Source organism: Peromyscus eremicus, chromosome 12 (genome assembly GCF_949786415.1).
Source record: "Peromyscus eremicus chromosome 12, PerEre_H2_v1, whole genome shotgun sequence".
Classification (NCBI taxonomy): Eukaryota; Metazoa; Chordata; class Mammalia; order Rodentia; family Cricetidae; genus Peromyscus; species Peromyscus eremicus.
Window position 1 is genome coordinate 21,041,042 of NC_081428.1, and position 144,179 is coordinate 21,185,220.

General features: G+C 41.2%; 1 protein-coding gene across 2 annotated transcripts; it reads left to right on the forward strand.

Annotated features, from left to right (window-relative positions):
- The first annotated feature begins 22,289 nt into the window (after positions 1–22,289).
- Nrip1 (nuclear receptor interacting protein 1) lies at positions 22,290–89,398 on the forward strand. 2 transcript variants are annotated; one of them, XM_059277149.1, is made up of 3 exons: positions 22,290–22,375; positions 45,666–45,785; positions 82,150–89,398. In XM_059277149.1, exon 3 carries the CDS (start codon positions 82,526–82,528, stop codon positions 86,015–86,017), a length of 3,492 nt encoding a protein of 1,163 aa, XP_059133132.1. In that variant the 5' UTR covers positions 22,290–22,375; positions 45,666–45,785; positions 82,150–82,525; the 3' UTR covers positions 86,018–89,398. The 2 variants fall into 2 exon arrangements, with proteins under 2 accessions (XP_059133132.1, XP_059133133.1); XM_059277150.1 differs by lacking the exons at positions 22,290–22,375; positions 45,666–45,785 and adding an exon at positions 77,160–77,273.
- Positions 89,399–144,179: the final 54,781 nt, after the last annotated feature.

Here is a 144,179-nt window from a genome sequence, read left to right on the forward strand (position 1 = left end):
TGTCAATCCAGGATGAATGATGCCCCAAAGATCTGCTGCTTTACTAATTTGCTTTAAGCACATTTTGAACTGTGGCATACGCAAATGCTGTTCTCTTACATGAGATTTACACTACAGTAGACGACAACAGATCACATAGGTGAATCACTGGGAGAGATAATGAGTACCTTAAAATGCACCATCACCACTAAGCAAAATATTCCTAACGTGTGCTCAAGACTGTGCTGGGATATTGCTTTATTAAGAATTAATCTGAAAAACCGCTTTCGCTTTCAAGGTTGGGAAGATACTCCAGACTTTGCTCATTTGAAAAATCTGAAACATAGCTGTACAACTATTACATAACAGTAAAGAATACAGTTTGATCACTTGGGTAGTTTTTGGTTTCTATGTGCATCAATAACTGTTTCCAAATGCTACTGAAAATGCATGAGAGTGGATAGCTTCATGCACAAAACTGTCTTATTCAGTGAGTGTTTTAACGCAGGATACCACTTCAGAGTGCTGGGTGAACTGATGATGTACTTCAGTGTTGATTTTTTTTTTTACGTCAAACAAAACCAACTTCTGCAATGACTCCCCCCCCCCCCCCCGGTAATTCTTTTCATGGCGAGATACTAAAGTGAAAAAGAAACGTGACATCTGGGGTAGGGGGAGCGTCAGAAGGAGTCTTCACAAGTAAGATGCGCGAGGAGAGAAGAGGATTTTTAAAGCGGAAAACACGAGAGGGCGAGATCATGGTTTCGTATTATTCTCTCCTCCCTCCACTTTCTCGCTTCACCAATCTGTAGCCCCCCTCAAATTTAGAGGCGGGCTCAGCAAGACGAGGCTGCAGGAAACCCAGGTTTCACTGCACTGCCACCCTGGCTTCGTGATGTAATTGTTATTTATTGAGACTCTGAACCGAGCAGAGCCGCTTAAAGAAGTGACAGCCCATCTCCTAGCCCTGTTGGGTCAGATCCTTCTTGGGGGTGGTGCAGATTGGCCGGCAGACCCTGCTGGAGACTTCGCAGTGACAAAGCAACTGAAGATAAACCCCGGTTCCTGGGTCCTGCGTCCGTCTAGGGAGCTGAGCTGGGCACTCCTCAGGTCTCCTTCCCAGTTTTCCGCTTGGAATCACGCCACATTAATGACCGGGTCCTACTAGGTGCTGGGCATGGGGTCAAAATGACCTAGAGTTATAGCGCCGTAGCTTCCGGAATTTAAGCGGGACACAGATTCCAAGGAGGTGGAAATATGAGGGTGGGTAAAAGGGAGCCAAGAGAACGCGTGCTGTGGGGTGAAATGGGAGGAAGGGAGACGCTTAATGTGCCAGCCCCTAGGTGGGGACCCTGGGGAAGGGTTAGGGCGCCCTCATTCCCCTACGGTGCCCTCAACGCCTGCCCAAGCCTGGGTGACATGGACGATCGCCTGGTCCTTAGGCACAATCTGTCCAGGCGGCTGGACGGGGCCGGAAAGCCAGGGATCCAGCTCGGGGCGCAAGGCACCCCCCTCCTCTCCCGGTCGAACTGCGTCCTCCCTCTGCCTTTAAGGCCGCGCAGCCCCGGGGACCCCACCCGGAGCACCGTAGAGAAGGCCTGCAGGAGCCGGGTAGGCTCCCCAGCTCCAGCGAGCCACCGGGTACGCGATCAGCCGGGGTGACAATGGGAGGGAGGGGCAGAAAAGGGTTAAGAAACTTGGCTGAAGAGCTGAATGGCGTGGAGCAGCGAGGGGAGGGACCCGGCCGCCGCGAACTCGGCGGCGGAGGGAGGAGCGCGGCTGCGGCGGGCGGGCGGCGAGCGAGGCGCTCAAAGTCAGCCTCGCAGACATTGCAGCAGAGCCCCGAACTCGGGAGGCGACGGCGATCGCGGCGCAGGCGGAGGACGAGCCGGCCCCAGCCCACCCGTGCGCACCGCCCGTGGCCTCGCGCGGCCGCAGGGCACGGCTCACCCGGGAAGGAGGGAGCGACGCGGATCGGCGGCCCCCCCCCCCCCCCCGGGGAGCCGCGGCGGCCTCGGTGAGTGGCGATCGCGGCCCCGGAGCTCCGTGCGGAGCTCGCGGAGCGGACGCCTCGTCGCCCGGGCACGGCCTGGGTGCGCGGCCCGTGGAGGCGGCGGAGGCCGGGGAGGCCCACGGGGGGCGCCGGCGACACGGATCCCGGGGACAGCCTGCCGCCGTGCCTGGCTCCGGCTCTCCCCGGGAACTCGCGGGCCCCGGCCGGCGCGGCCGCCAAGTTGTAGAGTTCCCAGCCGTGGGCTCGTCCGTGCCAGCCCCGGCGCGAGGGGCGCAGCCGCTCTGGAGGGGTTCTGCGCCGGGACCCACGCGGGTGGCCGGGTCGCGGGGCCCGGGTCGAGCCCGCTCGGGCTGCCCCTGTTGGCCCCGAGCCCCGGCTGCTGGCTGCCGCGCCGCTCGGTCCTGCCGCCCAGCGGTGCCCGCGGTGGCGCCCGCGCTGCTTCCCCGCCTCTCGCCGGTGCCTCCCCGCGCGGTGTCGCCGATTCCAGGCAGGGAAAAGTGACTGGGAACCGGGCACAGCGCTGAGCCCCAGGCCCGGCCTGCTGGCCACCAGCTCCCCGCCTGCCGAGGGAGGGCGAGGTCCCCTGCACCCGAGGCCTCAGCCTAGGGTCCCCCAGCATCCGAGAGCGGGGCGAGCCTTTTAGCGTGAGGCTGGTGAAGTCCTGGGAGACGCTCTTCTCTCTGGTGCCACTCTCTCTCTCCTTACTACTATTGTTGTTTGAGGGCACCCTCTTCCGTGGAAACGCTCCCCAGACCCTCCCATTCTTCCCAAAGTAGTTTCCAAATTTTAATCAGGAGTTGATGTTCAGACTGGAGGAACAAAGGAATCCACTGTGTTTAAAAGGCGGACAGGCAGCGAGTCTGACACATGTTGATCTCTGAGGCATTCCAGGAGTTTCTACCTTCCATCATGTCGGTAATTTAGTTGGGTTCTGGCGGTCGTAAACGAGGAACAGAATGTTAGGTAATTTTATGTTAAGATACTCTTTTTTTTTTTTTTTTTAATTAATGGGTCATTTTAGTTGTGGGAAAGTCCCGACGTTCTTAGGTGCAAGAACTTTTAACTCTTTTTTTTTTTTTTTTTTTTTTTTGGTGGCACTAGGCTGGAGTTTGTCTGGTAGTGTAAATGATTGTGACACTGAGGGGGGAAGACCGTGTGTTTAGAGGAAGAGAGACATTGTCTAAAAGTAAAACAAGATTGCTATGTCTGTCTGTCTGTGTCTGTGTCCACATATATCTGCATAAGTGATGTGTAGTCTTTGTATTTCTTGAGTTTTGTAAAGCAAGGGGCTTCAGTAATTCATTCTTTAAAGTTATGAATTACATTGAACCTGCTTATTAGTGAATCATAGGTTTTAGCAAGTGGGCGGCGTCTTCCCGATGCTATTATTCAGTGTTTAATCATCCGTTTGCCACCTTTGTCTAAGAGACAGTGAAGTAAGTCGACTTTTTAAACAAACGGTGCTTCATGTGCATGGCCCCCAAATGTGGCGGCTGCCTGGAGGATGTTGAAATGTTCTTCCACTTCCAAGTGAGTTGCCCTGGTTTTGCCCAGCGGTTTGCTAATGTCCATAGGGTTTAATTGAATCGGAGAGCCTGGCTTCAACAGCAGTAGGAACTTTTTCTGCTTGTACTTAGTTCCTGTAGACAAAGAAGAATCAGTAAAGCAGCAGGCATTACCTGCATACTCTAGGACTGCATACTTACTTACGCCAGCCTGTTTCATACTCCGGTGGGGAGATTTGTTTCCGAATTTAGCCTTTAAAATACAGGAGGAAAATAGATTTAACAAGTCAATAAGGAGGGCAGTCCGGTTGCTGATTTTATACACATGAGTTGTGTGTAGTGCTTTTGAAATGGGCTGAAAATCAGGTTTAAAGCCTATGAGAAGAAGGCTTAGAACCACGTATCTGTGTTTCCAAACTTTGTGGAACTTGAATTTTTCGAATTGAGGTATCTGGAAATATTGTGAGTTAGCAATGGAGAAGTGTTTGTGGAAGAGGCTAGGACTCCTCTGAGTCCTCCAGTTTTTAGAGCAAAACATTGTGATAAAAAATAACCTATACCACCACCTAGAGTCTGTTTGTTAGTTTATGGCTCTTGGAGTTTGCTTCCATCGACATGGCCCTTATGGTTGTTGTATAGTCAAAACACGATTGAGAAGTTCAGGCTTTCCAAAGGCCGTGCAGGAGAACAATTATTTAAGTAATAAACAGCAAGTGCCAATTTAAATTACCCATGCACCTTCCGAATAGAAAATTATGACATATCAACTCCAGTGGGCTAGTCTCCAAAAGATATTAATTCAAAAATTTAAGACAGAGCCTTTTAAGCTTGTGCCCTAAGGTGGCTCTGACTGCTTAAAGATTTTCTGGGTTTTCAGAGATTCAGGAAATAGTATGAAATAAGTGGTCTCAGTGCCTTTTGAGGTTCAGAGGAAACAATAGCAATGATAAAAAATATAGAGGGAGTAGCATTGCCACTACAAAAATTCTAGACATCGAAACGGCTAGAGGGAATGCAGGCAGAAGTTGAATTTGGGCTCAGATATGGCAGAATACAGTCAATGTGAAACAAAGTGATAATGTGTCCTGCTGGTGGTGCTGAAGCCTGAAGAGGGGACCTGAGGGAGGCAGTCTCTGCCATGTGGCTTAGCGCACTGGCCAAGGAGGAAGTAATGTTCCTCCTTGAAGCATGTAGCCTGAAAGATGGCCTCCAAGATCTTTAATTAAATATCAGTTGAACAGCGAGAACTAGAGCACTGTATTAATTCTGTCAAACATCACTATTTTAGAACATTGAGGACAACTAAAAATGAATTAACTCATATCTGAAAGCAGAGTTTTATAGAAGGTGACAGATGAGGCAAAAATATGTCAATCTAATGGAACACATAGGGAGATCAGGATAGACATGCCATCCTCGGCTCTCTAGACGGTTGACAGAAAAGGAGGTTATTATTAATGTGCACAGATTTCATCGCACACCAGTGTTAGGAGAGCATGGATGGCCTGGAGATCGTGTGAAATCAGAGTGGCTTAGGACCTCTGAGGTTAAAGGTGTTAGATTTTTTTTTTTTTTTTTTTTTTTTTGTAATTTGTAAGCCTAAAGATTGTAAGCAACTTTAGCAAAAGAACTTTGATGTATGAAGTTAAAGGATCACTCAGCTAAAAATATGTTTAAGAGATTTAAATTTTAATCAGTAAAAGTTATTCATTTTAAACTGTGATGAGTCCCTCTTATGTTTTAAAATTTAGGTTTCCTGGCAGTTTTTAAAGCATAGGTTTGTCATTCAGTTTCTTTCTACCCCCACCCACTCCCCTCCCCTCCCCACTCACCCCTACTCTTTAAAATAAACAAATTGCATATCTTTAGCCATTTTTCTCTCTTCCCTGAAAATTGCTTTAATGCATGAACTTTCCTCTGTGTCTGTGGCAGGGTGGAGTTTATTCGGTAGTGTTTCTGTTTCAGGTGACTGCTACACAGCCACGAGTGGGTTCTGTACTTCCAAATAATGATTTACTCTTACAGGGATGGCGGCTGAGGAAAAGGCATTTGCTGTTCTTCACAAAACCCTGTGTGCCCATGTCTTCCAACTGGAGACATACTTTCAATTTCAAATATCCTGACTTCTGTTGAAGGGTTGAAATATTTTCAACAGAATGTGGTAGGGGGCACCTCCTAGATGTACAAAGTTGGGTCTGTGAATTGAACAGTTTGGGACTCCTCTCCTTACATTGTAGTTTTTCAGGAACCAGGGGATGAGCATGTCCATTCAGTAGTATTTAGATGACGACAGTCAGAAACCCAACACCAGGATGGACCTGAGGAAGGTAAAACCCAGGCATGTCAGAGGAGGAAGCAGGCCAAGGGAAAGGAGCTGGGATCCCTGCAAAAGTTGGAATGACCGAAAAGTAAATGGAGGAGGCTGATCTTGTTTCCCATTCCTGTTTGCCTCTGATGCTGAGGCGGGGACATGAATTGCTGATGGTAATGGATTCCCTTTTATGAGGCCAGCAATATTATATAAATAGTGATTGTTCGAGGGAACGAAATGACAAGTTCACCATTTGTGCAGATTCACAGTGAGAGCAAGCTTTGAAATGGTCCTTAAGTGTGTCCGAAATGGAAGGTCAAAATTGGGTACCAGAATAGAACCAGGAGGCACAGATTGCTTGGAAGGAGAAGAATATTATCTCCCTTTTTCTTTCATTTCTTTTTCTCTTTCTTTCTTTCTTTCTTTCTTTCTTTCTTTCTTTTTTTTTTTAAATTTGGAGTTTTAATAAGTACTGTTGTGGACTTGGAAAATGGAGTGATGAGGTTTGGGTGGTGACATGGACCTCTTTTAACAGAATCTGTGATGGAGATGGCTTGGTGTAACTGGCTGAAGAAAGAACGCTATGTTTAAGTACATTGTCTTATCATTCAAAGGGGAATGGACAGCAAAGAGATCAGAAGTCTCATCAGGATTTCTATACAAACAACTTACGTAGTTGCCCATTATTTTTCTTTTTCTTCTTCATCATTGGCATTTAATATTCAATTTCTATATATACTGGATGTGTAGAAATTCTAATAATTGGATTGGAGTTTATTTTGAACAAAATCTTTGTGTTGCTATGGGTATGGAAGGTATGTTTTTCATCATGAAACCTGGTATGTAAATTACTAGGAAGTCATGTCATTTTTTTTTTTTGTAGCTGTTAATATATATTCTGTGTCATGGACCTTGACATTCTAATTAGTCCTCACACTTTCTTACAGTCACATCAGATAAAACATTATAAAGATTGTGGTATTATTGATCATCAATATGCCTTAAACAAGACAATTGGAGAACAGAATTGGGTTTTCAAAACTGTGATCCATTTTACAGTCATATCAGGGTTTTGAATCATGCTAGGGATATTAGCCTAGGACTCTAGGGGTACTATAGAGAGAAGCACATCTGAAGACTTTAGAAGGTTGACAACCCAAAGAGCAAGAAAGAAAGCCTCTTGGGTTCTGAAGGAAAGCATATTATCTGCATTAGTAGGCGAAACAATATTTTTAGTATTATGTCGCTTTTTAAGATAGATTATTCTTGAAGAAAATCAGCTGGATAATTAGAATGTATGGTTCATCCGGTTTGTTTCTTGCTTGAGATAATGCCAAGCAGGGAGGCAGCATGGATTGAACCAAAGGCTGGGAAGGTGCTTGTGACATCCCCACACCGATCTCCTCCTCTTCCTCTCTTCCTTTCCTCTTCCTTTAACCTTCAGCGAATGGCACTGGGGCAAAGCAAGGAGTCCGTCTAGAAATTTGCAGACTGAATTAGCATTAGTAGAGCAAATAGTTGTATTTGAAATTTCAGCCTATCACGGTTCACTCTCCCCTCAAATCTTCTGCTGCCCGCACTTAGGAATGAAAAACTCTAAGCTAAAACCTACCTTTTGTTGTGGTAGTTTATTTTTTTTTTCATTTTGTGGGCTTTTTTCTCCCTCGCAAAAAAAAAAAAAAATACCTTTAAGGATGAAAGGAAACTATCCTTTATTTGCTTTAAGTTTTGTGTGACTAGAGTTTCAAGAAACATTAGATTAGAAGTCTGCTAGGTACTTAAGTCCTCACTCAGCCTGAGTTTCCCACCCAGACTCGGAGCCTCACGCGGGTATGAACTGAGAGCTTTGGTGGAAGGGAACCTCTCACTTTCGGACTTCTAATTAAGAAACCCGCTTAATGATAGGCAGGGTTACTCCTTTTGAAGCCTGCAATATCCATCTGCCGCAAAGGATTGTGGGCAACTCGGGAGCTAAGGCGTCTGGAGCTTGTATTGTTAGTAGTTTGCTTTGAATAGTTTACTTCATGTTCTCGGCCAGCTCTGTGAAGGTACAAGGTAACACTGTGGTGATTATCTTTAGAGTAAAGTTAGGAGGAAAGCTTATGGTTGTGAATAGCGGTTAAGCCGGATGCTTATGGTTATGGACGTTTAACGGTTGAGTTTGTCTAGACATAACATGTGAACAGATTAAATATCATTGCATTAAAAATGTCAGATGCTAATTTAGCATTACAATAGTGAGGTGGAGGATTATACTTCGATACAAGCTTAAATGGAGAATAATATTGTAATACAGTTTTTAATGTGGGCTGAGGTGGGTAAGAGCCTAGCATGTACTGTTAGGATCAAAATTTGAGATTGGGAAGTTCTGCAAAATGGGACTTCTTGAGGAATTTCTCTAGAAATTGAGATCTCCCTCTCTCTCTCTCTCTCTCTCTCTCTCTCTCTCTCTCTCTCTCTCTCTCTGTGTGTGTGTGTGTGTGTGTGTGTGCGCGTGTTGGTGAGGATTGAATCCAGAGCCTTGTGCATACTAGGCATGTGTGCTCTACCACCGAAGTACACCTGCAACCTTGGAGATGATACATTTAAGGAGTGCATGATAACTGGAAGGGGGAAAGCAAAGTTTAAGTTTTTGATTCCTGAATTTTGAGTTTTTAGTAATCTAGTAACAGACAGGTTGATTTATGCACTGGAAAAGAAGCAAATTAAGGAAGGAGAGACAGACAGAAGGAAAAGTATTGGGAAACATGAGGAAACTCCAAATTAATTAATTACCCTTGCAGTATTTCACCAAAAGGGTCATGCAGGATTGGGTTTGATTTTTGCCAAAAAAAAAAAAAAAAAAAAAAAAAAAATGCATTAAAAATAGTACTTCTGTTTTTTCACTCTACATTTCATTTTCTAGTGCAGAGTCTTCTGCTAAATCAGTGTTTGATTCTGCTAAAAGGGAAGTCCTTTTGTCTCCCTGGGCAACAACATCCGTAGCACGAGAGGTCAGATGTGATTTTAAATTCTGAGGTTCTGCTGCCGTATGTCAGGGCATGTTGTTCATGATTTCAAACTGGTAGTTTAGAAGGAGTAGAGATGATGGAGTGAAGACTTGGCATGCGCAGAAGTTGCATTGCTGCGTGCCCTGTACTGTTTGACCCCCTCCACCCTCAGGAGGAGGGGCAGCTGGAAGGGGAAGTGAACTCATCCTTTGCAGGCAACTGCTTTGTGCCGGGTGGGCACCGTTCTGGCCAGTTTACACGCATTTTTCACTTCTAATCCTTGCAACTCCCCCCCCCCCCCAGAGACTCATAGATATTATTTCCTCTAGTGTATAGAGACAGGAACCCAGTTTGTGAGTTGCCAGAGTCACTTGCCTGAGGTCACACACCGCTAATTTCATTTTCCACTAGAATATGCCATCTTTGGAAAGGGACACTAGCCGCCAGCTGACTTTCAGGAAGCCATTAGGGAAAGCTTGCTCTCCTACCTGATAGCCACAAACCCCAGATTCCAAGGACAAACCTCCCAGTCTGATGCTCACAGCCCAGTTTCTCTGGGGAGGCCTCTCTTTCATGGGTTCCTCAGCTGCCTACCCTTAACCAGAGGGAAACTTCAAAGGCAGCTGGCTCCTTTCCCCAATCTTATTCTGCAAGGGCGGCTGGCCGCTCTCCACCCCCAGTTCCAGCTCTTGGGAAGTGCACCACGGAAGTATTGCAGTGTTCTTCAAGGTGGTGAATGCTGTTGTGTCTCTTGATAATACTTCATCAAAATAGCCTGTCATTGTCTTAATCCTGGTGTGCCCAAGGCTAACTGTGCTTGTCCACCTCAGGGAGCTGCTGTAGCAAAAGTCCATTAGCCTTCCTGGTTCAAAATGGCAGCTCTTGACTCTCCTTAATGTGATCTTCTTTTGACAACCTTTTCTTCACCCACCATAGTTTTGTTAAAGACTGTGATATGTTAATAAAGTACCATCTGAACTCCACACAGGAAATGGATATTGCGTTTGTGAGTTTATTGGGCGGACAGAGATAAGGGAGAATTGGCTTCATTTGGGGAGTAGACCTCGGGGAGGAGGGAGCACTTTGACTTAGAGGCTGTGGCACAGAGTGCATTTTTAAGTACACACCAGTCGTGCGCTTTTATTGTCGAGGAGACGAGAAATGGAGTTATAAACTTCTCCACCCCTTTTTTTTTTTCATTTAAGATTTATGGAATTTGGAACCCCAAAACCACTCTAGCTGAGTGGTTACCTGTACACTGAAAGGTACAAACTGAAACTGTGTGAGAGACATAGAATGAGATATAAAGCAAATATATAAAATATTTTCTGGTGTACTTTGAAGGTTGAATTTCTAAGTAAATGTTGGGCAACAAAGGATTCCCATAAAAGCTGGGAAAGAATATTTTGCTTTTATCTTTCATTAAGAGAATAGATGTTTTGTTCTGGCTAAATAAGAGAGGAACTCTCAAAGCAAACAATCTGGGGAGGACCATCTTCTGTTTCAGATTGTGTATTGATATTCTTGAAATAGACTGAATCTAAGTGATAGCAAACGTAAGGGGTGAGCTGGGAGTTTCTGCTTTACCCTCTGGCACTTTCTTAGTGTCTCTATGCTTGGTATCACTGAGGCAAAACCCAAGGTAGAGCATGGCTCCGATCCTGAGGAGGTACTCCCCCTCCCACCCCCGTGTGGATCAGTATCATCGTTTCTTCCCTGAATTTTGAATCTCCACAAATTGAAATAATGTCGTGGTGTTTTTTCAGGCTGGAGAGGACCTGATAGAAAGCCATAGGTAGGGAGAAGATAAGCACACCGTCTAGAGGGTCTCTCATCCTGCTTCCTCCTTGTACTTATGCATGATTTTCTTTTCTCTTCATCCTAACCCTTTCTGTTCAGTATTGTTTCCCTTTAGCTTTGGAATGTCTCATCTACCCCCCGCGCCCCCACCAGGGATCCATGTTATACAATTGGGCAAATGATTACTAAATCTTTCAGTCGGTTTTGTCATTGTTAACTTCAAAGTTCCCCAAAAGGGGAAACTGAGCCTATGAACATTTAAATTAACTATAAAAATTAGCTAGTTGGAGGTGGGATAGACCCAGGAGGAGAAGCCATGTCCTGATTTACTTCCAACTCTTCTGTGTCTCTTTTTTTTTTTTCTTGCTGAAGTTTAGGAAGGAAAGAGAGGGGTGGAGAGGAGAGAGAGGGTAGCAGGTGTGATGGAATGAACCTTTGGTGGAGGATACAGCAGTAAAGTGCAGGTTAAGGCCAAGGAGAGATTGGTCCTCAGTGCTGGGTCTTGAGGGGTGAGTAGTGGGCAGCTACCTCTCTGTGGTCTCGGTCCTTCATTTCCTTGTGGCCCTCAGAGTAGCCTTAGGATTCTTTTCATTGTCCTATGACTCGAATGTAATTTCTCGGCCATTTTGTAGTACAGGGATGTGCGTGTTCATGCAAATCCTTTGTTTTGAGTCTTTGTACATTTTCAGTTCTGTTTAAATAGCAACAGGGTTGAGGTTTCCTGAGCTTTCTTTCTTCCTTCCACGTTGGTGTCTGTTGATACCCTTTGTCAAGGCTTTTTTAGGAAGAACTGTTGGTGAGACTGCGGGGGGCGGCTTCTCTGACATTTCTGGGAGCCATACTCTCAAAGCAAACTCTTTGATCGTCTGGCTCTTAACGATCTTTCTACCCCATCTTCCAAAATGATCCCCAAGCCTTGGGTGCAGGACTCGGCATCCTGATCAGTTCCGGTTTCTGTGGTGGTCTGTGTCTGTCGCAAAGAGAAGTGTGATGAGTGGTGGGCACTATGCTTAGTGTGGGTGTAAGGACAGACATTTAGGATGTAGTTAGGGGTTCTGCAGCTTTAGTAAAGTGATAGTTGGAGGTTCCCCTAGAAAAGGGACTACAGGCAACTAAGGAACTCTGAGAGCTGAAGAGATAGTTCTCCTCAGGGAAGAACACACCCATTGGTTAACTTATACCAAATGGTCAGCTCTGAAAATGTACATGCAAGTACCGTTATATGGGCTGAGCAGGCTGTATTTATATATTTAGGAATACACACACACACACACACACACACACACACACACACACCACTACCACCACCACCACCACCACCAACAACAACAACAGCAATTAAAGAAGAGGCTATGAACTTTGAAAGAGAGCAAGGCAGGAGATACGGAAGGAGTTGTAGTCAGGAAAGGGAAGGAAGAAATGATGTAACTCTAACCTAACAAACATAAAATAAAATAATAATTTTTAAAAAGCAGCAGGAGAGCTCCCTGTTTGCGGACTTAGCAGAACCGGGCATCATTAGTTGAGAATACTCTCAACCAGCTCATCTTATGAGGACCAATGTTCTAAAACTATCAAAGGAGTTGCTTGGGGTCTTTTTGGTCAATGTGCTTAGTGTCAAATATAGTCTTCACCCCTGGAAGAGAGGAAGAGAGCAAAAAGCAAACTGTAGCCCTTTACACAGGCCACAAGCTGACCGAGTGCCTCTCCTCGGAAGGCAATTTGGAACGGTCTTGCTTATGGTGACTGAGGATGAGAAGGTTCAGGCATTGGCTGCACCCCCACAAGCGTGATTTTTCCCTCACCCTGTTACATATCCGCTGATCTCAATGGCTCTGTTTGCCTGCTGTACCTTCTCAGTAGACCGTGAGCTCCATGCATAAGACCATGTTCCTGATAGACAGTTCATGCATGCCCTGGGGCCTGCCACCAAGGAAACTGTCCAGTCCACGAATATTGTTGACTAGAATTGCACCAATCTCAATCTGTTCTTCATGACAGCTGCGAAGGGTTAGGGGGAACTTTCGAACCATAGCTGTTCTGCGTTTCTTTGGTCTCTTTAAATTAGCACTTCTAAAAGGAATAATATTGTATGCTTAGAATATATCTTCTTTTCAGTTATATTAATTATGAGAGAGAAAAGTGAACATAAATGTTGGTGACATTATAATTAATTGACACTTGCAATGAGAATTTGTTTTATAATAAATACTGTCTTCAAATTATACGAATTAGATTAGAAAATATGTTTAGCAAAATCTGTAGACATTATTTAATTTCTTTCTTCCTTATTAATTTTTAAGAAAGTGAAACAAAATATTTCTGAGCCTTTAAAGCCATTTCCTTAATTAACTTCTAGTAGCCAAAAGGACTGACCAGCTGGGCATATGCTGTGGGATGGTCTGTATGTCAAATGTGTTGCTGATTGGTCAATAAATAAATCACTGATTGGCCAGTGGCCAGGCAGGAAGTATAGGTGGGACTAACAGAGAGGAGAATTGAGAGAACAGGAAGCTGGGTGAGAGAGACACTGCCAGCTGCCACCATGACAAGCCGCATGTGAAGATCCCGGTAAGCCACGAGCCATGTGGCAAGGTATAGATTAATGGAAATGGATTAATTTAAGATATAAGAACAGTTAGCAAGAAGCCTGCCACGGCCATACAGTTTGTAAGCAATATAAGTCTCTGTGTTTACTTGGTTGGGTCTGAGTGCCTGTGGGACTGGCAGGTGACAGAGATTTGTCCTGACTGTGGGCCAGGCAGGAAAACTGGAGCTACAGGCATATGTTTAATTATGTGGATTTGACTGCTTAGGAAGATGGACATATCTTTAAAACACATTTAAATTTATTACAATTTTATGTCTAGCCAGATGTGGTGATGTAAGGGAGACAGAGGCAGGTGGATTTCTGTGAATTCTAGGCCAGAGTGGTCTACACAGTGAGTTCTCCAAGGTTATGGAGAGGGGGTGGAGGGAGAGAGAGAGAGTGAGAGAGAGAGAGAGAGAGAGAGAGAGAGAGAGAGAGAGAGAGAGAGAGAGAGAGAGAGAGAGAGACACCTACCGTCTGAAACAAAACAAAGTAACACAATTTATGTATAGACTTAGTTTTGAGGGTGGGAATGTGGTCAGTGGGACAATACTTGCCTAGAGTTCTTTTATTTGTTTGTTTTTTTGGTTTTGAGGTAGAGTTTCCTTGTGTAGCCTTGGCTGTCCTGGAACTACCTGTGTACAGCAGGCTGGCCTTGAACTCAGAGATCTGCCTGCCTCTGTCTGCTGACTACAGAGATTAAAAGCATGGGCTACCACACCTGGATAATTTTCGTTTTTAATATCTTTACAAAGTTAACTTATCAAGAATGATTGATGACAATGCCTGGTAACATTGAAGGATGACAGCATTCAAAGTCCTTTGTAGGGTTTAAGGACAGGTCTCTGGACATGAATCCTGTTATAGTGGCATTGTGTTGATTGATAATTAATAATTGCCGATGGGATGCAGAAAACAAAATTATGTGGAAATAGAGTTCAGAAATATCTAGCTGCTGAGAGATTTAGTTTTAAATGCTAGATAAAACACATTATCTAGGTATATACATTATTAAAACATATTGTTTTTATTTTTTATTTATTTTTGGTTTTTCGAGACAGGGTGTTTCTGTGTAGCTTTGGTGACTGTTTTGGATCTCACTCTGTAGACCAGGCTGGCCTCAAACTCACAGAGATCTGCCTGGCTCTGCCTCCCGAGTGCTGGGATTAAAGGCGTGTGCCACCACCATCCCGCTTAAAACATACTGTTTTTAGTGCATTTGTGTGTGTGTGTGTGTGTGTGTGTGTGTGTGTGTGTGTGTGTGTGTGTGTGTTGGGGTGCCAACATGACAGGGCATACATGTTAGTTTTCTTCCGCTACTTGACATCCAGGGATTGAACTCAGGTCCTCTGATTTGGCAGCATGGGCTTTTACCTGCTGAGCCAGGGATTGAACTCAGGTCCTCTGGTTTGGCAGCATGGGCTTTTACCTGCTGAGCCGTCTCACCAGCCCGAGACAAAGTTGCTAGTGAGCACAGCCTCACCTGTACCTGGCTGGGAATGGCAGGTGTTTCCTGAGTTTGACGAGTCAGTCATCCACAAGTGTCACTTTTTCTTCACTCTTGTATATTCCTCCCAATAATGGCCAGGAATTCTTTCTTTGAGGGCATTGTCCTAATAACATGGATATATTCACTGACTTTATTTTTACCTTTTTTACAGCTCCCGCCCTTAATAGTAGAAGTATTAGTTGTTTTACACAAGTCTAAATGATACTGCGTTTGCAGACTTACATGTTCCATTTCATAGTAGGTAACCTTAACCCTGTGAAGTTCAGAATTAAAAGTAGTTAAGAATATTACTAATGTAAACATGAGTTTAAAAATTGGTCCTTTTGGCCGTGAACAAAATGGTAAAATCTTGAGGTTTTTTTTTTTTTCTCTTTGAAAGACTAAAGGTAACATGTATTAATTTATTTTTATTTATAGTTATGCGTGCGTGTCTGTGTGAGTTTATATGCACTGTGTGTGGAGGTGGAGGCCAGAGGGCATCAGATCTGCTGGAGCCGGAATTGCCCTGGCCTGTGAGCTGTCAGAGAATGGTGCTGGGAACCGAACTTGGGTCCTCTGCGGGAGCAGTATGCCGTCTTACCACCGAATGGTCTCCCCAGCCCCACAAAGCTAAACAATATGCATTTCCTCCTAGGTGCTAGAGACATTTTAAATTATATGACATTGATTATGTTTCTGATGTTATTGTCACAGTGAAAGCAATAAAGAATTTCTTTTCTGTAGTGGTGTGAATTATATCTATATATAAATAACATAGATTACTCTGTGATAAAACCAGCAGGCCAGTTCGGACCGTATTTGATTTTATTTTACTGTGAAGTTTAAAAAATTTTCGGTTCTGGTTTTTGTAATTCTTGTAACTGAGCAGAAATCCATATTTATATACGTGTAGAAAAGATCTATTCAGAAATATATATGAGCGATAACTTTGTCTGGTGATGTTAAATGCTGCAGCTCAAATTATTGGCTCAGTTGAACTCGTCAATGAAACATCAGAGAAAAATTACCTTTGCACACATTGCCTAGGGGGTGTTGCAGTCCTTGACAGTCCTTGGTGACCACAGCGTTGGGATTTCTAAAGGGGAAAGAGAAGTGAACAGGAAGAGGAAGTGGTGGTGTCTGGGGGGAGAAAGGGAAAATCACTTCTAAACTCTACTGAAGTCCTGGTTGATTTTGTTTCAGGAATATTTTTTTTTTTAATGTATCCTACAGGATACTGAGAAGTAAACTAGTATTCTTAACGCTGTGCGGGGTAGTTTAGCTGTTAATCATAGGCACCGTGGTGTTTGATAGCCATGGCGAAGCTATGAAATGGGTGAGTCATTGAATGTTTTCTGGCTTGTTCCTTTTATAAAATAAGGAGGCTGGGTGAGAATGGTAATGTGGGTCTTCTCAAGTCTGTAAAAATCAGCATGCCTTCAGAAGGGAGCTAGATTCTTTTTTCTTTTTCTTTTTTAATGCCTTGAGTATCAAGGTGTGTAGAACCTAAAGCTAGGTTGATGGCCCTTGTGATTTTTGGAGCTTGGCATTTAATATTTTACAGCCAAGTTTTTAGTGTAACATAATTGAACTTGTACTGGATAGGGTTAATAGGCTAGAACAAAAGGTCAAAGCATAAGGCATTAGGCTTAATTAAGGGGGAGCTGGAGTGGCAGGGGTGTGTGACAGTTAAATGGGTCTCCCACAGACTAATGTCGGTTACAGTGCAACCATGCCTCAACTTAAGTGGGTTATTTTGTGCAAAGGGCAGTGGTGATTAGCAGTTTGACATGCCAGACACTTCTGGCCAATCCCATCTGTTTTAGAGGTTAAAAAAGCACACCTTTATGAGCTGATGGATTGATTTGTGTGCCCGTCTGGTAAAGATTAGAAGTCCAAGGCCGGTGCTGTAAATGTCAGTTATGGAATATTGTACTTTCTTGGTTGGCTCATGGTTTTAACCGTCAACTGTTTTATAATGGGGGTAACCGCTGTTTATGGAGTTGCTTTCAGAATGGGTGGGTGAGCAGGTGAGGTAGGAAGGGGAAATACTTCCCAGGCAAAATGTGTTTTAGCATACTCTTTTGCAGGTGCTTCTAATTGTACCGAGTGCCTTTGACCTCTCCTTTACAGTTTGTGTTATGTTGTTCTTTTGTGTGACCTGAGCAACATTGTCGCTCCAGGATTGCCCTTTGCTTATAGGATTGATAGACATCTTTATTTAGGCCCCTCTTTCTCAAGCAGGTGGATGGTTTAGTCCCCTCTCATTATATGCGTTTTACAAGGTGGAAAAGGAAGGGAAAAAAATGAAAGGAATCCACACAAGTGTGTACATCATCGTACACACACACACACACACACACACACACACACACACACACACACTGTTTTGCGTCAGGAATGTACGGTCATGGAGAATCGAAAGGCTCAGGAAAATGAAGTTATTGTACTCCAAGTTCCCCAGTGCACGTCAGGCCACGCACGGTGTTGTGGGAAAGCCACAGTGTTGCCAAGAGACCCCACGAGGAGCTAGGGAGGAGCCTGGGCTTTGGCCTTTATTGGAATTTCCATAGGACAAGCAACGTAGGGCTGGACAAAGTAACCAAGTTCAAGACTAGATAGTTTTAGTAAACATTGGTTAGATACTAATGAGCTACGTCTTCATATATGTACCAGTATAGTAGCTGGTATTACATAGTAGCTCTGAATTAGCTATAGATAAATAACTAATAGACAGGAACAGCCTTAGTTTGCTTCAGCTTGTGAAGAAAGCAGAAAAATATTGCCTCCTAGATTGTGGGGCCAAAATGAAAGGGGTGTGATCTGGATTGATCACTGTGCATATCAGAGGTATGCTGGGATGGAGTCCTTTGCTGCTCCAAGGGGGCAGACTTTAAGATAAAAAGATCATTAAGATGTTGAAACATCATGATATACAGAAAATGAAAAGTAAAATGTGTAGACTGTGTGTACACATGCTTCATGGGTGGAGTTTCTTACAGTCATCTGAGGAGGAATAGAAAATCTCTGCTTCTTCACCTTTGCTCTTTGAAGAGAAGGGTCAGAACTTTAACTATGTCATAGACACAGCCCACTTCAACTGATGCTTCTTCATAAAGAACATGGGGAAGAATGCGTACTTAAATTGCATTTCTAAATACACTCCAATACCATGAGATCACTTTGATCTCATATTACTTTTCATTTTGTGTGATTTTTTTTTCAGAAAGCTCTGTGATATTGTGAATATAGTTGGATGTCAGTTTAAGATTATTTAACAATATACAGTGATTAAACTATGATTGTAAAAATTGGCATCTACATCTTCTAATGTCCAAGGAATGGAAAAATCCTGACTTTATGTGGATGCTTTAGAACTTAGGATAATGTTATCATAATTGACGTGCTGAGGAGCTTAAATCACTGTCTCATGAGATGGACTGTGAGAAGTGTGCAGAGAAACAAGATGGCCTTTCTATCAGAAGCTAATATTCCATCCGAGGTGTTAGTTGAAATAAAAAAAGGTAACCAAGAACACTGGGAACAATGCTGGAAATTTCTGTCCAGCCTCATCCTTTCCAATAAAGAATACAAACCAGAAGTCCTTTTTACAAAGCTACAAATTGTCTGACCTTGAATTGTATTTCAAAACTAAGCTCATCCAAAGTGAATCAATTTATAGATATAAATGAAGCCTTTTAATTTATTATTTTAAAAGGATAAGGTGGCGGGGGCAGGGAGAAGGCTTGAAGGGCTTACTGTGTGAGCATGAACATTTGGAATTAGAGCCACCGATCCTGCAGGCTTAACACTTGGGATGTGGAGGCATCAGCATCCATGGTGTTCAAGGACCAGTCAGACTTGCTGGATGGGTGAGCTTCACGCTCAGTGAGAGAGAGACTCTGTCTCAAAAAATACTGTGGAGAGTAATAGAGGGAGACACCCAGCATCAACCTCTGACCTCCACGCACATAAGCACACAGAAAAATTTAAAAAATATGTGATCTCATGGTACTGGAGTATATTTAGAAACGTAATAGTAAGTACGCATTCACCCCCATGTTCTTTGGGTTGAAGTGGACTGGGCCTATGACATCAAGTCTGTCCCTTCAAGGCAGAGAGAGAAGGTGAAGACAGATTTTTGTAATGTCATTGTTTTTCTTTCCTTAAGTCATTTTTAAATTGCAAAAGGTTGGCTTGGGTGATATAATATAAAAGTGCTTGGTTAGTCAATTAAATATAGGAGATTTCCTGAGCGTAACAGACAGAAGCATCTTGGGAGAATTTCCTGCGACATTATATTAAACCCCAAACAAGTGTTTGTTGCTGCCCATTGGTGTTAATATATGTATTTTTAAAGTATCTTACAGCCCATCTTTATAGTCTCCTTTCTTTTCTTTGATGACTTTGAGTGCTATGATATCTAATTGATTTTAGAATTGCATTCTGTTACAGTAGAGGAACTGTTTTGTGTGGCTGTTGTTCTAGAATGTTTTGATATGTTCTGGAATGTTGAAGGGCACTCCTTGTGCCCTGTCATCTATGGTAGTGGATTTCTTTCATTTGATGGTATTTCCTCTCTTTTATTAATGTGGTGTTATTGGCCTTGAGACATGGGAAGCACAGGCCTCTAGTCAGTTGGTGGAACATATGCTTGTTCCACTTATTAAAAATGAAACAGAAACTCTTGGCTTCCTTTTTTCTTTCTTCTTTTTCTTTTTTTTCCCATTGGGGATGGAAAGGTCTTGTGTATGTTATGCAAGCATTCTACCACTAAGCTACAGTCCTAGCCTCATAGATGCTTTTTTTTTTTAAAGAAAAAAGAACATCTTAATTAAAGTATACCTACATCAATTTTCCCCTTTGTTTCCCAACCCCTCCTATGGAACCCTCACTTGCTCCCGTTCAAGTTCATGACCTTTTTTTCTTTAGTTGTCATCGTTATGTATGTCTATAAATGCACAAGCATATATAAACAACCTGCTGAGTCTCTTTCCTGTTGCTTGTACATATATGATTTCAGATGTGACCCCTTGCTATTGGATAACCAATTAGGAGACTCATCCCTGGGGAAGACTAGTCCTCTGGCTCTTAGCGTTTCTTAGTTAGCTATAGTTCTTTGTCTAAGGGTAGGGCCCTGTAAAATTCCCCTCTTCCATGTTAACGTGGTCACTGGTGTTGTCACCATTCAGATCATATTTCGGCAGTCGTATTGTTGAGGAGTCGTGTGTGAAGCTGCCCTGTCATTTAGCAGATCCAATCTCACAGGAGACTTGCTGGCTTTTATAATGTTTCAGCTCCCCTCTTCCATAATGTTCCCTGAGCTTTAGGTGAGGGGGTTGTCTTGTAAACGTGTCAATTAGGAAAACAATTATAAATGAAGGGTGTTTTATGTATTTTAAAGAGTTAGTATTTTAATATACATAACATCTTTTGTTTGTATTTTTTTCCTTAAACTATATAGATTATTTTTAGTTTCCAGAAGTTTGTGGGATGGTAGAAAATAATAGCTGTATTATGTATTTTGGTTTTTTAAATGTTGCCAAAGTGTATGGAATTATTCTTTGCCTCTATTTAGGCAGGCGAATTTTAGTAAGAAAGCCATGGTATGTGACAGACTTAGCCAAACATATTCTTATTGCTTTGTATATGTTTATAAAATCATTGAGTTTATGTGTGTGCACACAGATGTCTGCACCTGTTGATTGCACTAAGCATTTGATGTCTCCTAATGAGGGGTGGAGAAGGGGCTTCCACTCGGTTTGAAGTGGATCATTTCTCCGAGGTGAATTGCATACATTCTACATTTTGTATTCTGTGACCTTGCAGTCATGACTTCAGCCCAGAATAGTTTCAAAGTCATGTAAATGAATGCAATTAAGGTATTGCTTATCATCTTACATAGTTCAGATGGAACCTCACTGGGTAGAGAGGTTTGCTGCCTTATGAGGAAGGTCAGAATAAGGTTAAATTTTATTACATAAAATGATACAGCAATGTTTTTATTTAGCCGATGAAAAACTAGTGTCATAATAGAAGAATCATAATTTTTTTTTTCCTTTCTCTAATTGTCTGGATGCCTTCATCAGGTTTTTGTTTTTGGTTGGTTGGAGTTTTCTTTTTGTTTGTTTTGTTGTTTGCTTGACTATTTCTCTCTATAAATAAACTCTTTTAAGGAGCTGCCTTTTGTCTACTTGTACAAGACATGGACCACCATACTCAGACTTATAATTGTAGGTGTCTTTGACTAACACATATAAGCTGGCATCTTGGATGTTGATGGGAGGTGGCTCTGGGCTTGCTAGCGGATGTCCTTGGAGAACTTGTGACTTGACAGTTGGCCCAGAACTTCCAGGCTGTAGGAATTAAGAGTCCCACCACATGGATAGGCAGTTGTGGGGTGGAGGGAGCTCTGTTGTAGACACTGGGGGCTGTACTGAGAGCGAGCTGAAAGTGAGTGTGAATGTGGCGATGTGAGATGTAATGGTTACTAGCTGGCTTGGTTAGCCCAGGAAAGCACCGCATCAAGAAATTTGGTGTCTGTGTATGATTCTAAGGAGACTGAGAGATACTAGCAAAATGAAGATGAACTAGCTGCTTCATTTTGATTTTGATAGGTTCCTGTTCTGGTGTACGGATTGATTTTTAGTTATAGCTGTGATCCTGGAGAACTGATCATAAGTTATGGATTAGACACTGAAGAGGTCAACAGTGTAAACTGGGAGTCCAGTGGAACCAGTGCTACAGTGAGATCAGGGTGTGTCTATCAAACTTTCCCTTTCTCTGGCTGACTGCATTGTTTGCTGGCCCATTGATCAGCAGAACATTTTCAAAGCCAATGACTGTTCCAGTGGAGGCCATGTCTCTGCTGGCCAAATGCTTCCAGCAGCCAAGCATATCCAGCTTGTCACCTTTGGGCTGCCTGCACCCCAAGATAGTTATGAATAGAGCCCAACACAAAATCTCAACTACTTGAAACACAGAGAGAAAGAGAAAGGCGAGTGGGTGGGGAAGAAGGGAGGGAGGGAGGGAGGGAGGAAGGGAGGGAGGGAGGGAGGGAGGGAGGGAGGGAGGGAGGGAAGGAGGGAGACTCAGTTGTGCAGTTCTTGAAATTGACCTTGTTGAGCTGGGATCTCAAAAGGCTGGCCACACCTGCAACTCTCTCTTTGTCACTGTCGTTTGGCTTTGAGGATGGATCTAATTTGAGTTTAACTTCCTGTTCCTGCTGGGAGAGAAGCAGTGAGGTGTTTTAAACTCCTCAATGAATGTCAAAAACTGCCCATGTGCTTTCTCCCAGAAATCCTCCCATGGCCCCAATTCCTCTGTATCCTCAACATTAACTTCTCACACCCTGGAGAGCAGGGGCCAGTCTACTGTTAGTGTGAAGACGGGTGGTGTCTTTTTGCAAGTAATTCTATAAGGCAGGTAGTTTAATTAGATGTGGTCCGCAGCCGCACTCAAGGAAAACATGCGTGCGTGAGAATCCCCCACAGCACATTTATTTGTTGCTTCTCTGAGACAGCTTATTTTAGGCCATTGTTCATAGCCCATTTTCAAACACATTATTGAAACCATTACAAGCACTCAAAGTAACACATGTCTCTCTTTCTTTCAGGAGCGTGTGGATTGCGAGCTACTGCAGAACTCTGTTCTCAGGACCCATTATTTTAAACATTTGGGAGAAACACATCCAAAAGGTATTGTACTTTGTCTCACTGATCCATTTTGAAAAGAAATTGCTTATAGTCAAGCCTTTCAGTGATAGGAATATGAGACTATTATGTTTTATTCTGTTATTTTCCTTAACTTTGATCTGTTGATAAACTTCCATCCCATCCGGCCCCATTATTTCTTGGCTTGTTGTGATGCAGTAGATTATGATGGCTAAGATGGGTTAGAGCAAAACCACTTGCATCCTTATGGATAGGGAGCAGGTGTGAGGTGGGGGTTGGGTGGGGGGGATGGGAATAGCAACAAGATACACCCTTTGAGGAAGCCGTAGCTGTAGCAACCTGCTTCTTCTAACCAGGCCCATCCTCTTAATCACATTCAGTCATGAATTCATCAAAGGTTGAATCTGTTGATGAAGTTAATACTCTCACGATCCAGTCCCCTCTCAAAAGCCCCAAGAGCTGGAACAAACCTTTAACGAATGAATCTTCTTGGGGATCACTTGGTAGCCAAACCCCAATGAAAAGCTTTCCTTCTTAACGACCTGTCTCCTACTTCTTCTGTCTTAATGTGTCTCCTTTAAACAACATTGCTAGCTCTCTTGCTTGAAATAGCAATAGATCATGGAAGACTACATTAATATAATTGATAATATAAAGTATCTGTTAAGGTTACAATGAATAATGAGCTGTTAAACTGTGTGATCACTAACTGAATATTCATGGTCTACATTCATGTGAAACAGCAAATACCAGTTTTAGAAATTATCTTAATCAGTTCCCAAGCAGTATGAATACTGAGGACAGGGTGAATATTGCTTTGTTTCCCAGAATATGGGAAATCTTCATTTTGAGATGTTTTGCTCTGAAAAATTCTTAGAATTTTTATTATTTTGGGGGGAAATTTTATGTGCTTAGAAATCTTGGAGTTTTAAGGAATTTGGAATCATTTTTATTAGACAAAGATAAGAAATAACTATGATAATTACACACTTAAAGGTAGAAGCATTCAAGTGTAATGATAAAGAGAATTGTTCCACTTTTATGAAATTGTTCCTCATTTATGAAAAATGTATCATTATCTCAGAAGAAGAGTGTATGATGAGCGCTGAACTGGATGCCACTATTAAAGAGAAACTCAGCATTGCACTGAAGTATTAAGTGGACAACCCCTTTTATAAATTCAGAATAGGAATTGTTTTGAAGTACTTTCTTTGAAGACACAATATATGAGGCTCCTTTTTAAAAACTGCTCACTTCCAAGACGTTCCTTCACCGAAGCGTAACTTTATCCCGTGAGGGAGCCATCCTTCCTCGGGAGCTCTGTGAAAGTGTGTGTCTCAGGCGTCACGCTCCGCGCGCGCGCGCGCGTGTGTTCAAGTTTCTTCTAGGCAGTGTGCAAAGCAGCCTTCTGGCACTTGTAGGAAGTCACATATGACTGAAATTCCATCTGGTGAGCACAGGACGTCCCTTCCTTGTCCTTCTAGCCATTTACTAGCTCGGCCTCTTGTCATCCTGGTCACTTAGATGTCAAGCGGTGATTATCATTGGAACTTCACTTGTATGCCAGAATGATATGGAACAAACACAATCCCCCGTTTCTGTGGTGGATGGGCCCCAGCCCAGAAGATCACTGAACATTAGTTCTGATTCTGTGTACTGGCTTCCCCTGTACATGCACCAGGGCAGTGCCTTTCTCTTAATTAAGCCTTCCTGGTACCCATGACTTTTGCAGTATAAAGTGTTACAGCAAAACTAACACAATTTTTTTTCACGGTTTCACGGGTAGATGTGTTCTTCCCCAACACCACTGTGGCAACCTCAATATGAGTTGTTTTCTTATTAAGTAAATAACTCTTACTTTTTTACTAAAGGAAGGACTTTATGGTTCCTTTGACGTACAAAGGACCATTATTAAGTAAATAATGTGATACTCTGACGGTGACTCTGATAGCAAGTGGTTTCCTGACTAGCGGGCGGGTAGCATATACAAAGTGGATATGCTGGACAAAGGGATTTTCACCTGTGGAAAGAGACTGGGAGTTCATCGTGTTCCTCAGCTGTGTGTAGTTTAAGACCTAGGAATCCTGTATCTCAACTTTTCCAACTAATAGATTAGACTATAGTTGAGCGTAGAAAACTGAATCCACAGGAAGGGAACCTCTGATTTGTTCTAGGACCTTACATGAAAATCCACAGATGCTCACATCTCTTATAAAGTGCTATAGCATTTGCACAGAACCCACTTCATTCTTACTATATTTTAAATCGCCCCTATAGTATACCCAATACAAATAAATGGCGGGTAAATAGCTGTGCAAGATACAGTGTAGAGAAGACTGTCACAGTTATTATTATGCCATTATTAATATTATATATTATATAATAATAATGTCATTACTCTCTAAACTATATTGGGGTCAGAACAATCTGTACATTCTCAGGAGAATAGGCTATCTCCGACTAAATATTTTCCATCCAATTGTCTAAATCCACAGATGCAAAACCTTTATATACAGGGATGGGAGCATCCACGGTATTTCTCTTGGACCTGTGTAGACATGTGGGGTAACCACATCACAGCCATATTTAATTTAGTTGCATGGCGAATGCTGGCCTTAAGGGCCTAAGAGTTTCATTAACTTTATATAGACTCTTCATTGACCTTTTCTTAAGTTTCCTGATAGGTAAACTGAGACTACATCACTGGACCACTGTGAGAAATGAACAAGGAGACAGAGTGTGTTGTCTTCAGCGTACTGTTAGAGAAAGAGAAAATGCATCGAATACTGTTGGTAACTTGACATTTTAGGCGATCCTTGTGACTCAGTTGCACATCCTTCTAAATCAGGACTTGTCATTCTACGCGTCAGCTTCTCTTTCTTTTCTCGTACTTTCAAGGGTTGTCCCAACCCCACCTGCTCCATGCTTTTTAATTCCTTTCGAGTTTGAACCTGTAAGGGTCTGCCTACCGCTGACAGATCCTGATTCCTCAGCCGTCCTCAGGCCCGCTTGCTCATTGTGTGTGCAGTGTGCAAGCCAGCCCCCCCCCCCCTTTCATTTTGGCGAACATCTCTATGGCACAGAGCTAGAGACGGCAGTTTCTTGAGTTCGAGCTGTAAAACAAAGCGCTATGTTGGAAACAAAGATGATTTTCGTTTTTTTCCTCTCAGGAAATAGTTTCCAGGTAAATAATTAGTAAAATCGCATCTGGATTTGATTTGCCTCTCGTGGTAGGTTGCAGGTTTTCAAAGTGATGTCTTCTGACATATCCAGGTTAAAAGACGTCTTTCTGTGTAAAGGGTGAGTTTGGAAGTTGGCTTACCGCACATGGAGCTGCTTCAAAACACATGCCCTGAACTACTGTTTGCTTTCTTATAGGGTTATAGTTTTGCTGACTGCAACAAAAAGAAAGGCCCTCTAGTTCTTACTGGGTCAAGATGTATTTTAAAATATCAACATTTTTTTTCAGGATTTTTTTTCTTTTCTTTTTTCATACTTACAAAAAGTCTTGGAGACTTTCCTGCAAAAATTTTAACCAGCTTTATCCCAGTAAGGAAACTCCAGAGTGTGTGTTTTCCCTGGTTAAGTCTGGCTCTTCAAGGACTTGGGTGTATATATTTGTGCCTGTGGCAGAGTTCTTGGTACAGAACACAGTAGTTTGTGAGTAGGTCATCAGTCTATGATGAAATGAATAAGTGGGAGACTGGCTGACCCAGGCTATTTGGGTGGGACAATATGGAGGGTTTTATTTATTTTTATTTATATTTATTTTATTTATTTATTTATTTTATTTTTTATTTATTTGTGTTTTATTTGTAAAAATTATAAATATTTTTATTTATTTATTTCTGTGTGACTTGCATTACAAAACCAAAGTGGCTCATGTTCAAATCCTAGCTCTACCTCTTACCTACAAGTTCCTCAGATTTGCTGAGCCCTGTCCTGACACTTGGTTACTGTCTACTTTACAGTTAAATGAGGCCGTGTCTGACTGTTGGCAAATGATCGATCCTGTCCTGGTTAGGGTGACTATTGCTGCGATGAGAACACCATGACCGAAGCAACCTGGGGAGAAACGCTTGGTTTGGCTTACACTTCCACATCATCTCATCGAAGGAAGTCAGGACAGGAACTCAAGCAGGGCAGGAACCTGGAGGCAGGAGCTGATGCAGAAGCTGTGGAGGAGTGCTGCTTACAGGCTTGCTCCCCAGGGCTTCCTCAGTCTGCTTTCTTAAATGGAGTCAGTGACTGTTTTAAAAGGTGCTCTGCAGAATTATCTCCGTGTGTTTGTTTGCTCCCAGAGAATACGATGAGAAAATATTGATGGAAACATCTGCTTTAAATATTGGCCTTAAATATGTTTCCCTGTGCCACAATTAACCAAATATTTTTTTTAAAAGGACAGCCTAGGGTCAGTGAGATGACTCAGCAGGTAAATGCACTTGCCACAGAGGTGAATGACCTGAGTTCCACCCCTGGGACCACATTGTGGAACAAGAAAACTGACGCTTGTGACCTCCACATACATACCCACCTGCACATACACACACACAAATACATGAATAAAATAGCATCAAATAACTGTAAAATGTAATCAAATATCTATTAAAATGAGGACTAATAAAATATTGTTAACTAATCATAATACATAAATAAAACAGAATCAAATAACTATAAAATATAGTCAAATAGTTATTAAAAATGAATGCTAGTAAAATATTGTTAACTAATTTACAGATACCATAAATGTAGGGTTAAGTTGAACCTATAGTAAATCTTTTTTTTTTTTTTTTGGTTTTTCGAGACAGGGTTTCTCTGTGTAGCCTTGTGCCTTTCCTGGAACTCACCTGGTAGCCCAGGCTGGCCTCGAACTCACAGAGATCCGCCTGGCTCTGCCTCCCGAGTGCTGGGATTAAAGGCGTGCGCCACCACCACCTGGCTAGTAAATCTTTTTTAACATTGCCTCTTTTGATTCAATTATGTCTAGAGTAATTTCTTTTGCTAGTATAAGAATTATATAAATTTGTGAGAGTTTTCTCACATTGTGGTGCTTAGGTTATTGTACTGAGACCTGTTAAACCTTAGTTTAAACCGATGAAGTGTGGGCTTTGAAGCTAACTAAAGGTTTGGCTTTGAATTAAAGATCGAAGGGCTTTTTGACTCCACCTGGCTTTTACCCACTCTTCCCACCACGTATCCAGTCCAGGATTTCTTTGGGATGAAGGGTGGCCTGTGTGGTGAAGGGCAATGCCCTCCAATTGCCTTCTAAGGAGTATGCGCACACACGGAGAACATAATGGTCTCTTTTAGCTTTGCTTAATTCGTCATCGCTTTCGTATATTTGGCCTTGAGACCCTTCCCTCCTATGTTCTTACCACACAATGTTCCCCATCTCCTTTCCTCTCCTTTGGACGAACATTTACCATTCTGCAGACTGTTTTAGGCCCATAGCGATTTGAGCATGATTTTGTTACGTTAAATAATATATGTGGATGGCCTCTGCTCTGGTCACGCTTGTTTTCAGTTCTGTGTTTGTTTGTTTGTTTGTTTGTTTTTTACTTTTTGATGTAAGGTCTCACTGCATAGTCTTGACCGGCCTGGTACTTGCTATGTAGTCCAGGCTGCCTTGAACTCACAGAGATTCACCTGCCTCAGCCTCCTGAGTGCTAGGATTAAAGGCATGCACCACCATGCTCAGCTAATTTTCGGTTCTTAGGACCATAAACATCATAGGGACATTCATAATAGTACGATAAGAAAATGGATTCATGTTAATAAATGTCTTGCTTTCCTTGTCTTGGGTCGTGTTCTGTTGGCATGCTTCGTAACAAAAGTTAGTTAAAAAGCCCACGTCCATCAGATGAATGTATCTACTTTTTAATTTGATCTAGCACATTATAGGAACCTGCATAATTGACAAATGTTTCTGTGCTAACTATGATGCATGCTGTTGAAGTCCTTCTTAGACGCAGCTGCGGTAGTGAGTGGTCCTCACCCCACACATGGAAACTGTGGGCAGTTAGTTTCCAGGATGATGGAGCCCGGTGCTTTCCCTCTTGATAACTGCCACATTGACTGTCTCAGCTGGGAAACTCTTCATCATTCAAAATGCCCATTCTCCTATGCTGTCTGCTTGTTATTTAAGAATGAGAAAACAATTCCCAGTAAACTCGAGGGGCAAAGTCTCATTATCGACTCATACTATGACCTTTATGATCAGAGAAAACATTACTTGTCAATCATAGGTAGCTCGACATAGTTGGATTTAATTGGATTCACCTCCCGAGAAAAGGTGCCCGATTTTGGCCAGCTAGTCGGGGAGGGACACCAGTGTTTCACAGTGGAGACTGCAGTTTGGTTGGTTTCCAGAATCTGTCTTGTGTGATCACAAAATGCCATCGTGTTTAGGCAATGACCCTTTATTCTAGTTCTTTTAGCCTGTGAGGATAGAGAACTCCAAAGCGAAAAGCTTTGCTGCTTTCCCAGAGCGTGCCTGAGGTTGGTGAGACAGATAAAGCCATTCAACCTTATGGTGCCTTCTTAAATGCTAAGTAGAAATTGAAGAAGAGGATGCAGCACGGAAGACCTAGAGGACGGCAAGTGTAAGTGCGGATTGTGTTCATCTCGCCCACGTGAAGGCTGAGACGTGGAAGGTGGAGATGGCTCTGGGTGGGAGCATTGCCGTCAGGAGCCACGTGGCCGCTGTGGATGAGTGAGGAGGAGTCACAGGGGATGAGTTGGGAGGGAAAGGAAGATGTTAGACAGTTTGCAGCAGCAGAGTGACCCGATATAGCATCTTAATGGATCATTTTCACAGCAGTGTAAAACCATAAATAAACCTACTGTACGCATTTGCAAAAAAAAAAAATCCAGTGTAAACAAGAAAGAAAGAAGCTTTATAGGGGAGTAAGTAGTCTGTGTTCCATTTAATAAGTGGAAACAATGAAAGTACCTTTAAAGTAGTCAATGCATTTGGATGTTGAATGTAGATCTGGGGCCTATTTTTATTCTAGTCTTAAAAATCACGTACTAAATGTATTTATTTGAATCAGTGCCTCATTTTTGAAGGCACAAACCTAGTAATAGACATAGTAGTTTTTAATACCTCTCAGAACCAGCAGTATGGATTGTTTTTACATCCTTTTCCTCAGCAATGTGATGCAGTAAACCTTCCAAAGTATATACAGATAAAATCCCCACCCAGCTTTTCCTAGGTGTCGTTTAACAGTTTTCTCTGAGATTGAAACGTTCGATCCTACCCTGAAGCTCCCTAGACAGGAAGGTAAACAATTCAGAATAGCTTCAGGAAGTCCCTAAAACTGACCAGACTCACTAGGCCCCTTTCTGCCAAAGTAAGCCATAAAAGCTGAGAATCCCTCAGACAAGCCAAGCTACAAAGAAGATTCTGAGACCCTTAAAGAAACAGAAGCCAGCCAAGCTTCCTGGAAGAGGTTTAGACCAACTGAGTGTAGGATAACCGGGCCAGGGAAAGAACACCCTGACCCTGAATTGACCCTGAGACCATGGCTAAGGAAAGAATACCCTGACCCTGACTTGACCCTGAGACCAGGCCTAAGGAAAGAACACCCTGACCTGACCTCAGGCCGGAGACATAGAGCTCTGAGACTTGGAAATACCTACACCCTTGACGCGGACTCAGGGTTAACAGGTAATGTTTCCTATAGTAGGATACTTTCCCACTAAGCTCACGGCGCATGATCCAAAAACCCTATAAAAGCCTCACCCTCTGTTCATACCTATGTTGTCTCTCTTCTGATTCAGAGGCAGCCAGTATTCTGTTCTCCCCAATAAATCTCTTATTTTGTGCTTGGTTTGATTTTGTGGTATTCTTGGCTCCTGTGTCAAGATGCTCTTGCACTGGAAAAAAAACCTTACATCGAGGCACCTAGAAAGGACACTCTCCAACCTGTTAAGCTGCCTGCAGGCTGTGCAGTGTGTTCCAGGTTCTCAGCTTTGTGAGCTGTCACTCAGTATTGGCATGGGCCTTGGTAAAGCAGCTGTCTTTGAGTCATTTCTGCTTCTGTAAGTCACCCTTCACCCATATACTCCCACGAATAACCCCGATAAGACTCACTGGTTCGCCAAGTTGAACTTTGGTGGTATCTGTACTTTGCTCTGTCATGGGATCCCAGTCTCTATCTGGAGTGAGTAGACCTGCGGCGTGTTGTGTCACCTCAGGGAATGCTTTGTCACGCATCATAATTGGCACCAGAACAGGGACGTAGCAGAACCAAAGATGAGTTGGGAGGAATGAGTAGTGGATGGTGCTGGCTATGGGGTAGCATGGCATGTGACCAAGGTCAGGCAGCCTGAGGGGAGAGCATCCGTGGAAGAAATTCTGGCAGTTTTCTTTTCCTGTGTGGTGTGTGTTAATGTGCTTTTGTGCTGTGAAAGGGGTTGCGTGGTTCTTGCTATGTGTAGCGAGACCTGCAAGTAAAGCTAAGCCATCAGGATTAGGAGTGTCTGTGGGAGGAATCCGAGGAGGGCAGCCTTTGTCTCTGTGGTGGTATGCCCGCTGGTGAGTGGGGTCTACCACATGAATATGGAGGTACCCTGGAAACTGTTAAAGGTTTGGAGAAAATTTTGCAGTCTTCAGGTGTAGTGCGCAAGGGTGGGGCTCAGCAACGAGCAGTAGCAAAAGTTGCCTGGCCGGATGTTGTGTGTGGTTCGGAATGGCCCCAGGAGGCGGCCAAGCTGACCTTGTTTGTGTAGAGGAACAATTGCAGTAAGAAAGGGAGATGTGGCGAGCATCCTTCTTGGTAGCTTCTGAGCTGGCAAGTGAATTAGATGAAACCTCTTTTTATCTAAGAGACAGCTGGTTCAAAAAAAAACAAAAACAAAAGATACCCCTCAGGCTCATCCTTCAGTAGAAAAAGTGGGGACACCTGTGGTCTAGTGTTCAGAGGGGGGCCTTTATGATGGCCCAGAGTAAGAAACGAGTGTGATCAGGAAATACTCAGCCCTTGCGCTGTTGGAACTGGGGAAGACTTTTCAACAAGCAATAAAAGCATGTTACAGTCTAGCTAGTGAGGCTGTTGGCCACAGGAGCAGACGGGATCACCCTGACTGCTGTGGAGGCAGAAAAACAAGAGTAATATTATATTATATATAAATATATATTATATTATATTATATTATATTATATTATATTATATTATATTATATTATATTATATTATATTATATATAAATAATAATATATATTATTATTATAATATATTATAATATAACATTCCATTCTCTCTCAAGACAAAAGCTGTATAATCTTGAGACAATATGTGGGAAATCAGTGCCTGATGGACTGGCTTATTAAATCCATTAGGAGTACTGGGTTATTTCCATCTGAGGTACCTACAAATAGCGGGGGCTGGAGGTTCGTAGAGGAAGGCCAGATGCTAGTGAGGAACCAGGACTAAGAGAAGCTGTGTTTGAATAAGAGAAGCTGTGTTGGAGCACTGAGCCATATAGAAGAAGGCTGACAGAGCAATTAAAGGAAAGGGGATCCAGCAGGGAGCTGGAGGCTGGCGTTGAGGGTTGGCGGCTTCGCTGGGTCTCTTGGTGGGACAAGATCTTCATGAAGCAGGAATGGCTTTGACAGATCTCAGGAACTTAGACCAACATGGAAAGAGAGTTGGTAAAGTGAGAGAGCATCCAAGGAGAGATAAGGAAAAGGTAAAACAAGAGAAAGGTCTGTCTGGATGACTGGAAGACAAATGTGATGGTTTGTTTCAAGCTAGAGTTCATGAGGGAAAAAAAATGACAAAAAGCCAAATTGTGTGCTAAGAGCTGCTGGGAGGCTTGGAAGCCTGAGGAACAGTTCATGGAGGACACCGATGATAAAACAGTATGGGTGAAAATGATTAAGCCTGTTCCAGGAGTGGGTATGTATCCACCCAGAGTAAGGGAGGCTACATTTCCCTCCAATAAGAGGGTATGCTGGGGTGGAGATGGTTTGTGGATCCAGAAGCTCCCTAACAGCCAAGTATGGTGAATGCAGAGGCAACAGCTTCAGCCATAGCCTCTGTGCTAACCCAGGACCGCTCTGACCCAGGGAGCCAGCAAGCACAACAGGGCAGAGCAGGGCCCTCTTCCTGCCTTGGCCCTGAGGAGGTCTGAGCAAATTAAGTCACACCCTTGAAGTTCATCATGTGTGGGGCTGGGGGGGGGGTGACCTCCATGGAAGAGCTCCAGGATCTGGAAATGTAATGGCTCAAGAGAGAATGACTGAGGGTTCCAGGGAGCTAATTAAGTTAGTGCCTCCAATCCAACTTTGATCTGTGGAGGAAGCAAATAATGAAAGTGGATTATACCTTTCTCTGCTGTATTAGAACTTGCAGTGTTTGACTTTAGTGTAATCTTAGTTGTGAGACCCTGGGGTCACCTGACACTTGCTCAGAACAGATGACAACAGACTTTCAGAGTGCTTCGCCAAGGCTATCCTTGTAACCCCCCTATTTGTCATGGGATGGCGGTTCAGGACGTTGTCTTGTCTGACCCAGCCTTTGGAAAAAGGTTTTGTTGTATAGATGACGTAGATAACCTCTGAGTATTTCCCCAATTTGGAAAGCCTTTGGAGAGGCAACCAGGTGCGACGGTGTGCCCACCTACCTCAGAACCCTATGGGACTGGGCTAATTAAGAATAAAAAAAAAAAATCCAAGAGGTACCCTACCTGGGTGGAAAAGGACACTCCCAGAAGCCATAAGGTTATTGAATGAAAACCTTGGTGCCAGGGATGGGTTACCTCCCTGTGAACTCTTGGTCAGGGAAGTCCCTGAAGCCCCCCTAAACCTCAAAGGTTATTGCTACTCTTGTGGTTATATGCCAAAATGAAATGGCGAGCCCTATTGCTGAGGACAGCGCATGCGCTTGCCGTGAGCTCCAGGCCGTGAAGAAATTAAGCTGGGACTGACCCTGGAGGCTGGCTTTCATAGTGGCAGAAGCCGCCATGCAGACTGCTGGTGGAAAACTGTCACCAACATTCCTGTGTCGGCTGTGGACCCTGCGTGCTAAAATACCACATGCCAGGCAGGAAGTGCCTGCTTGTGCAATCATGACTCGGCTCTCAAGGGTAAGACCAATAGCCTTCTCTGGAATTTAAGGCCTGTTCTACAAGAAGGAGTTCACCATGTCTGGAACTGTAAGCCAGGATAAAACCCTGTGCCCAGAGAGGTCATAGAACCCAGCAGAAAAACAACTTTTTTTTTTTTTTTTTTTGGTAAATGTGTGTTTCCACCCATAGATCACTTGTGGTTGTCAGCCTCGCCACATAACCACTGGTGAGGCTTCTGAGATCGTGTGACTGTTACTGGGGCACGGTAGCCTATTTCTTAGCCATAGGTGGACATCGGTAGTCACCCCCCACCCCAAGGCTCAGAGTAAGCAGCAAAAGCTCAGAGTCGCTTTCAGACAAGCCAAGCTACGAAGAAGACTCGTAGACCCTGGGAGAAGCAGAAACCAGCCGAGCTGTCTGGAGGAGGTTTAGACCAACTGATGAGTGTGTTGTGTCTCCCCAGGAAAAGTTTTGTCACACAACACTATAGTATGGTTCACGGTCAACTTAGAATTCGATGCAAATGAAAGCTATCAGGGTGAATCAGTGCTGTGTCGCCATGGGATGTTGAAATGAGTGGCTTTTCTTCCCTTTTTTTCGGAAGAGGTGTTAGTCAAGATGTCAGATTACTGCACTTATTTGAACTAGACGAGGACAGTAGCTAAAAACTTCAGTGTGCACATTCCGTGACCTGCTCAGAGCATTTCAAAGTACCTTTCACATGATAGATACTGTGGAAATATTTAAATAGAAAACTTGATCTAGAACATTATTATCATTTTTTATTTAAATTTTTAAAAATAATAATAGGTTTCCTACAATAGTTTTCCTTGAGTGATAGGCCCCAACCCTGAAGCAATGCCATTGGGAACATTGGATTTAATTGCTTTGGGGCTAAAAGCAGACTATAAGGAATATAAGGAATTCTTTGTTGGGCAAATACTTTACTTTGCTATGAAGGATGAATGAGGCTTTTCTCATGACCCTTTTGCTCACCATGCCATATCTATGACTGGTGGCCTGTGTCATCAACTGGGGAGAGAAGGCTGTGAAGATCTGGGAGCTCCTGAAGAGCACTGGGTGACTCCCGTGACCATCTCCCATGAGATCCGCTGACATGAGCCACAAACTAGTAAGCCCTTGGATGCTTTTGAGACCTCAGCGCCTGATGATAATGAGTTACCCTCACTCTCAGATTAGTAAAGCTGTAAGCTTTCATCGGCAAGTCTGCTTTCATGTCCTTCTGAGTGTGTGCATCTCCTCCTATACTCCCCTGCTTTTATTATTCCCTCTTAATTAAGGAAAAATCTACTGCTGAGCACTTCGTGTGCCTATGTGAAAACTTTTGAGATACACACCCCAACAGCTCCTTCCCATGGTAGAGTTCCATTTGCCAAAACGCAGCGGCTCATTTTATGTTAATTATGGCTCTCTGTAAATGGGGATACACTTGATTGTTCTCGGTCAGGAGTGCTCCAGACTTCAGAGTTCATACCGTTCTCCAATATTTGCCTGGGTTTTAATGGTGCTCACAGACGAATACTATGCAGTGCTCCAAAATTGGAAGCTTTTTGATGTCGTGTCCGAGGCTTTAAAAGTTTTAGATTGTGAAGCATTTTGGGTTTCCGATTCTCAAATGAAGGATGCTGGCCTGTGCTTGCATTATGAGACACGTTATTGAAGCAATGTCCCAAGAACAGGCCACCTACTGCAGGGAACCTCATTAGCGCAATGCTTCTGCCAGCTAGCATCTCTCCTTACCTACACCTTTGCCTTACCACTATCGCTTCTGAATTTTATGTAAATAACTTAGCTTGTTCTTAATAGTCCTGATTTTTTTTCTCCTTGATCTTTAAATACTATGTATTTTAATGTTATGCTTTTGTTAAGTCCTGTGAAATCATAGTATTTTGTACATAGTCTCCTGAGATTTGTTCTTTTTAATTCATTGTGGGTTTTTTTGGAAATCATTTCTACTGCTGTATTAGTCCGTTTGTTTTCTCTGCTGGATAGTATTACGCTGCGGGAATTCATTCACTCCCTTGTTGGTTGATATGTGGGTGCTTTTGTTTGCTTGCTTCATTTTGGTTTTGGATTTGTTACTTTCCTGTTTCTGTGATAACATGCCACGACCACAAGCAACTAAGCCGAGAAAGAGTTTACGCAGGCTTGCGGGTGTCCCCAGGTTAGAGTCCATCGTGGCAAAGGAAGACACAGCCCCAGGGGGCAGGAGCGGGAAGCTGGCCAGTCACATCTTTCATCCATACACAGGACAAAGGGAGAAAGAGGGCACACGGGAAGTGAGGTGAGCCCATACATCCTCAAAGCCTGCCCCAGGAATGTACTTCTTCCAGCGAGGCTGCGCCACCTGAAGGTTCCATAACCTCCTTAAACAGTGTCACCAACTGGGAAGCCAGTGTCCATTATGACCACAGCAGCCGTCTCTGTATTGGTATATTGATACATACGTATGATGCACTTACAGTCATATGTACACACACACACACGATAGCTGTTACAAAGCATTGTCGAAGTCAACTTTGGTTTCACATAGGGAAGACTCTAGATTGCATACCCAGAAGAGAAATGTCAACAGTATTCAGTTATTTGAGCCTGTGCTAAAAGTGTTTTCAGAAGGTGTTAGACCAATTTATGTTTCCAGTATTATGACATTTGGCTACGGCCTTGCCAAATCTTGGCACTATCAAGGGCCTTAACTTTTCCCAGTTTGGTGGAACCAAATAGGATTTTTCTTTTTCTTTTTGAAGATGGTTGCGATTTATTAATTAAAGAAGTGTTTTTTTTATTTTTTAATTTATTTTTAAGGATGGTGGTAGCACATCCTGAGAACTTCAAGAGAGAGAGAGAGAGAGAGAGAGAGAGAGAGAGAGAGAGAGAGAGAGAGAGAGAATGAGAATTCAGGGAGATGGCATCTTTTTGTGGTATTATTTGCTTTTCTGTGCTTCCTCACAAGATGTTAAGCACTGCTTGACATCACTGTTCCCTGTTGTTAGAATCTTCCACGAAGTGTTTATGTGTGAGTGGTGTGGATATAGGTCAGTTGGTACAGTGCTGCTCACCATGCACAAGTCCTTCAGTGCCCAGCACTACAGATAATAATAATTTCAATTTTTGTTACTGTTGTTGTTTTGTTTTTTTTTTTAGAGGAGGAAAGAAAGGAAGGCTTATTCATGTCTTCTAAGACTTTTCATTCAATAATTCACATACAAATTGAAAATTGGTTAAGGCTACCTTCTCTGCATTTTATTTTTAAAGTACAATTTTGTGGGAAACACACACACACATTTGCACATGTATGTAGGTACTATTTTTTTTTGACCATGAGTTTTACGGTTTATTTTTTTGTTTTTCTTTATTATATTTATTAATGAATGGACGTTTTTAATGTTAGTGGATTTATTATCCTTTTTAGTTAGCCCTTTGTGTCTTAAGAAGCCTTCCCTGGCTGGTCATATTCTCTTTCTCTTTACCTCATTCTCTTGCTTTCTCTCTCTCTCTCTCTGAGACAAGAGCCCAAACTAGCCTTGAACCTGCTATGTATGTAGCCGATGGCCTTGACTTCCCCATCCTTCTGCCTCGGCCTAGGGTTCATAATCTCATATGTATCATTTGTAAAATATTAGACCCTTGCCTTCATGTTTGAAACTCTAATTCCTCTGGAATGTGTGTTTTGTGACAACAGCGGGGATCCAGTTTGTTTTTCTCAGCCGGTAGGTAACTAATTGTTTCAGGACACTGAGTGACTGCCTCCTTTTCTCTGCCATGAGCTACGATGCGGCTCCTGTCACATGTGATGGCTCTATCCAGAGGTCACTCGTCTGTTTCCGCAGAGCACGCTGACTCCACTAACTTAACTTTCAGAGCTTCGTGGCGATTCCCGGTGTTTGGCAGAGCGCCGGGCCCCTCTGTGGTCTTTGTGGCTCAGTGGAGTAATGTGATTGGTTGTTTCAGGTCCGTTAGAGTCGGTTTATAAAGGCTTTGGAAATTAGATGGACTTTGTGTGGCGTGCATTGGCTGGGATTGGGAGGAATCGATTTCTTCCACTGGGGCTTCCTGCTCTTGATGAGGTGGGTTGTTTAGTTTCTGCTGTTAATGTCTCCAACATACTTTCCGAGACAAGAGTGGACAGTGTTTAGAACTTACTTTTATTCTTTAGGTATGTTTCCGAGACAAGAGTGGACGGTGTTTAGAACTTACTTTTATTCTTTAGGTCTGTTTTTTTGTTGAGGGTTTTCATGTAAGTTTCTGGTTTTTTGTTTGTTTGTTTGTTTGTTTATACCAATGTGCTGTTTCATTGACTGTTTTCAGTAAGTGTCATAAAATTGACATGTTTGTAGAATGCAGCAGTACTTCATTCTTTTTTTAACGGTTGAGTAATATTCCACTGGTGAGATTTAACAGATGTTGTTTATGGTTTGGCCAGTGGACACTGAGGTTGCTTTTAGCTGTTTGCTATTATGAATAACACCCATGGGATAATAGGAATTCTTGTGGGGACAAAATTTTCATTTCCTTTCTCCCTATGCCTGGAAGTAGAATTTCTGGGGACTAATAGCAACCATTAAATTTGAAAGGACTGTTTAACCCTTTTCAGAGTTGCTGTACCATAGGCCACATCTGCCGTCCCCTACCCCCACCTCCACCCCCCACCCCCCCCAACCCCCCCACCCCCGCACTCCTCCTCCCCAAGTGTTCAGGGAGAGTCAGTTTCAGACTACATCATAATTCTCGGAAGAGTAATTGTCATACATTATGTTTGTGTTAGATTGTAATTTTTTCCTTTAAATAAAGAAAAACAGCATGGCTTATTTTAAACAGCTCCCCTTTTTTTTTGGTTTTTCGAGACAGGGTTTCTCTGTGTAGGTTTGCGCCTTTCCGGGAACTCACTTGGTAGCCCAGGCTGGCCTCGAACTCACAGAGATCCACCTGGCTCTGCCTCCCGACTGCTGGGATTAAGGCAGTTTAGTTTGCTCAATATTGTAGGGTGTGTTTTCTTAAGTCTTCGCTCCAGCTAGCGCTATAGTTGAAACACCACAGAGTTCACACACTGGCAGGTATCGAGTTTGATGATTTCAAGTCAGTCATGGCAACCATCATTTTTTAGAAGAGCAGGGTCTCCCCAATGTTCCCCTGTTCATCTACGGCAATGTCCCTTCTCTACCCAGGAGACAATCTACTTTTCCTGCCTCAATCCAGCTCTTCTTACTGTACCACGTACCCAAATAAGGCAGTACAACTATGGATCTCCCTCCCCTCGCTTATCTTGAATCTCTGAGCCTTGTTCCCTAGCCATTAGTGCCTTGGGTTTGTTGTTGTTTTGTTTTTAGTTACCACCTTAGACTTATCCCTTCATCAGTGGATGTTTGCTTTGCTTACTGTCTTGGCTAAGAGGCTTGATACTGATCTCATTTGCATACAAGCTTCAGACTTGGCTTTGGTTTCTCTTGCTTAAATAATGGTGTGGGACATTGTTGGGACATTGTGAATGTTTGTGTACATGGGACTGTACGGAACTGCCCAGCTCATTCCCCATGTGGCCAGGACTCTTAGGTTCCCACCAGGAGTGTAGGAGTGTGCTGGTCACTTTTTTTTTTTTTTTTTTTTTTTTTTTTGTCAACTTGACCCAAGCTAGGTAGTGCCTTCTCAGAAGAGGGAATTTCAGGTGAGAAAAAAAAAATGTCTCTACCAGATTGGCCTGTAGGCAAGCCAGAGGGCATTTTCTTGATCATGATTGGTGTGGGAGGGCCCAGCCCACGTTGCAGGGATACCACCCCTGGATAGGTGGTACTTGGTTGAGAAGCAAGCTGAGAAAGTCAGGAGGAGCAAGCCAGTGAGTAGCACTCCTCCATTGCCTCTGCCTTAGTTACTGCTTGGGTTCCTGTCCTGACGTCCCCTGTTTATGGACCCTTAACCGGGTAAGATGAAGTAAAGCTCTTCCTCCCCAGTGTAGAAAGTGAGTTAGTACAAGAACCACCCCCCACCTCCTCCAACTTCTGATTATTTTTTTTAATTGAAAAAAATGATAGGTATTCTCGCGTGTTTGTACTGAGATCTCTCTCGTTTCATCTACATTTCTAGTGAGTAATTGGGATGGTCGCCTTGTCGTGTGAGGCCTAAGCCTTCTTTGAAATGCTTTTCAGTCCTCATCCAGTTTACTTATTTTTATTTGGGTAGATTATCTCATTGTTGAGACTTTTATTACGTGCTGGACGCAATGTCTTTATCGTGCATATGAGTGGCAAACATTTTCTCCTGCTCTGCTGCTGGCTTTTTAGATAACAGATATCTCTGAGGGACTTCAGGGAGGCTCACTTGTTCAGTTTTTATAGGTTGTGTTTCTACGGCTTTACATAATGTATCTCCTCTAACCTAAATTCTCCCATGCCTTCTTCTAGAAGTTTCGATCTTTTTGTTGCTTCATACAGCAGCCCCAATAATTAGTTTTCTAGGTGTAAGCTGAGGGTTAGGATGTGCTTATTTACTCATGTGCATGCTTTTGTGACCGTGTTCTTACAAGACTGTGCTTTCTCCCTTGAATTTCTCTGGCCCCTTTGTCAGAAAGAAGCCAACCTTGGGTCTGGGAATTTATCCTTGTGTCTCCTGCTTCTGTTCTGTTGTGTAGTAGATCTTGCTTTATACCTGCACTGCATACTGTGTGGGTTTCACATTAGCTTTAGAGTAAGTTTGGGTGTGGGTGATTTTAAAATGTTGACTTTCATTTTTTAAAAGATGTCCATATTGTGTTCTTGTGGTTGTGTATGTGTGTGGATATGTGCACATGAGCACAGGTGCCTGCAGAGGCCAGAGAAGGGTGTTGGATTCTCCAGAGCAGTGGCTCTCACCCTTCCTAATGCTGCGACCCTTTAATCCAGTTCCTCATGTTGTGGTGACCACCCCCTCAACCATAAAATTATTTTTGTTGCTATTCCATTAACTGTAATTTTGCTACTGTTATGAATTGTAATGTAAACATCTGCATTTCCATTGGTCTTAGGTGACCCCTAAAGGGGTGGTAATTCAGAGGTTAAGAACCACTGCCCTAAAGCAAGTCACAGGCAGTTGTATGCTGCCCCACGAGGGACTCAAACCCAGGTTCTCTTCAAGAGACGCAAATGCTCTTAACCACCTAGTCACCTCTCCAGCTCTCATCTCCATGTTCAAAGGGATTTTAGACAGCCTGGCCTACGTAAGCGTTCACTTACATTCTCAGGACTAATGCCTACTAAAAGAAAAAAAATCGTCATAATGGCGTTTGCAGTATCAGTTGGAGACACTGAGAAAAATCATATTTATTCTTGCAGTCAACTGAATCTATAGTCCATTAGAAGAACAGTGGTATATATCTTTGTTTCCCTAGATCATTTTCATTTCTCCTAGCGGTTTTTAGTAGTTGGCAGTGTACTGGTTTTTCACCAATGGTTAAGGTTGTTATTTGTAGTTGGAAGTTTTCCTGTATCATGCCTGGTCCTGCAGCTGCTGGGACCCAAGTAAACACACAGAGGCTTGTATTACTTCCAAGCTATACGGCCCATGGCTTCTTGCTTCTTGCTAACTAGCTCGTATAACTTAACTCAACCCATTACTGTTAAGTTATGCATTGTCACATGGCTTTGTGGCTCACTGGCACTTTCACATCTTGCTTCTCCTGGTGGCAGCTTGCAGTGTGTCCCCCACCTCTGCCTTTCCTCTTCCTGTCTGTTCAGTTTCAATGTACCACCTAACCTTATTCTGCCTCACCATTGGCCAAACAGCTTTATTTGTCAACCAATCAGAGCAGCACATATTCACAGCATATAGAAAGATACCCCACAGCAGTTCTTGTCTTTTATTCTTTTGCCACTATTTAAACAAATGTATCTGGTTTTTGCAATCACTTTCTTGTTAGCAAGTAGATGAGATGCAATTCCTTTGTTTTAGGTCTTGACATTTCTCATATACATTGAAAAATTTTCATTAATCTTAGGAGATATATAGTATATAGTTACAGGTGGTTGTAAGCCACTGTGTGGATACTGGAACTCAAACCCAGGTCCTTTGGATGAGGAAGTGCTTTTACCCTCTGAGTCATCTCTTTAGCACCCAGATAGGATAATCGTAACTTTCCATGAGCTCTCTGTCTTCATATGTTTTGTTTTGCATTGAGTGGATGGTATTTCTCCACCTTAGGGAGCAAAGTCTGCAATCTTTTACATTGCTATGATATCAACTGTGTTTAGACCAGAAAGGAAGGGGTTGTTTTAACTTTGAAACAAATAATGCAATGCACATTAGTAATGGAGTAGATGGCAAACCCATGTCATGTCAAGAGCTGTATAGTAAGAGCAGGTGACAATGTCCAGCACAGGAGTAAAGCAAGTGAACAAACTCAAAGACGAGTATGGACAGGAATGCACAGATGTTCCAATGATATCACAGCTGATAGTGAAGGAATATTTTCCTCTCAAAAAAATGTGTTTTCTATTGTTATAATTCAAACACATCTGAAACACTGAGTTGTAGACTTGTGCTTGAGACTAGCTTAAACATTTATTCACATAAGAACCTTGCAAATATTCATCTGTGAAAGTTGCTATTCTATATTAATCTTTGTTGTTATGTTTAAGTATCTGTATTTTTTCTCTGTGGTCATACATAGCTCAAAAGACATATAACAACACTGGTGGAGAACAGTCATTGAAATAAATAGTCCTAGAATATGTTTTAAGTATCCACATAGATGTAAACTTGATTTTTCACTCCTTTCATGGAATGTACAGACTTCATCTGGGTCATTTTTTTTTTCAATGTGCATATGATTCAAGAAGGCTGTAGACAGTTATTACTACAGAAAACAATAATGTTCCAGATAATTCCCAAGGTTTGGAATTTTTTCAAGTAAAATGTTTCCAGGTTTTGGTTTCTTCTTTTTTTCTTTTGTTTTTGTTTCTATTTTGAGACAGGTCCTACTCCATAGACCAGGCTGGCCTTGAACTTACAGAGATCTGCGTGCCTCTGTCTCCCAAGTGCTTTTATGAGGCATATATGTCCACACCTGGCCAGAGTTTGATTTCTTCTTTAGCTTTGTGATTTGGGATAACTTAATTTCAGTTTTTTTCATCCATCAAATAGCAATAATAGTTTCATAGGGCTCTTTTAAATTGCTTGTGTGCAGAAGGCTTCGAGTTGTGCTGGACCATGATAACTGTCTGTCCTTGAGAGTGTAAGCAAGATTTGTGCTGTAAAGGCTCCTTTTGCTTCACCATTGGTCACCAGACATGGCCAGCCATTTAATATGATACTTTACAAATCTTTGTTTTTCCTCTTGTCTGGAGTGGGTCGTGTGCCTCATAGAACATCCCTGTTTGGAGATAGTACTAAGGAAGGTATTGCTTGCAGTGGAGCTTTGAAAGTTCTGTCTATGCTGCATTCTTAAACACAGTCAGGTCATGCTCTTCTTCCAAGTGAAGACCAAGGAATGGTATTTCTCTAGAAGAGAAGAAATGCAACAACACTGAAAACCTACATTTAGTAGGATGTCTGAGGTTTGGTATTGTCTTCCAAGGCAAAGTGGACTGAGAATTTATATAATATATACATACATACACATATATATATTTAATAATTTTTTTAATCTTTATTATGTAAGCAGTGTTCTGTCTGAATGTATCCCTGCACACCAGAAGAGGGTACCAGATCTCATTACAGGTGGTTTGTGAGCCACAATGTGGTTGCTGGGAATTGAACTCAGGACCTTTGGAAGAGCAACCAAGGCTCTTAACCTCTGAGCCATCTCTCAAGCCCCAAGAATTTATATTTGTAATAGCTTCCAAGACTAGGAATTATGATGTGGAGAACTCCCCAGGTCTCTATGGTGTTCTAATAAATATAATCGCAAATATGGTTGTAAGTTCACATGTGAATAACTTCCTTCTATATATAGTCAAGAAAAGTGATTTTTGAACTGGCTTTTTGGAGCCCATATCCTATGGTGGGACACCTTGCACAGCCTTGATGCCGGGGAAGAGTCTGAATGTACCAGACTCTGCTGACTCCCCGCGAGAGGCCTTATCTTTTCGGAGAAGGGGATGGGGGTTGTGTTGAGGGCGAAGGCAGGGCAGAGAAGGAGGAGAGATGAGAGGGGGATCTGTGGTTGGTATATAAGATGAATAAAAATTTTCTTAATAAAAAAAGAAAAAAAAAAAAGAAAAGTGATTTTTTTCCCCCTTACTCTTCTGAGAACTCCTGTCTGAATTTAGCATCAGGGTCTGACTTGACTCCAGAATGTAGAATTTGGGACCTTTCTCCATGTCTGCTGTTCCCATGTAACCTCACTATAGCGATCAATTATGCTCAAGCCTAATAAAGTGCTTTGTAACTGGGAAAACATGCAGCTTAATGATTGCTTCCGTGTTTCCGGTTCGCCCTCCCCTCCCTATTTAGTAGGTCACTGGTGGAGGTAGTGTGGTAGCAGAGCCACCTCTGTGACTTGGGCTGCCTCTTAGATGCCTTTGCTTTATACCTCTACTAGGCGGGAACAATTTTTCATGGTTGTTATTTTCATCTTTTACTCGTTAGTGATGTATGTTTGTGGGGGGATTTTTCTGTCCCACCTGCCAGCTCCCAAATAATCACATGGAGACTTCTTAATAATTAGCAAAGTATGGCCAATAGCCTAGGCTTGTCCCACTAGCTCTTATAACTTAAATTAACCCATTCCCATTCATTTCTGTGCTGCCCCAAGGCTTGTTTATCTCATCTATGTACTGTCCATTCTGCTTGCTTTGCATGCTGGCATCTCCTTGCCACCGTTCTTCCCAGAGTCTTCTGTGCTGGGCTGTCTTCCCTATACCTTCTGCCTAGATAATGGCTGTTCAGCTTTTTAATTAAAACAACAAGAAGGCACATTGGAAAAGACACATCTTCACAGTGTACAAAAAGATTACTACACAACATATGTTCATTGAAGAAAATTACAAAATATATATCAGTACAAAGGAAAAAAATACTATTTTTGAATGCAGGAAGGATGCCTTTATTTTTGTACAGTTTTAATGCAAAAGTCTATTTATGCTAAACATAGGATTGTTTCTTTAATCCTTAATAAATATTCAGTATAACTCAATTTTTTATATAATACTCTATATAAGATATTGTATCATATATACTATCTAATGGTGTAAAAGATTGTTAACTACTTTCGTTTTTTTTTTAAATTTTGACATACAACAGCTTTTTCTAATATTTGCTGTTAGAAACAATGTATATAATAAACATTCTTTTTTGCTAAATATTTTTACATACCCTCCAGTGTTCTTTATTTTTTTCTAAAATAGGGTAAATCTTAGGCTTGCAATTACCAATTAAGGGACATAAAATGTTTTGTGACATTTCAAGTCAAAATGAGACCGTCACCACAGTTTAAGAGAGCACCTGTGCAGTTCCCTCCCGGTGTACTCCGCTGTCCCAGGAAACCCCATTCATCTCATTTTTTTCCGTAGTAGATTAATTTACATTGTCTGGGATTGTATGCAAATGGAGTTACAGTCAGCAAGCTTGCTTTTATCTAGTTTCTGGTTCAAGGTAATTTCTCTGTTCATTATTGTTATATCAACAATATAGTAGTGCTGGGTTCTACAGCTGCATGGACTTGCCAGAGGTTACCTCAACTGGCATTGTGTTTTTCTTTGTTTTTGTTTTTCCATTTGACGCTGTTAATACCAAACCTGGTTGTAACTTTGCTCCACTGACTTTGTACAAATGTAATACAGCTGATATTATTGTGTTGGAAAAGTTAAATTGTTGATATTTTGAAACTGAAGAAATTTAGTATGAGAAAACCTACAGTTATTTTTTTCTTTCATATTTTCTTTTTTGGACATGACTTTAGGGGCATGTAGAATTATGGTGTGGGTCATAATGGATGAATTTGTTGGAACACTAGGAAATTTGCAATTTACGTAATTTAGCAAGAGCTTTATAGCAACAACACACTTTTGTTATGGTTTATTTTGTTATAGCACCTTCTTCTAATAAGGTAATGTATTTCTCCATAGCAAGGACCCTTTTCATCCCTTTAATAAGCTGATATTCATAAAAAATTTATATTTACCTGTCAAATGACTCCTTGTGCATTGAATTTGAACAAAGAAAGATTCTGAGATAAAAAGTATTGAATGTCACAAAATAATATTCCTAAATCCGGTTTGGAGAAGTTGCCAAACTGTCCTTTTCCTCTTGGTAAGGTACGCAGTTGACTGAGGAGGCCGGGAGAATCTGAAGATTCCGATGACATCAGAGCTACTTTTCAGCAAGCTTCTCAGCTTCCTTTCCCACATAGCAGAGGCTCAGCCCGGAGACAGACGGTGAGAATCCTTTCCCTCCATTCTTTGGCTTCCTCGTTGTGGCTTTAATGTGTTTGGACAGTTCTTTCGCAGTTGTGAATGAGCTTGCAGTTACCAGACATGTATTCTGTGTTTTGTCTGTATGACTTATTTCTTTCGGCAGTATGCTTAAGAAAACATGTAAGAGCCAATCTCAGGAATTTACAATTAAGAATCAAAGGTTAAGTGCATAAGAAAAACCAAAAACCAAAATTGTTGTGGCTGGAAACGGGTAGATTACTCTGTGTAGATGGACTGGAAAGTGAAATTAGTGCTTATGTTGATGATATTTAATTTCTTATCCAAACCCATAGAAAATGTAAAGTTATTAACAGAAATAGTGATCCTATTTTATGTGAAAAGTTAATTATTGTTTGGAAACGAAAATAGAAATATATAATTATTGTGGGCATGCCATAGTGTAGATCAGTCATTACTTTTGGAGCTATATAAAATGGTTGCCTCCTATAAGGCATTTTTGAGAAATGATAAAATATTTGGTTTGCGTTAACGAAAGAGATGAGTGAGTAGGAAACTCCAGTTGAAATAACAGTACTATTTTTCTGGTATAAGTGCAGCCTTGGACCTTATGTGATTTATTCGTGGGCTCCAGCAGTCTGTGCAAGCTAGGAAAAAGCAAAGGGATTCATTGTTGTGTTTGTAAATTTTCAGGAAGAGTTTGCTTTCTGCTAGAGAATTGAAACTCTGGTCAGAAAAAGTAGCAGCTTCCCCCAGATTCACCTTGTTTTAACTAACATGCTCCTGGGAAACAGGAGTGGTAATCTGAGCCAACTGATGTTCAGAAAACCTAGCCGTGAGGGTAGCTTAATTGTCTCCTTAATGTTTATATTTTCTTGTCATTTTACGAAGAAAATCCTTAAAATGTTCTGTTTTTAAAAACTGCATGAATTTAGCAGTATTTGGTCACTTGTTATTTTTCACATTTTTATACATTTTGTTCCTCTAAGTTACAACTTATATGAACTCTTTCTATTTATTAACAACGGTTATTTCATTCATGAACATTCTGTGTTCCCACGCTGAAATCTGTTTATACGGTGAAACTTGGAACTCCTTTCTCAACTTTTAAGTTGATTCAGATGAATTCCAGAAGGTGGACGCCTCCCAGGTGTGATGAGTTTGCCGGTGTCTGCCAGCACCCTTGGTTTACGGAGTTACCAGAAGTTGCTGTCACTTTGAGTTGAATAGGACGTTGACGATGAGCAGATAAACCTATAGGCAATGTGAAGTTCTTAGAAAATCAGCATATTTAGCTGCTCTGGTGGCCCTGTAATCTGGCACTGGAGTGGTGTGAGACAGCCTATCTAAAGAGAAGTGGGTGAGGGCAAACTATCAGTGTTGAGTTTCCTTCTCAGTAAAATGGGGTCGTTGAGAACAGTGGACAACTTTGAAAATACAAAAATACATCACTGATAGTGATTTCCTTGTTTATTTACTTTAGATCTTTTATATACACTTAACATGAGTCAAGATTTTTAAGGTGACTATGCCTGGTTTTTATTTTCTAAAATGTGTTTATCAGGATTGGAGATGTAGCTTGGTTGATAAAATACAAGCACAAAGCCCTGGGTTCAGTCCTAACATTGCATAAAACCAGGGCCACAAGGCCCAGGCCTGTAACACCAGCACATAAGAGGCAGAGACAGGAGACTGGGTGGGTACAAAACCACCCTTGTTTACACAGTAAGTTTCAAGCCAGTCTGAGATTACATATATATATATATATATATATATATATATATATATATATATGTGTGTGTGTGTGTGTGTGTGTGTGTGTGTGTGTGTGTGTGTGTGTATTATATAGTATTATACACATCTATATAATGTGTATTATACACACACATATATGTATGTGTGTGTGTATATATATATATATATTTGAACACTTGTTCATCAGAGCCATGGTCAAGTAAGCTTTGTTACATCGGGGTCATGATTTCTAATGTCATTACCCAGCTTTCAATAAGTGGACAGTGTTGGACAAGTTAAAGATATTTATATGTTTTTTTTTAATCAGAGTTTATCGTATAACCACACTAAAACCAGTTATACTTTTAAGAGCAGTAATGTCTTTTTTAATGAAGAAGAGGATTGAAGTAACAATTACTTTATTAATAATTGAGAACCATATAAAGCATGGAGTGTGTATGGAGCTTTTAATGTCCTAGTTTATCTGCATTTGTTAGCTTAGCTCTTTCAAGAAACAGAGTCATCCTATGTAGTAACTAACAAAAGAAATTTACCCTTAATAGGGGAATTTTATAGGACTCTATACACTGAGTGCTACTCACTTCCTTTGTCCACTGTTCTTTAGCTTATTTTTATATAAAAAAACAATTAAACAAAAAGTGAATATCTTGAGTAGAATTGATAACGCTAATTGACGGACTGTGAGTCAACTTGGCTTAAATATCTGAACATAATAATTTTTCCAGAGAAGGAAATGCTTTCTGTGATAGACTTTTTCACAAAGAAAATTTGTCTATAATGTAATCTTTGTAGTCTGATTAAATTGTGGGTGACTTTCAGCCAGTGTTTTGAGTATTCAACTTTTATGTCAGAGAAAGATTTGTTTAATGACATAAAAATGGCCAGAGATTTAGTTGGTTCTGATAGACTGGGATGCCAGGTTGTTTGGGTCAGCAGAAAAAATACATGGAAATGTCTTTCTAAAACACTTCCGGGGCTAGCGATACTTCAGTATGTAAGGATGTAGTCTGGGACACCTGAGTGCGATCACCCAGACTCACATGGTGGAAGGAGAGAACTGATTCCTGCAAGTCGTTCCCCAACGCACAAAAATGGTGGCATGTGTGTGCTCACACATACACTAAATAAATGGAAAGAAAGATTTTTAAAAGTAAATACTCCTGAAAGAGTAGTACTCCTTCAGATCCAGAGACCCCCAGTGGAGGCCTGACACCAGGTATTAATACAGAATTCCCTAGGTACTGTGTACACCTGCGATGAAGTCTAATTTAAAGCTAACTGTCGTAAGAGATTAACAATAATAACTAATGATAAGAAAGAATAATATAGAAATATGGTATAATAAACCTTTTGTGGAGATGCCTTTGTCTTGACTCACCTTACCTTGTGCTAATTGTGGTGGGCCAAGGGTTCCCAAACTGGAAAGCAAACCCTTGCCTATGTAGAGCTAATAATGCATTGCCTTTTGCTCAGCACATAACCCTATGGAGGGCATTTCAACTTCTACACAAGGCCGCAGGAATGTGGTCCAGGCAAAACCCAGATCAGTCAATTTAATTGGAATTAATTGCCATAAGTCAAGTTGGCTGCCACCAACCGGTTTGGCTGCCCTGTTGGAGCTTCGCTGGCGATGGGCAACCCTGGTAAGAGGATCTAGATGCTTGGCTCCAGTGAGGTGTTGTTAATTTCCAGTACTGCTTCCATCTCCTTATAATTCCCTTCCTCACAGCCAGCCATCTTACTGCAGAGGCGTGTAACCTTTACTCTTTCCTGAGGTCCTTGCCCCAATGTCTTAAGCACCAAACTTCCCCCAACTCCAATTTCTTTGTGTTGTGTTTTCTAGACAGTTAATACTTGAGCGATTCTCCCAGCTTAACAATCCTAGAAAAATAACAAGGCTTTCTTAATTACTCCTGACTTACCACTACAATGGGAAAAGCATAATTAACATTTCTTCTAAATTTGATGTCTGTAAAGAATGGCCTCTCCTTGACTCTTCTAAATAATTAAACTAACGTCATTGGGGAGGAAAATCCCTACTGTACTAAACTTCCTGATGGGCCTGGAATTTCTGCTGTTTTGTGATGGGTTCAAATGACGTAAGTAAAACAATGATGCGGAACCAGCTGTTAACCCCACTGTCTTGCACAGACCCTGGTCTGTTTCATTTGGCTGGCTAATTGGATCTTCTTGACTACCTCACTCTTGACCATCCAAACTTGGCATGTTTCTAACGGCAGGGTTTTTTGATTTTTGGTAGCACGGTTTCCACTTCTGGTATCAGACTCAACTCTCGTTTTCGCTCGTTCATGGGTGGCCTGAGCAACAAGACTTGCCTCCTACATTGCCGCTGACTCCACACTCCCCTTGCCATACACACCGAGTTGTCCTCCAGCCTGCTGCTTTTCAGTGTGTGCACGGTGAAGGCTCGGTTTCTTTTATGCTTGCAGGCCATTTTAGTGCTACGGGAGCACACACTCCGGTTTTCAAAGGCTTCTGATGTGTCAGAGGAAATTCAGCAAAAGGCTTACAGATGGTACGTCCAAATCTTTCATCAGGCCCAACGACATCATATTAGTGTGCAGGTTCCTAATTACTAGCAAGTTCTGGTCTTTGAGGAGGTAACAATGTTTCTAGAATGTGCTGTGTTATGTGTACCCATCTCTTCCTTTCTTGATCTCAGGATCCTTCCACTCCCTAAAGCGTTCCAGTTGCCAGAGCCCTTGATTGTCCCCAAAGCCAGCTCACACGCCACCTCTGTAGACGGCTGCCTTAGAAACACTTCTCTTCTCTTTCTCCATCTCTTCGCGCCATGAATTTATCTTTAGTGCTTTCTCCATTTTCTCCATGTTCTGTTGAACTGTTGTCCCAGTATGTTGTTGATTGAAAAGCTTATAAAGCTTGTGCAGACAGGGTTGTCATGGGTTATTCTTGCAGCCCCGGTTCTTACCACACGGCAGCTTCTTTATCAGCTCTATGGTAATACAGTCTTTTTTTTTTTTTTTTTTTTTTTTTTTTTTTTTTTTTTTGGTTTTTCGAGACAGGGTTTCTCTGTGTAGCTTTGCGCCTTTCCTGGAACTCACTTGGTAGCCCAGGCTGGCCTCGAACTCACAGAGATCCGCCTGCCTCTGCCTCCCAAGTGCTGAGATTAAAGGTGTGCGCCACCACCGCCCGGCAGGTAATACAGTCTTAATGGTGTGGTAAATTCGCAATGGTGCTGACGGCAAAGACGGGAAACGTCCCTCATCTTCTACTCATTTAAAACAAATATCCTTTTCTTTCAACTAAGTCTTGAGGACATTTCAACAGAGAGAATACCCCCCTTCTTTCTTTTCTTTCTTCTTTTGTCTTCTGTAGTACCAGGGATCGAACGTATCTAAGGATTTGTGCATTTTAGGCAAGGGCTCTCCCACCGAGCTACACCCCGATCTGAGGGCAGTCTTTATCTGTCCTAGTTATAGTCAACTAGAAAACAAATATTCTGCGTGAGGACAGCGAAGGGCCGCTTCTTGGCATTGGTCCCAGTACATCATCAGTGTTTCTCAGACTTCTCAAGGCTACTTTACATTCTTAATCAGTTGAGGACCCAGGAAAGTTTTTGTCTAGGTCAGCCATAACACCTGTTAGTTACCATATGAGAAATTTTAACTGAGAGAAATTTTGACATGCAAAAATCCTCAAAGATGCATTTCATTTGTCATTAAAACGATGGCACGTGACTTCTGAAAGGCACCATGTACACACATCAGAACGATGCGCCAAAGCACATAGCATTTTAGTACCATGAAGGTAGTCCTGACTCTTGTGCATTCTGAATAAGGACTCTTGAGCTTTGCTGGCCCATATTCTGAGACCACTGTTATGGAAATTCACTTTCTGAATTTCTAGTGGAGTGTTCTATCCATCTTTCCTAATGTAACCTAACTTCTGTGTTTTAGATTTGTTAGATTTTTTCCTTAACTTCAACAGAGTTCATCATGTTACCCACTCTTCTATTAATGTCTAGACATAGAATGTGCTGGAACCTAGTACCAGTGTCAGCTGGGCAGTCGTAAGACAGAGATGCTTACTCAAGGAGAAGTCATTTTATTTGTGGATACTCATAAGGTCATTCCTAGTCATGCACTGTCAGTAACCCTGGCTTTCAAGAGCTGTCCCTTTTTATGACTTCTGAAACTCCATGTCCTTCTCCAGTGGAAGTTGGGTCATTAATAAAGTCTTACGATGAAGTCGGCATCTTCTTTTGGGACGGTGGTAGGCTCGCCTTCAAGTCTTCCATTCTCCTCTCCTCTGTGTGTCCTTCCCTTCCTCTGGCCTCATCCTGACCCCTGATGCTGGCTCTTCTTTTGCTCTCTGGCAGATACTCCTTTGGCCCCAGTGACTCCTGGTTGGTTTTTTTTTTTTTTTTTTTTCACTCTCTGCTCTCTTACCTTGGCTGATACTCTGTTAAATTCTTTCTGAGGTCTTAGCAGGACAATCAGTCTCTAGAGTATTTAACGACTCTTCCAGTCCCTGAGTACTGGGTCTTCCTGAGAGTTCTGGGAATGCAGCCTCGTGTACCTTGCAGCTGGCTGGTAATCCCAAAATGGCTACTCATCAGACACTGGATTTCCTAACAACTCATAGTCTCCTATTGTGTGGTGATGTCATGATGGGAGCTGGAATCTGGGGACTTAACATGATCACCAGTGATAATCTCAAAGCACAGCATGAAGCCCACAGAATATTGGGAGTCTTCTAGTCTTTTAATCTTTTGTTCTAAACATAGTAGGCCTTCAGTAAATGTTTACCAAGGAAGTTTTTTTTTTTCCTCATTAGTGTTGAAAAAAACCCTTAGCTCCAGAAACTGTTTAATAATTTAAACCAGATCTCTACTCCATGTGCTCACTTATACCCAGAGGAATATGCCTTTGAGCTGGACACAGTGGCTCCTTCCTATAATCACGGTACTTCAGAGGCTTCAGCAGGTAGAATGATGAGTTCAAGGCCAGCCCAGACTGTGTAGGATGTAAGACCTTTTCTCAGATAAATAAAATGAAAAGAAAGGAAAACAGAAATATGCCTTCACATTGTTATAAAATGGTATATACTGCTTTTATAATAAGCAAAACCTTTGCCTAGTAATAAAGGTTGTGTTTGAATTAAATTATAAATTTATAATTTAAATTCTTACTTCTACCAAAGTGTTGGTTTTTCTTGAAATTTCTTACAGATCATATCAACACCATATTTCACACACCTTTGCTAGAAATCTAGTAATTATTTTTGCTTTCATCCTCTCCTGTTAAATAATATCTACTTTGTAGCACTGTCTGTGACACAGATTGCTTCCTAAATATCCAATCCTGGTTGTATTATTTTCTCAGATGTGTATAGCATGGCTGCCCACATCTTCATTTGACTGTGATTTCTTCTCTGCACCAACTGGTCTACCGCACCTTCTCTCCAAGCCATCCACAACCCCACAGCTTCTGTAGTTTGTCTGCTTTGTTTTTAAAACGTCATTTCATCATATCATTTCCTATAAACCTTCCATTCCCACCAGATAAAGGCCTGAGCTCCTTGGCATGGCCTTGACTCCAAAGTCCTTGGTCCTAGTGGCATTGTTAGCTTAATCTGCAGTCACAATAGACAGTCACCCCTTCCTGTTTAACAGCAGCCCTGCCCTGCCTTCAGGTCCGTCTCTGTGGCCTAGAATAGTTGCCATTCTCTCCTGGTGGGTTCGCTCTTACTCCTGTCTTCAGCCACCATTCCCCACCATCAGCATACACCCCGAGAACTAAAGCCGAGGTTACCCCTACTCTGTGTGTTCAGTGCCCCTGTTACATGCTTCCATCCTACGGCTTAGGAACATATGCTCCCTGACTTTTTGCACGGAGAACCACGAAAGGATTTGCATGTGCAATGCACAGTCCTGATATATACTCACTAGGTGCTACAGCCCTCACCCTCTATGTTTTGCAACCGCATACCTGAATTCAAGTGAGTGAAAATGTGTTTGAGATTCCAGCAGAATCTTGAACTTATTTATTCTGTTTTTTTAAAAGGGAATCATTTACAACCTCTTGGGCCTTCATAAATACCAAGCCTTATACTAACAACTTTTCTTTTGTGAATTGTGGGGATGGAGTGTGCGCATGCCATAGTGTACAGGTGCAGGTCAGAGGACAACTCCGTTCTCTCTCATTCTCTTTACTTAGGTTCCAGGAACCAGACTCAAGGAGCCTTTACCAGGAATCAACAAGCGCCTTTAGCTGCTACGCCATCTCCCTGTCCAGTGACGACAGTGCCCAGTTTATTCCACTCCACTGCATTCTGAGTTCTAGGACTGTTTTTTATAATCTTTTTGTTTTAGTTTTTGAATAATGATTTTACAACTTGCCTGCTCTAGCTGATAAATTAAAACACAAAGGCATTGCCTAGGAAAGACCCACCTCTTTTTAGGCTGTTTTCTGTTGCTCCAACAGAATACCCAAGGCTGACGAATGGAGGAGGAATGAATGTGTCTCAGGGTGCTATAGACCGGTCGAGCGTTCTCAGAGCATTACGCTGACTTTTGCTTGGCATCTGGTGAAGGCTTCTTGGTACATCCTAAGATAGCAGAGGGCATCTCATGGGGAGAGAAAAGCCTTCCTTGATGGGGCCTGGCCTTCATGACATCATTTAATCCTCATTCCTTCAGCAGAGAAGGCTCCATCTGCTTAGTACCATTAGTGGATGAAATTGAGGGTGCAGTTTCTAACACATAAATTTGGAGAGGTGCACTCTAGCCAGGGCAAGCCTCGACTGCCACTCTATCTTCTCTCTGGGCCTGTGCGTGGAGATTCTGAGAACAGTGACAAAAACGGCATGTTTACCTCTCACAACACACAGGACTGGGCTTTCCCATGTTGTTCTCATGGCCATTCTCAGTGTGCTGATGGTTCTTCCCAGCGTATCTGTCCCTGATTACATGATACCATATTTAATTGTCATTTTAGCAAGATATTCGCAATGGCATGAAGTCCGTGGTTTAACCAGCCCAAAGCTTATTTTTCAAAGCCCGAAACTGCTGGATTAATGTCAACGGGATGATTTCCATAGACTTAGCTTGTCATTGTGCTACAAATCTGAAAGACGTAACTGTAGTTTTAATGTTTAGCTCTATGGCACTTACGTATGTATCCTCAACAAAAATATCCAACTTGAATTCATTGTAAGCAAAATGGAAGGACTGTTTACCTTAGAGGACTAATAGTTGTCCCATCCTTTTTCTGATTTCTTGCTTACATAATTTGTTATGAAAGAATGCTCCTAGGTGAGCCCTCTCTCCAGAACGCCTGTGCCTCCTTCTGTTCTGCTCTGGAAGGGTTAAGAAGAGACAACATCCTGTCAAAGACCTTGTTTTTAATTTTGCTTCTCACACTGGCACTGATCCTGCTAAGAGCAGCCCAGATTAGTTCGGGAAACCTTTGAAGAGATTTAAGATGTCCTTCAGCCAGTTTGAAGGTTTTTGTCTTGCAAATCCAGTACAAGGGCGCCTGCAGGCATCTCGACCCTTGCTGGGTTGCTGATGCAGCTCAAGGTCACACTAACCCGCCCTGTGACATTCAACAACAACAGAAAAAAAAATTATGCGGTGAAACTGCCTCAGCATTCAGCCAACCAAAAACTTCCTTAGTGAGGAACTGGGAAAGAAGTCTGTTCCCTCCCCTCTTCCCTCTTTCTTTTTTGGGGGGCTTTATGAATTTTTGCTGTAGGAAATAATCCCGGATTTCTGGTGTGTGTGATGACAAGGTCATTTCTTAATTAGAACACATGTAAAGAACAAAGCTAAATGGCTTCAAAACAGCTTTGTAGTTGATGGAGAGGATTTAAATTATTTAAAGAGATAGTCACCCATGTATGATGGAAACTGAATTCTAAAGGCATTAACTCCTTCCTCCCTGACTACTTGCTCTTTCTTTTTTGCATGCTTCATGTCTGACATTTCAGTGTTACATTCTAAAATAAAGTCAGTTTGCATTAATGTCTAGTTTTTTGGCTTTTTTTTTTTTTTTGAGGCAAAACATCATGTGTAAATCTAATCCTGAGACAAACTTTGAATTGAGTTTTCACTCCATGGCACTTATGTCCTGGAAATGTTCTCAGCTGACCTGAGGAAGAACTAGGGAATCCTGATGCACTCTTTTTCCTAGCAGCTGTCCTGGAGGGAGGGAAGTAAAGGTCACCTTCCTTTCTCCTCCTGACATTACCCAGTTCCGGTTTAGGTGGCTTGCTGAGCATTTTAGCCTCTGTTTCTTTAAAATCATCAGTCCATATTATTCAGGTTTTTCAAGTTTTGAAGAACTGAAACGTATTTAAAATGGGCTTCACAAAATTTGTTCCTGAGCGCAGTTGACATATTAAGGCTATTGCCACCAGGTCCATTAATACTCAGCAGCCTTGTTGGATTACTTTTCCACTAGGCATTGGTACTCTGCCTGGCTCCCCTTCTGATGTGGGCTAGTGCAAACTATCCAGTATCCAGTGGGGTAGAGGCCAGGAGAGTTGGTTTCTTCTACTTAAGATTTCATGCATGATTGGTGTAGTATTGAGATCCAATAATGAAAGAGAATAATGTTACTGTTGTCTTTATAGGTTATGTGTGTATATACATATATATGTATATGTATATATATATTAAAATAGTTATTTTCTCTTGTGAAAATTACATTTGGGTAGAGAAATTTTATTTCAATTTTATGGTATTAGCTGAACAGTTTCCTTGGAATTCAGACCCCATTGCTTCCCCCAAATTGATGTTTTTCTGCAAATAGGACTGAAGTGAAATCCAGCCAACTAGGTTTAGCGATCAGCTTGACTATTTTAACAGATATTTTTGATTTTGTGGGCCACACTTAAAATTTTTAAGTTTGAGTGGATAACATGGTAGCTTGCATAAGGACTACCTAGAATTCTTTAGACCTGATATTCCGAAGGATTTTCTTCCTGTCAAGAAACGTTTGTTTGAGTCCATGAAAAGAAAAAGGACCCATACATCAAGACACATGTTTTTAGGTGTGGAGATCTTAAAGGATTTCAGGTTTGCCAAAAGACATATTGGAAGGGAATCTGTACACCAGGGCGCGGGGTGATTCGGTGAGTCTTGCCCTTGCCTGGAGTCTGCGGGGTGATTCGGTGAGTCTTGCCCTTGCCTGGAGTCTGCTGTGCCCTAAATGTCATCTATGACCCAAGCTCACCTGCTCGTCATTTCTAATTTACTGTCCTAATTCATCGATTTGTTATTGCTAATTGTTCTTCATTTACTTCTGTGTAGTTCCCAGTACCTAAAGGGTTGAAAGGTTGCTCTAATTGGCCCCCGCAGCTGCTCTTTCTTTTGACAGGGGATAATTTTGCAGCCTATGCTTTGTGTGACAGCTGCCTAATTGGGCATTCTCCCCTTGTAGCAAGCCTGCCTCCTCCAGCCTCCCTGCTGACAAATGGTGGTGGATTATAGATGAGGACAAGCTGACCCATTCGACCTTGCTGAGACAGCGGGGAGGGGCCTCCTGCTACTTGAGGGAAGCTTTAGGTCATTTGGAGGACAAGGTCAGGAGCCAGGTGGAGAAATGACATGATATCACATGACAGTAGCCTGATGACATGGTCAGCATGTCAAGGACAAAGGTATCGGTATTGATTAAGCAATACTGCAATACTTTACTGAATTCCCTAGTATTTCTTAATTGTTGCTACTATTTTTTTTTTAAGAAAAGAATGCAGAGCCAAAAAGGAAGAATACAGAATAAGATAAGCAGTATTTTAACAATGGTAGAGCATTTGTTTATATGGAAATAGACCTGGTTGAGGAAAGCTTCCTGATGAAGTTTGTTCAGTTCTCTGGAGCTTTCTATTCTGTTCTTAATTACAGCTTAGTTTGCAGCCCTTTGAATATCAGGACTTTTCAAGGTATTCGAACATTAAGGCAGACAAATTAAAATGAGGTAATGTGTGTTGTTATAAAAGTATTTAACAACTTCTGTCATCGCCCTACCCAATGACTGGCATACCTTTTGTGTGGCGAATAAAAGAAAAATAAGCCAAATGAAAATGCCTAATTAAAAAGAACCTTAAAATGCTAGATTTTAGAGATCAAATACACTGCTGTGCCTCCAAATTATACAGTGTTATAGATACTCTTGAAACCATTTCTGAGAACTGAAAATATTTTTTAAGTAGTATAGACTTAGACTTAGTGTAATAGCTTCAAGATAAATGGAATTTTTTTCATTGTTATTATTAAGGCACATGTTCTTTTTGAAGTAGGTTTGAGCTATTCCATTTTAAGTGTGAAAATCAGAAGAATCCATGCTGAATCTATTAACCCTATCATAATGCTTGAAAGTTGTATCTGTGAGTTATGTAGTGGATAGCACAATTTGTAAGAATGTCTCATTTTTATAAACAGGAAGCATTTTAACAGAACAGATCATGATTCTCTTCAGTGGAAAAACAATTTGCTTTGGATGCTGTTAGGTAGAAGCCCTCAGCTGAACAGTGGGAAATTTTATCCCCCTGAGATTAAAAACTGAGGAATGATCAAATATGATGAATTATTTCACAGAAGTAGACACATCTGTGTTTTCATGGCGTGTGTGTGCGTGTGTGTGTGTGTGTGTGTGTGTGTGTGTGTGTGTGTGTGTGTGTGTGGTGATTTTGCCCGCGCTGTGCATGTGTTGAGATCTCCTCAAACCCTGACTCAGGCTTGGTGGAGGTTTAATCCTGTGCCCTTGTACATGTATACTTGATTAGTAGTTGTGGTTTTCTCAGCAGAAGACATACCGCCCTCCTCCGTGTATTGGTCGGGACCCGGGCATTGGGGAGCCAAGGCAAAGGAGAAAGCAAAGAGCTTTTGCATTAGTATTCTATGAAAGCCTTTCTGTCTGCAGAACAAATTGATTGCTCCGGTGTACCTGTGCTTGGCACTACTGCTGTGAAAGAAAGGTAGGGCTGTGATCTGTTTGATTGTATGACATATTGTGACACTCCAGGAATATTTAACATGCGCTCTTTCTGTGGCACGAGCTATAAGTCTAAGGAAAGAAAAAAAAGAAAGGAATGAATGAAAGTGTATAGGAGGAGTAGGCTACAGTGTGGGTGACTTCAGCCGGGAGTTCATTCGAGTAAGATAATTTTGCTAAAAGGCAGCCACTGGGAACGGAACCTGATTGATAGCGAAACCCTGGCAATTCTTGAGGCACTAATGTGTTTCTTTGCTCGAAATGTGTCAGGCAAAGACAGGATTCACGCTAACTCTGTGAGATTTTAACTACGAAGTGGGAGGGATCATGGAAATTGTTATGCACATAATTAGTTTAGGAAATTATTTTCAGTACATCCTATTCTTAAAGGTCCAGTGGAGAGCAGAGGATCAGTAAGAGATTTTTCATTTTCAAAAGAAGAGAAACAGCTGCTATGTAGTCTTAAACTACATTAAGAAATGTGTTAGTTTTTTTCTTTCGATGGTTCTTCTGTATAGACATTATATTCTTAGATTTCTGTGGTAGGAAAGGAAATTATGTGATCTCCTTTCTGAGAGCTTTAAAAACAAACAAATAAAAAAAACTGAATCCTTTTCAGATAGGGGCTTGTAGTGGGCAATTTGGGACTGTCTATATGAACTGAATGGACGTTGTGCTATTTTTAAATCCGACTCACATATCTGCAGTTGGAGTTGGAACCCTCGCCATTCCGAGGCGCTCATGAAACCTGGTCACCCACCGCATTCCTGGCTGTGTGTGCATCTGTCCTGTGAGGGAAGAGAAGCGATCCCTCTTGTCCAAGTCTCTTGCCACATGTGAACTGTGGGTGTCCTTTGCCTCCTTCGCCCATGTCTCAGTCTGCTGAATACAGTCCGAGAGCACTAGATCTCAGAGCAGAACAGCATCTGTTAGCACAGTGATGAATTAAAGTTGGTCCATTGTTGACTTCTGTGTTGTTGAAATGAATCTACTGCTTTGCATGTTGTAGATTAGATTTTGCTTTCGTGTAAATGAACGCATGATTGTTCTGTGCATCCTAACTTTTAAGCCTCATAAAGACCTCCAGGGACAGGCTCTAGGCAGTAATCTACATTTTTTCTGTGTAGTTTTAAGGAAAATGGGTGAATAGGGAAGCATTTCACACATTTGCTCAACTCAAACACAAATACACAAATTCTGACATAAAACAGTGATTAAAAATCAGCCACTTGAGGTCATGATGCCTGGTGAGGATAGGATATATTTTTAAAAATCCCTTTATATTACATGGAGAAATTAGCATTATTAAGTATATTTTAAATTGAATATAGGCATCAACTGTCTTAGTACGGTATCTTAGTGCAGCTAGTCTATGGATGTTTTACGTCAGAAAAGAGAGAGGAAACAGAAGTACAGAAGAAAGAAGCAATGTTTTCTTTTCCAGAATTAAAAAAAAAAAAGTTGTTAAAGGCTTTCCTGGCTTTAGCTCTACATTTTTTAGTTACTTTAAGTTTTTGGCGGATTTTTGGAACCTTCTACCGCTTTTTACATGTTTTCCTTTGTATTCCATGTATCGTTTGACAGTCTCCCGCGAGTGTGTGATGATGTCGCGTTACTCTTTCCCCACCACGTGCTCCCCTCGCCTCCCACCCTCGTTCACCATCACGTCTCCGCTCCCACTGCCCGCTCTTTCTGTCTTTTTGTTTTCTTTTGAGACCCAAGTTGTTCATTGGAGCCTGGTGGGCTCACTGTAGGAACAGGGCTGAAGACAAAGACTGCCCCAGGGTGGAAGTTGGGCCGGCAAGGAGGGAGGTTAACCCAAAGGTTGGATGAAACCTCATGGAACTACAGCGTGAGTTCCAGGAAACATGCCAATTTAAAAAAATATAAATGTATAAGCCAATTTAAAAAAATATAACTTCAAAAATGATAGAGGGATGGCATCATACATGGCTGGAAGATGCTCTGTCTGAAGGCCAAGAGTTATTAAACAGAGTTCCCAAAATATCCCTTAAGAGTTGTTGGTTTTTCTGGTTGTGGTGGTGCACGCCGGTAGGATTTGCTGAAGGAGACAGAGGCAGGAGGATCACGAGATCAAGGCCAGCCTGGGCTACACAAGAAAAAAAAAAGCCGGGCGGTGGTGGCGCACACCTTTAATCCCATATACCATAATAATTAACCAAGGAAAATAGGCATGGAAGACTACGAATACCAAAACAGGTTTGGTTTTTATATTTTCTTGTTTCTTATCGAGAACCAAGGGTTATGTTTTGCTTCTCAGAGTGTCCATGATGCTTACCTGTTGCCCAGCACATAACAGCTGCTTAGTAAATTGTTCTTGAACAACAGAAGATAGACTGCATGTGAAACCTCCTCCCTCTTGTCTGTTTCCGTTGTCAGTTTGGACTGTGCCCAGAGAAGTGAATTTGTAGTGTCTGTTCGCTTCTGAACGTATTGTAGGTATTGAGGAAGCGGGAATTCGGGATTTTTTTTAGAACCAGCCACGATACCATGTCTTTGTCTGCTTTGGCCTAGTTCAGATGTCTGACTAAGCCTCACGCAGGCCCTCTTCAACTGCATCCTTGGAGACCCTTTTTTCTACTCATATGCTTACCTATTGGGATATTGAATATTGTTGAAAGCTGGGTTCTTTTAAAGCTATAATACTCCCTTGTAGTTTCATGTGTGAATTTACATATCTGTTAACTAATGTCAACAAGTTATTTTAAAAGTTCGAAAAAGTTATACCCCTACTGTAGTCAGAGAGGCCTAGGTAATTAAGTTAGGAAGAAAGTCAATATTTAGTTATGACGATTAATTGAAGCCATAAAGTGAAAATTATTCACAAGGACAACATTATGTGTATGACACCTTCCTAAACCTACCTAAAAAGCAAATTTTTTTTTTTTTTTTTTTTTTTTTTTTTTTTTTTTTTTTTTTTGGCATTTAACTCTATGTGGGCATGGACCGGTGCTCCTTGAGCCCCAGAACCAAGGAAAAAAAGGATGGAAGAACGTAAATACCAAAGAGAAGTTTGATTTTTATATTTTCTTGTGTTTTTGTTTGTTTGCTTGTTTGTTTTTCTGATACAGGGTTTTTCCATGTAACAGCTGTGGCTATTCTGGAACGCACTCTGTAGACCAGGCTGGCCTCGAACTCACAGAGATCCTTCTCCCTCTGCCTCCCGAGAACTGGGATTAAAGGCGTGTGCCACCACCGCCCAGCCTATTTTCTTGTTTCTTATCCTAGACACAAGGAACATAGAAACTGGCGTCAGAATTCAGTAACCTTGCGAACACCAGGCCTCACATAGCTTGCTACTTAGCTTAGCTCCTAGCGTGGTCCTGACACATACATCGCCTAGCTTCTTGAAACTATCTTTCTGTCTTATGATATCAACTGTGTTTACTGATTTTACTATAATATTAGTATTATTTAAGTTTTATACCTGTAGCCACAAGTAGTTTATGCATAACTAGAATATAAATCAAAGGAAAATGACAGTATACATGCACATATGTGTGTGTGTGTGTGTGTGTGTGTGTATGAGTGTGCTGTGCATATATACCATATACTATTATGAATTGCTTCCTAAGTGTGGTGCTATTGTGTTCCCCAAAATATTGTGCACACTAATAAACTTATCTGGAGTCAGAGAACAGAACAGCCACTAGATATAGAGGCCAGAAAATGGTGGCACATACACCTTTAATCCTAGCATTCTGGAGGCAGAGATCCATTTGGATCTCTGTGAGTTCAAAGCCACACTGGAAACAGCCAGGTGTGGTAACAAGAGCCTTTAATCCCAGGAAGTGATGGCAGGAAGCAGAAAGGTATATAAGGCGTGAAAACCAGGAACTAGAGTCTGTTAAGCTTTTAGGCTTTTGAGCAGCAGTTCAGCTGAGATCCATTTGGATGAGGACTCAGAGGCTTCCAGTCTGAGGAAACAGGATCAGCTGAGGAACTGGCGAGGTGAGTTGGCTGTGGCTTGTTCTGCTTCTCTGATCTTCCAGCGTTCACCCCAACACCTCGCTCCAGGTTTGATTGTATTAATAAGACCTTTTAAGATTCGTGCTACACTACGGATATAAAACCAGAATTACCTTTATGCCAAGGATGGGTCACAAAATATTGTGTATCACCAAGAAAAATTAAAGTTTTAAAGAAGATTTTACAGAGACCTGTAATCCGTTTCTGAATAGTACATTCACAACCACAGTGTAGTCTCTGGATACCTAAAATGTTAGGAGAGTGTGTTCCTTAGTAGTGTAGTCATGCCAGACCTGAGGGGGGAAACACTTACTGGACATGGATGCTTTCAAGGCCAATTAAATACTGAGCTGTCCAATCCAAGAAATGTGCTCTCTCTAATCTCACAGAGAGGTTAGACTCCCGCGGTGGAGTGGGTGTCTGCAGGTCTCTCCATGCAGAGAGGAATCTAAGGAGGTCCACAAATGAAGTTCTAGTTCGAGCAGTTGACAAAACTTGATTTAGCTATGGGTGTGTTAGTCCTTCATCCGTCTGGGTTGATGACTAGGTTTTATTTACAGGGGAGAAATGAACAAGGAGTTAGAGATTCTCGTAGAAAGCCAAATAAACCAAGCATGGAGGCACAGAGGAAACCAGTGTGCACTGGACATGTGGTTGGGGACTTGGGCTGTCACGTGACCGCAGATGCGGTGATTAGCTTACTAGGTTGGCAGTTTAACTGTTTCAAACCCTTTCCACTCCATGCCATTATGGAAAAGAAATCTCCAGGTCTGGTCCTTTAGTTCAACAGTTGGGCAAAGTGTACAAGCAAATTAACCTCCACTGCAATTTCCTCCTCTGCAAAATGGGCTGTTTCAGCCTCTCTCCTGGGGACCATGAGGATTAGCTGGAAAGACATAGACTAGTCGTGGAGCATCACGTATGGGATGGTGGCTTTGCATAGTTCCCATTTAAGACAGACGTGTCACCACTGAGGTTTGCTTTTTGTACTCTTTTGCACTTAGTGCAGAGGGCTTGACCAGGTCACTATTCTGTCATGCATCTAAGAGCTGTTCCGGAACTTCAGAGTTATTGCTGCAATTTCCTCCTTTTACTTACATTGCTTTTACTGATTTTACCTATTAATATTTGCTCAATACTTAAAATAAGCTTAAAATAAAGTCTGTGGCTTCATTAATAATATGAGTCTCTCCAATGGGCACATTTTGTCTCTATCCGTTATGTAATTTTTATTTGTATTGTTTTTATTAAGATACTTATCAAGTCTGTACATAATTTCTAACGAGCACATCCCCATATGTCAGGGAATTATGTGTCTCAGTCAAAAATACAGTAATGTTCTGGAAAAATGAACAGCAAGAATAGAGAAAGACTGTTTTGCTCAAGTTGTAGATTTTGCTTTCTTTAGGTACTGCTCAATTAACAGACTTGAGGCTTCTTTATTTTTTTTCCTTTAATTGCAAACATTTCTGAGCAATTAAGGAATTTTGAGTAATCTTTATTATTTTTTTAAAGAAAATGGGGTGATATGACTTTGTAAGAGTAAACGCCCAGTGGAATAGCAGTTGGGTGGTCTCCTCCAACAGGCAGGAGAATGGGAATGTTAGACCTACCCTCTGATTTGCTGTGAGTTTAAATAATGTTTTCCTTTTTTGTCATACAGTATTCAGATTGTAAAAGAAGTAATTATTAATTCTGTGGGACATAAAAGCATGGTACTTAAAAATAACCATTTCACTTACATAGTATAAAGCACCTTCGTTGGGTTTACATGGCAATTTGAATAGTTGTGCGCATCTTTTCCATTTATCCCCTTGCAGGGAAGCTGTTCCCATGGTTTCTCGGAATTGTATGCGTGTGTTTGTGTGTACTTCATGACTAGACATGCATTTGCTCAATAAAATGTGCCTCAGATGTCCTATAAAGAATAGAATAAAAATAGCCTTTTCCTTATACCAACAACTGCAATCTGGTGGTGATGGAAGATGGTGATAACTATTTTTAAAGCAAGCAGAAGTTAGACTATGAAGAAGTCCCAGCACAACAGGGTCTCCAGGGCACTCTGTCCAGACATGGATGTAGACATTGTTTAATTGTGGAAACAGGGCCCCCTGAGCACTTTTTCAGGGATTGGGCATAGACACTTAGTTGTGGAAAGGCTTGTTTCAGGAAGTGACTTTTAAGGAGGCTGTGGAGCCAGTCATGAGAGGAGCCAAGAGGAGCTTTCTGGGAAGAGGAATTGCAGGCCTAAGGTAGGAATACCCTATCTATCCATGGTCAAGGGTGCAAGGGATTCTGTGTGCCTAGAGCTGCTGGCCCTGTGTGGCAGCAGAAAGCCACCGGGGACTTTTCCCAATGCAGAACACTGTGAGGACAAAGGACCCACAGCATACAACGAAAAGAATCTAGTGAAGCTTGAGAATTTTTATTGGTTTTTACATGATAAAATAACATTTTGGATTCAATAAAACATTCTCTAATTTTACCTTTCTTTTAACATTTAGAAGAGTTCCTATTAGGAAAATTAAAATTCTGTCTGTGGTCCTCTTTCCAATTTTACTGAACATTGCCTGAAGAGAGGATGACTTGAGATCATTCTTCAGATTCACGGTAGCAGTCAGGCCTTGGAGTCTCAATAGTAGGCTAGAGAGGAATTTCAGCTTTGGCCCGAATGCAGTCAGAAGCATACCATGGGACAGAGTAGAATGCGTTACAAAGAGCACTGGCTACAATTCATAGGATGTGTCACAAGGGTCCAGTTCAGAATAAGTGCAATAAAACATACATGCGCAGACCGCGCCAGTCAGCATGACGGTTGCAGATAAAGGTGTGAGTGTCAGCCTCGGGCTGGTGCACAAGTGTGAGCAGATTCAAGATTTCAAAGTTCCATCTCTCCCAGCCTCCCACAATCGTGCATTCACATAAACACACACATATGATATAAAGTGCGTACTTATTCAATGATGTGTTGGGAGCTGTGTACATCCCAGATCTCCAAGGCCAACACATCAATTATTTCATTTTACTGGTGGTTTGTTTGTTGTTGTTGATTTCTTTGTTTGCCTTAAAGAAGGTCTCCCTTGTGACTTAGGCTGGAGAACACTGTGTGGCCACGGCTGCTCTAGAGCTCATGGCAGTCCTCCTTCCTCAGCTTTCTAACTGAGAGTATTACGTGAACATCTCTCCCTGACTTAAACAGAGATTTTGAAGGAAGTTAAACCAATGTTGTTGTTTTTCTTCTCAGTGATAACTCTGCTAAGTGTTTGTTAGCACCATCTGTCCGCTTATCTTTTAAAACTGTGTAGTTAAAAGGCAATGCAGAGTGAATTCTTACCAATATATAAATCTTCGCCTACATATCATACCCTGTATGATATTACCAATATCTTAGATTTCCGTGTTTTAATCTCCCAATGTGGGATGCAGTGATGCAGAAGTCAACTTGACCTTGTTACTCTCATTATAAACATCAGGCAGTTCTACTTTGTAATGTTCATGCTATCAAATAATAAAACTAGAAAAAATAAATTAGCAAATACTGGGAGAGTTTTCGTGCACCATAGGTTTTGGTTTTAATCATAATGAAATGTTTTGTTTTCTCTCTTGTTCCTCTATTTGTGTCGAGCTTTCTTCTGTGTACATACTTTTGCAGAGGGTCATCTCTCTCCATAGATGAGCTTTTTTGTTTTTGGTTTTGGTTTTTTGTTTTGTTTTGTTTTGTTTTTTTGAGACAGGGTTTCTCTGTGTAGTTTTGGTGCCTGTCCTGGATCTCGCTCTGTAGACCAGGCTGGCCTCAGACTCACAGAGATCTACCTGCCTCTGCCTCCCGAGTGCTGGGATTAAAGGCATGTGCCACCACCACCCTGCTAATTTCTTTAAAACGTAACATTTACTTTTAATTGCATGTATGTGTGTGTATCTGAGTTTAGGTGTGTGCACATGAGTGTCAGTGCTGCAGAAGCCACAAGTCTGGGATCCCCTAGAGCTAGGCATCCCCTGTAGTTGTGGACAGTTGCAAGCTGCCTACCGTGAATGCTGGGAATCAAATTCCGGTTCTCTGCAAGAACAGTACATGCTCTTGACCGCCGCGTCTTCTCTCCAGTCCCTCTCTGTTAGTTTCTTCATTAGAAGCAAACGTGGCATGATACATAAATGTTTTCTTTCTAATATCAGTCGTAATTACCATTAAAGCTTAGCTACAAAAGCTCTGCCGTGTTACCCAGAAGTACTGCTTCTTTTGTAGAAAAGGAGGAAGATTAAATCGATGTTTTATTCCATCTGGAGTCGGACATGCATGCTTAGGCCTGGAAGGAACATCTATGCTAAAGGGCAGAGCCGAGCAACAAAAGGCAGAGGGATCAGATTCAGCTGGGCTAGCCCTTCTCAATAAGGAGGTAAAATAACCAGGTGCCAGGAACACGCAGAGGAATCATAAGGAGGATCTTTTGGAACCTTCTGCTTTTAAGTGAGGAAAGCAAAGGACACAGAGAAAATAATAATCTCTGTTTTTCTTCAGTATCTCTTGTAGCGCCAGAGTTCAGAAAATTGGCCCACGTGGCCTATCTATGCTTCCGAGTCACCTCCTTAGCCCAGTACAATTAGCAAAAGGCAAGGTCCCTGAAGGAAGTGATTTAGTGCACTGTGGCTGGAGAGCTCTAGCAGTAGAACTTCTGCCTCCGTTTTTCCAGATTATTCTATCATGGACTAGTAATGCACCTAACTCTGTAGTTTAGCAACTCTCTGAACATTTTGGGCCAGGGCTGTAATCTAAGATTAGGAACTTACAAAGTTTAGGAAGCGTTGGAGACATGTAAAGGCCCAGTAGTTTACAGTAGCAAAAGAAACGAGCTTAGGTACAGGCAGCCTTCCCTGGCCCAGGGTAACCCTTCTTCCTGTTCCACTTCATTGATGAACTTGGATATAGTCTGAGGGCTGCTTGCTGTTAGGTGCTATGTCTATTTTCCATTCAAAATGGAGCCATAATTGTCTAACAACAGTACGAGTTGGCTAAATCATGGTCTGTCTCACCGTCTGAGGAAGAAACATCTGGCCTTTGCTAGCCAGTGTCAACATTCACCATCTCTTCCAAGTTCTGCTGGGAATTTTACACATCTGCCTACCCACATAGCTTGAATTCCATGGTCTCCTGTAGGGCCTCATTACCTCTTCTCTGGTTCTTACTTATGCTTCCTGGCATGGACTCTTAACATATTATATACACAACACGAAGACTTAGAACATCCTACTCTCAACCACAGTTAAGCATGAATACTTGCATTTCTTAAGAGTAACCCATGGTCTGGAGAGATGGCTCAGCCATTGAAGGCCAAGCTCACAACTAGAAATATAAGACAAGTCAGCTTAGTGTAGCATTCCCCGATGTTATTTTTTTTAAAGTGCCTCTTTGTCAAGAAAACGAGAGTGAAGGTGCTAATGCTGTAGTTCTTCAGCTACTTCGCACTTCCTGTTGGAAGCCTTTCTAGTTCCCAATGCTGGGAGTTAAGCACTGAGACTTAGAAAGAGCAAACCATGTAAGAGCGAGAGTGGGAGGAGGCAGAAGCAGAGGAGAGGAAGAAACATATGCGGTATGCGAACCTAATGCTGGAGTGGCACTGAAAATCATGACCGAATCTCCCTGGATGGGTGTCCATCTGGTCTCAGATACTGGGCAGTTCTGTTGAACTTGATTGTCCCGATTCTTGTCATTTAGTAGACTTAGGAAATGAGAGATGGGAAATGGACAAGGAAGTAGGGTGCCTGGGTTCTCTCACATCTCCTTTTCCTTGGGTTGATGGGAGGACCCATATGTTTAGTTTTCTTGTGAAAAGAATTGCCCAAGTCTGAGTATTGACTGACTGTTGGCCTAATCTTCTTCTCTGTGAATGAGAATTTTATATAAACAAAGTCAAGCCTCAATACCACCCTTACTCACACATGCACAGGCACACACACACACAAGCATGTGTACTTACACATATATGGTGTTTCTGTTCATGTGTATGTGATAACTTCAAAGTCACTGAAATTGCCTGAATCCTGGGAAAATAAAGATTTATCTACTTTTACATTTCACGAGATGAGAATGACTAGAGGCAGGTAATGATGACTTATAAAGCGGACATAAAGATAATTGTTTTTCTAGTCTGACTGCCGTGGATTATTATTGTTTTTGCTGGTAGATAAGGGCACCCAAATATATTCGCCAGTGGAAGTACAAAATCCACTGTGCAGCTCCACAGCTTCAGAATGCCTCTTCTCAGAGTATAGAAGTCCACTGAGATGTATAGACGTTGGGTCTGGTTCATTTCACTGTGATGTGTGATTTTTTTTTTTATTTCCGAAGATTTTTTTGTTTGGGGGTGGTGGTGTTATAGTAAAGTTAATACAAAATTTTGAAATATGTTGACTGGACAGAAGGGAAATAGTAAAATGATTTAAAGTAAAAAGTTCTTCAACATCATTGAGTGTCACACAGCTGCAGGGATAACTTCAGGAAAGACATGTGCAGCCAGATGGCCTGTGCTGGCCCTCTTCCCATTCCTGCAAAAGATATGTTATTCCCTCCCAGGGCAGCGCAGGCAAAGAGCTGATTATGGAATTAAAACAACCCATGTCCAATTAACCCCTGTTTTGGTCAGTGTTTCCTACACAGTTTGAGTAATTGGCATCCTTTCATTCCATCAGGGGAAGCAGCTGGATTCTTGGTTAGTGCAGACCCCTGGAGTAAGATGTCTGAAGTGCTGTTATCATCAGCTCTGCCCCTACCAACTTAAGTGTGACCTTGGCCATCTTATTTTCTTCTCTGTGTCATTAACTTCCCGTCTTTGAAAAGTGGAGATGTGGATTGCTCTTTAACCATTCGTGAGGGGAAGTTACTATAGGAAAAGTGGGACTAGGGGCACTTTTATTGGCCGAATTCTTTAGGGTCAGAGATTCAATGTGTCGTCTGTTTTCCACGTTCTGAATACAGTATCTCAGCAAAGGCGGGATTACATGGGGCAGATACCCCCTCACCCAAGTCCAAGTGCGGGAGAGTTTATAACAGACGCGCACCAGCTCTTCCGGAACCTGACAGGAGGTTTCTGCTGCTCCCTGAAACAGGAAAGGCAGGCTCCGTTTCCGGGCTCGTCTTCTCTCTCTTCCGCTTCTCACTGTGTGACTACTCCACTCCTCTCTCCTTGCTTGTGAAATGTGACTTCGTCAAAGCCACAACTGATGACCTTTTCTTTCTCTGCATTATACGTCCTAGGAAAGCAAATGATTGGTCCATTTTGGTTAAGTTCTCAAGTGGTTTAAGAAGAAGGTCTAAGGAAAGAAAACTTACTAGGCATCTTTCATATGCGCAATTTCTCCTTGATTTAAATCTGTAGTGAAAGATTATAAAATTACAGAATTTCCTAGGTTAACTAACTTGTGTTGTGTATCCAAATGCTCGCACCTCTACAGATATACATTGAATATACTGAAAGATTCAACAGATAATTATCAGTACCTGTAAAATATCACCCATGGGAATACAAAGGCACGTACAGTTCACCTATCATCTAGGAACTTGATGGGGGTGTCAAGGAAGTAAAAAAACAAGTCGAAAAAGCCAGACATGGTAGTTTTTGTCTGTAATCTCAGCACTCAGAAGGCTAAGGCAGATTTGTGATTTTTTTTTTTTTTCCGAGACAGGGTTTTTCCATGTAGTTTTGGTACCTGTCCTGGATCTCGCTCTGTAGACCAGGCTGGCCTTGAACTCACAGAGATCCGCCTGGCTCTGCCTCCTGGGTGCTGAGATTAAAGGCGTGTGCCACCACCACCCGGCTCAAGTTTGTGATTTTAAGGCCAGCCTGTAGCTACATAGTAAGACTGCCTCAAAAAAAAAAAAAAAAACCAAACACCTGAGAGTACATTCCTCAGTTTGGTGCTGTGTCATCCATCTATTAGTAACAGATTTGTTAACAGTCATCTAGAACATGCTAGGTAAATATAGTCAATATTTATATTAAATATATATGAGTGTATATATATTTAAGATTTTTGGAATAGGAAAAGTAACCTTGTATTTCCCCAAGGGCTACAAAAGCATTTGGTTGGCCGAATGTTTTGGGCACTTTTATCTTCTTGTCTGCAGAGGTCTGGCGTGACAGGAAAGGCTGGAATTCCTAGCACCTCCATTTGGTTTGGGGTTAGCCGCTGACTGCAGCCATCACCAGCCTCTCAGTCGTTCCCAACTTTCGTGCCCTTGCCTGGAAAAATGTTAGTGAAGGTAAATCATACACCAACCACCTCTTGAAGGAAATCAAAGAAAATATGCCTCCGTATTTCCTTGGAGGAAGGGATATGGCTGCAGCATACCCCTGAGAAAGCAGGGCTTTGAAAGGAGTAGTGACTTAGTAGGAGTCAACAGTTCGTGACACAGTCTTCCCAGGAGTTTTGAAGCCGCTATTTTGACCCGTCAAGAGTTGATAAAAAAAAAAAAAAAATGTGACTTTACGGCACCCAGAGACCTGGAGTGTTTGTCATCTTTTAAGTGCCCTTTCCTAGACTTCAATCAACAGCAAGTTTTTACTGTCTCACCTAGACCTCCGGGTTGAGAGAGCTAGCCAGTGGCATGACACTGTTGTTTGAAGTGATTGGCCTTCTTTCCGGGTCTCCCAAAGGACTGATGATCAGACTAAAAAAAAAAAAAAAAAAACAGAGTAGGAGCTGTGGACGTAGCTCAGTCTTTAGTAAAGTGTGTGCTGCGTTCAGCATGAGGCCTCGAGCTGGATCCCCACACCCAGATGCAGCACTCCATACTGAGGAGGCAGAGACAGGAGGATCTTTGAGACTCACTGGCCAAGCAGCCTAGCCTAATTGTGAGCTCCAGGTCCTGTAAAAGACCCTGTCTCGGGAGAAGAAAATGGGGATGACTCCTGAAAAAAAACACCCAGGATTGACCTCTGACCTCCATGGACACGTATGCATGTCCGCCAACACACAAGTAAGTGAATGGAAGAAAGAATAAATTAATACATAAGATGAGAGAGAGAGATTGTTGTGGTTATATTGTGTTCCCTTATATTACTGTGCACCCTAATAAACTTATCTGGGGTCAGAGAACAGAACAGCCACTAGATAGACATAGAGGCCAGAAAATGGTGGCACTCACACCTTTAATCCTAGCATTCCAGAGGCAGAGATCCATCTGGAGCTCTGTGAGTTCAAAGGCACACTGGAAGCCGCTGGGCATGGTGACACATGCCTTTAATCCCAGGAAGCGATGGCAGGAAGCAGAAATGTATATAAGGTGTGAGGACCAGGAACTAGAGCCTGGTTAAGCTTTTGGGCTTCTAGCACCAGTTCAGCTGAGTTCAGCCTCTGAGTCCTCAACATTCCAGATGAGGACTCAGAGGCTTCCAGTTTGAGCAAACAGAATCAGCTGACAAGTTGGTGAGAAGTTGGCGAGGTGAGGTTAGCTGTGGCCTGCTCTGTTTCTCAGATCTCCCAGCGTTCACCCCAATATCTGGCCCTGGGTTTATTTTTATTAATAAGACCTTTAAAGATTCATGCTACAGATTTTAATCTAGTACTTGGAGGAATTTTATAGTTTCATTTGTGCCAGTATAAAACAAATTCTCGAGTGTATGTTCCTTCTGCTGTGCTGTGTCCAGACTGTGTATGTGTGGCCACATTTACTCCCCCTGTGGTTTTGTGCATTTATAAACAACAGCACACTAAAGAATGGCTGACTTGCCCAAGGTTAAACAGTTGATAAATCAAAGACCCAGAAACTGAACCCAAACCTCTCAGCCTTTTGAGCTCCTAGTTTAGGTAAGGTTTAACACTAATACTACTAATAAATAGTCTGTACTTTTGTCATGGAATAATTAGTTCTTTTGCTAGATTTTTGAAAATCACAGAATTAATTTTATTTAATCATGTTGCAGACTCGGCCAACAAGAGTGAACCCTTTGTTTTTAATACAGGTCCCAGGAATGGTTTCCCTTGTATTTCTGCTGATGGCCAGAGGCCAGTGTTTTAAAGATGTAGGGAAGAAGTGCTCATTGTCTGCGTCAGTATTCAAGAAAGCCCAGCTTGGGTTATGTTTGTTCTTGTTGGATTGCTTTTCAGTCTTTCTGATTTAGGTCTTAAAGGGTGACTTGACTTGCTATACCTGTTTGTGTATGCATGTGTGTTTATGTGTGTGTGTGATGTGTGGGTGTACTTATGCATGTGTATAGTGTGTGTGTGTGTGCACATGTGTGCCCATGTTCATGTCTATGAATGCTGGTGTGTACACGCCCCGATGTGCATGTGGAGGTGAGAGGAATATCACAGTGTGGATCCTCATCCTCCATCTTATTTCAGACAAGGTCTCTGTTGTTTACCTGATGTCAATGCCACCACACTAATGGGCCCACAACCTCGCAAGGAGTCATACATAGTCTCACTGTCTCTCCTGTAGGAGTGAGAGGATTACAGATACTTCTGCAACATGTCAGCTTTTCAGTGGGTGCTGGGGATTTGAACTCAGGACCTCACACTTGCACAGCAAGCACTCTTCTGCACAAACCATCTTCTAGCCCCACTTTTACATAATCTGATGGAATCACTTTAGGTTAAGACACTACTTTTATTTAGTCAAACTAAGTGAAAGCTAATATTTGATACTCTCCAAATATATGGATATAAATGAAATCTAAGTTCTTTAATGAATAAATATTAACTTCAGTGTTTAATAGTTAAATGAATGTAAAGAGTAATTTCTTGGTTATATTTGATACAGTAAAAATCAAAAAACTTTCTTTTAGAAAGTTTTCCTTATTTTGCCTCATTATCATTATTTTTATAATATATGTGATTTCTTTGGCTTTAGAGAACAAATCTTTCAGTGTGAAACTTCATTTCTTAATATGTCTTCTTCCAAAGACATTGCACGAATAACATTTCAGTTACAAATGAGTGTTATTCATCTTTCTACGTGGGCAACAATTGGAAAGAAGAAATATGATGGAAAATGTAGGGTACCAGTATTTTGAAACATGCTTACTCTTGACGCCATCTTTGTATACTGAATCTTCCTAACATGACTGATACAACAGCAATAAACGTGCGTTTTAAAAATTTGTATATCTTCTGGGTTTTTACCAGAATAGTAGCCACTCATGTAAGATTAAAGCAAACAACTTTCGTTACTTCTGGGGGTTTTTGTTGTTGTTTATTTCTGTTGCTAGGGACTGAACTCAAGGCCTGGAATTTGTTCGAGGACAGGCAACCTACCACTGAGCTAAATTCCTAACCAACCTATTACTTTGTACCTTTGTAGTTTTTGTTAGTTCATATGCAGAAGAAGCAAGTCTTGAGTTTGAAGCCAGATGTTAGCACTAGCACCGTATCATTTTTAATACTGAGCTCTCTCACAGTTATCATGGCCCGCAGCATATTTAGCAGAACTAAGACTCTCAGAGATTGACTTTTTGCACATTGTAAGACTATATCTGAGCCGGGCGGTGGTGGTGCACGCCTTTAATCCTAGCACTTGGGAGGCAGAACCCGGCAGATCTCTGTGAGTTCAAGGCCAGCCTGGGCTACTAAGTGAGTCCCAGGAAAGGTGCAAAGCTACACAGAGAAACCCTGTCTCAAAAACAACAACAACAACAACAACAACAAAAAACAAAAAACAAAAAACAAAAAACAAAGACTATATCTGCCCAGTCCTGGAGACACAAGGATGAAAAGATCTAATTCTTGCCTGTAAGGAACTTACCCTGTATTGAGGGGTCGGGCATGCACAAACAAACAAAACTCTAATTTTGCAAGTGAGATGATTGAAAATTCCTCTGAGTGCTGGAGAGTCACAGATAAAAAGCCACCCCTGGTCTGCAAGTTGGGGAAGGTGCCTGCATGGGTCTCTCTGCTTTTAACTGAGACAGTGCATGAAATGGGGGTGATCGTAGGGATTAGATGGACACGTGGGAAGAAAATCTCTGTGCACGACTCTGTCTCCCATATCATAGTACTTCCCCTGCTCACTTATTACATCCTTATTACAGAAACAAATTATCCATTTGTATAAACGCTCTAGTGGAGAGCACAGTGAGAACAAAAGCTCAGAGCAAAATGTAAATATTAAGATCTCTTGCTGGAGGAATTTAAGCGGTTTCAGAGACGAACAAACTAAACAGTGAGGTGATCACCGTAGTCCATTTACCACTGCACACACGTCCTCCTGCCGGAAACAGACAGAGCAGCCTGGAAGAATGGTGAGAGATTTCTACCATTCTGACGTAGTTAGTTCGTTAGCTGTGGCACAGTTACTTTCATTAAATGATACAAGTAGTGAAAGTTAAGTAATTTTTATTATCTTCATTTTTAAATAATGAATAATAATTCAGGAATATTCTCAACCCAGTTTGTGAAGTCCCAAAAGCCTGGCCCATGTCACTTAGACCACTGACTGCTCTTCCTGTTTCTCTGGCAGCTCACCAGAGTGCTCTTCTAAATCCCCCTTCCTAAGCCTGACCCCCGTCTGCATCTTCTTCCCAGTGGCAGCTGCCATGGTGAGGCTATCTCCAAGCCACCCCTATGGTGGAGACTTAAATCTGAACACCAGTAAAGCTGTTTCAGATTAGCAGTTCCAGGCTGCGGCTACTGAGGTCACTTCAAACGCTGGGTCGTATGCACAGGCAGGCAAGAGAGAAGTCCAAGAAAAGTATGCACGGCAATTTCTTAAATAAATTAAGAAGTCATTAAAGTAGCCTAATAATGGCGTGCCAGTAGCTTCCACTTACCAGTTAAAGGACACAGTTACCTGCTAATATTTAAAGGCTTAGTCTCCTAGAACCTTGGGTGTGTAGTGTTCTTGTTCTGTGTTTAACACTTGGGCTCAGGTTTATAACTTCTCGCTTTTACACGTGTCCTCACTATCTATGCCTGTCTGTCCATAGATTATGTCTAGTGATACCTGTTCCATATCCTGCTGAAACTTCCATTCTAAAGATCTTTGGGTTCTGGGCCAGCATTGGCAAGAGCAGTGGTACATTATGTTTACCGTTTCTGGAAAATTATGGTCTGTTCACAGCTCGTCAGCACTTTTACCCAGGCAATATGTAAAAAGGAACACATCATTCACTGATAAGTGTCCCCACTAAGACAGCTTGGATGGTGTGTTTTATGAGGAATTTTCCTTGTTTTCCAAAAGAACTCATCAATGGAACTTCCATTACTTGGCAGAAGTAACTTGTGGTTTTTATCAAAATAATTAATGTATAATAACTTACACATTATACATTAAGCTTTCTTTTTTATTCTTATTTATTTATTTTATTCGTTTGTTTGTTTGTTTGAGACAGTCTCTATTATGTAGTTCTGGAACTTGCTATGTATACCAGGCTGGCTTCAAACTCGTAGAGATCCAGCAGCACCTCTGCTTCCAGGGATCTAGGATTAAAGGCCTATTCCACCATGCCCAGCTATGCTATTTTGTTAGGTAATCGCACTTTGACAATAATTCCATTATAAGGCACTTTTGTAGCAATTGTTGATAACTAAATTTTTTTTTCCCCGAATATATGCTGGAAATAGTGATGGAAATATTACAAAACATTCCTACAGAACCAGTAATCAACAATTAAATCTACACATGGTCTGAAATATTGAGAAATACAATATTAGATTCAGCCTCATATAGATTGAACCTGTTAGGGAGCAGGATATGTTTAGGGATATATGCAAGTTAAGTTCATTTTCAAAATTGTCACACGAGGGAGATGAATCACAACAAGCAAAAACACAAGCATAGATAGGCATATACATCAGCACACGTAAACATTCACAGTTCTGAGACACAAAGAATTCTCCCACTCTTGAGGCAGTGTATTCAGCAGGATCATGCTTTGTAATGAAAACGGTATATGTCTTCAGGATGTAAAGAATATTTTTAAAGCAGAGTGCATCCCGTGAGTAGAGGCACAGTGTCTGCGAGGTGGACTGGAAACCCGGGGAGCTTGGATCAGCTGCCAGCTGTAACATCAGTTCTCCTGGTAATCTTTCCTGCTGATCTGTGACCTTGAGCTTGGGCTGTCGTCTGTATGTCACGTCTATTTTAAGGGTGGAGAAGCTGGAGTTGAGTTCAGAAGAAATTATGCATCCATCTCAAAAGATGTCCCTGTGTATACATATCATAAACAGGTAATGCCCGGAGAAAGGGGCTCATTTGCCATGCCACTCATTATTGATAGAGATTGTTAAACAGACTTTGAAAACTAAAAGAATGGACTCATAGCCGGGCGATGGTGGCGCACGCCTTTAATCCCAGCACTCGGGAGGCAGAGCCAGGCGGATCTCTGTGAGTTCGAGGCCAGCCTGGGCTACCAAGTGAGTTCCAGGAAAAGGCACAAAGCTACACAGAGAAACCCTGTCTCGAAAAACCAAAAAAAAAAAAAAAAGAATGGACTCATTACTTTGAGGAAATGTTGCAGAAAACCTTAAGAAACTGTCTCCTGTGTCATTATGGATTTAGTCTTTAAAAAAAAAATTGAAAAGAAAAGAAAGCTGGCGTTAGCTAGCTAAGTAATTTGTTAGTGATTATTTTCTGTTGTGTCAAGTCTTCTGAATTCAGAATTCAGAATTCAAGTTCAGAATTCTATTACATCAACCTAGACATATTCATTTCTGCCACCAGGATGATTGTGTCGTCTCTCTTGCGTTTGTTTATCTGGGTACTCGAAGGTCCTGAATAGTTTTTGCATTTTATTTACGATATAACCATTATGAAATAAGTGAAAGTTCCAATGTGAGTATACATTCATATTTAGCTTTTAAATAAACAGAGGCTTCAAATATTGTGTGAAAATTAAACAATTGGAGGGGATCGAGTGGACTTCAAAACCGTTTTCTTCCTCTAGGATTCACTATGAAGTTCAAAGTCATAAAACATGTTGTTTCGTCTTTTGTACAACACTTATTTTGTTTGTTTTGTTTTTTCAAGACAGGGTTTCTCTTTGTAGCTTTGCGCCTTTTCTGAAACTCACTCTGTAGCCCAGGCTGGCCTTGAACTCACAGAGATCCTCCTGGCTCTGCCTCCCGAGTGTGGGATTAAAGGCGTGTGCCACCACCGCCCCGGCTTTTGTACAACTCTTATGACAAAGTATCCTCTGGTTAAAGTGCTTGTTACTTTGTCAACTACAATGTAACAAATCGCTCGGCAAAGTATCCTCTGGTTAAAGTGCTTGTTACTCTGTCAACTACAATGTAACAAATCGCTCTGCCTCATGAAGAGTTGCAGAGGTCCTTATAAGCCCAGCCGGGGGTGAATGCTTGAGTTAGTCAAACAACTATGTCTCCCGGGGAAGCTTTTTTTAAGTGGGGAATTTAAAGGACAGTGTTAAACCTGTGCAAGCCAACAGGCAAGCTCAAGCCGTAGACCTGGAAGTTAGGAGCAAGTGTGGCCTTGAGCAAAAATCTATAAACGTGCCCATCCCCCCACCATTTTCAGTAGAGAGAAATTGAGTGTCAGTGGGCACCCTCTGTGTTCCCTACCTCTGTGGTTCACTTATACAAACTGTGAACCTTCACTGGGGTTGTGGGAGGGGGACTCTTAAGTTTTAGTTGCAGAGGGTGTGAGGGTCTCATTTGAGCAAACTGATTTAAATAAGGTGGGGTTTTTTTTGTTTTGGTTTTTGTTTGTTTGTTTGTTTGTTTGTTTTGGGTTGTGTTGTTTGTCCAACCCCACATCTATCTTTTGACGAAGACAGCGCTGCAGAGAAAGTTATCTTGGCATTTGGCTTCTCTCAAAAGATGCACATTTTGATGAGAAATAAGGCATTCAGTGAGAACTGTATTTCAGGTTATGCTTTTACCTCCCAGTTCTCCTCCCTGTTGTGAAGTAGCTGCAAAATGATGCTTGTTTTACTCTTTGTGAAGCATTTTTCCCAGCAACAAACAGCCTCATGCTCGATTTGTAGTAGGGGAAGCACAGTAGTCTCCCCCTCTTAGTAAAGGTTGAGGACCCTCATCTGAAGTGCTTTCTCCGGTCCTGTCTGCCTTGTGAAGTTACATGTTGAGTTCTTCTGTGGTTATTTCTAATTGATACTGGTCCTAAAAGTACTTTCTTCTCTCTGGATGGAGTGCTGCATGTTGTAGCATTTTTCTTTCAATTTTTGAAACTTTTCTTGGTCAATAAATACGACTTTGGGATGTTCTTACTTCTTTTTCTATTAATGCTTAATAAATACTATATATATTACCATTTGTCTAGAAAGACCCCTCAAGGGACCCAAAGTATAATCCACAGTAGATGTTATTGTCCCAGGAGTTATTATTGAATGGCACAAGGAAGTAATCCTTGTACCTTTCTATATTTTCTAGAAACTAGAGCAAAGAATCAAAATGTTCATTAAAGCTTCAATGAAGAAATTCCTTGAAATTTAATGCTCAGATAATTATGACCTGACAATGAAGAAATTGAGAAATTTTAATAGAAACAGTTGGAAGTCATTCCTTAGACTTGTCTTAAATAACATGCTATGTGGTATTATAGATGTCAATCATTTAAGTGTAGTTTTAATGGAGAATTTGATTGAAAGAAAGATACTGTATGTAAAAGCAACTGGCTAGTGGTCTTTATTATTTATCTTCAACCAAAGGTAAGCTCGCTCACAAATAAGAATTCAGTGAGCTACATCTTTCAATATCTAAATAAAACCTCAGTATTTGGTTTCACTGTTTTGAAGTATATAAAATTTCAGCAGTTTCCTTTTTCTTAATAAACAATTTTTAAATGAAGAATATAAAACATTGCTTTGGAAATAATCTAGTCACTTAAAGGAATCAATATTGTGACCACTTGTGAACTCCTCACATATGAACAACTTACAACCGTTTTTTTTTTCTTTTTCTTTTTCTTTTTTTTCATAGAGACAGGGTTTCTCTGTGTAACAGCGCTAGTTGTCCTAGAACTAGATCTGTCGATCAGGCTGGCCTGGAACTCACAGAGATCCACCTACCTCTGCATCCTGCCCAAGGGCTGGGATTAAAGGCGGGCACCACCTCTGCCCAGCTACAACTTTCGTTTTATTGATATATCCCTTATAAAGCATACACACACACTTTGAGCTAAAATTGGTACTTTTCAAGTACTATGTTAAACACCAAAGTACATTACTTTTGAAAATAGACTCTTACAGTTCAAACATTGATAGGTGTTTCATTAAAACACTCTGTGTTGAAATATCTGCTAAGCATATGCTCAAAATTCCATAAATTTTTTCATAGTTTAGGTTTTTTTGTAGAATTCTCTCAGAAATACTGTCTTTTTTTATACTACATACTAAAGAACTAGTAAATTTTTTTCATAAGAAAGATCTAAAAGATATTTTTATGCTTAAAAATAATTTTAAATTAATGAAAGCCGGGTTTACTTACAATTCTAATGTTGAAATAACTGACATGAATTGCATTATTAATCTATGAAATTAGTGTCTGGATCACTTTCATGGTCTTCAGACCCAGCTCTGGTTTTCAAGACTTATTGAAAATTTATTGATAGCAAGGATTGCATTACATGAAATTCACTTTTAAAGTTATAGCGATCTGTGTGTTTATGTATATTTGTGATTATATGTGCTGTTCAGGATCAAACACAAGGCCTTGGACTGTGTCTTGTCCATTTGAAGCAAGTATTTGCTGCATCTCCAGCCCAGGAATGTGTTTATAATCGAGTATAATATTGTATTTTGCTATCATTATATATATATATATATCCATATAATATATGATGTATGTACACACACACATATATATACATATATATGTACACACACATGTGTATATGTATATATATATATTAAGCCTTTTATGTATTCTTATAAATTTTCTTCTTCTTTTAAGTGTTTTTGCCATTTTGCTCTTGTTGGAGTGGTGTGAGATTTTTGATGATACTCTGTTGAAATACCAGAACAAACCATCATAAGACTGGAAAGATTTAGGCTTATAAAGTTCACACTTGCAAAGGTTTCAGTCTTCCGGATGGAGAGCGACTCACATCATGGTGGGACAGGAGCAGACTCGGTGCTCTGTGCGTTCCCTTTTTTACACGTTCATCCCACCTGGGGTCCTAGACTGGGATAGTGCTGTCCACATCTGGGGTGGCTCCCCCCACTTAGCTAATCCTCTCTGGCAATGTTCTCACAGGTACACCCAGGGATGGGCTTTACTAATCTAAGTGTTTCTCAATCGCACCAAGATGACAAGATTAACCATCACAGCGATTCACTGTACTTAAAGAGACAAAGGGAAAATACTGGAGTCCCTAGCAAGATGAGGCAATCCTGGCATGTCTCCACCATTAAAAGCCATCAACAGAGCCATTGTGTAACCCATTCTGCTGCGTCATCTTTCAGGATGTAAAAAATCTGCCAGATCCTACCTCCATACTCATATTTAAAAGTTTTTTATTAAGCACAAGTTATAATTCAGCATTTTTTTTCATTTTTCTATCCAGAATGTATACCTTTGATAACTTTCAACATCTAATTATGCTACCTAGAGGGCAGAGACCTTTCTTGTCTTATAATTGGTAATATATTTTTTATTTTTAGTGGTAACCAATTGAATAAATGATCTCATTTTCACATCATCTCTTCCCTTCCACCTTCTCTTGCTACGCGCCTGCCTTCAGTCTTTTTCCACTTAATGAAGAGTCTCACATGGATTTTGGCTGTTCTACATCTTGAAAGTCTGAAGATGCTCAGAGGCTTGGTTGACAGAGGGGTTCTGTCTTCAAGACAGTAAGAACGCTGAATGACGAAGTCCTCCTCATGTAAAAAGAAGTAAAAGGAGGAAAGGACTCTCTACTGAGACTATGCTAGGAATGTGGGTACAGGCTCCCCTTAACCAGTGCTGATGTTCCCTGTCACAGCTCCCTTTTCCAGATCATTCCACAGCCCTCCCTGCAGACTAGGATCGGAGAGATTGGGCTGTAACAAGAACAAAGTGAATACTCGGGATGGCCTTTTCCTGCTGTTTCCCTGTGGAATGCCAATGAGGTTACAGTGTCCAGTTTCAAAGTTGTGACCTCAGTCTTTTGGGTTCACATTTATCCAAACTTCAGAGGGCAAGAACATGTATTCATGCATGTGTGTTTTTATAACTGTTTTCCTTTCTAGAATTAATATATAAAGTTTTGTATCTAGCGTGCTGTGTGTGCTAATTACAATTAGTGTAGTAGGTCATCTCATTCTGAAGGAGTTTTTGCATGTCATTTTTTTTTGTCCCTGAAGTTAAACTAAAGATCCAGTGTGCTATCTGGTTTAGGAAATGATCATTCTTAGCCTGTCATCTAGATCTTCTGGTAAGGTAGAAAATAAACAATGAGACAGGTAAGTGGATATTACTGTACAGCATTGGAGCCCGTGTACAAACTGTGTTTTGAATAATTGCATAGAAGTTCACAAGCCCTTATCTCATCCTTCAGTGGCAGTGGAGTATTTTTAAGGCTACTTACCTACAAATCACATATCGGACAGATGTGGCTATCGTGTGTCTGTGTGCTTAGTACACATGTATAGTTTATATGCATAAACTCATGATGCTGTATTCTGATTCTTATAGGTAATAAGCATGAGTCCGGTTCTGTACCTCCTTAACTATTTTCACTTATATATTTTTAGATACTGACATGTGCATTTGGTGAACAGCAAACGATGAAGAAAGAAAAGCAGCATATTCCCTAAGAAGTGTTACCTCCGTGCCACTACATAGCTCTGTGCTAAAGGAGGGAGGTTCTTCGGCTGCCCTAGCTGCAGATCAGCGCTGAGGTCCGCCTTGGAGTTTGCCTGCCTCTTAACCTGTCACTGCCAGAGGACATCCTGGTCAGAATGTAACAGCACATCACTCTCTGACTGCTAGGGAAGGTGATCGGCTGACGTTAACTTCCTGAAGTTGGATCTTACAGACAAAAAAGAAAAAAGAAAAAAAACAACCAAAACAAAAAACATATCTTTAAAGTGACTAGAAGCCAAGCCCCTGTGAACACTTGTATTGAACATGACTCATGGAGAAGAGCTTGGCTCTGATGTGCATCAGGATTCTATTGTTTTAACTTACCTAGAAGGATTACTAATGCATCAGGCAGCAGGGGGCTCAGGTACTGCCGTTGACAAAAAGTCTGCTGGCCACAACGAAGAAGACCAGAACTTTAACATTTCTGGCAGTGCGTTTCCCACCTGTCAAAGCAATGGGCCCGCTCTCAATACACATACGTACCAGGGATCTGGCATGCTGCATCTCAAAAAAGCCAGACTGCTACAGTCTTCTGAGGACTGGAATGCGGCAAAGCGGAAGAGGCTGTCTGATTCCATCGTGAATTTAAACGTAAAGAAGGAAGCTTTGCTGGCTGGCATGGTTGACAATGTGCCTAAAGGCAAGCAGGATAGCACATTACTGGCCTCTTTGCTTCAGTCATTCAGCTCCAGGCTGCAGACTGTTGCTCTGTCACAACAGATTAGACAGAGCCTCAAAGAGCAAGGATATGCCCTCAGTCACGATTCCTTAAAAGTGGAAAAGGATTTAAGGTGCTACGGCGTGGCCTCGAGTCACTTAAAAACTCTGTTGAAGAAAAGTAAAACCAAGGATCAAAAGTCCGGTGGCACCCTCCCTGATGTGACTCCAAACCTCATCAGAGATAGCTTTGTGGTGGAGTCACCTCATCAAGTCGGACAAAGCGGGACAAAGGTCATGAGTGAACCCTTGTCATGTGCCGCAAGATTACAGGCTGTTGCCAGCATGGTGGAAAAAAGGGCTAGCCCCGCCACCTCCCCTAAGCCTAGCGTGGCCTGCAGCCAGTTAGCGCTGCTCCTTTCCAGCGAAGCCCATCTACAGCAGTACTCTCGGGAACATGCTCTAAAAACCCAGAGTGCACATCAAGCAGCAAGCGAAAGACTTGCTGCCATGGCCAGATTGCAGGAAAATGGTCAGAAGGACGTGAGCAGTTTCCAGCTCCCCAAAGGGGCATCTGGCCATCTCAACGGGCAGGCCAGAACCTCCTCATCCTGCAAACCTGTGGCTAGCAAGAATAATGCCGCAACGTTTCAGAATCCAATGGGGGGTGTTCCTTCTTCCCCCAAAAACACGGGCTATAAAAACTCACTGGAAAGAAACAGCATAAAGCAAGTTGCCAATAACAGTTTGCTTTTACACCTTCTCAAAAGCCAGACCATACCCACGCCAATGAATGGGCATGGCCAGAATGAGAGAGGAAGTCGTTTCGAGGAGAGCAGCACCCCCACCACAATTGATGAGTACTCCGATAACAACCCTAGTTTTACAGACGACAGCAGCGGAGATGAGAGCTCCTATTCCAATTGTGTTCCCATAGACTTGTCCTGCAAACACCGCATGGAGAAGCCAGAGGCCGACAGACCGGTTTCTCTTGAGAACCTCACTCAATCCCTGTTAAACACGTGGGATCCCAAAGTCCCTGGTGTGGACATCAAAGAAGATCAAGATACCTCAAAAAATTCCAAGCTGAATTCACACCAGAAAGTCACCCTTCTTCAGCTGCTCCTTGGCCATAAAAGTGAAGAGAATGTTGAAAGGAACGCCAGCCCTCAGGAAGTCCCCTGTGATGTGACTAAGTTCAGTCCACAGAATTACACAAGGACTTCTGTCATTGAAAGCCCCAGTACACACAGGACTACCCCCGTGAGCACTCCACCACTGCATACATCCACCAAAGCGGAGTCTCCCATCAACCTTTCTCAGCACTCTCTGGTCATCAAGTGGAATTCCCCCCCACCGTACGCCTGCAGTACTCCCTCTTCCAAGCTAACCAGCACCGCGGCTGGCCACTTGATGGACTTCACAAAAAGCAAAGAGTCGCCAGCAGAGAAACCAGCCCCGAGTGAAGGTGCCCCAAATTCGGCAACGTTCAGTGCCAGTAAACTGTTACAAAATTTGGCACAGTGTGGAATGCAGTCTTCCATGCCGGCGGAAGAGCAGAGACCCAGCAAACAGCTGTTAAGTGGAAATGCAGAGAAACCTCTCGGTGTGATCGATAGGTTAAATAGCCCTCTGCTCTCCAACAAAGCCAATGCAGTTGAAGAAAACAAAGCCTTCAGCCATCAGCCAGCAGGACCTGACCCGGCCCTGCCAGGTTGTGAGATAGAGAATCTGCTGGAAAGACGCACTGTCCTTCAGCTGCTCCTGGGGAATTCCAACAAGGGGAAGAGCGAAAGGAAAGAGAAAATTCCTTTGCGAGAGGAAGGTACCCAGGAACATGCAGAGAGATCTGTGAGTGAACAGATACTGATGGTGAAAATCAAATCCGAGCCTTGCGACGACTTCCAGGTTCATAACACAAACGTGCATTTAAACCATGACGCTAAGAGCGCCCCGTTCTTAGGCGTCACTCCCACCATGCAGAGGAGCACAGCTGCCTTACCAGTGGCCGAGGACTTTAAATCAGAGCCCGCTTCACCTCAGGATTTTTCTTTCTCAAAGAATGGTCTGTTAAGTCGATTGCTGAGACAGAATCAAGAGAGTTACCCAGTGGATGATCAGGACAGGAGTCACAGAAATAGTGAGTTGACGCCCCTGGAGTCAAAGAACTTTTGCATGGTCCCCAAGAAAAGGAAGCTTTATACGGAACCACTAGAAAATCCATTTAAAAAAATGAAAAATAGTGCTGTAGATACTGCCAGTAATCACAATGCCCCGGAAGTACTCTATGGGTCCTTGCTTAATCAGGAAGAACTGAAATTTAGCAGAAATGACCTTGACTACAAATACCCTGCTGGTCATAGTTCAGCCAGTGACAGTGAACACAGGAGCTGGGCCAGAGAGAGCAAAAGCTTCAACGTTCTGAAACAGCTGCTTCTCTCCGAGAACTGTGTGCGAGATCTGTCCCCGCACAGGAGTAACTCTGTCATCGACAATAAAAAGAAAGGACATAAAAATAATGTGCCCAATAGCAAACCTGATTTCGGCATTTCTTCTTTAAATGGACTGATGTATAGTTCCCCTCAGCCCAGCAGTTGTGTGGATAACAGGACATTTCCATACCCAGGAGCGGGAAAATCTCCTCTGAGTCCTCCCTTCCCGGAGCACTTGAGCTGCGTGGGGTCCAGACCAGAACCTGGGCTTTTGAATGGGTGTTCCGTGCCCATTCCCAACGAGAAGGGACCCATTAAGTGGGTCATCACAGATATGGATAAGAATGAGTATGAAAAAGACTCCCCAAGACTGACCAAAACGAACCCAATCCTCTATTACATGCTTCAGAAAGGAGGCAATTCTGTTACCACCCGAGAAACACAGGACAAAGAAGTCTGGAGGGAGCCTTCATCTGCTGAGAGGGTCTCACAGGTGACAATCAAAGAAGAGTTACTTCCTGCAGCAGAAACTAAAGGTCCCTTCTTCAATCTAAGAAGCCCTTACAATAGCCATATGGGAAATAATGCTTCTCGCCCACACAGTACAAATGGAGAAGTTTATGGACTTCTGGGAAACGTGCTCTCAATAAAAAAGGAGTCAGAATAATGTGTATCTGCTGTACCATTTTTGGATCTTTTTAAAATTAATCAGTATGAACTTGAGATCTGTATAAATAAGAGCATGATTTGAGAAAAGCATGGTATAATTGAAACTTCTTCATTCTGAAAGTATTGGTTACTGGTGATGTTTAAATATGCATACTAATTTTTGCTTAACATTAGATGTCATGAGGGAACTATTGAACTAGAAGTTGGTTGTTTAATACTTCTGTGTACATCAGATGACAACTGTGAGTAGCCTATGGATGAAATGATTTTATAGTCATAAATAAGAGGCATACGTTAAAATGCAAAAACTCCATCAACAGTGGATTGATGCGGTTTGCTTGCTCTCTTTGTTAGGGTACTTCATCTCGCATCTCAGAAGTCAGCCTACATAACACGTTTTTAAAGTCCAAATTGTTAACTATTGAAAGATAATCAAATTAAGAAAAACCCAGAAGCCTTCTGCTGATTCACATCTCATCAGTTCAAAAGTAAGAAGAAGTAGTAATGCTTACATTTTTCACTTTTGCTAAACAAAAATTCTTTTTAACTCTTGGAAGGGGTTTTGAGATTCCCATTGTGTCTGCCCCACCCCAGACGTTTTCAATGTGTATTTCTTTAAACCTTGTACTATTTAGTAAAAATTGATTACAATGAAGGGCAGTTTAATAGATCCTTCAAAATAAAAGGCAGATTTCCATTTTTTATATTTTGACTACTTTCCTAAATTAATACTCCTCCTTTTACAAAATTAGGGAAGGTAATGTTCATCTTCAGGCAGTTTCCTGAATAATTGACTACTTAGAAATAGTTTTTAACAAAAGCAAAAATGGGTTTTCTTTGAACGATTTTCACCATCTCTTGTGAAGTTAATCCTCCCCATTCCTGTGGTACCTGTAAATCTTAGGACCAGGATTTCTTAATTCTGGGCACAGAAACTGCATTAGGACCATATGGAGCAGTTGTTTAAAATGCAGATTGCTAGGCAGCATCTCTCAGGTCTCCAGAACAGGGTCTCTGCTGGACCTGGGAGTCTTCGGTCTACACCTTAACATGTTCTGTATGTGTTGGAAAACCATGGCTTACAACTTTTCCAGAACATGAGACTTTAAAGAAACTATTTGATGCCTATACTTACCCCCAATACAGTCACACATCAACTCAAAATTTGCAGTATTGTAGTTCCTATATTGCTGTTATATCTTTGGAAATCAGGTTCAGAATACTTTTTATGACAAAAAAAATCAGGTAGAGGGGACACAACTTTCCTATCTGGGTCAACATCTCAGGAAAATCTGTGATTATTTATTTGTTCTAATTAATAACACCAACTTAATTAGCCTTAGGGATGGAATAACAGGGCCACTTAGCAAACTCAGGTGATCCCAGGATGGTTGGGAAACTTCTCCTGAATACATCCTTACCTTCTATTCAAACAGTCTTCTGCAGAACAGTGCTTATGAAGATACCAGTTTAAACCCAAGAAAGACATTAAGCTCAGATTGCCTGAAAACCAATAAAAGGGCACTTATCAGAACATAACAGAACCTACACAGTCACTACATGGCATCAACTCGTTTTACACATGTATTCAAAGTAAACACTGATACTGTCTTGAAAGAGCTTAATATATGATTGAGCCACGTGGAATTTCAGTCTTGAAACAAGTTGCTTTTTAAGTTCAGTTTTTATAGCCCACAATTCATCCACCAGACAATATTTTATTTTCAGTCTTGAACCAGGTTAGCAAACAACTTATCAAAACATTATTGTGTACTCAATAATTAAGTAGAAGGAAGTTTATTTGAAGTTGCTGTATGTACTTGATGTTGTTTCTAAGATTTTTTTTATATTGCAAATGGACATTATTTCTTAATTATCTAAAATTCTAAATGGTTATTTTTTCTCAAGATGATTTGTAAATAGTTAATGGAAATGTTGTATGGTAATTGGAGTGTATATTATGCTACATCAGAGGGAGGAGAAGGCGTATGCTTATTCTGCTATGAAAAATTCCACTGGCCAGTGAAGACATTTTACTCCATGTCCATACTGTGACGATCTCATTGTCTACACTCTATAAATAAGCTTTACACTAAGTCGTTTTTCTCAGTTATTGTGAAAGGGTTGGAGCCTTAGAAGTATATTGTAGGATGCTGGTGTTCATCCTCCGTTGGAGGCAATGTGTTTCTTACGGTGGAGCAGCACTTAGGTCAGGGAAACGTCCAGAGCCAGCCTTGTTTTGTCTGTTTGTTTTTGGTTGGAATGGGAATAGGTAATACAGAAATCAATGTGACTCTAAAGAATGCTGTTCTGACTTACTAGAGAATACCCCCACGTGGAGTTTACAGTAATCCTAATGAAGAGAAAGTGCATACATCCACAAATTTACCTTGTTTATGCATATGTAGATTCAAATATGCACACATACACATTTTCCAGGACTATTTTCGATACCTAGGCAATTTCTTCCTAATAAAGTCATTTGTGAAAGGGTACTACAACTCTCATTGACATCAGTAAGGTAGCATTACCTGTTTGTTCTCTGCTACATCTTACAGAAGAATAAACTGGTGAGAGTATATATTTTCTATATATATATATAATGTATATATATATATTGACTTGTTACATGAAGATGTTAAAATTGGTTTTTAAAGGTAATGTAAATAGTGATTTCCTTAATGAAAAAAATACATATTTTGTATTGTTCTAATGCAACAGAAAAACCTTTTAATTTCTTTGGTTCCTGTATATTCCATGTATAAGTGTAAATATAATCAGACAGGTTTAAAAAATTGTGCATGTATGTATACAGTTGCAAGTCTGGACAAATGTATAAAATAAATCTTTTATTTAAGTTGTGATTACCTGCTGCATGAAAAGTGCATGGGGAACCCTGTGCATCTGTGCATTTGGCAAAAATGTCTTAACAAGTCAGATCAGATGTTCATCCCAACACGACAGTATTTCATTTCTGGACATGACTTCTGTGGCTTAAGCTTTGTGAGGGAATGTGCTTTGAATCCAAGGGTCTTAATTTTTTTTTTAAATCAACCACTTTTCAACATAAAGAATTCACACAACTTCACAAATCTTGAAATCCCATTGGAAACATTATAACCAGGAATAGTCCAGTGTTCCTGAATGCTGGAATGCAGGCACATTACCATTTACGGTAAGAATTCTGGGGTTTACAGCCAGTTTTGATGCAATCTGCTTAGTAGTATAATTTGCCATTTTTATTAGAAATTTAATTTCTTCATATGATGTCATGAATTGTACATACTGCAGTGTGAATTTTTTGTTTTGTTTTTTTAATCTTTTAGTGTTTACTTCCTGCAGTGAATTTGAATAAATGAGAAAAATGCATTGTCTCTAATTTGAAATGGCTTATTTTTGTGAGTTTTGTCTGGTTTTTAGGTTATCCATGTCTAAGTCCCGGTCATTTAAAAAGAAAAACAATAAATAAAAGCAATATATCATATATTTTATCTGTCTCAGAAAAATGAAGGGGGGAAAAAGCTGCTACCAGCAAGTTAGTATATTTAGAAACATGTAATTAAAGCATCTCTCAAACTGACAGTCGGCCTGTGGTCTGTCTTCCATTCCTCACTGTGTAACTGAATGACCACTACATTTTTTTTTAACACTAGAGTTTGTACAATGTTCCAAAATAAAGCTAATTAGATACATATACTTGGTCTTAAAATTTTTATCAGGGGTTTTTATTTTATTTTTAATGGGTCTTGTTTGTTTTTAATGCAAGAAAAAATTCGAGTCCTTTCCAAATAAAACTGTATACAGGAAAAAGTTAAACATGGAAAGCTGTATACATATGTGGTCAGTGATGGAGACAGTTTTGCTTTATGTCTGTATTTGCAGTGGTGAGGACTGAGCCCAAGGCCTCCATCTGGACAAGTGTTCTACCATGGAGCTGTATTCACAACGTTATTTTTACTTTTTATTTTGAGACAAGGTCTCACTAAGTTGCCTAGGGTATCCTTGAACTCACTGTGTTGTCCACACAAGCTTTGGTCTGGAATTCTTGCTTTGGCCTCCCAAAGAGCTAAAATTTATAGATCTGAGAGCCATCAGACCCAGCTAAGATCAACTTATTTAGGGAGAAAAGAGTAAATTAAACCTCTGTACTCTTCCAATCTGATGCATTAACAGTTTATACTTATATATGTGTTGCTGGTAATTGAGGAGGGAGGCATTTGCCCAGCAACACATTCCATTTCCTGGGATTAAAATTGTCATAGTCGAAGCAGGTGTCTCAACATGTTTATAGACATTTAAACTCAATGGCAGAGCCCTCTTCAGCATGCACAAAGCCTCAGCCCAGCATCATTATCCGTCACTGCACAAAAAAACTAAAAATGGAAACGTTTAGGTCTTAAAGACACACCTTGCTATCGTATACCATGTGTGTATTGACAGTTTTCGTCTTATTGTACACCATAAATGTCAACTTCAAAATGAAAGATGGAAAGCCATGTATTTATTTTCAAAGTGAGAAAGCTTAAGTGCATTGCCTGGGGTGGATTTTTAAAAGAACCATTAGTTAACAAATTTTTTGAACATTAATGTGAAGAGTCTTCGAAACCAAATCGAGTTAGAATTACCCATGCTACGCAAGGTTCTAGTTCATGCTTATTGGTAATATCAACAACAGATTGAAATTTCGTTGCCTGCCACTGAGATCGCTAAGCTGACCTGTTCTGCTACAGAAAATAGATGTTAAATGTTAAATTGGTGAATGTACTGTGCCCTTTTGGTTTTTATTCCACAGACCTTGTAGGCAAGCTGGTGCTATGCTGTCTCTTAAGGGTTGGTATTTTGTTGGCAGCATGGAATATTGAGTTAATACTCCAATTCTGGACACAGTTAATGCAATACTACTAGCATTTTCAAGATGCTATCTTGTGGAATAAGTTAAAGACACCTGCTCTGAAAGTCAGTTAATGTAGTCCTGGGTTAGCAAAACAATTGGAAATAATCTTAAAATCCTGTAAGCTCTGCCACACTTGACCCCTCCTGTGAGCATCTACAAGTACATGTTTTAGAATTTTTAAGCCTTTTTGCAGCTTTTTTTCAACGACTCAGAGCCCCAGAGGAGCTGCTGTTTTCTTATGGGCTTTACCAGACATAATGGACGTGTTACCCCGACTTTGAGAAAACTGTGCAATCCTTTTCTACAAACCTCTTCTCTCATTTGCTTATAAATTTTGGCCTTTAAGACCGCTGGTACAGGAGGAAATGTGTTACAGATATGGATCCTGTCTTTGGAAAGCTGTGTGAACAGTTCTGTAAAGAGGGCTGGTGGGGGCTTACTGCCTGAGGCTATTTAATTCCAAAATAACAGTGGGATGGTTTTCTTACAATCAGAAAACTACTCTTCTGTCCAGAGTCTGAAGGCTTTCCTCCGTCACCTCTTGTGTGAATCTTCCCTAAAGCTTGAACATCCCGTTGTTGCTGTTAGCCACCCTACGGTGCCTTGCAGGGTGCCTGCTGGCCACTTTGCCTCTAGCCTGATTTTGTGAGTTTGTTTATATTCTTCTGTCACAGTCACATTTGTACCTTTGAATGGTCCCCTTCATAACTTCAAAGACACCTTTTAGGCTGGCTAACTTTGTGTTAATTTGACACCGGATAGAGTCATCTGAAAGAACGGACTCCCAACTGAGAAAATGCCTCCATGGGATCAGGCTGTAGGCAAGCCTATAAAACCTTTTCTTAATTAGTGGTTAATAGGGAAGGGTCCAGACCTTTGTGGGTGGGGCCACCTCTGGGCTCCTGGTTCTGGTTTTTATAAAAAAGCAGGCTAAACAAGCCACCAGGAGCAAGTCAGTAAGCAGCACTCCTCCATGGCCTCTGCATCAGCTCCTGCCTCCAGGTTCCTGCCCTGTCTGAGTTTCTGTCCTGACTTCCTTTGGTAATGAACAGTGACATGGAAGTGTAAGCCAAATAAACCCTTTTCTCCCCAAGTTGCTTTGGCCATGGTGTTTTGTCCATAATAACCCTAAGAGACACCCCCCCCCACACACACACACCCCAAATTGTCATGCTTACCTTTGCTCCTTCCTCAAGCTCTTAACCACGAGTCTCTTTCATTTATGTCCACTTGGGGCAGAGTGTCATTCACTTATTTAAAGAGAGTGCCGAAAACTAAACATACACGGAAACAAGACTCGGTGCAGTCATCAAGAGCCTCCCCAGTGAGTGTGATGAATGCTGTAACTCACATACATAAGCTGGAACTTCCACCTGAGGCCTTTCCCTTCTCCTAATGGTTTTCTTACTGCTACTGAAAATAAACTTTCCCTCACGAGACCATAGCTTTGGGTTTGATAGCATCTCCTGCCCCTATTTTAGCATTTTAGAAACTTTAAAGGCATGGTGGGTATTTTCTAAAAAGCCTTTTAGGAGGAAGAGGTGGGGCAGAGTCTTGTAGTGTATGTAGTACTGTACTTATGTAGTGTATGGTGGCCTGAACTTTGCAGCAACCTTCCCTCATTCTCCCAAGGGCTGGGATTACACATATGATCTACCCATACTCTATTCATTCATGCTTTTTAAAAGGCAGGTGATTAAAATATAAGAAGCAAATATCGTCCATTCCTCCCCACTTGCAGCAACACACAGACACTTATACATCTTAGATAGAGTCTAAAAGAGGGTCTCAAATAGGTAACTCTGATAATCTGCACAGAGGGTGCACCTAATACCTCACTTTGCCTAGGGTAATGCTACTAAAGGTCATTATAATCATCTTCGTAATATGAAGAGCATGAGGTGGGGATTTTCAGACCTCTTTGGGACTGCTTGCCACTCAAGAGATATTATTCCTTCAGTATCTAGTCAGCTCCTCTGCTATAGAACATGGCCCTTTGAAGGGGATGTTTCCTGTTCACTTTGGAATTGTGTACTTAGAACAGAGCTGCTCCAGAGAGGAAGTCCCGACCTGCTTTTCACATTGTTGTGCTGGGAAGTCTATGACGGGACTTCAATCATCTGCACAAGTTAAAGATCACCCACTCAGACACCGGGCAAAGGGAGGCTAACACCAAATGCTGTCACTCCCTCCCATCCTGGCCTAGGAGAGCTCTCAGCAAATGATCTCTAGTTTCATAACTCTGTCATGCAGTCCTCTTGAGAGTGCTAGCATCCTCTCTGCCCAACGTTCTCTGCCATTAAGGTGCCTTCTTCTTGTATCTGCTTTCAGCGATACTAAGCCTCCCTGTCTTCAAACAGCAGGAACTTCGAGTTCCTTCTAGTTACATAGCCGTCCTAGGGTTCGTCGGTTTCCTCTGACTTACGTGTCTGTCTACCTTGTCATGTTATTAACATCTGAACCTCAGATTCCTCTGGTTTTGAATTCAGCACACATGCTTTCTTCCACTTTGTTCTACCAACCTTTCTCCATGTTGGAAAACCACTGACGTCTAAAAATTTCATTCCTCCGTAGCTTTGGCTGATGGCCACTCTGGCTCACCTGAGTCCTCCTTAACCTGTTGCCCCCTCCCACCTACTATGCCATCACTCTGAGCCTTAGCCCACCTCATCTCAAGTCTTCAGCATCATCTGCCTGGTCTTCCTCCTCCTGTCTCTCTAAAGACATTCTAGTGCCAAAAAGGTCCAGAGTCCACCGTGCCGTCAAACAAAATGACTGCTGATGACAGCCGAAGCCTGGTGTGAGTTCAGACTAGTTAGCCAGAGTGCCCATTATCCAAGGTCATAGACTTCTAGCCTCATCTGCGTCTTCACATTTTCCACTTCCCCGTCCCCTCCCACTCTCCTCCCCGTCTTTCTAAGTCATGCAGATTAGAAACTTTGCAAATGGCTCACCGCCTCTGAGCATTCCGGCCTCCAAACCGTTGGTACATTCAGTTCTTCACCATTCTTCACGAAAGAGTCTTCACCTTTGCCCACTTGTTCCCATTATCAGAGGAGTAAACCACCATTCCCTTTTAAAACCTGCCTTCTTCAGAAAACCCTGCATATTTCACTGCTGTGAGTCAGATGTGTTCAGCTCTCTACAAATCCACAATGCTTTCTGTAAACTTCTCTTATTGCACTTAGTAGAAAGAATAACGTATTTCAAGGCTCCTTTTAAAAGACAATAGGTAGAGCTGGGTGCCGGTGGCGCACGCCTTTATTCCCAGCACTTGGGAGGCAGAGCCAGGCGGATCTCTGTGAGTTCGAGGCCAGCTTGGTCTACAGAGCAAGATCCAGGACACACACCAAAACTACACAGAGAAACCTTGTGTCGAAAAACAAACAACAACAACAACAACAAAAAGACAATAGGTAGGCAAACAAAGTTCTTAATGATAAGACACTCAACCACATAGAAGCTGTAGTTAATATTAACCTGCTTCAGATCCCCAAGGAAGTATAAGGTATTCCTTGGGTACAGAAATGCCAACCAGTACTAAATATTAATTAGTTCACTAGTCTTTTGTTGGAGTGTTTTGAATGTAGCTACTTACCTATGATGACCAAATCCCTGCGATTTTGGTGACTCAGTTCTTCCATGACAAAATTGTACATGGGTTGATGTAAAGCTTATTTCACATGTGAAGCTAGGCTGCTAGAGATGATTTTTCTTTATTCTGATTCCACAGAATTGGCATAAATGTGTTTAACGAGTACATTCTGTTTTCCTGGGATCGGGATAAAAATTCATTTCCTAGCCCTCAAAGGAAGAAACATGATCTTGTCTGAAATGTTGCTGTACTCAGAATCTTTGCAACTGGCCCTGAAAGTGTAAATCTAGGGCATACTCAGGAGGAGTAGATGTGTGCAGTGAAGACGGAATAGTTCACTTTCACTAGCCGAGCAGTGCTGATGAATGTCATTCCTGATTTCTACTCATTATAAGGCTGGGCATTGTAAGGAGAAGGGAATGGGCTTCAAGGCTTTTTAAAATAGAAGGGATATTTTAAAGTTAGTCCTTGTGTAGTTGAAGAATCATGGGGACAGGTGGGTATAAGTAACAGTGAGAACCGCAGTTACAAGTCCAGGGTCCTGCCTTTGCTAAGAGTGAGGTCATTTCCTTATGATCTAGCTTTGATTTCCAGGACTGAAAAGAAAGGGGGAAAAAAAAACCTTTCCACTTGAGAAAAACAGGATATCTTTTAGTCTAAACTATTTAAAGAATAATCCTACTTCCTTCATCAAAGATAAGAAGTTTGCTGTGAATCCATACATTTAAGTCAGATTTATTTCTAGTGTCTTTTGTCTTGGGGTAAGAGTGTAGGTTCATAGAAACCATGGGCTTCATGGGGATAAAAGTCCCTATGGGTAGAAGCTGGTTCTGGAATGTGCCCCCAAAGCCCATGTGTTAAGTGCCGGGCCCCACGGTGGCACAGTTGGAAAGGGGTGGAGCATTAGCAGATGTTATGTTACCTAGCAGGAAGCCATCGCGTCATCCCTTCAACCCTCCTTGGCCAAGGGGTGAATGGTTTGCTCTGTCATATGCTCCCCATCATGTCCTACTATCACAGACCCAAAGCAACAGAACCAGCTACTCACTGACCAACTCTAAATCTACAGGCCCAAACAAACCATTCTGCATCATAAGTCAATTGTCACACGCACTTGACAATATTTCAGGGGCTTTTCTGTATCTACCACATTAAAACACTCTTTATTATTTAAAGTTACAGAAAAACTGAGCAGAAGCAGCCAACATTTACCATATACCCCATCCAAGTTTCCCCTCTATTAGTAACATTTTGAATAATGTGGTACATTCGTTATAATTGATGGACCAATAATATTGTACTATCAACTGAAGTCCATAGTTTACATTGAGTTTTAATCTTGGTATTTATTCATTATATAAAATTTTATGAATGTATGGGTGTGTAGCACTTTTATGTTATCATAAAGAACAGATTTTCCACTCCTCCATGCACCATGGCCTCCTGCTTCACCCCCACCACAATCCCTGTACTGCACATGAGTTATTCCTTTTCTAGAATGTCCTATCATCAGAACCTATGGACACATAGCCTCTTCAGTATTACTTCTTTCACTTAGTGATATACACTGAAGATTTTTTTTCACATCTAGTGGTTTGATAATTCACTTTCTTTTATTGCTGAATAATGCTCCATGTCTGAATCATACCAAAGTTTGCTTATTTGCTGACCTGTTAGAAGATGTTTTGGCTGTTTCCAAGTCTGGGAAATTATGAGTAAAATTCTATAAACATTAGTGTGGGATTTTTAGGAGAACACTGTTCTCTCCATTCCTTTCTTCCTTCTTTCCTTCCTTCTTTCTTTCCTTCCTTCCTTCCTTCTTTCCTTCCTTCCTCCCTTCCTCCTTCCCTCCCTCCCTTCCTTTCTTTTTTTTTTTTTTTTAATGTCTTACAGAAAGCCAGCCTTTCTGTAATTTAAATTTTCCAGCTTTCTGGCAATAAAGTGATATTTAACAGTCATTCCAAATCAGTCAGTCTCATTGACTGTATCAGAATGGACTAACTTCAGTTGTAGTGTTACACAACCTTAGATGCTTGGTGACTAGGAACCACACGGTTCTAGTTCATATTCGTGGTTTCTGCCCATCCAGAATCAGTAGAGGCGCTCTTTGACCCTGTCCTCACTGCAGAGTTTAGCAATATGGTGCATTAATACCTCAAACTATCAATGGAATAGCCACAGTAGAGGGGAGAGAAAATGGTAAAATGAGTGCTGAATTTTAAAGAACACAACACCATATTATTCTACCAGTATATTGTTCTACTTTGCTCCAATGAGATAAGAAGAACAATTATGTAACTTACATGGATGAATAATCATAAACATTCACTAATACATTTTAATACTTTGTTTTCTAGTGCATAATAATGATCCATAATCACTAAATTAAATTTGATTCTACTTTGATGTTTGCCTTTCTTCTTCCAACTATGGACAATCATGTCTAGGAGCAAAAATTATCCAGCCTTGAGGACTCAAAGCAATATTTGCTAATTCTAAGAAGAGGCTTAGTTTGTGAGACTGCTCTTTGGGGTTACTAGAAGAAAGATAAGCTCATCTAATAAGACATTGATTGAGTTTGGTATTTCTGACACCATAGGACTCAAACTGTATGAGAATAAATTCTTTTCATTTAGGCTTGGTATAAGAATATAGGGGTATTTACTTGTGGGCCAATGTAAATGTGTATCTGTCATACTTCATCTTATTATCTTACTTTTTAAAGTTTCTGCTAGTTTCAAAGTGGGATATTCATTTGAATCTAAACACACCTGTAGTGATTTGAATGAGAATGACCTCCTAGAAGCTCATATGTTTACATTCCTAGTCCTCAGTCAGTGACCTGTTTGGGAAGGATTAGGAGGTGTGGCCTTGTTGGAAGAGGCATGTCACTGGGGTGGGCTTTGAGATTTCCAAAGCCCATGCCATCCTGGTGTCCCTCTATTTGCTATAGATCAGAATGTAGCTCTCAGCAACCTCTCCAGCACCATGCCTGCTTGCCTGTGGCCATGCTTCTCCCCATGATAACAATGACCTGGCCATCTGAAGTCATAAGCAAGCCCCCAAATAAATGCTTTCTTTCATAAGAGTTACCTTGGTCATGCTATCTCGTCACAGCAGCAGAACTGTGACTTAAGGCCTAAAGAAAATTTTAATTCAAAAGACAAGTTTCACTCAGAGCATTTCAATTCATTGCCCTTGAATTCTTCCCCAAAATAAATGATTTCTTTTTCAGTGTTTGCTGGCATTTTCTGAATGACCAGAATCTAGCTCATGAAAGTTCTTTATTGTTGTTGGAACCATTCTGAGAACTAGATGTTTGTTCCTTTGTTCGTCTGTCTAGAGAAACTTCTCTTCCACCCCGACCTGCTGACCTCGCACGATGACTCCCTGGTTCCTTCTTTCTTTCTCATATGTTACCACAGCATTGCTGCGGTCAAGGATAATCCATGTCTCTGCCAGGCCCTCCCAATGCCATTTGAGCCTCAATTCAGTCAGAGCCAACATCCTGGTGTTCCTACGTAGGTCCCCAGTACACAAAAATAATCCCTTGTTCCTATCTCAAACTTCACTTTTTTCCATATGAGCTTTCCCAGAAACTTCTCCAAGCAGGCATGGAGCAGGAGACTCTTTGATCTATGTGTGAGGCAACTCGGAGTCTGAAGGAAGCAGGAGCCATTATCCCTCCAGCGTGATACACACTGGCTGCCAGTCCAACCCATTTTAAGGGGGAGCCTTGGGATTTAAAGTCTTGAATTTAAAGATCCTTAAAATTAAAGTGAATCTGCTTGCATTTCAGACTTGTGATCTGAAAAAGACTTTGGTATCCTGAATATGATGTCCTTAGTATCAGCATATTAGACAAAGTGGTGTTCACCTCCTCTCTTTTCTAAGTATGTCTATGTTTTTAATCATAACGACTATATCCATTCCTGAAAACCATCAAAATTTCAGGAGAGTGCGTGAAAAAAAAATTGAGGTATCATAATTCTCCCATCACTAGATTGAATACTGTCTCTATTAATATAAAATAGTATTATTATTTTCCTTTAATCTTTTAAATAATTATGCATGTGCTTTACATTGTGAAGATCACCCTTTATATGGAGCTTGTGTCTTGTGTGGCAGACTCTCTTTTCCAAAGATGAACACATAATATTCCTTAGCGGGCTCTTACTCTTCATTCTCCATGCACCTGGCCAAACCCTGTGACTGCTTTGATGACTGATCATGTCACAAGTAACACTTCATTAGCCCAGAAGGCTGAGTCACAGCAGGTGATACAGCAGTTTCTGTTGGCTGTCACGTTTAAGCCACTGGCCCTGGGGCCCCAGCCACCATGTTGTGAGGAAGGCTAGGTCACAATGAAAGCCTGTGTATAGTTGTATTGTCCAACATATCATTTGCAGTCAGGAGTAAGCAAGCTCTGGATGATTCCTGCCTTCAGGCTACTTTAGCTAAAGTCAAATGCAATGGAGAGAGGCGTCCTTACAAAGCCATGCCATAGTGACAGATTCATGAGCAAAACAAACACAGTCATCATTTCAGTTAAATCCTGCACGCACCTTTTCTCTTGTTCGTCACACTTTTCTATCAATTCAGTGTGGTGGCATGTCAATTGTGCTGTATAAATCTCTCTGTGTTGTTGTTTGGTTATGCTAGCCTCTCTTTTGGGGTGTGTGTATTTTGTTGAGTGGAGGGGATAAGGAATTATCTCACTATGTAGTTTAGGCTGACCTCAAATTTTAATCCTTCTGCCTCAACCTCCCGGATGCAACTTTCCTGTTGCTATCGATGCATAAGATGGCTAAAAATGTCTTTTCATGCACTCTGTGGAGTATTACAATTCTGATTTTTTTCCCCCACAGAATCAAAAGTAAATGTTTTCCATCTCTCGGTTACATCAATTAACTTCATTTGGCTCGGTAGAATCAAAATGATCTTAAGTGTTAATGTTTCCTTGGGGTGCTTATACCCCAGATGAAACTGGATGTTAGTGAAGTAGTGTCTTCACCACATGCATTAGGGTGAATATGGCCTCCAAACACCTGCCAATCACTGGAACCTACAAATTTACCTTAGATGGTAATATAGAGATATGGTGTATGTGGTCTATATGATAAATATATTTTTGATATATCATCATAGATATAGGTATGTAATTAAGGTTGAGATTTTCAGATAGAAGAAGTAGTATCAATAATCCAGACAGGTACCAAATGTAATCACCAATGTTCTTATATTCCTCTTTGTGGGAAGAAGACAGTGTCACTACGGAAGCAGGGACTAGTCATTTGAGTCACCTCAAGTTGGAAGAAGCAAGGAAAACATTCTCCTTTAGTGACTCTGAGGGAGTGTGGCCTGCTGGCACCCTGACTTTGGCCCACTCACACTGATTTCAGACAGCTAGTCTCCAGAACACGGTGACTAGAAATTTCTGTTGTTTTAAGCCACTGAAAACTTCTATTATTTTTGGTTTGGCCTAAGAATCTATCACTTGCTACTTTATGAGATAGAGGCAATATATGGGAGAATCCATTTCTGTCCCTCAAATGGCTTTCTCGGGTAGGTACAGGCCCTAGGAAGCATGCACAAACTCCACTGGAGATTTGTGCTTTGTGTATGTGTATGGGGTGGTGGTAAGTATCGTGGGTTTGCTGTCCTGTAACAATCATAAAGCAAAGGTAGGATGCTTGTGCTTAGGTATTTATATTCTAAGCTGAGATTCTCATGCACATACATAAACTTGCATGTGTACAAATATGCACACCTATATAAACAGAATCCTGGGTGCCATATTTCCTTAGGGTCCTCCCGGAGGCATACACTTTGATGTATGTGGTAATTCAGAGCACATAACATGAAACTGTAGCTTGATTCTTCCCCCTCTGGAGATACAATTGCAGTTATGGAATGAAAAAACAAAAAACAAAAAAACACAAGGCATCACAGAAAGCAAAGCCCCAATGATCCTAAAGAAGTAGGTTAATCTCAGTGTGGCTCCTAGCATGTCATAAAACATCAGCGCACACTGGCTTCCCCTTTCCTTCTTACATGAAAACTATACCAAATGAATCGGCAGTGATGTTTGAAAAATATGCCCTGACACATTTGGAACATACCCACTGTTCAAAATCTGCCAGCTAAGACATGCTGATCAGAAGCCCGGATGGCCCACGGGAAGCCCCATCCAGGTACCTGTTACCTCTGCTGTCAGCTCTGCCTGGGGCCAGCAGAGTCCAGTGTAGCCAGTTACCTCTCTGCTCTTTGTAAACACCAGGCTGCTGGGATATTGTCAGCCACACCGCTGATACAAACCGGAAGGGAAAGCTGTCCTGACTAGACAATGTGAAGAGGAGCCCCCTTCTCACCATGAGCCCCAGACTTTATAGAGGCACCTCCTTAGTGAAGAAAACATCCTGGTTTGCCTTGACTTTGCAAGTTTTGTGTATGTCTTCATTTGTAATCGGAAAATATCCAACTCAAACTTCTTCTGTGAAGTTCGGAACCAAGAGAAAATTAGAGTGATCGTCTCTGTTGGTGTGTGGATGTAAAATGAAAAGGAGAATTCTAAGATTGGCCCAAAGCCCTGTGTTCCATCACCACATGGTAGATCTTAAATGTATTTATATCCCCCACTTCCTTCCTTAGGGTGAAAAATAAAACCTGCCAGATTTCATTTAGCATGTATCATTTTTATACTATAATACATTCCGAAATAAATCATTAATATGATTATGAATAATAAAACATATAAAAAGTTCTCTAGGAATGAAATAAGTCAAAATGGAACAATTGATGTTGTAAGCCATGGGCAAAACAGCCATGATCCATGGTATAGAGAAATTCTAGTCAGAGGAAAAGCAATTCATACATATATTCATTCATCCAACAGAGTACTTGCTAGCATCCACTTTATAACAGCACTGTGCAAAGTCCTAGAAATTGGAAAGGCTAATACAGAGCTGGTGCCTATGTCTATACTAGAGAGGCCAAACTAGTCACCAGTTAGTGCTAAGATAATGTCCGGTGGGAAAGCATCTAACCCAAACATGAAGGACAGTCAGACTTTATTGGGGAAATAATACTTCCTGAGAACAGTAATTCTCAACCTTCCTTTTTTAATGTAAAAAAAAATTTACTCATTTTACATAGCAGCCACAGATTCCCCCTCTCATCCTTCCTCCCGCTCCTTTAAGCCTTGCCACCCCCACCCGCCCATCCCCTTCTCCAAAATGGTAAGGCCTCTCATGGGGAGTCAGCAAAGCCTGGTATATTCAGAGAAGGAAGGACCAAGCTAGTCCCCCCTGCATCAAGGCCTTCAAGGCATCCCACCATAGGTAATGGGCTCCAAAAACCCAGCTCATGCACGAGGGATAGATCCTGACCCCCCTGCCATGGGTCCCTCAAACAGACCAAGCTACACAACTGTCTCCCGTATGCAGAGGGTCTCGTCTGGTCCCATGCAGTCTCCATAGCTGTTGGTCTAAAGTTCGTGAGTTCCTACAACCTTGGATCAGTTGTCTCTGTAGATTTCCTCATCATGATTTTGACGCCCCTTGCTCATGTAATTTCTCATCCCTCTCTTCACTGGACTCCTAGAGCTTGGTGTGGTGCTTGGCTGTGGGTCTCTGCATATGCTTCCATCAGTTACTGGATGAAGGCTCTATGATGACAGTTAGGGTATTCATCAATCTGATTACAAGGGTCGCCAGCTCAGGCACCTTCTCCACTGTTGCTAGTGTTCTAATCTGTGGTCATCCTTGTGGATTCCTGGAAATTTCCCTAGCACCAAGTTTCTCCCTTACCCCATAATGTCCCCCTCTATCAAGATATCTCTTTCATTGCTCTCCCAATCCATTCCTTCCCCAGATCGATCATCCCATTCCCTCATGTTCTCATCCCCCATCCCCTCTCTTCTATTGCCTGCCCCCCATCTCCAGTTTACTCATGGAGATCTCATGTTTCCCCTTCCCAAGGCGATACATGTATCCCTCATAGGGTCTTCCTTGTTAGCTAGCTTCTTTGGAGCTGTGGATTGTAGTCTGATTATCCTTTGCTTTACATCTAGTATGCACTTATGATTCTCAACCTTCCTAATGCTGTGACCCTTTAATACAGTTCCTCATGTTGTGGTGACACCTGACCATAAAATTATCTTGCTGCTACTTCTTAACTGTAATTTTGCTACCATTATGTATCATAATGTAAATATCTGACATGCAGGATAACTGATATGCAACCCTCTAAATGGGTTGCAACCCACAGGTTGAGAACCATGGCCTTAGACCATAGCAAACAGAAGTAGACTTAGCCATTCAAAAATAGAAAACCTGAAACCTGGGGCTGGGTTTGCAACGCAACAGCTCACTAGTGCAGCACTTGCCTAACGTGTTCAGGGTCGTGCATAGGATCCCTAGCACTGGAGAGAGAGAAAGAGAGAGAGAGAGAGAGAGAGAGAGAGAGAGAGAGAGAGAGAGAGAGCGAGAGCTGACACATTAATAACTGAAATGGTGTAACAGTGGCTGAGATCTCTTGGTACAGATCTTATAGTGAAGGAATAAAGAAAGGAATATAGAAGTCAATAAATGGTAGTGCTCTGGTGGGTTGATGTGATGCAATCTATTCTTCATAAAAACTTCTCTAACCACAGGAGACAGCTGTTGAATATACCGAGGTGAGCATGTATGTTGTGGAGGTAATAGCTGATGCTGAAGAGACAGAGATGTGGATAACTCAAGGGTATTTGTGGGATATGTTTGGAAGCCTTGGCGATGGAGGAGACAGCAGAGAAAAAGGAAAAGGGCATACTAAGGATGGCTTCTAGTTTTCCAAATGGATCAGGTGGTGAAGCTAACGAACTCAGTTTCAGATACTAAATTGGATGTGTCTCAATTAGTTTTAAAAGATATTCGGCAAAAAGTTGGATAAATGAGTGATTTCACACAAGAGACCTTTGGCCAAAGTTAAAGTCTTGAGATCTGTCAGCTCACAGTCAGTCGATTATGGAAGTCATGGAGCCAAAGAAATCCCTCAGGAACTATTGTAAGCACACCATGCTAGCAAGCCAGAAACACAGACAAATGCGTTTATGTCTTTCTTCAATCTCAGAATTCTTTAATTTAGTGGTTTAGCAGTTTCAGTGACAGCAATTTGTCATAAAATCTATTTTACTTGGTAACCTGGCCAAGGCAAAAGCAATTTCTTTATATCTTAATTACTAATATCAACTTTAAAATCACCCATCACACAGTAAACTGACCTATGTTTGTGTGTGTGTGTGTGTGTGTGTGTGTGTGTGTGTGTGTGTGATACATATGTGGGGGTTACAGAAGGAATAAAAGTTAAAGCAGTTTCAGAAGTGGGCTGAGAAAGAGTGTATTAAAAAAGATAACAAACTAGACCCCTTCCTGGAGGGAACTAGAGCTGGAGTCAGGTTTGAGAAGGAAGCTACAGAATTCAGCTACAAGATGAAAAGTCCATCACAGTCTGAAGCCAGAACCAGCAGATGAAGTCTAAATTCAGATGGACAAACAGATGGTTGGGCAGCAGTCAACCATGGGGGGGCTGAGCTGAGCTGGGTGATGCACACGTCAGGTATCAGGGGATAGGCTGCTGTAAGATCATGCCATTGCAGTGTTGGGTGTCCATCACCCTACGGGGTGCAGGTAAGAGTTAGATTCTTTTCTTGGTATGGGCTAGTTGGATAAGTTCTTCAGCCTGGTGTTTCTGGTATGAAATTAGTACATCTGCCCTCTCAGATTCACTTCTCAAGGGATATATATGGAGGCTCCTTTTCTACTCCCAGGAACTAAGTCATTTATCTGTCTATCATGGATGGGCGGTCCCTGATAGAAGGTGTAATTTCTAGATCTATGCAGGGATGCAGTCGTCATTCTTCTTCCTCCCAAATGGAGTCAGAAGCAGCTTGAAAGAAAAAGAGAGAGAGAGAGAGAGAGAGAGAGAGAGAGAGAGAGAGAGAGAGAGAGAGAGAGAGGAAGGGAGGGAGGAAGGAAGGAAGAAAAGATGCTTGTGAATGGAGTCTCTTAGCACACTGTACAGCCTAAAACCACACTTTTTGCAGTATGCTGTAACTTAGAGTAGGTAGATCATCTCAATAGAGACCTTGTAGCTAAGAAGTAGTCATTCACATGGAACCTTAATACATTTTGTATTTCGAAGAATAATGAGTAAAGAATCTTGCAAGAGACATAGGAAATACAAGAAAAATTGAGGGAATGTACATCATGGAAGACCAAAGGGAAAAAAAAATGTTGAAAGATGAAAGAGTGACCTACTTGTTAAATGCCACCTTGATCAAACATGTGCCCAGTGTGCATGTGATACTTTCAGCTGAGTATTTCTGTTATCAGATGAATCCCTTTATGTTACAAGCATAGATGAATTAGTAGTCATTTTTATTTTCTTAATCTTTTCTTTATTTTATAAATGAACACCCTTTCAAAGGAAAGCTTTTCTATTTTAAGGGTTTTATTCAAATTTAGTACACTATTTCAAATACGAATTTTAAATCATCCCTACCAGCCAAGTCAACAAAGGACTTCTTACAGTTTACACTCCTTTGTTGTTTCAATTTCAAATACTGATTGGAAGAAAAAACCTCCTATTGGTAGCAAAGTGACAGAATTAACCTATTTCTGTATCTTTGTCTTTTGAATCTCTGGGCTGTCCTTATTTATTTTGGCTCTATCGACGAAACATAGGCTGTCTACTGATGGATTGTGCACTGCAAGATTGGAGATAAACTCAGCCCAAAGCCAGCTTCAGTGACTCCAAGTCATTATTAATTTTCATTTGCAAAAGAGGTTGGTATATAGGAGGAAAACTGAAATGCTGTATGTCATGATCACATACAGTAGAGTCCATATATGTCTCAGGTAGGCAGTGTAACAGCAAGAATTTGTGAGAGTATACTTATTAGAAATCTGGGGCTGAAAACATGGCTCAGCAGTAAAGACAGTTTGCTACTCTTCTGGAAGACCCAGGTTTAATTCTCTGCACCCACATCCAACCAGCTCACAACAGCTTAAAACCAGCTCCTGAGATCTCCTCTGGCCTCCAAGGGCAGTTACACACATATAGCATACACACACAGAGTCACAACAAAATCAAAAGCAAAAAGAAATGATGTTTTTAAGAAAGTTTACAGTAAGACACATATGTCATACAGTAGCACACATAAATATTAATGCATTCTTTTACATAAATCTAACGATGATGCTCTTCAGTGAGTTTTGGGAAGAGATTTTTATACTAGTGTCGCTTAGAATTTTTCATACATTGTGATCATAAAGGGCTGCTAAACTCTTATCAGATCATTTCTATTATTTTTAAAGCAGAAGTGCAGAGAAGGGACCTCCTTATTCCCTGTACCTAAGGTGCATGGATCTCACTGTCCAAACTTGGTTGCATGATGACCTATAAGATAGTAAAATGAAACCTGAAAATCACCCCTGGAGACATCATAATGAGGTCACCAGTCACTCTGACAAAGACAGTTGAGAGGGGAGGGGGAACTCCGGCCTGGGCTGAGAAGCAGTGTGTGGAAAAACAGGCTTCACCGGTCGCTATTCTTCCAGCTTTATAGCTATTGCTTCCTCTTCCCCTGCAGCCCCGAGTGTCCAGCCTACTCTGTAGGCATTCTAAATATTTCTGCATTTAGCCAGAAGTTTCATGAGGACCTCCAGTGCTTAGTAGCTCAGCGCCCCAGAGCGTTTGGGGCTACTGTTCTCACTACCTAACAGGGCTCTTTCTCCCAACTCATTCCTTTCTGATCTCTTGGCCATTGTTCTCTTGGCCATTTTTCAAGGTCAATGGCTCCGTACAGAGCCCAGACTCTCCTCCATAAAGTTCCAGTTGATCCAGTCTGTCTTGGAATCTCCTTTGCCACATCTGGCAAATGTCATGTGCTTTGATTTTTTTTTTCTCCCACAGTCAGCACCAAACCTTCTTGTTCTGCTCAGAAAGATTTTTGTTGAGAGTACAGATGGGGCATACAGAAGTTAGCAAATGGGAAAATTGAATAAAAGAATACAATTAGGAAAAATAAACAAACAAACTGATGACCACTTTGAAGTCTGTGGGAGGAGCTAAGGGAAAGAAAGCTTTTATCTTCTCCTGGAGAAAAAGCCTTTCTTGGTCTTCCTTCTGTGTTCTTTAAATTAAAGAACAGACTAAAAAATAAAATAAAAATAAAAATGATTACCGATTCGTCTATGTTTACAACAGAAAGGACTTTACCAGGAAATAGAGAATCTGTGACAGGTGCCACAAGCTCCACGTACACTTTGGACAAGGTGGCACTTGAGTCCTATGTGTCTAGCTACCAGAATGATAACTGAGTCAGTGACAAACCCAAGTCACAGGTGAACTTGGTTCTGGCCAGATGATTATCTAAATCTGAATAGTGTCATAACACCACAAATGAAAGTGACCAAAGTGTGGGCCCAAAGCAGTCCTTTCAGCCCCCAGCCACTCAGTCACCTGACCTCTATTCTCAGTTCCCTGGCTTGCTTTCTGGGTTTCTCTGGCACCCAGATGGAGAGGGATGGCAAGGGGGGGTGCGGGGGGGGGGGGCATTGTAATTCTGTAGAGGAAAGGAAACAGGGCCAAGTTTCCGCCAGAGAAGTTTTCTTAGACCCATCGAGAAAGTTATTGGAGCGAAGCAGGGGTTATTGTTGCTCAATCTGTCCTACCTGACCAGGAAAGGCCCTGCTGGGTTTTCAAAGTGAATGATTCAGAGGCATCTAAGGATTTACATTTGTTTGGGAGAGACTGAGATTTCAGGATGTAATTTGATACACACCTTTCCCCCCCATTACCTCAGCTTCTCTTTTCTTGTTCTTTGTTACGTGTTCAATGACATGTAACCAGAAGGCCCATGAACTCTGAACAGCTCGAAGCAGGTCATTCTCCCCTCCAAAGTCAATCATCTGCCTGAGGTCAGGAAGGAAAACTGAGTTGTGACTTCATTTCCTAATTCTTCACACGCATGGGTTTCGGGCCTTTTTCCTCACCATATTCACAGTCCTTTGAGGCATTTTACTCATTCAGGGTAAAACAGGACAACTGTGTCTTAGGCACCATGTGAAGTCAGAGTTCTGGAGGAAAAGGGAGCTGCTTGAGATCAGTACAAAATGGGCTCTTGCTTGGAAATCCTTGTTTTCTGTCTGTGGGATGAAGCACCCTCCCCACTTCCTCTGGGTTAGTCCAACAAGAGCCTTTAACATATCTGTAACGTGCTTCTCTTCACTCAGTACAGTTGAATGAAGGGTTGAATAAATAGGGAAAGATCGATTTCTGTAAAGGAACAGTAATAAATACTCCATAATATCCTTTAAAGTGTGGCAATCTTTATGGCTTGCAAATATTAGAACATCTTAACTGCGTGCAGTGTGGGCACTATGACTCGGATACTATAATATTCATGAGTGAATTACTTTTTCAGAAACAAAGCTCTGTGTTGTGTAGCCATTCCATCTACAGTGAGAGATAGATACACTTGATTGTGAAGGCAGATGGCTGAATTTTCCTCAACCAATTTCCCCTCAATGAATCACTTGACACATGTCTAAGCATTCTTTAACTTGGGCTAATCCAAGGCTCGCACACATTTCTGTTGCTTACAAGTGTTGCAGCCATAAATGAGTATATTGGGGTCAGGATGAGAACAGTAGGCTCTTCGTATGTGGTGATGAATGTCTGGGAAGGAGGCATATTTGTGCTAAATGAAACTTGAAAAGCATATTGATGTGACAGAGAGTCTGCTCCAGTTCCGTCTTGATCATTAAAGTTACCATGTGATCTTAAAGAAATCAGTTCATGTCTTTGGGCTTTGCCTTCCTTATTCTTACAGTGAAAACACCTGGATGAGACCAACAGCTTTCAACTGTGCCCCTGAAAGCCATAGTCTTTTAGGGGACAAAAGATCACATAGGGTTTGTCATTCCTATGATATTTCTATGGCTTTAGTGATCTTAGAGGCTGTAGTTTTACTTTATTTTGTAACTGGCCGATTGGGTTTGAATTTTGTCAATGTTTGTAGCTCACTTAGTGTTTTTCCTTTCACCCAATTCCCGCTCACAACCTCATGTCTTCTTCCATCTGTCCATGTCAAACATGTCAAACAGCTGTCACCGTGCTGGGAAGAAGAGATAATTTATCCAGGGCCAAGTCTGAGTGATTGTGGCCCAGGAACAGGGACTCAGATTGGACCAAATGATACAGTCTAGCACGTACATGGTTAGGTTGTGGTGATATTGTGTTCCCCAATATATTGTGCACTCTAATAAACTTATCTGGGATCAGAGAACAGAACAGCTACTAGATATAGAGGCCAGAAAATGGTGGCACACACACCTTTAATCCTAGCATTCCAAAGGCAGAGATCTGCCTGGATCTCTGTGAGTTCAAAGCCACATTAGAAACAGCCAGGCATGGTGACACATGCCTTTAATCCCAGAAAGTGATGGCAGGAAGCAGAAAGGTTTATAAGGCATGAAGACCAGGAACTAGAGCCTGGTTAAGCTTTTAGGCTTTCAACAGTAGTTCAGTTGAGGTCTATTCAGATGAGGACACAGAGGCTTCTAGTCTGAGGAAACAAGAGCAGCTGAGGAATTGGCGAGGTGAGGTTGGATGTGGCCTGTTCTGTTTCTCTGATCTTTCTGCATTCACCCCAATACCCGCCTCTGGGTTTGTTTTTATTAATAAGACTTCTTAAGATTCCTGTTACATTAGGTGAAGTTTTAGAGTAAGAGAACAAGCTAGTGGTAAATTAAAGTGCTTTTCAAGTATGTTGGTGGGAATATCTGGGGTATGGTGAAGCAAGAAATCTCGGTTACAGCTTTTAGATGCTGTTTTTTGATGATTTTAGCTTTTGGGTTAGTAGAAAATAGTGATTTGTTGAGTTAATACATTTTGAAATTTTTACCTGATAATTGAAAGGAAGTTAGAGCAGATACAGAGGGAGAAAGAGCTATTAAGAGAAGGTAGGAGCCGGGCAGCAGTGGTGCCCACCTTTAATCCCAGCACTTGGGAGGCAGAGGCAGGAGGATCTCTGTGAGTTCGAGGCCAGCCTGGTCTATAGAGCGAGATCCAGGACAAGTACCAAAACTACACAGAGAAACCTTGTCTCAAAAACCAAAAAACAAAACAACAAAAGAAAAAGGTGGACAGAGGCAAAGACAGTCCAAGGAAAGTTGATTTTGGAGATATAGTATTCACACTCTTCACCATCAGAAAGTTCTACCCAGTCAATCAGCCTTAGAGAATCTTTAATATAAATGAGACTTTTAAAAATTAAAATAAAAAATTTATGTGTATGAGTGTTTTTCTGGCATGTATGTCTGTGCACCACATATGGGCTTCGTGCCCATAGAAGGCAAAAGAGGGTGTTGGATTTCCTAAAACTTAAGACAGTTCTTAGCTGTTGGTTAAGCGGCGGTGCTCATGGCTGCCTGCCGCCCGCAGCGGCCATGCCGACAGAGGAGAGTGCTGGATGTATCAGTGAAGAAAGAGTCACGAGCCATGGTTACCTTTCTAGAGCTTTATTGGGAGACAGGGAAGAGAGCGGGGGTGGGGGGGTGGGGGGGTGGGGGGGTGGGGGGGTGGGAGGGTGGGGAGGTGGGGGGGTGGGGGTGGGGGAGAACCTGTGGAGGGTGGGATATGGAAGAAGAGAGTACGGAAAGAGAGAGCACAGAGAGGGCACACACGCTTTTTAGGCTGGGACGTTGTCACAGGCTGGTGACATAATTGAGGACATAATCCTTACATTGGCCACCACGTGGGTGTTAGGAATTGAATCCAAGTCTTCTGCAAGTTTAAGCCAGTACCTCTAACCACTGGGCCATCTCTTTCCCCAGCAGCCTTCAAGTAAGGCCCTCTCTTTTTTTTTTTTCTCTCTCTGTGTCTGGGTATCTCATGTCACCTATCTGAAGATAAACTCAAAACCTGCCTTCTATGGTCCCTTTATTAGCAATCCAGTACACACAAATTACTTCCTGTCTGTGAGCCTCAACGAAGCAAATTTCCCTCTCTTTCTTTACACAGTTTTATTTCTCACTCACTCACACTCTGTTATTTTTGGCTCAACAAAGCTGATTGTAAAATCTGTGAGAGCAGTGAAAGCATGGTGGTAGCCGCTCCCCATTGTCTCCCTGATCCCCGTGGGGCACAGCCCAGTGGAGCCCTTGGCCAGGTTTGCATCGGAACCTTATGATTCATGAGTGGTCTAATCCAGTTGTGGGAATCCCGATGCTCTCTCTCAGGCTCTCTAGACCTGAGGTTGACCCTAGGATCCAGTTCCGGTTAGCAAAGTCTAAGCCAGTTAGAAGTCTGTAGGAGTCATTAAGGCAAAGAAAGCTTTTATCCCCTCCTGAGGAAAAAGAAAAAAATAGCCTTTCTCATTCTTCTTTTCTTGACTATATGTCTGATGCCTGGGACTGCAACAGTCATACGCCAAGAAAATATTAGAGACACATGGTCCTGCCCTAACTCTGTTAAATTATAAAGCCAATGACATTAACTTGCCATTGGAGAGCTTTTTTTTTTGAAATGAAAAAAAGTTATTTAAGTAATAGAATTGTAATATGTACCTGTTTGTGCATTCATCCATCACAAACCTTTCTGATATTCCTATAATGCCCTAACTATAGTGACTATAACACATTAGAAACTCAAAAACATCAGCTTCTTTTTGTTGTTGTTTTTGTTTTTAGAAACAGGGTTTCTCTGTGTAGCCTTGGCTCACTCTGCAGACAGGACTGGCCTTAAACTCACAGAGATTTGCCTACTTCTATCTCTCAAGTGCAGGCATTAAAGGTGTGTAACACCACCGCCCAGCTTAAGACATTAGATTCTATCTTCACAGAGTTCACATTAAGTAGGCTAGTAGGTAAGGAAAGAAGATTAGAGACAGTCAGAATAAAGAAAGTATTAGCAATGCTAGGAAATCCTGAGGGGTCTGGGAAAGTGAAAGAGAACATGGGCATTACAAAGCTCAGGTTGTGGGGGTGGGTAAGTACACGTGTAAGTCGGATAGCAAAGCCTGAAAAGGTGACGTGTGATACGAAATTTAAGGTGGTATGATGTTTAGGCATGTGGGGGAAGGCAATTCAGACACTGGTGTGACCACTGTGGAGAACTGAAGGAAGGGAGAAAGTCCAGTTGGCTTCCAGGAGGCCAGTGTGGCTGAAGTGAAGAAAAAAGAAGGTGTGTGTGTAAAAGGGAGGAGGAGGAGGAGGAGGAGGAGGAGGAGGAGAAGGAGGAGGACGAGAAGGGGGAGGAGGAGGAGGGAGAAGGAGAGGGAGGGAGAGAAGGCAAGGGACAAAGCAGATAAAGTCAAAGGCTACCAATAGAGTACCAACTGCATTTTCCCCTGAGTGAAGTGATTAGTGTATAAGTTATAGTCTTCTTGTTATGACAAAATACCTAACAAAAATCACCGAAGGAAGGAAGGAAGGGGTTGCTTTATTTTTTATTTACTAATGTCATTCTGTGACAAGTTCATCTATGCATATGCTTCATTCTGGTTACCCCCTCCCCTTCTCCTCTCTCCCTCCAATCCCCACTAGCCTCCAACCACCCCTACTAGTCTCTCTCCCAGGCCCACAGCCTTTGGGTTGGCTTTGGTAGGTATTTAACTACAGCAGTTTGTGTGAGTACTGGTTTGGAACTATCATTACAATCTGGTGGCGTCACCAGGAAGAGGGCAACAATTCCCCTTACCCTGAATCGATCAATGGCAAATAGTACAGCAGCGAGGGAGAGATCCCCAGAGTCCCTCCTCCACCCATGCCGAACTGTTGACAGGCACATGCTAAAGCAGAAGCAATGCCAGCTAGCATCTTCAGCTACTGTGTTTGTGACGGGAGTGGCTGTGTCTTGCCCAGAATTTAATCTTTTACAGCCGGTTTCCGTATCTTCAAGCTCTTACATTCCTTCCTGCCCCCTCTTCCACCTTATTCCCCGAGCCTCAGAAGAGACAGTGTGAATGCTTTGTGCAGGGATGAGCCTTCATCCGTCACTTCGTCTCTGAACCTTCTGCACAACGTATCATCTGCATTCACTACCTTTTGCCAGAAGGAAGGCTTCCCTGATTAAGACGGAGAGTTGCATTTGTCTTCGGGCACAAACATAAATATTTAAAAGTCAGTTTGGCACTATGACAATTTATCTAAACAACAGGGTTCAGTTCCCCTCTAGGGCCCATGGATTTTTGACCAGGTTTGTAGTACCAGTAATAGACCTGTCTCTGGTGGTGTCAGCCTCAAAAAAAACCATCTCGTCTGCAAGATTAGTCTCATAGTTTGTGGGAGTCTCATCTGGGTAAGACTACTGATGCAAACTGCATAGTACGTTCTGAGACTATGAAAACTAGGCAGCAGGGAGGAAGCCTTTGGGCCAATTACAGCTTGATACTTCTGTATCACACCTTCAAGGTGTGAGGTGTGACAGGTTTTTAATCTTCTAGTTCCAGTGGGCCACCAAGATGAAGGGTTTATCTTGTCTTACACACTGAGCGTACCATATCAGGAAAGGCGTGGTAGCAGGAATGTGAAGAGGCTGGTCTCATTGCATCCACAGCCAGGGAGCAGAGACATGAATGGTGGTACTCGGCTTTACTCAAAAAAAAAAGAAAGAAAGAAAGAAAGAAACAAAAACAAAAACAAACAACAAGAACAAAAACTTCATTCTAGGGCAACAGCCAACGTAGTGGTATGATACAAACCCAGGATGAGTATTTCTACCTCAGTTAAACCTCTCTGGAATATCATCAAAGACATGTCTCCTGGAAGATTCTAAATCCAGTCGTACAACGAAAACTAACCATCACAACCATCATTCAGAGGTATGAAACAGAATCACAATAGGGTCTGATTTAGCCTTTCAAACTATCTGACCTACTCTGTGGAAAGGAGATTCAGTGGAAAAGCAAGGGGGAAGAGTGGTCTAGCTACTCATCACAGTGCTCTGGTCGAGAAATTAGGTTCTTGTGAAGCAGAGTTGGAGATTATTAAAGATATATTTTGATATGGTGGACAGATAGATCAGCGGTTAAAGCCTCTCCTGAGATAGGATAAGAACCTGAGTTCAGATTGCCGGTACCCACATAATAAGATCGAAAAGCCAGGTATGACAATATAAATGCCTGTACTCTAGTCCCGAGAGGTGAAGAAAGAAGGCTCAGAGTAGCATGCTGGTCTGTCAACCTAGCCAGTCTGTGGGTTCCGGGCTCACTGAAACTGTGTCTCTAAAAATCAGTAGAAGGCAAGGGAGAAAGTCACCCGATGTTGACCCATAGCCTGCAAAGGTGAACGCATGATTGTGCACGCCCCACGAAGAAATAATTCTTGCTTGGATTAGGATCGCAGGAAGCTAAATGTAAGTGGGTGTGATGGTTGATCTTTATTGTAAAGGTGACTGGACTGAGAGATAGCTAGAGAAACAGTAAAGCACATTTTTGGATGTGTCTATGAGAGCTCTTCACAGATAGACAAGCAATTGAATGTGGACATGTCCATGAATGTAGGCCATGCCATCCAACCGTCTGGGAGTCCACATGGAATAAAAGAAGAAGAAAGAGTGGAGTGTGAGAGCTCCACTGTTCACGAGCAAATGCGTTTTGCTGTTGGATTTGCCTGTGGACCTTAGGCATCCCTCCAGCCTCTTCAGTCTTCTGAGGCAGATTCATACCAGTGAGTCTCCACAGAGGCTGTCAACATCCGATTGTGGCTGCATCATTGGTACTTCTTGTTCTGAGGCTTCCAGTTGGTTAGAATCAGCAACTAGAGTTTGCTGCCTCTCTCGAGTGAAAACTACCATTATAGGACCATCCAGCCTCCAATCCAATGAATCCCTCCTTTACAATTGTATAATTCAATGCATGCACAGTCTACTGGTTATGGTCTTCTAGAGAGCTCTGACAAATTGGGTAGGAGAAGCTTTCTCCTCTACCTCCACTCCTACTCCTTCTTTACTTCTTCTTGAATATATTTTAAAGGCAGAGAAAATAGTTTTAAAAATAATTTACTTTTAATTTGTGTGTGTGTGTGTGTGTGTGTGTGTGTGTGTGTGTGTGTGTGTGTGGTGGGGGCAATGGTTTGTGCACATGTGAATGGAGGTGCGTGGGAAGTCCAGACAAGGATGTGCATCCTCTCCTAGATCTTGAGTTGTAAGCAATTGTGTGCAGCCTGATGTGGATGTAAGGAATTGAACTGGAATCTTCTGCAAGGACAATATGGAGTCATATCTCCAGCCCCACAAAAGTTATTAAGTAGTAATGTTTTTGGCAGTGCATACACATTAAAGAAGAAACAAATATCACTAAATATAAAATTCTAGTCTTTGGGTTAAACAGATTGCATGAAATTTTACCATTCAGATCTTGAAGAACATTTCATTCCACATTAAAATGTAACATTGCAAGCAATACTTATACGAAAACAAATACTTATTGATTTTTGAGACTTAATCCCATTATCTCCTTATAATCCTGTTAGAGTTGCCTCACAAGTAGTTTGAAGAACTTTGCATACATGAGACTCCATCTGTTAAGGAATGCTTCATAAATACAACGATACACATTACACATCCAGTTCTTTTTTATTTTCCTCTCACTGAGCTTAAGTTGTTTTTGTTTTGTTTGTGTTTTTTTTAAGGCAAGCTTTCTTTTATTTTAATGTAGGGGAAAGGAAGAGAGTTCAAACTGATCATAAATAAGTTTCAGTTATTTGGATTTAATGGAGAAATTTGTTAGAATACTTTTGAAGAGTTCATGCCATTCTGAATTGGTTATTTGAGTTCCTAAGACGCACTGAACATTACAAGAACACTATTGAATCTGTGTGTATGCAAAGTCTGACCTTGGTAGAACAAATTGAAGGAGATGCTATAAGGTGTCGTTCCTGGTGAGGCAAGAGTGCTAAAAGACAATACGTACACCTAACAGCATTGAGCTGCCCTATGGGGTTGGGCTGTAAAAGCAAGGGCAATGATGATGTTGCAGCACATTTCCTACATATGTAAGATATGCCTATTTGCAACTGTCAATCTTTGATAAATGTTATGTTTGGATCGAAATGGCCACCCAGACTCACACATTCAGGCTGCTTCATTAGCCCAAGGCTAGAAGAGATGGTGCATAGTAGACGTAATTTAAGACATTGATAGGCAGGTGCTTGAAGGGGATGTTGAGACCTTGGCCCCTCCCCCATCATATTTCTTAGACACTATGAGTAAGCAGTTCTGTTCAAGTACCTGCTCCCTACCATGATGTCCTGCTCTGCTACAGGTCCAACATAACAGGGTCAAGCCACTGTAGCCAGAAGCCTCCAGGGCCACAAACCAACATAAGCCCTCGTTCCTCTTAAGTTGGTTATTTTAGGTATTTTTGTTAAAAAAAAAAAAAAGTCTGACTAACTTCATGAATTAATCAAGAACTGTTGGAAACACAAAGGTCTTTCCAACTTTTTAAAAGCTAAATATATGGGGAGAAGCAGAAATCATTACCAGGTCTTTCCCTAAAAAAAAAAAAAAAAAAAGTGTCAGTTGTTGATTAAATATTTATCTGTTCCCCTGTGGAGTTTCCTTCTGAAACATTTAGTTTGAATTTTTGGTTTTGTTTTCAATTTAAGGAAGGATCTTTTATTTATATTTGGAGAAGGTATGAAAGCTGGTCATGTCCTGAGTTCTGTAATGCAGCAGTTCCTAAGATCGATAGTTTGTATCCCCATTTTTTATTTATTTATTTGTTTGTTTGTTTGTTTTGATACTATCAGAATAGGCATGGAAGTCATAGGAACGTCCGTAGAAGCTTCCATAAGCGAGTAGATCAGAGTTTTAGATGTGGAAGAGACCCCTTGGACTTTGTGATTATAAAACCGAGTTAAAGGGCTTCCCTTAGGCATGCAGTAGAAGTCAGGTTTCAAAATGCCTGTGCTTTATTTCCACAGAGAGGTACAGTTGGTCAGGGAGAGATCATGTCAGGGAGAAGGGAGGCTCTTAAGTTAATTAGCTAATTTTCCAACAGTAGAAATACAATTTTAAAGATTAAATCAAATGAATATGTAAACATTTATAAGTGGATCTTGGAACCAACCCATCACATTTTGGAAACTTGCTTCCATGGTGCAACTGAATATAAATAATGCAGCTCCTGATGAGACATGCTCCATGATTGCAAAACGTCCTCGCCCTTCCTAAGGAGCAAGGAGTTTGGCTCTGTGGTCTGTGTGTTTGTTTATTTTGTTTACCCTCTGTAACTGTGATGCTAAAATGGCTCCCATAGAGAAAGTCCATTCTTTAATTCTTGTCTACTTCTTAAAGGAATAAATCATGTATTTCTGTTATTTCACAGTGTTGCTGAGAAGTAGTTCGGAATATTAAGAGACACTAAAGTAGGCATGGTTATATATATATATATATATATATATATATATATATATATATATATATATATATATATAAACCTTAGAGGCTACTTTCTCACTTTACAGTGTGGCTTTCCACTTACTAGCTGAGAGAACTTGAACTGGTGACTTAACCTCTCTGAGCCTTAATTTAATTGCATAAAAATAGATCGTCGGGGCTGGAGAGATGGGTTAATTCAGAACACCTACTGCTCTCGCAGAGGACTGGAGTTCTCTTCCCTGCACTATGGTCATGATGGATCTGATAGCCTCTTCTGAACTCCGAGAGCATCACATGCATATGCACAAGATCACACTTAAACACAGGCACACACAAGACTAAAAATAAAAAGTAAAAAAGTAACAGGTCTCAATTGGATCATTGCAAAGATTGTGTTACTATACTAATTAATTAAAATTGCATCTAGATCCAGGCAAATCCAGACAACTGCTGTTCTTAGAGTACTCACTAGCTCAGGCAGTACAGACTTGGACCACCGGTAGGTATTAATGAGGCCTCACTGTACAGTATAAGATGTGAGTGCTTCTGTGTTGCTGTACATCTCTCTCTACATGGCGGAGGAGTGTGAGACAGAGGAAAGTAGACCTCCTCTAGCCTGTTCCCTTTCCCCACAGTGTAAACCCTCTCACGTTTCCATAAGGGACACCTTCCAAAACAAACATTTACTGTGTAGGATTGCTCTGCTGCCACAGATCAGTAGGTGGGCCCCTTTCCAACTTTCCTTTTCTACACACCAAGAGGCTCAATGTTTGGAATCGTTTGAAATACAATGCTGGATCTCCTATTCCCTAGGGCTATCAAGGAGGAAGTATAGATGCGTACCCCATGATACCCTGTTATGTGAAGCAGGGCATCCATCTATATGCTCTTACGCTCTGATTACTTTTTTTGTTGTTGTTATACAGTGAAAGCTTGGCCTGTGAGGAGGGTCTTGCTGGGAGGAGAGTTAAGCCAGTCTCCAATTTTTCTTATTTGATCGCCAAGTACTAGATTCAATAGGTAATAGGCCTTCTGTTGTGGGATTTCTGTGTACTGATATAAAACAAATACCTGCTTACTCACGCAAGCTCTGCATTCCCTGTTTTTTTTCAAGTGATGTCAAGTCTAGGGATTGTTCACACCTGGAACTGAGGGGTAGGTCGATTACAACCCACTTTCCGTAGGGCAGCACTGGTTTCTTCAGTTTATTACGTTAAATGCACAGGGAAGGTTTTGTTTTAAACTATTTATGGATTTTGTGAAAAATGATGCAAATTATAGAGCTATTGGCAGAAGAATTGTCATTAATATTGCAGGTATCTATGAAAAACTGGGGCTTGAGATATAGCTGAATAATGAAATGAGGCCCCCGGTTTAGTCTTCACTGTGACCAAAAAGCAGACCCCAAAAGTCAACTAATATTTCTGAATACCATGGAGCCCTAGCTTCTCTTTCAAGCCCACCCTTTCCCCAGGATTCTTCCTTTGAGGCCCTGAAAAGAGCTGTTTCTTTTGTAAATGGCTGCCTATCAAAATACACTGTAAGAGAATGAACTTGTGATTTTTTTTTTCAGTGTGGCACATGTGAGCGTAGAAGTGCATGTGTGTCTACATGTATCAACACAGACATATAAGAAACCCACATTCTACATCCTAAGATATATTCTTCATCCAGGGCAATGTCTTTCAGTCTAGGGACTGTATCACAATGTATGGGCTGAATGCTTTCAAAATCTTGATAGCTCTGCTGAGGGCCCTTCCCACCTCTCTAGCAATGGCTATAAGGGGAGACCGTAGCCAAACCATGGGTCAAACGTAGTTAGAAGAAAGCTAAAGACTCAGACAGCCCAGATAGATCTAATACGGTGGGGTAGATCTAATAACCTTCTTTAGCTTCAGAGAATTGTAAGTTGTCAGGGCATTCCTGGCATTGGCAAGGTGTAGCATATATTGTAAAATAATACACTTTAACAGACAAATGGCTAGCCAACACTTCAGCAGGGGGAGTGCATTCTTGGCAGAAAATGGCCACACTTGGCATCCATCTCAAAGGCAGAGGAGAAAGATGGAAAGCATGACCCTTTCACATCAGTATGTTTTTCTAAGATACCTTTCTAAACACTGATTTGGAAGCTATACATCTTATTCTTCTTTCAAGTTTTTAATCACAATTCTGAAAAGTTGTATTTTTCTATTGATATATAAGCTTAGTTAATATCTATATCCATTCCCCCTAAAAGGAATTTTTTTCTATAGACTTTACCATAGTGTGTTTAAGTGAAATTTTTATTTACATTAGGCTTTGCATTTGTCCTGTGTATCATCAACTGCAGTAGACACTCTGCATTCAAGAGTTCAACGAACCATGAATTGAAAATGTTAGGAAAGGCAATAGCAACTTTTTTCTCATTCTTTCCTAACAAGTACCCTGTAACGCCTATTTACATTGTTAGGCACTCTAAAACACCTAGAGATGATTTTAAAGACATAGGAAGATGTGTAGAGGCTATATGCAAATATGAAGGTATTTTAAATGAGTTGATGAGGCTCTGCAGATTTTGGTACTCATGGGGGAGTACTGGTGTCTGTATGGCCAGGACTACTAAAGGCTTGGCTTCATCTGAGAATGCTTCAGCTCAATTCTTCAACCCTGGGGCTCACTGAACATCCTGTGTTCCTGAATCTATTGCCCAATATCAACTTTCCTTATTTCTGTGACCAAATATCTAACAGGAAGCAGTTGTAGAGAAGCAAGGGTTGTGTGGCCTCACAGTTTGAGGAGACACAGTCTCTCACTGAGAGGAAGACATGGTCACTTGGGGCTGCATGGTAGCACCTGTATGCTACTGGGTCTAGTCACCTTCTCACACCTTTGTGAGACAGGAGGCAGAGAGCAGACAAGAAGTGGAGCCAGTCTCTAAAGACTAACAGCTCACTCTCTGCCAATAAGTTTTACCTCCTGGAGGTTCCACAATTTTTGCAAATAGCAAGACAGCCTGGGGAACAAGTGTTGAAATACACAGGCAAGAAGAGGCATTTCCCATTCAAACCACAGCAACTGTATTTAAGTGTTACAAGTTTGCTCATTACTCTTTTGGGTATTGAGGGCTACATGGTACATCTTTGAATTCATGAGCTATTTTGTTGGCATTTCTCCTCAAGAATTTCCTTCAAGTTTGCTTAGTTTGGTAAATACTGGGACTCTTTGCTTGCCTGTATATAAAATATTCTCTTCAACTCAAATGTCAGCTTGGCTGATCATAGGAGGAAAGGCTTAAAATCATGCCTCCTTTAATTTGGAAGAAGTTTACTGCTTACCTTTTGGAGCTGAGTTGTGGTCTTGGGAAGTTACACTGATCTTTCTCCTTTGATTTTCATGCATGTCCTAAAATTTTAATTTTCTTATTTTTCTCCAAAATCTTCTAATATTATTCTTTATTTTCTTTTAGGCTCTGTATTAGTTACTTGGTGGCACTGTCTGTCAAGGTTCAGGTCCTTCAGCCTTGCTTGAGGAGGTACATCACTCTGGAATGACTTTGAGATGAAAAGCGTCGCACCACTTCCAGTTTGCTCTGTCTGACGTGTGCTTGTGTTTGAGGATGTGAGTTCTCAGCTACCTTTTCTGGCCACCATGCCTGCCTCTTGCTGCTATGACTTCCCTGCCAGGATGGACTCTTATTCCTCCAGAACCGTAAGCTCAAATAAACCCTTTCTTCTGCAAGTTTCCTTGGTCATGTTGGTTTGTTAATGTTGTTGCTGTTGTGTTTTGTTTTTTGTTTTTGTTTTTCTCTGTGTAACAGCCCTGGTTGTCCTGGAACTTGCTTTGTAGATCAAGCTGGCCTTGAACTCAAAGAGATCCATCTGCCTCTGTCTCTGGAGTGCTGGGATTAAAGGTGTGTGCCACCACTGCCCATCTTGTCTTGATGTTTTATCACAGCAACAGAAAAGCAACTAACTGTTTCTAAAAGTCCACAATGGCCCATGTAGATTTGCCTCTTTTAAAGCCTGTCTGAGCACTTCTAATTTGAAGAGCCAATCTTTCTTCAGATTTGAGAATTTTTTTTTAAAATATTTATTTGGTTTCGTACATCACTGTACTTCACTCTTATTCTGAAATTCTTATGGTAGAGATTTGGGGATTTTCTTTAACTCCTTTGTACATGAGTTCTGCTCCATCTGAACAAGCCTCAGCTTAGTGTTTCAACCCAGGAACTCCCTGCACAGCCTGTGTTCCTGATCCTATTGCCCATGTATCAACCTTCTTGTGTCCCTGTTCTTCATTTGTAAGTCCTGAGATCCCTAAGAAGTACTTCTACATACAGACAGTTTCAAGTCTTTCTAACTACAGCTTAACTTATTATGTCTTTTGCTAAAGTTATCATCTTTCCTGGAGATGGGCTTGTGCTTAGTTTTGTCGATGCCTTGTTACTATACTATTGACTTTATACAATGTTGACGACTCTGGGCTTGGCTGCCTATAGCTTTGTGTTTGAGAATTACTGTTACATGACATTTATATTACTAGTGCCTGTGTCCAGTGCTCATAAGCTACACTTAGAATAAATGTTTCTTCCAAATGTGAAAGTTCATGTAACTCTTAGAATTGGTTTCATAAGTCATTCCCAGTTAGATCTTTTTCTCTAGGCAATTGTTAAGGTCATCAGACACAGACAGTGAAGAGGAAGGGGTGGACTGAGTTCTCTTCCCAAATTCAACTTCCAATTAGCTCCCGTTGACTGTTGTATGAGTTGTTAATAAATCTTGAAACCGTTGATACTGGCCTTAACATCTTTAAAACTTGGATTTGTGCACAATAGTACATATTCCCCATCTCCCTAAGTTCCCACAAAAATGTGACTCACTGGTTCCACTTTATACTGAAGCAAATTATTTTGCTAGTCAAAATAAATATTCAAAATATTTTGATTTGGAGTGGGAGGGAAAATGTAAATACAGACTCAGTCTATCCTCTTAAAAGCCATCCTTATGAGAAGGACTTACAGAAAATAAACTTTATTTTCTCCAAGTTCAGGGAAGATTCTTTAATTAAGGGTTCAGTTAGCTTCCAGTGCTGGTCTTCATAAATATAGGAATGGTAAATCATATACTGCAGCCATCTTGAGTCACAAATATTTTCTTCCATCTTACTGTAAGACAATAAGGTGAAGAGAAGGCACCTTTAATTCTTCTCTTGACCTTATCCCCTGCTATTTTGAGTTGGTATTTCCTAGCAATGTTCTCATTATAATAAAGTTTCACCACAATAAAAGCAAAATCTCCTTCCAGTTCATTGTAATTGGTGGAGGTATTAATTTTTAATGGAGTTCTCATGAGGACAAGGATATATCCTTTGGGATTATGTGGTGGTTTTATCCTTAGAGAAGATGAAGTCATTTTGAATATAGAGCATCCCCTCCCATGCTTAATGGGATCATTGACCAGTAACTTTCTATCAGTGACCCGACTTGACTTCAATGCTGAGTTGTCTGAAATATATGCAAGCCTGTGACATTTAATTACAACACGGATTTCAGAAATAGCATCATTACATGTTAGCCACCGGATCATGTACTTTTGGCAGTGGATATGGTCTGATTTCAACAATGCAAGCTTCTTTTTTTTAACCGGAGTTACAGGGAAAGCACAGACATTTTGTGCTATCTATATAGCTAAGACCGTAGATGTGATCATTGCAGATAGCAGATAAAGTAGTGCTGAATACTAATTTCACAGACTTCCTCCTTCTCTCCCCCCATTCCAACCTGGGTTGAGGACTATATCATAATGGTAGTCAGCTGGCATGCTGTCTGCCTCTCAGCATTTATATCCATTAAAATAGCATATTTATAAATGGGTGGGTCATTACAACTGCAAATAATAAATTCATCCAACAATCCATACAGTGTTCATTTACCTCTTGCTCCTGCACTCTTTATGACAAGTAAGAATGATAATCCTTCCTGACTTATAAGGTGATGGGATATAGTAGAAATACAGTATAAATTTTGCTGACTAAACAGTTGATTGAACAAGATTGGATTTTAAAATAGTAATAATGATGGGGAGAAGAACTTTCAAAATATTAACTTTTGATTTTCTGTATCACACTTGACCTTTTTCAGATCCAATTTAATAAGAACATCATGTGTTTCTTCTATCTGCAGATTAGCTATTTAATATATTTAAAACTCCTATTATGGGAGTCATAGTTCTTCCTTTATTATTAAGATAGGAAAGCTCACTGGCTTCACTCAAGTCAGATAATCAGTCATGGGTAGGTTCAAATTTAAAAATCAGAAAATCTGGTGGAAATGTAAACAAAACGTTTCAAAGACTAAAAAAAAGGCTAGTAAGAAGAGATATACATTCTACAAATTCAGAGGGTAGAGAGAAGCCAAGAAGGAAAAGAGGGAGAGGAGGCACAGGAAGGAAGGGAGGGAGAGAAAGAGAGAGTGGGGAGTGAAGCAGGGAGGCATCACAATTCAAAATCTAGATTCAGAATAAACTTAGGAGGGGGCTGGCTAGATGGCTCAGGGTAAAAGCATGGCCTGACCAGCGTGATGACCTCAGTTTGACCTGGATCCAAGTGGAGAAAAGAATCCAGCTCCCAAAAGTTGTGTTCTGACTTCCTGACATGCTTTAGAAAGCACATACCCACCCCCCAACCCTTCCCCCATGCACCCACTGTTTGAATTCTTTTTTTTTTCTTTTTTTGATTTTTTGAGACAAGGTTTCTCTGTGTAGTTTTGGTACCTGTCCTGGATCTCGCTCTATAGACCAGGCTGGCCTCGAACTTATGGAGATCCACCTGGCTCTGCTTCCCGAGTGCTGGGATTAAAGTGTGTGCCACTGTCGCCCGGCTGTTTGAATTCTTAAATGGTCTTTCTAATAAAAAAAACAAAAACAAACCTGGAGCTTGATATTGGGGTGAATGCTGAAAGATCAGAGAGACAAAGGAATAAGCCAACTCTTACCTCTAGGATTCCTAAGCCTGGAAAGCTTTCCTCAGCCAAAAGACTTTAGCTCCTGTGTCCTCCCGTCTTATACACCTTTCTCTGCCCATCCATATCATTTCCTGTCTCAACTTTCCTAGTGCTGGGATTAAAGGCATGTGACTCCCAAGTATTGGATTAAAGGTATGTGTCACCACTGCCTGGCTCTGTTTCTCTCCTAGACTGAGTTAATCTCATGTAGTCCAGGGTGGCTTTGAACTCAAAGAGATCCAAGATCCTCATGAGTGCTAGAATTAAAGGTGTGTGCCACCACTGCCTGGCTTCTATGTTTAATCTAGTGGCTTGTTTTGTTCTCTGATCTTCAGGCAAATTTATTAGGGTACATAATATATCACCACAACCCTCACTACAAGGAAAGCAGGCACCCCCCTCAACCCTTCCCCCGTGCACCCTCACTACAAGGAAATCTGTGCTGAATTCCTAGGTGCTGCTGAAGAAAATCCTGTCTTCCTTTCTCACATAATATTAAGCCTGTGGTAAACTGAATTTCATTAAAGCTGAAAAATAAAAGTCCAAACATAGTTTTGTTAAACATCAGACTGAGCCAGACATGGTGGTGCACGCCCTTAATTCTAGCACCTGGGAAGCAGAGGCAGGCTGATCTCTGTGAGTTCAAGGCCAACCTGGTCAACAGAGCAAGTTCCAGGACAGCCAGAGCTATACTGAGAAACCCTGTCTCGAAAAACCAAAAAACAAAACAACCACCACCACCAACAACAACAAAAACAAATAAAACATCAGATTGCCTCAACTCAGGAAACTTCACTCAGACATGACAAAGGATATGATTTTTTCTATGAGAAAATCTGTTTTCCTTTAGCTGTTTCTATATTCCTTCTTCCTTTATTCAGTAAAAAATTACTAAACAAGCAATGAAAGAAGAAAATACGTGCAAGTCGAAAAGAATAAGTACATAGTCAGTGTACTTATATTGTCACTTTATCGTCAAAACAATAAATAAATACCCTGAAGCTGACATTGTCACACAGGAAAATTAGCACAGTCAATATAGGAAAAGCAAACACCGTGTATCAACAGAAAGGAGATTTTCTTTTAGATGTGAGCATTTTATAGCAGTGAGAAGAGGAAACACCGAAGATGAAAAGCTGTGGGAAGGGGTGCTCATTGAGTGAACTTGACGAGCGAGCGGAATGTAGGTGGGGATGGGTGCACTTAGGATTTTGATTAGCACACATCATCTAAATGGAACACAGTTGGAAAAACCATTCAAACCATGAGACACACTGTCTAAAGGCCGTGGGGCAAACATCTGGAGATTTAATATGTCTCCGTGGGACCTGAAGAGAGAAGACCAAAAATGAAGTAGAGGAAACATAGGAAGAGAAAATAAGGAAAAAGTTTCTCGAAGTGGTGGAAAGACACTGTTAAGTATAGTCTATAAAAAACAATTCTATCTAGTTATACCATAGTAAAATGACTGCAAACTGAAAAAAAAATACAGAAGATCTTAAGAATAGATAATTTACAAAGACAGTTATGTGTGGGGAACAATGATAAGCATAATGCCTACCTTCTTATCAGGAAGGGTAAAGACTAGAAAGTAACTGAGTAAGGTCTTGGAAATGATTAAAAAAAAAGTTGTCAGACTTTAACTTTGTTCTTGTAAAGATAACTTGAGAGAAGAAAATGGAGCAGTTTCTGAGGGATAAGGAAGGTTGAGGTGGACAGGACTCTTATCACTGCCCAGCTCTCTCCCTCTTGCAGTGGACATAAAATGATGTTTTCTTAAAAAAAAAAATAAGGAAATAAATAAACAAAAAGAAAGAACAAAAAAATAAAATCAAGAGGAGTTGAGAATTTGTAGTAGATCTGTATCACAGAATATTAAAAGAAATTCTTTGGACTATATAGAAGTTACATTATGAGGAAGCCAGAATTCAGGAAAAAAGAAAAAAAAATCTATAGATATGTTCATGTTGTCACACATATCCAACATTGAAATAAAGTCCTTGCTAATGAAATGAATCTAGAAAAGGAACTCAGAGACAGATAGACATGTTAGAAAGAATTGAACATATCCTTATTCACAGATGTTACATGGGAGTACATAAATCAATTTAATTCATATGTACATATTAATAACTAATAAACTACCAAATTTAACCAAGTCTTAAGATAGGACTAGTATTTAATTTCAGTTTTATTTTCCATTGTTAAAGGTGAACAAATATAAATTGTAATATTAAAGTGATATTTTTCAATGCACACCACACACATTGGATTTACAAAAGCTGGGAGTATAGCTCGGTGGTCGACTGCTTACAAGCCAGTAAGGACCTGACACCACAGTGAAAAGAAAAACAGAGACAAAAACTTGTATTAATATTTTTAAATCCCTTAAATGCAGAGCAGTAAAATTTTTAAAAATTAGTGGACTTTAAAGTATTGCCAACAGACATTTAAAAATGCCCAAACAGGCCAGGTGGTGGTGGTTCACGCCTTTAATCTCAGCACTTTGGAGGCAGAGGCAGGAGGATCTCTGTGAGTTCGAGGCCAGCCTAGGCTACAGAGTGAGTTTCAGGAAAGGCTCCAAAGCTACCTGAAGAAACCCTGTCTCAAATAATAATAATAATAATAATAATAATAATAATAATAATAAAAACATGAATAAATAAATAAATAAATAAATAAATAAATAAATAAATAAATAAAAATGCCCAAACTCCTATATTCAGAAGCTGGAGAATTCAAAGTTATGATGATATCTGTCTCCCCAAAATCATTTATACATTTGATACATTAAAAAATCAATTAAAAATTCAGCAGCTTTCTTTTTTAAAAGTCTAAAGGTGTAAGGAACTCAGGAAAAAATGATGGGTAAATAACAAAATTTATGGATTATTAGTACTTGATTTATAAAGTCAGCATGATATTGGAAAAATCGATGGCGGGAGCAGAATATAAACTCAAACGTGTATTTTCTTATAATTCCAAAATTGCACAATTAAAAAAAGGTGTAAAGAGGAATTTCAGGTGTGATGGGCCACTGCTCACTTTGGGGTTTCTTCTCGGTGTGCCTTGAGAGCGTGAGGATGCTGAACACAGGCTTTCCGGGGCTCAGTGAGGGAGAAGGAGTGGATGAGGTCAGCACCACCTGTTTCTGGCACTCGTCGGACTAGACAGCAGATTGCCCAGCGGCTCCTTCCAGCTTTTCTAAGCACAGGGAATGTGGCAACGATACCAGGGAGCCGTATGGTGACAAGATGGACACCATATGTTTTCACCAGAGTTTCGTAGCTGTTCTCATCTGTCTCCTCCCTTTGCCCTTTTAGAATCTGAAGTCCGGTGACCCCCAAGCACTTAATGCAAGAAGACACTGTGACTGTCAAAAGTTTTATATTTCTTAGTTGACATAAAGGGAAAAATGTATCTGCGTTGACTCTCTGAAATTTTGCATGGTTTCTACTTCTGAAGGTATTACCAAAAGTTTCAGATTGTGTTTTGAAAGAAAGATGCTTATAATGATAGTTGTAAAAAAATGAGTAAGAACTCTAGGACATATTATTGAAAGAACACAAGACAGGAATTACAAATTAAAAATGTTAAATGGACAAGTTTTTCATAAACAATACCAAATTCATACCTAAGGGGGACACTGAAATGAGAAATTATGTATCTGTGTATATTAGTGTGTGTGTGTGTGTGTGTGTGTGTGTGTGTGTGTGTGTGTGTGTGTGTTTATGTGGAAGTCAGAGGTCAAACTCAGGTGCATTCCTCAAGAGCAATATTCTTCGTTTTTTTGAGGCAATGTCTCTCCCTGGTTGGCTTGGAGCTCATCATGGATTGGGCAAGGCCGGCTGCCCAGAGAGTAGCAGTGACCTGTCCATCTCTACACTTCATCGCTGGAATTACAATCATGTGTCACCACATCTGGATTTTACACAGATGCTGAAGATCAAATTCCTACTCTCGTGCTTTCACGACAAGCGTGTGACCAACTGAGCCGTCTCTCTAGTCCCAAGAAATTACGTTATAAAGAGAGGGTTTCGCTGAACCACTAGGTTGTGTCGATTGCTATTTAGAATGACTAGATTAGGATTTAATCACAAAATAGTTTATGTACAATTTGATATTATTCTATTTCTGCCTTTCTTTGTTCCATTTGTGCAGTTTCAGGAAAGTAGATCTGTCTTTGGGTGTTGATCGCAGGCATCTGTAAATTCTTGTCCTGGAGATACTTGAAGCACACTGTTATTAGTCAATATTCTATTGCTGTGAAGAGACACCATGAGCACAACAACTTTTATAAAGGGAAATATTTAATTGGGGCTTGCTTACAGTTTCAAAGGTGTAGTCCATTATCCTCATGGCAGGGAGCATGGTGGCATGCAGGAAAACATGGTGCTGGAGAAGTAGTTAAGAGCTGTACATCATGATCCACAGGCAGCAGAGAGAACCCGTGAGACCTGGCTTGAGCTTTTGAAAATCAAAGCCCACCTCTAGTGACATACTTCCTTCAACAAGGCCACACCTACTCCAACAAGCCTGTACCTCCTAGTCCTTCTCAAGTAGTGCCCACACCCTAATGACCAAGCATTCAAATATATGAGCCTATGGGGGTCGTTTCTATTCAAACCACCACACAACCAAGAAAGAAAGGTAGAAAGATATGTATGTGAAGGATGATGTAGTAAGGATGAATGTTGGAGAGTGCAAAATCTGAGGACTGGTTTGTACAGGGTGGATTTGTCTCACATTACGGAACTTGATTTTAACTGAATTTTAGAAAATTATCTTGTTTGTTACATTTGAGCTTTTCAAAGAATCCCCTGTTTGTGAAACTTACCTCTTCTTAGCTACTGAGGATATTGTTTGATGTCTGAGCTACACACGGTAGCAATGGAACAGAGTCAGCTAGCCTGATGACTCCATCTGAAAAATGCTTGCTATATGAGCATAAGGACCTGAGTTCTGATCCCCAGCACCATGTCAAAAGAGGGGCCTCATGGGACATGCATTTAATCTCAGCACAGGGTGGGTAGAGACAAGAGGACCTTTCTGGGCAGCTAGCATCCCTGAATTGGTCAGGTCAAGATTCAGAGAGAGACTTTGTGTAAAAGAAGGAAGAGGAGAGCAGTTAAGGAAAACACCCAACATTGGTTCTGGCCTCCACATACATGTGCATACACGTGTACGCATAAATAAAGGAAAACAATGCCTTTAAGTCTCCGCTCACACCCCTAGTTACAATTCCAGAAGCACCCAGAAAGGGCCTAGAACAATCTGTTTCACCTTTCCTTCCGTGTGGGAAATCCACCACCCCCGAACCCTAAGGAAATAGCTTCTCTCCTACCTTATCCACAAAATGACTTCTTTCCCTCATTATTTTATCACTTTATCTGTTCTCCTCCACTGTCTTTCTAACTCCCACTTTGTTTCAACCCACTCCGACTTTCAACTTTTTGATGTGCCTGATTATAACTATTTTTAATGTTCGGCTTTGGATCAGTGCGTTCTTAGGTTGTTACAAAACACACTGCGCTCAAGAACAATTAATAGAAGAATAGAGTACCACCACAGGAAAATAAATATTGGTTAAGAAATAAGTGTTAGGCCATTAAGAAAAGGTTTTCGGGCCTTAGTTGCAAATAAAATTTGAGTTGTGGTTTTCTCTACCTTTGGAAGCTGCTGGTTAGCAAAAGAAGACAAAGGGCCACAGCCTTCCACATTCCTGTGTTTCTAACCTGAGGTAAGACAGGACTGTCCTCATGCTGTCTTCTCTGGCAGCGTGCACTTTGTCAGAGGTCACAAAGGTAGAGGACTCTGGTGCGATTAGGCCAGGTTCCCACTCCCTACACCAGCAAATGTCCACACAGTTGGCCATGGCCTTCAGGATGCGTGGGAAGCTGTCCTTGTTAGAATGTTGAATGACCGTGTTTGGACTTGCGAAGCTGCAGGGAGTGTATCTTCACACTGCCACTCAGCCTGACTCTTTTTAGTATTTGTTTCTTGTGTGTGTCAGATGTTTACATGTGTGAGTTTTTAAACTTACTGGTTGCTGATTTAGTTGTCAAGGAAAAAGAACAGCAACTGCATTTTTTTTTTTAAATTCATTTTCTACCAGAGTTTGTCTTCTAGTCAAGGCTTTCTTTGCCCCAACGTATTTTATAGTCTGTAAAGACTAATATTTCTCAGAGTGGTGTTTAGAGTTCATCTGTTTGTTTTTACTTACTAAAACTGAGCCTGAGGTAGAACGGATGGGAAAACTCTGTCTGCCCTAAGTCCTGTCAGGTTTTCAGAACATTCGAAGTCTTTCTAGGTGCTTACAGGGTTAACTCAGATTTGTGTTTCTTGCAAAGGCAGTTTAACTGGTGAGACTGAAGCAGTCTGGAAGGAGTGCCTCCTCGCTCTAATTGAGCACTTCTTGCTTTGGCTTGGCTTATAATAATCCATAGATATTTTGAGTGCAGCTTTTCCTGATGGTAATTCTGACCCACTTACTCTACAGAAACTTTCGGTGCTCTGAAATGCTGCAAATATTCTTTATGATGTGGTTTATAAAGTTGGTGTAGGCTATATTTGGCCATATTAAATTTTTATTGTGTATAATCTGTATGTTACTCCTTACTTCTAAATATTTTGGGCAACTGTGGGAATATGGCTTAAAAGAAACGTAGGTTGACAGTAGGTAAAAACTTACATTGATCAGAATATATTTCATTGACCTTAACCTACTTGTGATAAAACAGCAAGTTAACATGACTAATAAATAATAATGATATAAATCCCACTGTATTATACAAAACCACCATCAGGAGTCATTTACGTATTGATAGAACAGTTTAGAGCAGAAATTAGCAAATAAGAAGAAAGGACAATCACACAAAAGGAGGGCCATGTCCCCCAGCGACACTTTCACAGGTCTGGAAATGCTTTTGCTGTCATATTTGGGAAGAAGGGCCATCAGTGGCATCAGATAGGCAATGAGTAGCGATAGAGTGCTGCTAAACATCGTATAATGCACAACACGGCAGTCTTCACCGCTGGACCTTAGCAAAGGATTACTCAGTGCCTTAGCTACTTTTCTTTTGCTGCGATAAAACCCCATGAGCAAGACCGATTACAGAGAAAATAGGTTTATTTGGGCTCACAGTTCCAGAAGGCTCCGTCCATGATGGAGTCAAAGCATGGCAACAAGCTCACCTCTTCCAACTCGAGCAGGAAGCAGAGAGAACTAGTGCTGGGAGGCTTTTACTCTCAAAGCCCACCCCGAGGGGGTGCACTTCCTCCAGCCAGGGTGCACCAGCTAAGCCTCCCCAAGCAGCACTAACAACAAGAACCTGGGTCTATGGGGGACATTACTCATACAAACCACCAAACTCAGCCTCAGATGCCAATAAATGCAGAAGCAGAAAAACTCTGCTGGAAGACTGCATCCCAGAGAGATTACTTCCTTTCGTGTCTTTGGGGAAATACCCACATTATACACAAACATGACGGAAAGCCTGGCCCGTCTACACATTGCCATTTGGCAGCCAAATGTCTTCTATGCTAACCTCTGACTCCCATCGCGTACTCTTGCTTTATTGCGGTTGTACCATTCCCATCACTTTTGGCTTTGATGCAACTGGACTTTCAAAATAAATATTCTGTATGATAGGAAACAAGCTGTAGAGGTGGGGGTAGCTTAGGATTCCTCTGTTTGCATAATAAAGTTGAAAGACAGTGAAATGAAACTCCAAGGTCATATCTAGACCTCAGAGACTTCTGACTCTGTTCTACAACCTGATATTGTATTGAACAATTATTGTAGAAGCTACGAAACCTGAGTCAGTAGTCCTTCTCAAAAAAATGTCGTGCTAGACAGACAACATGGCGCATGAGCAAAGGTGACGGAGTTGATAGAGTCGTGGAGAAAGGCGTTATACCAAGTGCAAAATCTAGAATATGATTTAAAGCTATTCTAGTATGTCTCATAAAATTTGGCTGGAAAATACCTCAGTTATAGAAGGCCTGGACTGGAGCACAAGCACCATATATATATAATAAAAATGAAAAAAATCCCGTACAGATCATAGAGAAATATACAAATAGTAGTAGTCACATTTCCATATCATGTGTTGTAAAATAATATTTTAAAAGGACAGAATTATAACACAACGATCTAACAATATAAAGAAGACTAAAAGTTCTTGTTAATGTATCTGCAGTGTGGACCTTTCCATACAAGTTTGAAAGAACTCACTGAAAGAAATTTCACACTGTAGTGTGGTATCTTTTGAGTTTATAAGGGAGTTCATCATATTTTTCCTCATTACTTTCTGATAAACTAAACGTTGAGTAGCAGTTTCTTTCCTACTAATATAAGTGATTAAGTTCTATGGAACTACTGCTTTCCCTCAGTAATGAAATATATAGATATATAATAGATATATAATTGTTCTGGTAAGTCACGGTCATCTGTTACTCTCGAAAGTGAAAACCAGAAGTCCATCTCAAACACGTGGACGTGTAAGCACTAATGACATTGGAAGCTTACAAAGTGTAAGTGCATTTGAAAGCCCCCACTCAGGCAGAGCATCTCCAGTGTCTACTTTATTCCTTCATGCTGGTGTCCTGTTTCACTTCTGGATTTTTCTTAAGAGTCATAGCCAAAGTCCTGTCATCAGTTGTTGGCAAATCATATTTAGGCTCACACAATGCAGATGCATCACCACATACACAGTTAAAGAATGTGCCGCAGGAAATGCAGATTATCTTCCAAAAGATTCCAGAATGATGCTTTGGTAAGTGGTAACCTTAAGAGAACAGGAGAGCAGTGTCCTGTGTGGAGACTTTGAAAACAGCAGACACTGGAACGTTTGAATTTCTGTTACTTTAGCAACCACACTAGTTTATGCCTTCTACTGTTTTTTTTTTTTTTTTTATATAAGCACATGCCTTTCTTGGGAATGTTTAAAGGCCCAAGGCTCCTCACTACTCTACCAGGAAGCGTGTTCACATGCACACATATGTAGAGTTTAGAAAGGCCACTTCTAGCTAGACCAACATAATATTGTGTCTTGGAAACATCTTCTGATATTGATTCTGAAAAGGATGTGGCCTTTTCCAGACTCCACGGAAGAAACAGAGCCAGAGGACCCAGTTTGTGTTTCAGATGACAACATACCTGTATTCAAATGAACAGAAACATATCTTAAGGTAATGTGTAGTCACATTCATAACATGAAAAACAGATTCCAAAAATTTTGAATTCAGAAGTTGACAGTGATAATCTCTGTATTTTCTGGTTATCTAATTAAAGACCTTCCTCTTTGTGGTAACAACTGAGAACTTGCAGAACACAGGGACTACACTCTAAAATACTTTTTTTTTTTAAAAAAAAAACCCTTCTGACTTTCAACACATCACCCCTGCTGCTGCCCCAACTTTTTTCTCTCTCTTTCAAGCTGTGGCACATCTCCTTGAGGCATCCACCTCCCTTTCTTCCCTGGCTTAGTTCCCCCAAACAAATCTCCATTTGGGTCACGCCTGTCCTGGTCCCTCAGAAATCATCTCATCATTTGGTAGCATACCTGAGATCAATGGGCCAACTCAAATCTGCTACTGAATGGCTGCTTCCTTTCATATCAAAATCCTTCACACTGTTTATACCATGCATAATACCAGATGATGTGAGGTTATGCAAGTAAAATAGATTTCACTGCTCTATAGTTATAAACCACCTCAGCCTATTATTTCTTTGCTCTAAAAAGTCCTATTAATTCTGTCCATGGATTTTGTGACTGGTAATTATCCTATTATTTTTCTTTTTCTATCCAATTCTATTCAAATGTCTGACAAGGTAAAAAATATTTTTGTTTAATATTATTTCCTGTGAATAATATCATATCATTTTACCTAGCCAGCCCAGATTCTTACCTTTATGTCAGTACATTTTCACACACACACACACACACACACACACACACACACACACACACACACACAATTGGGAGGAAGCTAGGAAAAACCCCCGATATTTGCATATCAACAAAGGGAAGAGAGAGGAGGAAAGTAGAAGTAACTTCTGCTGAAGGCTTGGGAGGACTTCAGAAGATGAAAACGTAGGAATTACAGAGAGAATATGATGTCCTCCATTCTGGAAAGTGTGACTATAAGTTCAGCTCCTGCAAAGCCAGGAATTAGACACATTTGCTCATTTCTAAGCAGATGCTAGCATATATCTATATCTATATTTATATATAGTGAGGAAGAGGAAGGAAAGCTGGTATCAGAATGTGCCACAGTATTGGGTAGAACCAGGACCCCAGGATCTGTTCTGGGTAAGAAATAGTCTCCCTAAGGATGGGTGGCGGAATCCAAGCAGATGTCTGGCATCCCACACACCATGGCAGAACTCCAGCAGTATCTAACGCACTAGTACCTATTTGCTCCTCAAAACTGAAAACACTCTCTTGAAAGTGCCAGAATTTCATGGTGGTGGGACACTGGTGAAACTCATTAGGTCCTACATAAGGCTGTTATGTGTAGAGAGCAGATCTTACAAGCTCTTGTGTCTATATGAACGTTTACAATGAGACTCACGAACATTAGGGGGATCATAGATAAGGAAAGAAGATAGCTTTGCATCTGTTATTTGGGGGAAAAGAGTGTAAATGAAAGCAAACATTTACAAAGTAGTCCCTATTTGAAATAGGGTTGTAATTTTCTAATCCAATGTGTTTTAATTCTGAAATTTTTCATTTTTTCTTTGGTAACTTTTAAAATGTTATATATGTAGTTTTTGTTAGTGCACAAAATAATGGGTTTTGCTAGGACATTTTCGTAGATATATACCATTGTGCCTTTCTTCCACACACTCTTTGTCACTAATAACCTCTCCACATTCGGCGTCTCTTTCTTTTCCATCAATAAATTCATCTTCTCCTTTCATATATAACTGTAGATGCCCCATATGAAAGAAAACATATTATTTTCTTGAATCTGGCTTTTTTCCACCAAACAGGATAATCTGTGGTTCTATACATTTTCCTATAAGTGACATGCCTCCATTCTCACTTGTGGCTGAGTTAGACTCTGCTGTGTACGTACGTACACTGCATTTTCTTTATTTTCATATGTTGATGGGCATCTAGACTAATCCCATGGCAGTTGTCAACACTGATGTGCAATCTTGCTGCAGTGCCTTGACTTAATGTCCTTTGTGTCTACACTCAGAAGCGACATAGCCGGATCTTATGGTAGTTTTATTTTCAACTGTTCGAGAAAACTCCAAACTGATCTCCTTAGTGGGTTCATAGTCCTATAACAATACAGAAGGGTGCTTCTTTCCCCCACAATGACTGGGATCTGTTTTTCCTTAATGATAGTCACTCTGAGTAGGGTGAGGAATCTTAAGGCAGATGTAACTTAAAGTTCCTTGATGGCTACAGATGTTGAATACTTAAAAATATTAACTGGCCATTTGTCTTTCTTCTTTTTGGAACTGTCTGCTCAACTGATTTGCTTATTTGTATATTGAATGATTTTTTTTGATGTTTACTTTTCGAGTTCTTTATAGCTTTTAGGTATTTATCCCAAGTTAGATGTCCACATGACAAAAACTTTCTCCCCTTGAGTAGACTATCTCTTCAGTCTGATGATTGTTTCCTTTTAAATTTTATGAAAGCCATTTGCTAACCTATGAAGTTATTTCTTGAGCTACTGGAGTTCTTGAGTAGCTTTTTCTTTGGGGGGAAGTACCAGAGTTGAGGTGCTGTATTGAAAAGTAGAGATGCAAATGGATTCTACCTGTGTATGTAACTACTAAACGAAGGCAGAAGCACCCTTTTTGACTGTAGCAAAAATTCCTCAACCCACCTGACCATTGAGGTGTTTGGTCTTCATGCTTAGGCGCTGAGCTCCAGCAGGAAACCTAGCAAGCTACAGGGCCTTTACTGTTTAAGTGCATCTTCATGGAATAAGTATTCCAAGAACAGAACCACCAGACTTCTGGTTTCCACTGGTGACGTGGTCATCAAGACAACACTTAAATATCCCACTTCCTCTGAGCCTGTGGACGTGTACTACATTCTCTAAGAGGCCTTCACTTCTTACACCGACATGCTGGGGAGAAGTAAGGACTGACTCTAGGACCTATCTTTTCATCAAGTACGTGCCCTGATGTACTTTCTTAATGATGCCTTCCAGGGGCAAAGCACACTTAATCCACTGGCAGCAAGACCAGGTGGCTTCTTCCCTCTGTGACTCACCTGCTTGGTCTTGTTCCAGTATGCCTGGGATGAAGGTTGAGTTTCCCAGAGCCAATCATTACTTCGGATGACCCAGATCACTCCCATGACTGAAATGTGTAAATCATCATGTACCTACCCTTGGGTAGGTACCCTTGGGCAAACAAAGCAAACGCAAAACACCCAAGGCCTACCTGGGGTAAGCTTTCCAACAAGGAGCCCCTGGGCTGTTTTAACAAACTAAAAGAAAAAAAAAATCACCCAACAGCTTGATGGTTTATGTGGAGAAAAATACCGTCCAACCTTGGCCGTGCACTGTGGACCTGAAACAACTCTAAGTCCTTTTTAGAACTTTGCCTGTGGCCCCTGGGATCTGCGCAAATGTTAGACTTGATAAATTCACCCCAAAACTCCCCAAGACCAGTGAACTATTACTTTTCAATGAATTTTTTAGCTGCTAAGCCAAAACATGTTCTTCAAAGGTACACATGACATTCTAGTGTTCTTATTCTGCTGATAGATTTATTTCAATTTACAATTTGTGAATTTGAAAACTTGGACTGAGTAGACACAAGAATGATAATCTTTTTCTCTTAGTAGTTCTATGTTCCTCGGCGAGTATGTGAGCCTTCTCAGACTGAGCAAATCACTGAATGACTTTAGTAATAACCTCAGAGCCAATTTTGGTGTGAACTAAAGAGGAGAAGGAGAAATTTATAAAGCATAATGAAAAAAATTTATTCGTGGAAAGAAGGGCACTTGAATTGTGCTCTCTTAGCCGTAATGAATAAAATCTGTTCAAAGTTGTTTGAGAGAAATCTAGATGAACATGAACCCCAGCATGGCAAGACTAAATCAGCTCTTCTCATGTCTGGTTCCCTTCTCGCCGTGGCTCCCTTTTTTTGAAACAGGTTTTCTGAACTTTGCTTCCTAATCTGCATGTTTTCTAGTCTTCCTGTGTTTGACTGGCTTGTCTGCTTACTTCCTGATGATTCATGCCTTTCAGATAGCTGCCCTCATTGTGCGGTGCCTCCAGCTCTAGGGTTCACAGTTCATCGACCACAGCCCTTTGGTCTTTTGGAATTGGTTCCTAAGAAGGACACACTGACCGGCCAGGCTGCGAAAGCCACAGGTTGTTGTCTTTTCTATACGGGAGCCATTTTGCCCATTGCACGTTTCTCTCACATCCAGTCAACAGCAGCCAGGATCAGGATGCACCGTTGTTCATACCACACGGTAGCCGAGACGGAAATGGCTGTGGGTACAGGTGCCTCGAACCTATGTAACATTGGAAGAAAATGCTCCCTACCGACAAGCGGTGGTTTCCTCTCTTTTCTCACTTGTTCATCCATTGATCTCTCATCTGTTGACAAAAGCACAATGTTTCAAGCACTCTGCCGGGTGCTCTCAATGCATTCTCTATTGTGATACTGGACGTTAGGCTTGAGTTATCTCTGAAAATGGAAAAGGTTACATTTGCCCAATACTTCCTGCTCTACTTGATTTGATAAAGGGCCGTGTGCTGTGATGGGTGTATTCTGTGCCATCCTTCAATTAGTTTCTGTGACCCTTACACAGGATTTATGAATCAGGAGAATCATACATGGAGAGGTCAACGTATCTGGGGCAAGGGCTAGAGAAGGGTTCAGATATGAGCAGAGCCGTCTAGTTTTAACTAAGCCTCTTACTTCTGTGTTGCATGCTTTTCGTGGTTTAGTGGGTGAACCACAACTCCTTGAATGCACTAGGTAATGTGCTCTGCCACTGAGCTAACCCGGTTCTTAGGTCTGCCTGAGGTCTGAGTGTGCAGGATTCACTGGGAGTTTGCACCCTTGCTCCCAGCCTCTGTCAAAGCTGAAGAGGAACTAAGGATTATTCTCTTCAACCCTCAAATCTGTTAAATGAGGAGGCCCAGAAAAATAAAAGTGCTCTGTTAGAGTTGACCAGTTCATTAGGAGTGATATAGACCCAGATTTCTGATTCCCAGGCCTGTGCTTTCTCTGACAATAACAAAAACCTGCGCCGGGTAAGATTTTCTAGAAAACAAGAACTTCTCCTGTCTATGAGTGGTGTTTTATTATGGTACATGATGTTTCATAGTTTCTCAAATAATTCAAAAGAACTCCAGAGATGTGAGGGTTTTTGTTTTTGTTTTGTTTTGTTTTTCGAGGCAGGGTTTCTCTGTGTAGTTTGGTGCCTATTCTGAAACTGGCTCTGTAGACCAGGCTGGCCTCAAACTCACAGAGATCCACCTGGCTTTGCCTTCCAAATGCTGGGATTAAAGGCGTGTGCTACCACTGCCTGGCGATTTTTTTTTAAAGGGGGAAAGTTGATTCTATGGCATTGATTTTAAGTTAACATTCTAATTGTGTTCTAGTCATGTTTTGAAAATTGTTGCTCTTTTCCATTAAAAATCCTGAAGAGCAGCACATATTCTAATTGGGAAAAATGATAAAAAATATATCTTCCAAGGTGAGTACTTTATGATAAAGAAAAAGAAAAACACTTCACAACCTAATTGTGTGTAATTGAAACCAAAAGGCACAATGGAGATTCCAGCAAGAATTTAACTGTTGGTTCCTATGTGCACTACTGTGTAGTGTACACAATATGGATGGACTTCATTAGATGAAACTCAAGTCTGTGCATACCTATTGAGTAGCTTTGTGGATCAAGTCTATTATTATGAAGACTATTATCGTGAAGATACTTGGCTTTTCAACCCTTTTGTCCTTTCTAAACAGGATTGATATAGAATCAGTCTTTTCATGTGCATAAAAAGGCAGAAAGCATTTAAAAGTCATTTGTAGAATACGCCAGCCAAGTACTGAGTGTCAGTCTCCAGAATCCTAAAGAGAGTCATATTTTCTAAAAGTATTCATTTATTCATTCTCTCATTAAGCTTAGTTACTTGCTCAGTGTTTATTGCATCTTTTGTTTTTGTTGGACACTGTGCTAAGTCCTGGAATGACTTCTTATCTCTAGGTGGAGCAATGTTTAGAAATTGTTCTAATTGCACGGTTGAGTACTCCAGAGAACCTAAGATGGTGTAGAGTCGTGTTTCAGTTCACCGGTCATATGCCTTTCATTGGCTTGTCTGTAGTTCCTGAGCAGAGGTGATGTTAGTTTGTATTCCAGCCCATGCTGAGTTGATGTCTAATACATGGGGAAAAGGCTTCTGTTACTTATTTTTCAGTCTACTTTTTACTATCCTGATATCAAGATTAAAACCATGAATAAGAGAGGGTAAAGTGTTGCTGAAAACAAAATCTAATTATAATTTATTTAGTGTGCTAAGGATCTTTCTCTGATTATTCTTCATGCCATATTTTCTTTTCTCTAGAAGAAAATTCTTTTCCTTATTTTGAAGTCTGTAATGAAATATGTTATTTTTACTTAATTATTTCAGTAAAAACCACTTTTTATTGTTATTTATTTAAGTAAAACAACATATTATATGTGTATTTTATATATATATATATAACTAAATATAACTGAAATTTATATAAAATAGAATTGAAATATATTTGGAATATAATTGAAAATTGTGTCAAAAAAGTGTTGTCCTTCAGAAGAATTTATTTTAACTGTGAAAATATTGTGGTAATTTTTGTATTGAATACCCTTGAGAGTGGCATTTGGGAGATTTTTTTGTGTATAATATTCCTCTGAGAACTCTGTAATCCTTCATGGACAGATCCTATACTGTGAAGAATCCTATTCTCAGTGAGGAGATGTGGATGAGAGGCCATTGAAGGATGGGAAGTTCTGAGGCTGAGTGTGAAGACCACAAGTCACAACCTATGTGCAGGTTCAGCTCTCAGCCATGGATGGAATTGTTAGTTAATCAACTACACAAGGGGTATCTGGTATGCCTTGAGTAATATTGTAATGATTGACACAGAAAAAAAGTCCCTTTTCTCATAGTACTCTGTTCTAGAAGATGAAACTCTGGATCTTTTCAAAGAATGGTCCATATATTTTGATACTGTAAAACAGAGTTTCTTTCATTTAGTCAAAAGGTTGTAGTCAGATGTGTGTTTAATGTCCAATCAGGTTTTAAAAGGTATATATATAAATATGAAAGTCTCAAGAATAAAGAAAAAGTTTTTAAAAAGTACATGTATGATTTTATACTCATATTAATTTACTATAGACTGTTTTAGGAAATCTACCTTTAGTATGGTCCAAAGAAGGGCCACGCTCAATTATGTGAAAAACGTCCTCAAAGCTATTTGTGTTGACTTTTCAACACCTAGGTACATTAGCTAGACCTTGGAAGGATGGAAGTAGGAAGGGCTGGTACTTAGCTTCTGACTCACAGCTTATATGAATATGGTTTTTATTTTTTACTTTTTAGAACTTGAATTTGGATTCATTTTCATGTCTAGAGTAAAGCAAACATGCCTTGAGTCTATACATAGATTAAAGTATCGATGTTTTTATTATCAAATGGTCACCGTACTCTAGATTTTTACAGTTTTGCTTCTGGCGATACTAGGCTCTGTGTTCAGTCACCGTAACCAGTGACCTTCTGCGGTGTCTGTTCCTCCCAGGCTCTTGAGATGGGAACACACGGTGTGCTGTGTTCCATGTCATGTCAGCCATTACTCTCTTTGACTTTACTTGTGTTCTCAAGTCAATATGTTCCAGATTAATGAGGCATTTGTTCTTAATCAAGGAACTATTTAAGAATACACTTTTAATTTTAATGACTTGTTTATGATTAATTGTTTCAATCTGCCCTTCTTTTTCTTGAGGATACTTCAAAGATGCAGCTTTTCCCTGAACAGTTCCCCCATGTCTGTGTACTGGCAGTTGCTGTGCCATGTGGATCTCAAGGGACTGAGCCCAGTTATCAATTTCCTTGAGAGAATCATTCATCCCTTAAACTAAAATCCACTTTAAAATCATTATAAAAGCAGCAGTTGGCAATAATGGAATGGTTAAACATTACTTTTGTTTCTTCAGGGTTTCTTGTTTTTATTTTTGTTTTTTTTTTTTTTGAGACAAGGTCTCCTTTGGTGGTCTGGTTTACCACGGAACTCACTATGTAGCCTAGGCTGGACTCAGTCATGATACTCTCTGCTGTACTGTCCCAAAGTGTCAGAGTCATAGAAGTAGATCACTATACTTACCCCCCCCCCCGTGTGTGTGTGTGTGTGTGTGTGTGTGTGTGTGTGTGTGTGTGTGTGTAATTTTAAAATTTGTGTGCACAGGGCACGGCAGTCACATGGAAGTCAAAGAACAACCTCAGGTATCTATTCTTACCTCTCACCTAATTTCAGACAAGGTCTCTTGCCATTCACCACTGTGTCCATCAGGCTAGGTAGCCTACAAGCTTCTTGTCTTTTTCCTGTCTCCACCTCCCAGTTCCTCATAGGAGTGCTGGGATTACAGATGTGGGCCATTGTCTCTGACTTTACATGGCTCTAAGGTTTCAAACTCGGGTCCTCATACCTGCATGGCTGACATTTTATCGACAGAGCCATGTACATACCGCACATCATACCTTTTTAATGTTCTCTTTAAATGTATATGTATAGTGCAGTCTTCTTGTTTGATGAGCAAGAATCCCAGAAGTCATTGTTGAAGTAATTGCAATTTCCTAACTGATCGACACTCTGCCATTAGCTGATTTAATTAACATTTATTCTGTTGATTTTTTTATTTAAATAAAGCAACACATTTATGGATGTGTGCTGTATTCAAAGCTACAAAAGGAAATGACCCACGACCTTATAACCACAGTAGCTAACATTTACTGAGCACTTAGAACATTCCAGGCTCTGTTTCATGACCTTTAAATCTATTATCCCATTTACACTTCGTGACTACCACACTTGTGGGCTTCTTACTTTTGCCAATTAAGAACCTTGAGGCACAGAGTTGCTAAGTAAGTTCTCCAAGGTCACACAGATGGTTGATGACACTTAGAAATTGGAAACTACAGTCGACCTCCGGATCCCAAAGCCTTAAACAAGATGCTCCACTGTATACACTCAGAAGCTTCCAGCACCTGCCCATTCCTTCTGAGAAATGCAAGTCATTTTGATTTCCTAAGATGTATTTATATCCCTTACCTGTATCTGGCCAAAGGACTGAATACTTTATTATCAGCCCTTCCTGTAGGGTCCCAAACTTAAATGAATACATTAGATTCTTCCTAAATTCACTGCATTTGCTTATGTGTTAGATAGATTTCCTTCAAAACGAGAAAAGGGAAACTAAGAGGGTATAAGAAATTTCTGGTGAGAAATGGAACACAAGGTTGATAGAAACCTTAACTGGGGTTGTGCCCTCATGAGTGTCTGAGATGTTAACACTGGCCTAATCATGTTGGGCATATGCTACTGCTGACTCTCTGGAGTATAACGCATTTCCTCCACTTGAAAAGGTTTCAGGGTAAATAGGACTCACTTAACTTTTGAAATGAAGACTCAATATAACAGTGTTCTTCGTTCCACTCCAGTTCTGATATGTTAGAACCATTTCAGGCTCAATGTTTTCCTAGTATAAGGCTTAATGGGAATGATGGGTTTAACCTGACCCATGGCTGATGACAGCATCACACAGAACGTTATCCAGTCAGATACACTGCCTGGAAGGTAAGCACACTTCCATTTGTTTTTCTCTAGTTACCTTTTACCTGGCCCTGACATCTTTGAGGGCATTGTTTGCTTCGATGGCAGCAAATTTATTTACCAGGGTTCATTGACCTGTGTGTGCTGAAACCAAAGAAACAACTTAAGCAAACTAATTCAAGCCAAGTGGAGAATTTAGGAGACCCCTGCCCCGCAAATGCTGCTGGTCTTGAGGTAGAGGTGAGAAGAAGAACCTGAATATGCATTGTTTTTCATAGCCTGCCTCAGAGGGTCAGGTCCATTAGCCCGAAATACACAAGGCTCTCACATCTTCTGTTTTCTGGATCTCTCTCTCTCTCTCTCTCTCTCTCTCTCTCTCTCTCTCTCTCTCTCATCTATCTATCTACCTACCTATCTGTTTATCTATCATCTATGTTTTATTTCTCTTATTTTGTTTCCACTCTGCTCCATATGATTAGAAATATGCTCATAATAATTGACTTTCTGATATTACAATCAGAGTTCAGGCACTCAAAAAACAATTGATACTTTCAAATATAATGATCTCCAGGCTGAGCTCTTCTGTTTGTGGCTAGCCTAGATCTATAAGCTTTAGACAGGAGATGGGACTGAGGAAGAAATCATGATGGGCCCCTCTCCCTCTCCTCCTTCTCCTCCTCCTCCTCTTCTTTCTCTTCCTTCTCTCCACCTCCTCTCTCTGTATCTCCATCTTCCATATCTCTTTAACTGCTTCTTTTTGCTGTATTGTGGGTTGAACACAAGGCCTTGCACACGCTAAGCAACCACTCTAACATTGAACTGCGTCCCTTCCCATCTGCTCTCTCTTTCACCGGAATAAATGAGACAGTAAAAATAATAATTCTCTGGTATCTCAAAGAAGACAAAGATTGACACAAAACAGAAAATTACTCCATCGACCACGTATTTCAGAATTCATAGTGTATCTGCTTAGAATTGTAATGGATGCCTCCTGACAGGCCTAAAAGATAACAATTTAATCCTAAGCTGACTTTACCTAACTTTCACAAAATGTGTTTATATTTTCCTTATAAATGAATCTATATATCTTCATAAATTGATTATACTTTAGCTTCTAGTTTCACAGATGATAACAAATAATTTCATTAAAAGTACAAAGATTGAAGAAAGGGAAATTAAATTCTGGGTTATCTCCATGAAACTATATAACAAGAGAGATTTGGAGCCGGGGAAAATAATAACATTGGAGGAGATGAAATTTGGGGTTAATTGGATATGTTAAGCTAATAGATAAGCAATGAAAGCCAAGATTGACCTATAAAAGCTAGAAGCCATCATGAACTTGTGGTAGCTTTGTCTTCTCATTCCATGCCCACCCGCTCTTGTCCTGTGTCAGCGGAGTCTGATTGGTGGCATAGCACTCCGGGGTTCCTTCCTCACTGGTTTCTGTCTG

Coding starts and splice junctions, on each gene's coding strand:
- Nrip1 (XM_059277149.1), top strand. CDS start 82,526: ATGACTCATGGAGAAGAGCTTGGCTCTGATGTGCATCAGGATTCTATT.